Genomic DNA, 144,179 nt, shown 5'->3' on the forward strand with positions numbered 1-144,179 from the left:
GCAAGACTCCTGCAATACGTATACACTAGCAAGCGAGAATATATGTGTTGATCAACAAGAAAACAACAAAGAAAGACAAATGTAATAAAGAAAACACAAAAAATAATTGTTCGGGATCTTCAAATCAATAAGAAACACTTCATTAGTTTTTTTTAATTTAATGATTACAATGAGCTCACTAAGACGTAATACAAGGTTCAAATAAGATCAAAAATTACAAACTTAGGTGACTCTCTGAGCCTCTAAAACTTGCAAAGTTTGAATCCTTTTGAATCCAAGTATGTACTGTAGTGGCTGTTTCTGGGATACTGGGGAATATTTTCCTGTTTTCTTTGAGTTTTACAGAGCTTGTTCTCAATGATTCTATATAATTTCCCTATTGCTGAATGCCCTCCAACGTTGGCTGCTTCTCCCTTTTATAGTGTCACTTTAGGATTCTAGAGTACCATTGATTCTTCCCCTTTGGCTCCATGGGTACCAGAGCCTCTGTTTTTCCCAGTTCTTCTGACGACTTATTCTTTCCTTGTTTCCCATATTTCTCTTCTTTTGGTGTTTTTTCCTTTGAAAGTGTCTTGCTGACCTTCCATTCTGAGGTCCCTTTTGGGGAGCTGACCTTTAACTTTGCTCCCTCCAAGTTTTTCTTTGTCTTCTCTTTTCAGGCTTAGCCCCCTTTTAGCCACCCCTCTCCTTTTGTCATTTTTTTCCCGGTAAGCCAAGTCCTTCTTTGCCAAATTGAAGGTTTCCCCAACTATTTCCTTTCGTGGGTCTTTTTACTCTGGGTTCCCCGAGGTACCGGCCTCTCGTTCTTGAGTTGTTGCTTTCCAAGTCCCCTAGCTCTATGTTGCATCACTGAGTGCTCGAGAAGGACCCATCTCCCTTTTGTTCCTGGTGCCTTTTAACCCTCCTTTAAGCTATCTTAATCCCACCGTGGCCGTGCTGCACACCCAGAGGTCCCAGGTAGTCTCCAGTATCCTGGCCCAGCCCCTTTCTTCTGGACTTTCTTTGATTTTTTCCTCTAATTCTGGCAGGTTGACTTCTTTCCTTTCTCCCTTTGTTTTATGGACTCCTTGCCTCTTCACAGAGCCTGGGCCTCAGGTCCATCATCCTTCTTTCTTTTGTAAGCCCTATCTTTTCTTTTTTTTTTTCTTTTTTTTTTACTTCCCATGGATTGGCCCAATGTGCCATTTATTTGGGCCTTTTATCATGATTTCTTTTTAAACCTCAACATTTAGTCCCCCAAGCTCGTGGGTTGCTGCAACCCACGTGTGAGTAATGTAGAGTTTGAGTTCCCGTAGAACTTCCCTCTTCGTTATTTCCATCATCCTCAGGTTCCCCTCTTTCTTCTTTCAGGGTCCTGACTTCCTGCTAACTATGGGTACCCTGGTCTTCTTTGCACGTTGTAACTTGCTCCTTTTTGCACGGGACGTGGCAGTTAATTTTTTTTTTCTTCTTTTAAAAAAAAAAAAAAAGTGGGAATAGAAAATAGAAAACTTCCTCCCTCCACTTTTCTCATTCCCTGTAACTCCCATTAATAACTGCTAATAACTTTCTTCCTTGAAATTAAATTTGGCACTTGGCACATCTTTCCATACATTGTTTTCCCTAACTACTTTTGGTGCCATTATTGCGATTACTTCATATATATATATATATATATATATATATATATATATATATATATATATATATATATTTTCCTTTCAGGGTCTTTCATCTTCAAGCTTATCCCTTTCCTTTTAGTTAATTTGCCTCTCTGTTTTTCCATCCCTGTGTTCTTCATTCTTCGACTTTCCTTCTTCCAGCACGCTCGCCGTCCCGATGGCTTCTTCTTCATCACGAAAAAAAGGGAGCGTACTCCTAGCCCTTCTAAAGGTGAGGGTTCCTCTAGTTCTAGGCAGGGTGAGTTGCAGGGAGTCACGGAGCACCCTGCCTTTCCTTTAAGGGACCCTTGGTATACTCTCAGCTTGTTCTTCCCTGGGGTGTCTCATGGTGAGGCCCCTCCATCTTCTCATGCCTGGGTATTCTCTGGTGAGGCCGGTTTTGCTAGTTCTGCTCAAGTACCAGACCCAAGAGAGATTTTAGATCTCCAGATTAGGCAGGGATCTTGCGAGGCAGTCCCTATTTTCTTCGATTTTGTCCCTAGGAGAATCTCTGGTTGGCCCATTTGGGTGGACAAAGAACTCTCTGATGGGGAGTTCGTGGGTTGTCTGGAGTGCGCCGATCCTGAAGGCAGTGGTAATTTCCAGGAATCTTGAAGGTTTCAGAGATGCTAAAGGTCTCAGGCACTTGGTACATCGTTGGTGCCCCTCCCTTCATACCTTCTTCTTTTCTGTTGGTGAGCTTACGATCACCTTGGAAGATGTGGTCAACAACTTCCTCCTTCCAGTGTTTGGAGATGAGAATTTTTTGTCATCAATCTTTCCGACAAGGATCTCGAGGTGGAAGATGGGTTATACGCCCATTTTGGTGGGCATGCTGCTTCTCCTAGTGGGAAACCAGCCAGAATGGGCCGATGGGTTATGAATCCTTCATGGGAGAAAGACAAGGAGATCAGGCAAGCTAGGTTCCTAGCACTCTGGCTCAGTAAATTCCTGTTTAGTGAGTTCCCTGGGTATGGGGTTAAGTCTGTTTTCTTCCCATTGGCGATCAGGATGGCCCGGGGTGCTTGGTATCCTCTAGCCCCCATATTTTTGGGCCATGTTTATTCTCAACTGGATCTGCTTCACGGAGACGAGGTTGAAGGTGACTCTTGCTATGCAATCACCTCGTCCATCCACTATGCCATTCTCTAGGTATTTATGTGAGACCGTTCTTCAGTTACTTTAGCAAAGTGTAGGAATTTGAAATTTGTAAAAGACAAGTTTGAGGGATCCCCTAATGCAGTTAAAGGTCTATGTGGTAGTTCTACTAATAGTCACCCCATTGTCTCAAGGAAGTCAATACCGTACCGGAGGCTGTACCGGTTTGGCCACCGGTACGATATATTTCGGATACCGGTCAATACCGGTGTACCGTTTCGGGTTTACCGCTATTATATATATATATATATATATATATATATACACACACACACACCAAAATCTTTAGAACCATGTTTATAAACATATAATATTTCACTTATATTATAGTAAATATAAAAGTTTATTATAAAACATTACTTCAATTCAGAACAAATTATTCATAGTTTTAGACTTTAGTATCAAATAAAAGAAAAAAAAAACACTATAAAAAATAGAAAGCTTAGTTGTTCATTGCATACTAAGAAAACAAATAATACTAAGAAGTTAATGTAAATAAGTTACCATTATGCCTTTACAAAAATTCAAAAATTACAAAACTAAAAAAAAAAAAACCTTTTTTCTGTACCGGCCGGTACGCCCGGTATCGGCCGGTATTACCCGAAATTGGCCGGTATTGTCAGTACGCGGCCGGTACGGCCGGTATTTTTTCCGGTACAATATAGAAGTGTACTGGTACCGGTGCACTGGCCGGTACGGCCGGTACCGGTACGGTATCGGCCACTCTGCATTGTCTTTCGTTAGGCTAGTTTGAAAGGTGGTGGTCTTAATCTGGTCGAATTATTTGATCAGGCAAGGCACTTAAAGTGGAGATCTCCCCAGGAGTTCAGCCTCAAGTTTGCTTGTGACTCTGTATTAACTTCCTTTCTTAATTCTCCAGGGAACACTTTTGACTTACATCCTGGTGATGAAAGCAGTCTAGCCTACTTGGCTTGTGTTAGTCCTTCATGGCTTCTAGTGCCCTCCTCAAGTGGCCCTAGGTATACCCACTACTCAGCACACCGGGTACTCCGGTAGTTTGGCTTTGATCAAGATGTCCCTCCAATGTTTAAGGATGTAGTACCTTCCCTCCCTTCTCTGGACCCATTCCCGAGACCTTAGGCCTTCTCCTATTGGTCGTGTAGAAGTCCTCGGTTTGTGGTGCCCAACTCTCAGAGGGGAGTCTTTGCCTCTGGTGGTTTTTTTGGGTATTGGAGGAGAGTACAAGAATCCTTTGTTGACTATGTGGGTTTTGGCAAAATTGGGAGAGTTCCTAGCCCCTCTATTCTTTCTGCTCCAACATCCAATAGGCGCTTGTCCCTCCCTACTTCCGGTATTGTATCTGCTGCCGTAAGCAGCAAGACAAGATTCGCGGAGTGGCATGCTTCCAGGGGTGGTTGGCTGTGCTATGCTCAGGATTTTCCGAAAAGCGTGGTCAGGATGTGACCTTATTGTTGGTGCTTCCTCTAGGGTGCCAATTAAAAGAGGGGCAGTAGAGGCAATTGGGGTTGCTACTCCCATAGGTAAAGGCAAAGAGAAAAAGATTAAGCAGGAGAAGGTCAAGCAGGCTGAACTTGAAGAAGGTGTTAAAGGTGTTGAGATTGGCTTTGAAACCAAGTAAAGAAAGACTGCGAGGTCCCAGAACCAGTTGGTAATTTTTGAAGAACCCGAGAGAGTGAGTTCCCCCACAGTGGGAAAAGAAGTTGGGTGTCCTTTAGTCCCCAAGTCTCGAGTGAAGACTAAGGTAGAGTCTTCTCTCTCTCAGGTTCCTGTGAGTTCTTTAGCCCAAGGTTATTTGGGATCCTATGATCTTGTACCCCAATCTCCTCTGGGACCCTCTAGGCATACCTGTAGTAAACAAAAGACCATTGGAGATTCTGTACAGAGAGAGAGAAAGGAAAGGCCTCTTTCCTCCTTCTCTTTTTTATTTTATGGTAGTTTGTCATTGTTGTTGCAGTGCCTTTTTGTCTCCTTTAATTGATGCAAGAATCATTTTCTTCCTTGCAGTCCAAGCGCAAGTCAGACCCCAAGAAAGGCAGGAGTCAATCGTCTGGTGACGACGTGGTATGGCCTTCTTTATGCCTCTTGTTTGTTTCTTCCCCTTTCTCTTTTTTTTTTTTTGGTACTGTGTACTTATATATATTTTGCAGGTGGAAGTGTCCCCTCCCATGGCAGGCAGGACTTTGGAGGAAGTAGTGGTTACTGCTTCTTCTGCTGGTTTCCCAAGCGTGGAAGAGGAGGCCCTTGGTGGTAGTGTAACTAAGGAAACCAGGCAGCCAATGCGAGGTGTCCAATCCACTCCATCTGCTGCTCCTCTGGCTACTCATGATCCTGAAGCCCCTCAGCCCCATGCTTCCCAAGACCCCCAGCTTGAGCAGACTTTTAGTCCTGCCAAAACTGTGTTGCTTGATCCTTCGTTAAGTAAAGAAGCCCCAAGGGGCGCGTCTCCATCCATACAAACAGGTAAGCCCCCACTCTTCTCTTATAAAACACTTAATCTTGTCTATATATATTTTTTAGATTTCCCTTCTTTTCTTCCCTTTGTTAGGTCAAATCAGTGCTCGATTTGCCCCTGAGGAATCAGAAAGTTCTGATGATAGAATTATGACAGTTTGTATCACATACAAAACATATGCAGCGGAAAAATAACGGATCTACTTCATTCATAAATGTTAACATGCACTATATAAGTTTCAAAATTTGAGAACAAGAAAGTATACCTTAGAGCGGTGAATTTCAAAAACAGAAGATCAGAAGCACTTGGGAACACTTTCAATCTTTACTCCAATTCTACTAACACCCAAGATGCATGGTCTCTCATTCAGTTCCAAAGGGAGAATGTCAAAGTGTCTAACATTTCTTACACCACTTCGCAATAGTGTTCTTTTTCATTCTCTACAGAAAATTCTGTATGTTTCTCCCTTTGTATCTAACTGATTATCTAATTGGGCTAGCCTTTTGGGTCATTCCAATTGGGCTTAAGTGTGTGGCTTAGAGTGGGACCAAAAGGGACCAATAAGACACTAACTCCAATGGGCCTTGGGCTTTTCTATCAACTCTTGACAAGTCCAAGTTTACCATTAACTATATTTAATACCACTATATAAATATAGTTGCACTTTAGGCCTTATTTATAAATTATATCCCAAGACTTTATTATACATGCAACCCCTTCATAAAATATTCGTAGTAACACAAAGTCATAAATGTAGACTGCCACTTTGTAAATTACTACATCTTATGCTTGAGTATCCAGTTTAATCCTTTAAGTTATTCATTATATATTTATGAAATTCAATTTTATAAATATATACTCTAGCAAAAATTTACTAAAGTAGTTAGACCTAACATTCTGAATAACAAACCCATTAAACTTATCTCAAGGGAATATTTTGTATTTCTGTTAAGAAACTATGAATGTTATCTTAAGAATATATGTTCCATCAACATTAAATGTGGTTGTCCAACATACTGAGTTTTTTACCGTAACTCTAGATCTCACTCCTGATATATCAAAACAACTTACACCTCATGATCAAGTCCATTATTCTCTCAGGATTAAGAGTTCATGCAAATACAAGTCGTGAGTTTATTTATTTGACAGTCGTTAGGAGAATAATAAATCTCACACCGGTCTAGTTCAATATGTTTTAACTCTTAAAACATATCAACTAGAAATCTTCATTTCCATGATCAAGACAAATCATCTTAGTTGGTATGTTATAGTCTTCGCAGATGAAATGCTCAATTTCGCTGACTACGAACTAAAATTCTGAGTTTACAAAGAACTTGTGATTTATATCTTCTGTAACTTTTCACATAAATCACATACTATGCATCTCATGGACTATATGATAATGTCTCAATATTCATGTTACCATTATTTTTAGATAAAAATGAAACAACTTTATTAAACATAACATTAAGTCATACGTAATGTCATACATAATAGGATTTAAGGGCACACATCCTAATATCTGAAGGTGCTTGTTGGTCTCCCTTTATTGTGCTTCCTTCTCCTTCCTCCTTTTGTGCTTCTCCCTTGCCTCTTCCTCCTATGGCAAAGCCCCCAATATCCTTCCCTTCTTTTAGTCGTTTTGCTAAAGTTTCCTCTCCCTTTCTTCAATGTGCTACGTGTTCTTTCACAGAGTCCTCCAAGAAATCAGAGGAGCAAGAGGGGGAAGTTCCACCATAGGAAACCGATTCAGGTCCTCTCCCTTTTTTTTTTTTTTTTTTTTTAATACTTTTCCTCTTTCTTTCTTGGCTCCACTCTCCCTGTTGAATAATGCCCGTTCTTGTAGGTGTTAACACAGGTGCTGGAGATCCTCAGTCTATGGTTCCTAAGGCGGCTGTGGGATCTACTCAGATTGCCGAGTCTCAGGTAAGGACCCCTCGAACTATCCAGAAGATTGAGAGTTCTCTAACACCTTCAAGTGGAGATGTACTAGTGAGGGAGACTTCAGAAGCAGTTGTTTCAGATCCTGATTCGGGGCTTCCTACCTTCCTGGCCCATTTTGATCTTTTGGAGTTTAATAACCTTCCTGTGAGTCATTTTCATCGCTTTAGACCTTCCTACGGCAACTTCCTGCATTTCTCTGTGCCTATGGAGGGTCTGCCATTGTTGGAGGGGTTTCTCAAAGCCCATGGAGACTTTACTACTGGCTTTAGAGGAGGTATGTTTCTGGGTAACATTATGATGGAGCTGCTGTGTGCAGTGCTGATCTCCCTGAGGAATTCCTCCCTTAACTCCTTATCTGAAGAGAAGCTTTTGGAACGGAGGGGAGTGGTGTAGGATCTTTTAGAGGCAAAGTTCAACCTGTCCTTCCTGCTGAAGCATTTGCACTTACTGGCCCACATGCTATTCCAAAGGCGGGTTTCCAAGAGTATAGATGCTGAGATTCCTGCTGCTGAGGAGGCTCTAACTCATGCCTATAAGGTCCTGCAGGATTTGAAGGCTAAAAGGCAAAGGGTTCTCTCTCCTTCAGCTGTCCCTGCCCTTTCTCCAGATAGTTCCTTGCTGATCGGCCTTGTTCCTTAACCCCTTCCTCTTTTTAGCTAGTTTAGATGTGTTTTTTTTTCAAACAATTTGGGTTGTGTAAGTTTTATCTCTCCTTTTTCTTGGGCACTATTTTTGGTTTTTCTTCCCATTTTCTGTAATATGGACTTGCATTTGTATCCTCTTTTTTTTTTAAGGATTGCTTCTGCTTCTCAATAGCATATGGATTTGTTTCTTTTCTTTTTTTTCTTTTTTCTTTTTTGTATATATTGTTTTGTTGTTGTTGTTGTTTTTTTTATTTTTTTTTTATCGAGTCCTAGACCATGGTCCCTACAAGTCTTACTGTAGGGCCTGGACCAGGTACCCTGATGATTACTTTACTGCTCAGGTACTGAATTAGGTACATTGGGTGCTCTCTTTCTTTTCCCCCCCCCCCCTCTCTTTTTTTTAGGAGGTCCCAAATCATGAACCAGGCAGGTTTCCTTTTGCCAAATACTGGGCTAGGTATCCCGGGTATTTTTTTTTTTTGGGTACCCGTGGTCCTAAGCCATGTACTTTTGGACAAGTTGTGGTGTGGGTCCTGGATCGTATGCCAGAGTTTTTTCTTGCATCGATCCAAGTATCCTCCTCAAGTCTGCCCATGTTTGGAATTTAGTTTGACCATAATTTAAAGGACATAAGAGAGGTTTCATTGAATCAAAACATAGTTGCCAATCTTAAAGAATACAGAAGAGATGTCAAAATAGTAAGAAACCCAGAGTGCTTTCCTATCATGGGTTCCTGGATAATGCTACTTAAACAAAATTCATGACAAATGAAAAAGGAAAGATGAAAAATACTTAGCGGACTGGAGAAAAAGAAAAAGAGGTCTCGATGTACTGAGATCTTTGTTTTCCTATGCGTAGTACTGTTTCAGTCATTTCCCATTTATGGGCTCTGTTAGGACTGTTCCATCTTCCTTTGTGAGGTAGTAATACCCACTATCATGGGCTTCTCTAATGATATAGGGTCCTTCCCACTTTGGGGCAAATTTGGAGGGCCCTGGGAGGTTTCTTCTTACATGTTCTGCTGTCCTTAGTACTAGCTTTCCTTCAGTGAAGGCCCTTGGGCATACTGCCTACGCATACGCCCTAGTCATCCTTTGCTGGTACTTCTGGCTTCTCCTCCTAGCCAGTTCTCTTTCTTCCTCCACCCCTTCCAGATCTGCCAGTCTCCTTTCATTTTTTGTGTCCTCGGTGTCCCCTTGGTTTTCTTCAAGTACTACTCTTGGTGTAGGGACAACTAACTCCACAGGACTAGTTGCTTTTGTCCCATAGACTAGGGAGAATGGTGAGAATCTTGTGGCTGTCTTTACGGAGCTCCTGCATGCCCAGAGTACATCTGTCAAGTGGTCACTCTATTTCATACTCATGCTTCATCTTTTTAAGGATTTTCAGTATCGCCCTATTAGTGGCCCCAGAATGGCCATTTCCCTATGGGTAGTATGGCGTAGACCTTCCATGCTTGATGCAGTACGCCTCAATCAGGCTCTTCATGTCTTTGTTTATGAACGGGGTCCCATTGTCACTAATTAGTCTCTTGGGGATCCCGAACCTTGTAATAATGTGCTCTCGAATGAAGTTTGTTACGGTTGCTCCAGTGGCTTTTTTCAAAGGGATAGCTTCTACCCATTTTGTAAAGTACTCGGTGGCTGCTAAGATCCATATGTAGCCATTAAATGGAGGGTTTATAGGCCCTATGAGATCAAGCCCCCAAGTGTGGAAAGGCCATGGTGTCGTCATGTCCTGCAGTACATTTGGGTGAGTATGAATTGCATCTCCAAGTATTTGGCAGGCATGGCAAGCTTTGACTAGTTCCTCTGAGTCCTTTTTCATTGTTGGCCAATAGTACCCTAATAGTAGCAATTGTTTGTAGAGTCTATTTTTTCCTGGGTGACTCCCACAATCACCGGAATGGACTTCTCTGACCACTTCTCTGGCTTCCTTTGGTCCCAGACATCTCAGGGGGTCCCCGTTGTAACCCTTCTTGAATAAGATCTCATTTTGTAGGAAATATTTGACCACAAGTTTCTTGAGCCGGTGGGCTAATGTCCTGTCAGTTGGTAGGATCCCTTCAGCCAAGTATTCCATGAATGGAGTCTTCCAATCTTCTGTAACGAACACAGCATAACTCTCTTCCTTGTCCATCGAGAGCAGACATCTTTGGCACTTCTCCTATATGGTTGCTGCCTCCTTGTTCATATTTTTCCAGTAGTACCCCATGCATTGTATTCTTCTGTATAGACTGATCTTTTCTGCAACCCCACTGGTTTGGCTGTGTAGTTCTTCTAATCTCAGCCTTCCTTCCTTTTCATTGATACACATGGATAGGATTCCTTTGGGCAGTCTCCTATATAGTTCTCCTTCTATTAGGGTGTAGTCTTTTAGCTCTTTGATACTCCCCTCATGTCCTGACTCTTTTATTTTTTCTTTAACCTCCTTTCTCCAATCTTGCTACTCTAGTTCTTTGGGGAACATTCCTTTTAGGACTTCTATGATGGAGTGTTCTTGCCTACTCACCCTTATCAAGGTGTTTTTTCCTTTAACTGCCATTTGGGATCCCAAGGTGGCCAGTGCATCGGCGAACCTGTTTTCACTCCTCTGAGCGTACTCTACACTGAAGGTTAGAAACTCCTGCTCTAGCCTTTGCGTCCAGGTCCTGTAAGCTGCCAAACTCTGTTCTCTTAGTGCGAAATTGCCCTTCACCTAAGAGACTACAAGATTGGAGTCTCCTAGAACTCTCATGTGCTTTAATCCTATGCTGAGTGCTATGGTCAGCCTAGTCAAGTATGCCTCATATTCAGCGGCGTTATTCGAGCAGGAGAAATCGAGCTTGAAAGATAAGGGTAGGGTGTCCCCATCTTCACAACTTAATACGATTCCCAGTCCATTTGAGGTTGTCGTTGTTGACCCATCAAACCTTATCGTCCACTTCTTCCTTAGGAGCTCTATCACTGCCACCTCCTCGGGGATCTCCTCACTTAGTGGACATTCCTCATTCCTGGGGAACTAAGCCAGCAGGTCTGCTATGGCTTGGCTTTTGATAGCCCTAGAAGTCCTGATGCCCATGTCATACTGAGAAAGCAACACCAGCCATTATGCTATCCTTCCTGTCAAGAGGGGCTGATGACGGAGTGCCTTTATGGGGTGAGACTTAGTCACTAAAAGGATTTGATGAGCTGAGAAATATCGTTTCAGCCTTTGGGACGCGTAGATAATCACTAGGCAAGCCTTTTCTATCCTAGGGTACCTAGTCTCAGTATCCTTAAGTGTCCTGTTTACATAGTAAATGGGTTGCTCGTTCCCATCATCATCCTCTTGTGCTAGTAGGGCTCCTATCGCTTGGGAGTTTGATGCTAAATACAACAAAAGGGGTCACCCACGTACTGGTGCTTGGAGGGTGGGAAGGCAGTTCATGATCTGTTGGACCCTCTAGAAGGCTTCCTGTTGCTCAGCTCCCTAGGTGAACTCAGTCCCCTTTTTCAATAGTTTGGATAAACCACTGGTGACCGAAGCTAATCCTGGCATAAACCTCCTGATGTAGGAGACCCTCCCCAAGAAGCTTTTAAGCTCCCTTACCGTTGTAGGCCTCTTCATTGTGGCAATAGCCATGGCTTTTGCTGGATCTACACTTATGCCTTTGTGGTGTACCAGGAACCCAAGGAATTTCCCAACAGACACCCCGTAGGCACACTTCATGAGGTTCATGCGTAGTTTATACTTCCTGCATCTTTCAAAAACTTGTTCAAGTACCTGGAGGTGTCCTATCCTAGTTTTTGACTTCACCACAATATCATCCACATAATCTTCCATCTCCTTGTGCATCATGTCGTGGAAGATGGCCTTCATGGTTCGTTGGTATGTGGCCCCTGCATTTTTGAGGCTAAAGGGCATCACAGTGTAATAAAAATTCCCAATTGGGGTCTTGAACGCTGTCTTTTCAGCATCTTTGGCGGCCATGCGGATTTGGTTATATCCACTATACCCATCCATAAATGAGAACATAGAGCTCCCCGTGGCTGAATCCACAAGCAGATCAATATTAGGCAGAGGGAACTCATCTTTTGGGCATGCCTTGTTTAGTTTGCGGAAGTCCACACAACAACGGATCTGACCATTCTTTTTCTTCATGGGCACTATGTTGGAAAGCCACTTGGGATGTTGGATGGGTTTGACAAATCCAGCTGCCAACAGCTTCTTGACTTCTTGGGTTATCTAACCTTCTACATCAGTGTGAAAGACCCTCGCTGGCTGGGCCATTGGCTTAACTTCTGGATCCACTTTAAGAGAATGGACTACCAATTTTGGATCTAGACCGGGCATCTCATCATAGGTCCATGCAAACACATCCATGAATTTCTGGAGTAGGGCTACTAATTGCTCCTTTTCTTGCGTTGTTAGCTGACTGCTGATGAAAACAGGCTTTTGGGATCCCAGCTCGGCTCCCCAAGTTTATTTCCATTAGCTCCTCTTCAGGCTGAATTCGGGCCTCCTGAACTAGTTCCTGGGGGATTTCTTCTTGGGCGATCATATAATCTGGTGGCCCGAGACCTTCCTGCATAATGCATTTAGGCCCTGCGCATCTTCATAAACGATAAATTACCCTTCCTTCGAGTTCTTGTACTACAACACATTTCCGGGATCCTGAGGAGCCGAGCTCCCTCTTTTGCCTTTTTCTCTCCAAGAGGTTTCTCAAATCATGGGTACTTCCTCCTTCTTCTTCCAGGACAGGTGCTCCTAGGGTCCCCAGCGTGGCGCTCTCGTCATCCGATTCTAACTCATCATAGAACATGGTTTCTACAAAGTTCACCTCCCATCTGCTGAAAGGATTATGATTGGCAGGGATCCTTATGGGCTTCCCACTCAATCTCCCCTTAACACATTGATGGTACGTGGAGGGAATAAGGCGGTGCTTGTGGAGCATGGGCGTCCCAACAGTACATGGTAGGACACCTCCGAATTAATCACATGCAATCTTGTTAGGGCCACTATTGGTCCTACCCTTAGAGCCAGCTGCACATATCCTTCAATTGATTCTGTCGACCCTCCAAATCTTGTTATCTCCATGGAGGCCCCTAAGATCCTTCTACTTGTTAGGCACATGGCTTCCAAGGTACTTAGAGCAATGAGGTTAAGTGACGCCCTTGTGTCTACCAATGCCCTCCTGATTTGGACACCATTTATAGTGACCATTAGGTAAAGGGGTCTGCGATGGTCTGGATGCTCAACCTCCATGTCCTCATCAGTGAAGATTATTGCGTTGGTTGTCTCCAGGTAAGCTCGACTGGCATGGGACTTTGCTGTGAAACATTCCATTCTTGAATCTGTTACTATACTCATGAGGGACTCTGTGGCCACCCTTCTTACTTCTAGTCCAAATCCTAGCTGGTTGAATAACGACTTGAACTTGGGGTTCTTCTGGAGAGTCCTGACTGTGCTTGGGTGGAAGGATCCTTCAGGTTCTTCTGCTTCTGCTGGGTTCCCATGGATCACCACAGCCACCACCCCCTTTCCTTTGTGGTTGGGTAAAGGTTCCTTTGCACCTCTAGCTCCTTTTGAGTGAGTTCCAAGGTTCCTTCTCTCAGCTTCTTATGAAAAAGTCTACGGAGGGTCTAGCAGTCCCTGGTAGAGTGTTTGACATAATTATGAATTTGGCAAAACAAGGGGTTCTTCCTTTCTTCTTTAGTTGGTGGCTTGGACACGGTGAATGGCCTGACCACTCCATCTCCGATCCATTTATCCAGGACTTGGTTCAATTCTTATACAGTAAATGGGATCACCGGTGGTTCCTCAAATACTTTTCCGACAGGCTTCTTCCTTTTCTCTCCCACCGATGCTGTCATGGCTTGAGGTATTGGCACCCTCTTCATTCTCATAGTCTGCGTTGTTCTTCTAGTTCTCTGTAGCAGGTTGGCAAACTGAGTTATATAGATTTTCGAGATTGAGCCTGTAATCAAAGAGCATGTTGGATATGCAGGTTTCTACGAGCTCTTTTTCTTCATGGTCTCCAATCTAGAGATACATCTTCAAATATTTTGATGAACTGGACAGGGTCCTCCCCTAGCCTTTGTCGCACCATTTGGAGGCTTTAGAAGGTGACCTTGTCCTCACCTGGGTAATACTTTGCACAGAACCTCTTCATCATTTCGTCCCAGGTTCTAATGGACCCAGGCTTCAGCGTGGTGTACCCTCCTACGTAAGGGCTTTCTATCTCCTGCGTAAGGGCCCATAGTGTGGATAAATCTGCTCACGTGTTCCACGGCACTTCCATTCCTTCCATCAAAAGGATGGAACTTTGGGGGTTCATATCCTTTGGGATATGGCTTGCCAAGGAGCTCTGGCGGGAACGGGGGATCCTGGGAAAATTGTTTGGGAATCCTTGAGAGTTTTTCCCTTTCCTGCTCCAACAGGGCATTAACGTCTGCCAGTGTCAGGTATTAGAGGTTAGCTCCCCCTCCTTCTGGTTGGGCTTTGTCCTGGTTGGCCACAGGAGGAACATTATCCCTAATTTCATGTGTCCTACCTTTTTTAAGGAGGCGAATCTCTTGCTGCAAATCCTTCAGCATTTCTGTCATTCGATCCATGGGGTCTGGCTCCTGTCCTGCGTGCCTTTGCCCTGATACAACCTCCTGCTCTACCAGAGGCACCTCATTCCTCTGTCTGGAGGCCATTTCGTTTTCTCCTACGAGCTTAGATGCCGCGGGTGGCACATTGGTACCTTTGTTGTTCCTTGCTCTTGGAGTCATGCTCTGCGAAGGGACTACTTCTTCCCTCTTCTTTTCCCAGTCCCCAGCGGAGTCGCCAAAATGTGAGGGTTAGTTTTCGGACAGTATCCAGGCCCAAGTTTAAACAAGGACCCCATACCCTCTAGTTGTAATTTGAAGGGACTGGGCTTGGTCTTTCACAGCTAAATAGGTTGTTTACAGACCAAGTGGTGCCCAAGGCAAGACTCCTACAATACGTATACACTAGCAAGTGAGAATATATATGTTGATCAACAAGAAAATAGCAAAGGAAGACAAATGTAATAAAGAAAACACAAAAAATAATTGTTCAGGATCCTCAAATCAATAAGAAATACTTCATTAGTTTTCTTAATTTATGGATTACAATGAGCTCACTAAGACGTAATATAAGGTTCAAATAAGCTCAAAAATTACAGACTTAGGTGACTCTCTAAGCCTCTAAGACTTGCAAAGTTTGAATCCTTTTGAATCCTTTTGAATCCAAGTATGTACTGTAGTGGCTGTTTCTGGGATACCGAAGGATATTTCCTTGTTTTCTTTGAGTTTTACAGAGCTTGTTTTCAATGATTCTATATAATTTCCCTATTGCTGAATTCCCTCCAACGTTGGTTGCTTCTCCCTTTTATAATGTCACTTTAGGGTTCTGGAGTACCATTGATTCTTCCCCCTTGGCTCCATGGGTACCAGAACCTCTGTTTGTCCCAGTTCTTCTAACAACTGATTCATTCCTTATTTCCCACAGTTCTCTTCTTTTGGTATTTTTTCCTTCGAAAGTGCCTTGCTGACCTTCCATTCTAAGGTCCCTTTTGGGGAGCTGACCTTTAACTTTGCTCCCTCCAAGTTTTTCTCTGTCTTCTCTTTTCAGGCTTAGCCCCCTTTTAGCCGCCCCTCTCCTTTTGTCATTTTTTCCCGATAAGCCAAGTCCTTCTTTGCCAAATCGAAGGTTTCCCTAGCTATTTCCTTTCGTGGGTCTTTTTACTCTAGGTTCCCCGAGGTACCGGCCTCTCATTCTTGAGTTGTTGCTCTCCAAGTCCCCTGGCTCTGTGTTGCATCGCTGAGTGCTCGAGAATGACCCATCTCCCGTTCGTTCCTAGTGCCTTTTAACCCTCCTTTGAGCTGTCTTAATCCCACCTTGGCCGTGTTGCACACCCAGAGGTCCCAGGTAGTCTCTGGTATCCTAGCCCAGCCCCTTTCTTCTGGACTTTCTTTGTTTTTTTCCTCTGATTCTAGCGGGCTGACTTCTTTCCTTTCTCCCTTTGTTTTATGGATTCCTTGCCTCTTCACAGAGCCCAGGCCTTAGGTCCATCATCCTTCTTTCTTTTGTAAGCCCCATCTTTTCTTTTTTTTCGATTTTTTTTTTTACTTCCCATGGATTGGCCCAATGTGCCATTTATTTGGGCATTTTATCATGATTTCTTTTTAGACCTCAACAAAGTGAAAGTGCATCAGCTATTAGTGTCTTGGAGTGGGATGGAAATGGAATTGTGGTTGTGGGTTATGGCGCAAAAGGGTTTCCCCATATCACTGAAAAGCAGTTGTTGAGGATACTTGAGCATTTTAAGGCGAGAGATTGTCCCTACATTTCATCTCTGAAAGAAGCTACAAGGAAAACACTACAAAAATAATTTATCGAGCTGATCTTTATGTTTTAAGAGCGGCCTGTGTCTCTTTAACAGCTCTCCAAATTAATAGTTTTCTTGCTTTTCAGAAGTTGATTTTTGACAATTTTTATATGTCAGTGGTAATTTAGGCAATTCTAGGTTGTAACAGTCGAGGGGGATGGACACCTCCATTAGAAACTCCAATTAAACTACAAAGATCTTGATGCTTTCATAATTATAATATTTTGAAATATTGTTACAGAATTCATATGTTTGGCCAAACATAGCCGTTTTAACCCCGAATCATTTAAATTTTGAGATGTACATGATATCAAATTGACCAAATGTGATTTATCTACTTTAGCAACATCTTATGGGAAAGCATATTTCATATAAACATAATATTTAAACGTTTGCCTTAACTGAAAGCATCACAATGATACTTGAATTTAGTATATTTCAACAAAATAAAATAAAATATGGCACTATCTTAAGAAATATTTTTCCAAATAGTAGTATTATTTTAAGGACAATAAGTGCGTAAGAGTTTATTTAGCTCAATGACGATATTGGGAATATTTGCTTCTACGCTTTTGGACAGGCTTGCATGAAAAAAAAAAAAACTTATGATAAGCAGCGTGAAAAAAAAGATTGTATTATTAAGAGTTATGATTATTTATAATAGATTGGATTCCAGGAAAGAACAATAACCTGGACCATCTGGAATCAATTAGCTCTTGTTGGGGCATCATTCTAAGTGCTTATTGAGAAGGATCTATTGTTTCAGCTTTGGTAGGCACAAAGACGTGTGTGTAGGCTTTATAAAAAGTCCAATACACATTACACACCACTGTTTAACTTCAAAGCAACCAAAAGAATTTTGGCTATGTAGTACACCAACATATTTTGTGAGGGTTCCCATATGATGGCAAGTTGAAGTTGAACAATACAATATAAGTATATAATTTGTGCCTCTCCTCTAAAATCAGAATTTATTCTCCTTTCCCTTTCCACCCAACAATGTCCCATTTGGTGCTTTCTTTAAATACAAGAGATATCCTTTTTCCTATGTTTCTCCTTAAGTTTGTCTCTTACATAAGTTCTCATATTGATGAAACAATCCATTTTCTTTCTCTTCCAATATTTCTCTGTTGCTGAGGTTTTGTTTGAAAGTTTTAATCCTAGTTGATCTTTTTTTGTTGGTAAAGTGGCACGGGTGCTATCATATCTAGACTAGCAAATTTTAATCCTAGTTGATTATGTTAATGCTTAATGTCACCATGGAACTACCTCCTTTTCTGTTGCTTAAGCACAAGATATTTCAAAGTCTAGGTAGAATTTTTTTCTTTTTATAGTTTTTTCATTGTATATATCTGATGGTTTTATAGATTGAGCTAGAAACTTTTTCAGATCTTTTATCTGAGATAATTTCTTGTTGTTTGATTTACTGTTTCATACATAATGATCTATTGCCTTCATTTTTAATGGAACAGATTTTAATGTGGAGACTGTAGATTTCAAGAATATTAGCTTCACTGTCTGGGATGTAGGAGGACAAGATAAGGTACCAGCTTGATATCATTCTATGGCATAACTCTTTTGTTAGTGATTTGCACATAAATTTCTGCCTCCTCTCTTCTGGCCTCAAAAATGAAAATGGATTTCTGCATGATGAGAAAGTGAAAATAACAAATATTTATCCATAATAAAATCAAGTGGTTGCAGTAACTTAACTGAGTTATGTAAGGGTTAAGTTTGATTATGAAGAAAGATGAATTAGTTAATCTAGCTCATCTTTCAACAAAGATCAAAGTATCCCAATCCATTAACCTAATCATAAGTACCTTATAATTTTCCAAGGTTATTTCTCTCTAATATTTCATACATTGATGAGACACATTTCATAGAATTAATCTCATGTACCTTCCATTGTCTCTAAAACTACTATATAATTAGTAATTGCCATTTCAATTTTGAACCATGGAAATTTTTGTTTTTGTTTTTGCTTACAACAGGGATTCGAACTCTGGCTCTACCTATGGTTATAATATAGTGAAAGACATTTTATTTTCTTTAAAGTAGAAAAGAAAGGTTGAAGGGTACCCCATTTGTAATTAATAAAAGAATTCATCTTTATTCTTGAAAAATATTATAATAATAACGGTTTTGTCATTATGTTCTAGGAAATTTAATAATGCTGCATAAGCTTTGATTTTCATTATTAAACAGATTCGACCTTTATGTAGACATTACTTTCAAAATACTCAAGGACTAATCTTTGTCGTGGACAGCAATGATAGAGAAAGAGTTGCAGAAGCCAGGAATGAGCTACATCGTATTCTTGTTGAGGTTAGTAAGGACAACGTGTTAGAACTTAGGAACTTGGAGTTAGATTTTACCTTCTTAACTTAGAATTTCATTGTTAAACAGATTCCAAATCAATGTTTCAGTATTGAAAATCTCCATTATGATTATATCTTGAATTTCTTTTAATGCAATTAAACCTATGCTTACAGAATTCTTCATCCCAATATAGAAAGAACAAAAAAAATCTGTGCTTATAGAAGTATTGCATTGATGAGTAACTATAATCATATAAATAAAGATTCACTTTTTATCATTTTTTTTTTTGTGCGCAGTTTGAACTACGCAATGCCGTGCTTCTTGTCTTTGCCAATAAGCAGGACCTTCCAAATTCTATGAGCGTTTCTGAGGTTGCTGATAAACTTGGCCTATACTCACTCAATCAGCGTCCCTGGTAAGCATTTGCTTTCCCTATACCCCATCAAAGAAAAAGAATGTCTTATCAGTCATGTTCCTCCCGTTTATTTGTTTGGCTGATTTATCAGTCATGTTTTCATTCAATGATCTGTATTATTTTATTTGTTTCTTCCCTTTAGCTCGCCTTTCTGTAGTGTACATTTTCACTCTACAAGGCAAACCCTTTAGTTGACAGAAATACAAACAGAAGAAGAAACCACTCTTGATATAATTTTCTCTTGAAAAAAATTATCTAAATATAAATTAAGTTATATTTTTTTATCACTTTTTTGCATAACTGCTAACATGGCCTATTGTGATTTATGCATATGATCTAAATTAAAAGTCTTATTATCTCAAATCAGTGTGCATTTGGTTTAGCCTTTTAAGCTTATTTTTTTATGTACAATTTTTTAAAATCCCACTTTTACAATTTTTTATGTACAAAGGTACTTTTTATCCACGTTCAAAATATAAGCAAATCAACTAACAAGACAATTCAAACACACAAATGGGATTGCCCAAAATACATGTAGTCTGAATCGTGGTATTGGTTGATTGACTTAATTCATTGTGCAGGTACGTCCAGAGTGCTTCTGCCACCTCTTGCCAAGGACTATATGAAGGTCTTGATTGGTTATCCAACAACATTTCTAACAAAACTACATGATATGATCTCTTCCCCAATGCCTCTTACAACAACTAAGATGTGGAAAATTATACCAATTAAGTTTGACCTGGGTTTAATCAGTAGAACCAAGTGTGATAATTACTTAAAGAGAAGAGTTTTTGTGAAAACCCAACCTAATTGGAGCATTAGTGGAGAATTCTCCTCAGCAGGCCAGCAAACATGTACTTCAAATTTAAATTCTGATATCTCAAGCAGCAGTTGGTACTTGGTAGTGAAACAACTCTTATATGCAAATATTGTATTATAAATTATAACCACTGGTTGGATCATTATCCAATTGAGAATGTTTAGTACAATCTTTTTTTCTTTTGCCTGATCGAGATAGTTGCTGTAATCAGTTGGGAATTGATCTATCTTACGGAGTATTTATTAAGGTCAGCTGCATGCACATTATTCCAATGTTAAAGTTATGAATGAACTGCTAGTATTGGTGTACAAGAAGATAACATCCATTGCAAACCATTTTCCGGCTTAGGAGGCGTTTAGCTTTAGCTGGTTGTTTCACACTTGAAAAGCAGATGGTTGCTCTCATAAAAAGAACATGTGCATGCAGATTCTTTTTCTTGAAGGGACTGACAAAATATCACAAGTATATCATTGATTATTAATCCAAATACCAATATATAGAATAACAGATGGGAAGAGAACTGAACTTAAAGACATGTATAAAATGAACCTTTCTTCACCTAAAAGGTTACATGGTAAAAGAACTAAATATGTGCGCTTAAATAACTGTAATTCTGCACTCCAAGCAAGTCAGCTTCATTTATAGCTTGTGGGACTCAAATATAGATTAAGTGAATATACAGCTTTATACTTCATCCTTCCAAAAAATGAATAATCACGGAAATCTATAATTGAAAGAAAATCCTTTTTGAGACCAAGTTCTAGAAAATAGAAAAGAAACAAATCCACATAGACTTGTTAACCAGGTGAACATATTTCGTATTCAAAATGTAAGCATAGGAATGTTTCAGGATCAGATACGAACAAATATGGATTATAGAAGCAGATTGATAAAGCTAATTATCAAAGGGGGAAAAAATTACATTGATCAGACTAAGAGCATCTCTCGGAAATTGAAACAAAATAAACCCAGATAGGGTTGTTAACCAGGTGAACATATAAGTATTGGAATGATTCAGGATCAGATCTGAACAAATATGGCTTATAGAAGTAGATTGACAAAAGTTTACTTCACATAACCATAGATTGAGGTCCATCTGAAGCCTTAGATTTCTTATCTTTTTTCGTCCTCCCTCCATTTGTATTCTTCTTTTTCTTTGGTTTCTCATCTATAACAGGTTGTGTGCTCTGCAGGTGTTGATGAACGGCAGCCAAAGGATCCAACTGGAAAGCAGGATAATTAAGAACTGTACTCAGCTGTTTTCCTTCCTTCAAGCTGATGAAAATGAACCCGATATTACATTAAGACAGATATCACAATGAAAAAGCTTGCAACAGGAAGTAAATCATGGAATTCATATGCTCACATTAACTTTTTCATAGATTTACAATTTGGCTTCAACTCATCTGTAGGAGGAGTTGGTTGCCTTGGGGTCTTCAAATCAGGAAGGAAATCTGAGAGGGTCGAGGGATCATATACTTTCAATTTCTTCTGTCGGCTTCTAAGTTTCTTCTTTTGGCAGAACATAAATACATATTTAACATAATAAAGATTATGAATATTACTCAAAAATAAGTTTTACAAGTGTTATCAAACATTTGCCACAACATATTAGTTCAAAAGGTTTAAACGAAACAAAAGAAAGGCATCACCTTAGATTCAGATATCAAATAAAGGCATACATTTTTTTTCTTCATATATTGGTAAATAGAGGTATACAATTTTAATACACAGTTGTAACAATCTGGTACTTGTGGAACACAATTAAGTCCTAACATCATCCTTAAAACAATTGGTCCGTATTGAATAAAAGTTCTTTTTAAGGCTTAGACATTCCTTGTTTTGGAGATTAGAATTTAGAACCATGTCCCCATGCAAAGTCCTTAGGATGGACAACCAACTCAAGAAGAATGGAATGAGAAAATACTGAGGCTTACAAGGCTTTGGTAAGATTTATGGACTCCAATGGGTCATTTTTAATTAAAAAAGAATAATGAGAATTTGGGCAAATTAACAATTTATCATATCTGAAATCCCCAGGTCATAATTTTGCTGCAATACAGTTTTCACTCCAAAAATCTTTGATCCAGGCTCACATTAACTTATCTTTTTGACATTTAAGAGATGAAGGTTCAAGATTCTGTTCAATTGTCCACCTTTCACATTTCTCATTTAATTTTAGCTAGGTTAAAAAGGGAAGGATTGCCTGCTCTATGGAAGACCCTACATAAGCCTGACCATAGTAGCACCTATCTACAGAGGAACCAATGCTTTAAGGGTCTAAACAATAAAGGGGCCGTAGACACACCCTCATAAAGGTCAAAGCCTGACCTCAATTCATTGGGTCCAAGTAGCATCATCCAGTGGGTATCCTGCTTGAACCTACATCACTCCCACAAACTCAAAACGTTGATCCCAATCGAACCACATTCTGTAAACCTTTGTCACTAACCCAAATTAAGTAGTGAATATACTCAATTTTGTATCTTGCATCCTAGAGGTTGATTGAAGGTACTCACCTTTACATGTAAGTTGAACAATCTGGCTATCTATACATGGCATCATGTGTCATTTTTCAAAGCTACTCCCTTAACTTGCCATACCATTATAGAACAGAGTTGCACCACACTAGCAGCCACAAAATGTATTTGTGGATCCTACATACCACTTGATTAAAATTTGTCTACATCCTTGCGGTTTTGGAAAAGGTTGCATTTTGCTAAATATTGTAGAATTTATTTTACAAGTACCAAAAATTTATGCCAATTCATTTTCTAAATCACTTAAAAAAGTATAGAAACTCCGACACTCTTTTTACTTTTATGTACAAAATTCCCTTTTGGAGGTAATGTCTTGACTCTAAAAGATTGACCCAAAATCAATGCTATATTTTCTTGCAAGTGCAAGATTTACTTAAATTAAATCTATCTTGAAATAGATAGGCAAACAACACGTGTAAAGAAGCTGAAATTCAGTCCATCAAAAGGAAGACAAACTTTACAACTTGGCAATGCAAGTCCGGACTGGAACTTTCTTACTAGTGACAAAAAAAAATGATATAAATCTTTACAACATACTAACCAATGCAATAACCAAATTGCCAATAAGCAAGAAAGCACAGTTCAAACTACCCACCAACAACACCAAAAAATTAACTCTGGCAAGTGTATAACAATAAACAACGCAAATGTTAATTTAAGAATCTCACCTTGCCAATAGCCTTCTGGGCACTCATGGAAGCAACAGTATCTTTAACCTCCGCATATTATTAAAGCACGAATGAAAATCTATAATGATGATTTCTTTTTATCCTTCATATATAAATATATATATATATATATATATATATATATATATATATATTTACAATCAATCCCCGGCAGATCGTGCTTGGAATGCATGTGATTGCACATGATCCATATTCCCCGGCAGATCATGCTCGTGCAATAGGTGTGGAGCTTGTGAATTTCGATCAAGCTATAACAACTGCAGAATTCATCTCTCTACACATGCCTCTTACACCTACTACATCAAAAATTCTCAATGATGATACTTTTGCAAAGATGAAGAAAGAAGTTCGAATTGTCAATGTTGCTCGTGGAGGAGCAATTGATGAAGATGCACTAGTGAGGGCACTAGATGCTGGAATTGTTGCTCAGGTTCTTACATTCTCATACTTGATTCACATATATCTTACGGTTGAGGAAAGTCAATAACATGGTCTCTTTGTTATAGGCAGCACTTGATGTTTTCACAAAGGAGCCACCAGCAGCAGACAATAAATTGGTTCTGCATGAGAATATTACTGCAACTCCTCATCTTGGTGCCAGTACAATGGAAGCTCAGGTGTGTCTAATGAACAGGATTTACAGTTTTACTAGATCTATTTTTTCTCTTACCTAGTAAACTGATAATATTTGGGTTTAATGCTCAGGAAGGGGTTTAATGCTCAGGAAGCTGTTGTGGGAGCCCTAAGAGGGGAGCTTGCTGCTACTGCAGTCAATGCACCAATGGTTCCTGCAGAGGTATCATTGTATCTTTATTTTGCTTATGGTGTCAGGATCTAGTATTTTAAATTAATTGTATTTTCGACTTTTAGTATATAATGTGGTCCAGCCATCATTTATTTGTTAGTTTATGTAGCACAATCTAAATTCCTTTCTGCTTTTTGTGATAAGTTGTAAATAGCTTTATTAAAGATAGAAGAATCACTGATACAAATGGAGAAGAAAGTTTTTTGGGGAAAAATAAGAACGCAAAAAATGGATATTCTCTCTCCCCACCGAAAAGATCTTTGACTTTTCAGCTCATTAAATAGTTATTTTGATTTTGAAGTAGTTTCTCTCAGCCTATGTTTCTGGTTCAGGGTTAAATGCTGGAACCTGTTCATTTAACCGTCTCTCTTATCTCAAAATATGATTAGGAAATGATTGCCTTTTTCTATTAGATTGGGAATTCATGGTAACTAGATTGACATGCTAGTACAGGCAGTATCAGGACCATACCCATTGTCGTGCATGCAAATTATATGCCTAACTTCTAGATTTATTGTATTGGTAACTACAAGAATAAAAAACTAGCCATATGCCTTGTCTACTAAATAATGGCTGATGGCTATTAATTATGCATCGTGTTTGTACTATTAAGAAAGTGGCATCTCGGTTGTTTTCTTTCAACTTTGAGTTTTTAGCTATAAGGAGCACAAAAACCTCATGTTTTGTCATTCCTTTTCTATGTTCAGGTGTTATCGGAGCTGAAGCCATATGTTGTACTTGCTTAGAAGCTGGGGAGACTTGCTGTGCAATTAGTAGCAGGAGGAAGTGGTGTGAAAACTGTTGAAGTGACGTATGCTCCTGCTAGAGCTCCTGATGATCTTGACACCAGGCTTCTTCGTGCCATGATCACCAAGGGTATCATTGAGCCCATTTCCAGTGTGTTTGTGAATTTGGTTAATGCTGATTTTACTGCTAAGCAGAGAGGTCTGAGGATATCAGAGGAGAGAATTGTTCTAGATGGTTCACCTGAGAGCCCACTTGATTTCATCCAAGTCCAGATTGCGAATGTGGAATCCAAATTTGCCTCTGTAATATTAGAGTCTGGGGAGATTAAGGTCGAGGGACAGGTGAAAAATGGGATTCCCCATCTGACAAGGGTAGGATCTTTTGAAGTTGATGTCAGCTTGGAAGGTAGTATTATACTCTGCAGACAGGTCGATCAGCCAGCCATGATTGCATCAGTTGGGAGCATTTGGGTGAGGAGAATGTGAATGTCAGCTTTATGAGTGTGGGAAGGATTGCCCCCAGAAAGCAAGCTGTAATGGCAATTGGTGTGGATGACCAACGAAGCAAGGAAGCTTTGAAGAAGATTAGTGAAGTTTTATTGAAGAGTTTGTTTCAAGTTGTAGTGTGGATCACAATTACTACATCTTTCTTTTTCCTTTTTGGATGGTTGGTGTTAGTCATAACCACATCCTAGCGCCAATTTTGATAGTTTCTATGAGTGTTGTTGTAGCTTGATGGAAAGGAAGAACAATAAATCAGCTTTGCGATGAAAAGTTTGTACTGCATTGAGTTGCCATGTTCCCAAATTCAATTTTCTATTTTAATCTGCCCAGTTGCAATTGTATTACTTAATGGATGCATGTTTGGTTCTGTCTTGGTGTAGTGTTGCAGTCATTTTCCATGAAAATTTTATATTTGTTGCAGTCATTTTCCAGGAAAATTTTACATTTGTTTTCGCATTGAGAGATTTAAGTATTCAACCATGATGACTGATTGATGAGTTTTTTCTTTTTAAGAGGCGAGACCCAACATGTGAGATTTTAAATAAGAGGTAGAGTGGAGGAAATAAGAATCAAATTCAGGATCTCGTGTTCTGATATCATGTTAAATTACCGATTGTTTCAAAAGTTTAAGCTATTGGAATATGATAAATTTAACCATTTAACTACACAATTCTAACTAAGGACTTGTTGAAATGCAAGCTATCTAACTATATTTAATTTTCTCTACTTCTTCAAAAATACGTCTTAAAAGAAAGTCAAGTTAAACTCCTTGCAAATACATCACTATATTCAAATATGTGTACTTCGCAATTGTCTATTGTTATAAAGGAGTGGAAACTGAAACATTGATATTACCCCAATCATTTTAACCTTGAAGGTAAGACTCGTTGGATATAAAGCATATTATTACATTTCTCACTGAACTCATCATATTGTGAATCTGACTGACCTGTGGTCAAAATAATCTCAACCTATCTTTTCCACTGGTCTTCCCTTGACTTTCTATATCTCAAAAACCATGTCCACATTCTGAACAACCAGGTGCTCTCAATCTTCACTAGACTAATGTGAATTGCAAAGTTTCTCTACTGCCTTGTTTGAAGCCAGGGAAACATCCAAGCAAAAGCTCTCTATAGTTTATGAACCAGAAAGGAGAGGAAACTGAGCTACAGTTGTAGGTAGGGAGATGGGGAGATTATGTATCGCTAGATAGGCAGCAATACCAGCAACATAACCTGCAAAAGCAAAACCACTCACCTGTACAAAGAAGAATGACTTCTTTTACTAAAAAGAAAAATAAGAGTTTAGTCAATAAAATGTCACTACATAGCAGTCCATACCTTCCGTAAGTACCAAAAGAAGTCCACCTTTTCCATTCCCATGAATGCTACTCCAGCTGCCGAACCAATAATTAGCATGGATCCACCGGTGCTAGCACAATATGCAATCAACTGCCAAAACTGAGAATCCTGGGGGAAGGAGGTGAGGTCATACATCCCCATCGTTGCTGCAACCAGTGGAACATTATCTATAATTGCTGATACGAGTCCTATTGCACTGGCAATCACTTCACTACTAGGAATGTGAGCATCAAGGTAATTCGCCAATTCCTGAAGAATCCCTGCAGCCTCAAGGCTAGGGGAAGAAAAAAAAAACGAGTTTGTTACAATGCAGAAGTAATAACTTAGCATATCTCACGTGTATATGTATCCAAGTATGTTTTTTAGGAAATCAGATTAATATATCATAAATATCTTGATTATAATTCTTCCAGAGACACATAAATACAGGTTTCTAAAAATATATTATGTCGCATAAGAGTACATGAAACATAGTTCAAAATGTGTTCCGTATTCACCTGCTAACGGACAAGAGTATTCCAAGGAAGAAAAGAACTCCTTGAATGTCAATCCGTGATAAAGCTTGTGGCACTTTTAACTTCTGCTTTTCAGATTCGCCATAGTGGATAGAATCAGTTAGAATCCAAAGAACTCCAAGTCCAAGCAGGATACCCATAAAAGGAGGCAAACCAGTTAGGGCCTTGAACACTGGAACAAAAATCAAAGCTCCAATACCTACAAAAAAAACAAGCTGTCCTCGGGGAGCCACCTGTTCGGATGCCATAACATTGGAAGAGTCCTGTTCGTATCCATTAACTTCACTGGACAGAAGAAGAGAAACTCATATCACATCATCCATAATCCAAAAACTTAAACCTAGCCTTTCTAAACTAAAATTCACTGGCTTTGCTTTGACAATACAAGAAGCAAGACTGTTTAAACCTAGATCCTAAGATCACTGAATGGTCTACAAGATTGGATTGGGGAATTGTAAGATTTGACACACTATGTTTAATAACTATAAAAAATTATCATCTTATGTTAACAAATCCAAGAAGTAGAATAGTTTGGAATGTAGCTCAAAAGGTAAAACTTTTTGTTTACAAGTTATAGATAATTTGTAAAGGTTCAAATCCTTGCATTTTTGCAATTAAAATTTGATACAATGTATATAGAGTAATATGTAAGCATATTCTTATTAACAATATCAATATTTTAGATAAGCACATAAATCACAGCTCACAAGATGATAAAAGTTTTCTATTAAATTGAAAAATACATAAGATCTTAATTAAAATATAGATTTTTTACAATTCAAATCTAGATTCCACCATAGTTTGGGACTAAGAGCACTTGCAGCAGTGGAGCTAAATAGCTATATAGCTATTTTAGCTCCACCAAAACACCAAAAAGAAGCATGCAGCAGTGGAGCTAAATCTTTTTTTTTTTAGCTCATTGCTACAGTGCACATCTATAGATAGATGTGCACTGTTCATGAGAGCTAAAAAAAATTAATTTTTTATTTTGCGTTCACATTACTTATTTATTGTGGTGTTTTTATTGTAGTGAGATGTATTATTTTATTGTGGTAGATATATTATTTTATTGTGATGTTTATATTATTTTATTGTGTTGAAAGTTAAAATAGATCCACTGCTGCAGTATGTGTGTAGGTAAAATAAATAAAGTAACTTTTGGTAGAGCTAAATTGCTAAATTTTTAACTCCACTGCTGTGGATGCTCTAAGGCATGGTTATTATTCCACCAGATTCTACAACATGGTGTTTTTTAAAGCGTTTTGGATTGTTTGATGGAGTTGGGATTATAAAATCATAAGGTTTTACAATTTAAATCTAGATTTTAACGACCATAGCAAGAAGGTACCTAGTCAGGGACATAAGAGCCAGTGGGACAGCTAGAGAAACAGCTGAAGGTACAAATAAGTCCTGTAACAAAAGAAAATGCTATAATGGGAACTCTTTATTTAATTTCAGCACTGTGCTTCTGTAATTAAACATTCCCAGTCACTGCAATTGAACAAGTATATCTCAAGTGATTTAAGGAGCTGGCATTGAAAGAGCCACAGCTGGGGAGTGCTAAACTTTAACCATATGCTTTATAAGCTTTTCTTATCACTAATTATAAACAGGTTTCCTTCCCCATATATATATAAAGTTGTTTAAAATTTCATCATTACAGAGTAGATTTTATGAGTGAAGTGATTGACACACAACTTTGCTGTAGTTTAAAATCATCATCAATAAAATTAACTTTATTAAAAAAGTGAATTCCATAAATTTACAGGAGAAATTTCAACTCTGAGAGTTACGAAAGTTTAACATACCTGAAGTCTAAATTTTGAACAGAAAAGTATTTTTCACCACTACAGTTAACTCACATTATACAGCATTTACACCCCTAGTTTTTTCAACATAGATTCATTTGGACAGCTCATGATAGGATCATGCTTAGCTCTCTTTCTCAGACACATATGCAGCAGATAAAGAGAGAGCAAGTATGAGTTGATTACATTAAACACTAAAATCTTGCAAGCTTCACCTTTTACATAATGTATATTTAGCTACTTGGAACACGCAAGCACACATGCGCATCCAACCACACACATATCCAGTCTGTGAACTGAACTCCTAGTACTGCAGTCAGGTCATAAAATTCAAAAGTTTTATATTCTATTACGTTTTAGTGACATTAGGGGAAGACAGTCAGCTAATGCAGATGTTTTGGTTGGATCTCATTGGATTAAATATGCAACAGCAGCATGAAATGTATTGTATCAAGACAGTATAATGAATACCTAGGTGAGAATAAATCACCGCATCATGCATAAGTCCCATATATGGACAATGTAACACATAAATGCAGGCATATTCTGTACATGTGATGATTTAGGTAGAATGATGTTAAAAGACCTTCATTGTTTTCAAAGTTGATATCTGACCGTGCATCCACAGCATAGTAGTGGTAACAGCACCTATGGGAGTCCATGCACCACCTGCATTTGCTGCTATCACAACAACAGCTCCCAGAAGCCTGTCAATTAAATCTGAATCAGAAAGTGGAGATTTATCAATAAAATCAATAATTGAAAAAGAAAAATATGATTGGCAAGGACTTGATCTAAAGTTTTCGAGAAGAGATCAGATAGCAAGCACACAGCCAGTTTCAATGTAGCAGAGATCTCCTTAAAGCCATTAAAGTCAAGCTATTTGGACATGGCAGCAGATAAAAGTGTCTGAGAAACACAATTATCCTGTTATAATATCATTATCTGCACTTCAACAGCATCCCCTTAAACATTTTTAGTTAAGATAAGGTTCATGACTTTGAAGGCATTAAATTCTCTGAAGTTTTGCACATTTTATTGTCCTTGGTTCTGGAAAGAAATAAAAAGATGATATACATTTCATAAGTATTTACTTTCAAATAGCCTTCTACAAGTCATGTCTTCAAAGATTGTGGCTCAGATAAGGTAAGTACATGGTCGGAATATGCAGTGACAAATAGAAAACCTATCTATCATATTAGAGAACCCCTAGTAGATAAAGATCAAGAATAGGATCTTTAATTCTTTATCTTCCTTGCTGATGTGACAGCTAACTCCACATTCTTCATGATAACCATCTTGTACTTTAGTAAGTATTAAGAGTGTTGGAGCATATCCATATATAAATCATACCCATGCCCATCATTTTAAGCTTTTAGAGTAACTATTTGGTTAATATGGTATCACAGCTAAATTTCCTGGTTCAAGCCTCCATGCTTTCTGATACTATAAGTAAAATACACAAACAAAACAACCCCCCTTGGAAATGCACTGAATTAAGAGATCCACCATTAACATATATTCCTGAAATGCATTCTCAAGAAAATAATTATGAAAAAGCTACATTTGAGAACCACAGCTCTAAGTTAAACACCCTAATTTCATATAGTTTTTGAGGATTGTACAGCAGAACTCAAACTTGTAATACTGTAGTAAATATTTTTATTTGAATGAACTGTTGAAATTCAATACATGATAAGAGACTAATGAAATGCAAAACTCATGAAGATTTAAATCACATGAGATAAAATAGAGAAATAATCAGCTCATACTTGCGAAATTCTGATGGAGGTACTAGTTTCCTCAATAAAGAAACCATGAGAATGGTAGACATCACGTTATCAAGGACCGAACTAAGGAAAAAAGTCACGAAACCAATCTGCAATTTTCATGGCTGTGTCAAACTTCATTAACTGTTAAGGAAATGTAGTGTAGAAGGAAAAGACTGATACAGGAAGATTTAGAATCAAATAGACCACTAAGGTCCCTGCAGAGAAATGCATTGGTGGAATAAGACAAGCTACAGCTAATTTCTATAAAAATAAAAATTTAAAAATTCAATATTTTGGAATTTCTTACTGAAAGAGGGACTAAACATCATAATTATGATAGAAAATTAGCTAATAATTTCTGTGTAGCACTTAACTTAAAGAGAAGAATAGCAATTCCATTTTTGATGAATCAGCAGGGGAAACACTTCAGCATCAAGGAATGATGCTGACATGCAATGTTCACTAAGGGACATGGATAAGCTACCCCTATATAGCAACTAATCCAAGTTATTCGATTGATGTACAATAGAAACTGAAGTTTGGACTACAGTGAACAGACAACTTGGTTTGCCCAAGGTTTGTATTAATCTATCCTTTCTTTTCGTAATTTTCCAAGGCTTTTGTTGACCACCAAACTGAATACCAATACCATGAGGGATCAAAACCTTGGACCATAGGGAAAAAATGTTAGTTTAGATGTCAAGATTAAATTTGATATATTAAAACTTCCACATTAGTTAATATGGTTATGTCAGCAAAAATAGAGCACTCACCACCCAGAGGAGAGTCCTCGGCTTTCGGGTGGTTATATTGTCAGTAACCAGCTTAAAACCTTGATGAACATTAACTATCTCCACAATGGTCATTGCACCAAACAAGAAAAATACTATTTCACTGACTTCTGCAGATGCATTCGTTAGCTCTGAAACAGCTATATCAGTTGAAGGAGCCTACACAAGTCAAACACCCACACAAAGTAATTAAGATTGAAAAAAAAAGAACCCCGCATTGCAATCAATACGTTTTTAACATATAGCCACATCATTGTAGCAAGAGGCATTAAGACCTTGAAGTTTGTATAAAAGGATAAAGAAAGTAGATTGCACTAAAAACATACAATAAGTTTATTTCAGATGAAACTTACGAGAAAAAGCTATTATTTCACAATACCAAACATATAAAAAGTTTATAAGAATCATCTGACATAAATATCCTCATCTCTCTTGCTCATGGGGGCTGTTGTTGGGGGGGGGGGGGGAGGGGGAGGATTCCTTTTTCCATATAAATGATTCTATCTAGAGACCTAGCCAATGCATCCAGCTAGCAAGGTTGGTCTGAATGAAAAATACTTATGAATTAGATTTCCCAAAGTAGCATCAATGTATAGATATTCTTAAATGATTTGAATTTGACTAGTAAGAGTAGAAATAATACTTGATTTTAAGGAAGCCTTACCCTAATCTCTATTACATTAAAAAAATAAAAAATAAAAAGTCCAAAATGCCTTCAGGATCATAGGAGTGTAAACTAGATTAAAAAAAGAAAAAAAAAACCACTATAAACTCACAAAAGAGCAACACTTTGAATATACTGTTTTAGGGAAGAGGGGAGGGGGGGGGGGGGGAATTCAATTCAGCACCTGTCATATCTAAAGCTAAAAATTAACAGAAGTGTTCAAAAGTTTGATCTCATTTCATATCATAAGTAACCATATATTATCAACATCTGGCAGAAGAATTAGTCAGTCCCATAAGCAACTTTGATGTCTTAATCTCAACACCAAACGAAGTAACAAACTCATCAATTAAACCGATGTTAATGGTGGTCCTAGTGAAAGTGATGTTGCACTAATCACAATCTGTCACCTCCACAAGTAGTGAAATTTGTAATATTGTTATGTCTATGGCATTGTTGAATTTACATTACTATGCCAAGGAACTCAGCATTAGAAAAGGATATATCAACTGAAAACAGCCCATAAATGCCTACTTGGATATATGAAGCCTTCCTTGCCAGCAAAACTTATATCATAGAAGGAATCATCAACGGGTCTTGGCTAGATAATATGTCATTAATTTCAAGTAGTGAGAAAGAATCTTACCCCAATGCTGCGCACTGCCCATAAGCTCACGGCCATCAGTAATCCTAATCCACTTTTATTGAAAGCTAAAGATTCTTCAAAAATGATGCCTGCATATCCTATTACAAATATCAATGCCATCGCAACATCCTATATCACAAGGCACGATCAAAACAACCAAGGTTATACTAGTTTCTCAAAAAAAAGAAAAACAATTTAGTAACTAAAGTAATTTAATAATAATTTAGCACAAGAAATTTAGTGTTGAATTTCCACCTACACCAAAAATCAATTAATGTTTTAATTTGATATTGAAGAATAATCATCAAAAGCAGACAACATAAATTGAAACTATCTCTCAATAAATTGGAAACTATGTCTCAACAAATCGTAAATTGTAATGATTCTCATGAAATAATTCTCAAAAACTTACAAACATTTATTGATATTAGAGAGTTATTACACTTGGATAGACGAAAAAAAGTGGCATATGAAGCTATTACAAATGAAAAGAGTTACAACTTACAATTGAAGGAATTCGGAACATTGGATAGTTTAGTTACAAAAGGATTTTTTTTTTTCATATAGAGAATTGGATGCTAGGAAACACCACATCTTGTATTCTGGGAAAGACTCCTTTAAATAAGCTTAGAAAGAAGCCTCTTGAGTCTTGAAGTATGAAGTTTCTTCTTTGCTTTTGGATCACGTTTCAGGTTCTCCGCTCTGTAGAAACTGCTACACAAATATGTAACTTAAAATGGGGCTGAAAGGATTGTTTTGTTTTTTTTGTTTTTATTTTAAAAAAATAAAGTAGAACGAATGCTACGATTTCCCATTATTCACGAAATTGTATGCTACCAAGGCTGTGCTGTGTCTGTGTGTGCGAGTTGTTGTTGTTGGTACAATCTAGGAAGCATGCACATTTCATTAGGATGTCATACCCGTATTATACTGGTGTTGTTCCAACCTTGTCATGTTATAAATTTTCAGAAATTTCTCGTGTCCTCGTACTCTTATCCATGTCCGTGGTTCCTAGAGTACAATTAGTTATTTGAAAAGAAGATTTTTTATTGCAATTTTTGTTACTACGAATTACGTAGTGAGCAGGTAACTGATTCCGGTGTCTATATTTACCATCTTGAAAAGAAGTTGTAGTTAATGTTGGAACTTCACCACCGACACATGTACACTCCCTCACCGCACCTCCTTCACTTGCGGCCTCACCTGCAATCCTGACTCGACCCGAGTGACCCACCTCGTTCTCGACCCAGTAGGTTACTCAGGTACACTCACCCCACTCATTTCTCAACTCTCCCAACTCACTTACCTTGACCTCTCTGATAACTATTTCTTTGGCCCTATACCTTCTTCCATTTCCTCTCTTTCAAACCTCCAAACCCTTAGTCTCCGATCCAACTCATTCTCTGGCTCAGTCCCTGTATCCATTACCAACCTTAAATCTCTTGACTCGTTGGACCTTTCTCACAATTCTTTAACTGGGTTTCCTCCAAACTCAATCAACTCGCTCTCAAACTTGAGAAGACTCGATCTGAGTTACAACAAACTCACTGGGTCACTCCCTAAACTCCCACCAAACTTGCTTGAACTCGCTCTAAAGCACAGTTCTTTATCTGGGTATCTCTCAAACTCGTCTTTTGACGGGTTGACTCAGTTGGAAGTGGTGGAACTCAGTGAAAACTCTTTCACGGGGACACTACAACCTTTGTTTTTTCTCTTGCCGTCACTTCAACAAGTTGACTTAGCCAATCACAGCTTGACACGTATCGCGGTTTAGAAGCCCGCCGGTGGCAACAGCAACCTGGTGGCCCTAGATTTGGGATTCAACGGCATTGATGGATACTAGCCTGTAAATTTCGCTAGTTATTCTCTGTTAGCGTCTCTAACACTTCGTTACAACCGAATACGTGGCACAATTCTTAGGAATTTTGTGTGTTTAAAAAATATAATAATTTTAAATTATAATAAAGGTAAGTTATTAAAATTTATCTAAAAAACAGAAAGGTTTATGAGCGCACACTTGAACACATGCTCAGAGGCTAGTTGAACACGTGCTCATAGGCTAGTCATTATAAATAAATAAATAAGTAAATTACATATTTTGCACGTTACTTTTTGTAAATATTTTCTTTTCAAATCTCAAAAATAGAAATATTTTTTCAAAAAATTATTTTTGTTTTTAATATTTTGAAAATTGTTCTTAAAAGTGAGAGTCAAACACGTAAAATATAAAAATTATTATCTAAAAACTAGTTTCAAGTTCAATTTTTTGAAGATAAAAAATTTATACTGTTTTGAAAACAAAAACAAAAATCCTCTTACCAATCAGGTCCTAAGTATCTAGAAAAAGATATTTAGAGTTAGATTTTCAGATTGATTTGATAATAAAAATCAATCATCAATAGCAAATATCTCTCCCAACTAAAAAAAAAAAAAATTATATACTAAGGTAATGTGGTGAAAGTATACTAATTTATGTTATAAGATGGTGAGTTGCTGAGTTGTGACTATAAATATATATATATATATATATATATATATATATATATATATATATATATTTTTTTTTTTTTTTTTTTTTTATTGGCTAATAAGGGACAAAGAATAGTATTAATAGAACAAGGGATTTCAACATTTTAAACCCCATACTACTCCTCTAACATAAGATAGGATAATCAATGAGACCGTTTTATTAAATCAATCTTTCAAAGTGTGTTGGTTCTCCAAACAAAAAAAAAAAAAAAAAAATCTCATACAGGATGATAGGATTCAGATGTATGGATCTCACATGTATGGTATAATAGCAAAAACAAGGGAGGAAAGTAAAACCCAACCATCAACCAAAAAAATGCTTGATAAAACCCACCTCCTTAATATGTGGGGACTTCCATTTGTTGCATCAAACTGAGCAAAGAAGTGTGATGAGTATGATGAGTATTATGCATTTGTGGGTAAAATAATTTTTTTATCACACTCCTAAGTTTTTTTGTAATTGAAAAATGTAGTAATCACAAATTATAATGAATGCAAATTATTTAAATTTACCTAAAAAATAGAAGAGTTTCTGAGCACGGGCATGAGCGTGTGCTTAGAGGCTAGTTTATAGTATACGCTTTTGTAGTAGTTATAAAAATTTGAAGGTAAAAAACAAAATATTTACGGATTTGCAACAATTAAAAAAAAAAGCAATAGATGGACTTTAAATATTCTATGAATAAATAGCAAACACTAATCTTTTTTATAGATTAAGATAAACATGGAACTGGTAGTTAGTTTGTTTTTTATTTTGCACATAGGAAAGACATCCATTAACAATTTAAAATTTAAAAAACTCAACTTCTACACAAATACAAACTTCCACCACCATGCACACGTTCTCCCATTTGCATTATGCAATTCAAGCTGTACTCTTAGAAATCTCTCTTACTCGGTTACTCCTTAACTAAACTTAAAAATTTTAGATAAGTTAAAACTTAAAAATCTTAAGTTTAAACTTATCTAAAATTTCTTTCTCAAAATAAAAATAAAAAACTTATCTAAAATTTAAGACTTTTAACTATTCATAAACACATCTGCTAGTATTACCAAAAAAAAAAAAATTCCTAACACCTACACTTCTACACTGACGTTCAGTATCCACTTAAAAGTACAAAATTAAGTCTTAATAAAAATTGGATAGAATAATCAATTATCACTTTTTAAAAAATAAAATAAAATAAAATTCTCTACTAATTTTTTTTCCTAATATCTTTCCTTCTTTCTCCTAAATAAGGCTGTTTTATAATTTTCAGGATAAAATTTTGCTATCACTGAGTAGGGGACATGACACCAAAATAGCATTGAAATCATATATTTGGGTGTGAATTTGTTTTGATCATATTAGTGGTTCTAAAAATATTGATGTTTATCCCACATTAGTTGTGTGTGTCTAGTGTTCGCTGCTTATAACTTCAATCTACAACTACAAAGGTTGGGTCATTTTGTAGTTGTACTCTGGTTAGTAATGTATTATAAATCCGATTTAAAACATTAATATTACTATTTTCGTGTATGTTCTAATAAGTATTACTGTTTACTCAAAAGAAATGTGCAATTTGTTTTTGATGGAATAAATTTGCAATTATTGATCTATCAAAAAGTGTAAACCTCACATTGAAATAAGTGAAAAATTATAACATTAATCCCAAAAAATAAGCTAATTAAAGAATGTAAGTGTTACACATATAAATAAACTGAGGCATAATATAGCAATTATTTATTTTACAAAACAAAGAATTACTAAGGAGTTGTGCATGATTGAATGCAAGTTTTACCTTCTTCTCTCACCCAAACTCAACTAACAACAAACTACGATGCTTTGGCCTATATGCAATCCACTAAAAAAGTCATCCTGCATTTAAAAACAAAAAAACAAATACATGGTTGTTGTGCTTTTTATTTTTATTTTTTTGATCACATTAGAAATTATTGTAAAGAAAATTCTATAATTAAAAGGAAAATAAAATACAATGTAGAGAGATGTGAGGTAAAAAAAAAATTGTTCAAACACCAAAATAACACAATAAATAAAAATATTAAAAGTAAAAATGATGCACTGATTCCTAATTATAGCATGTGTAAATTATTAATGGTTAGTGGATTTTGCAACCATAAAAAAATTCTCCAAAAAAAAAATTACGATACCTTGAAGAAAAGTTACATACCTTTTAATGAAATAAAGCAAAGTTTGTAGAACAATTTTTTTTTTCACTTCAGCTGTAGCACACTTCAACGGATGTAGCACTCAAAGAACGTGTTTTTCTCTTCTAGTTTCTGGCGTGTTTCTCTCTTCTATCAATTAAGCCACACGTACGCTACTTTTATACAAAGAATTAGCCGTTTGATAGAAATTGTATTTCAATTAGGAATAGGAATGGTAATCTTTGATAAACAATTGAGAAGAGTTTTTGTAGATGGGCAACTGACGGAAATTCTATTTAAATTTGGAATAATAGGAATAGGAAGAGTATTTGTTTGTGAGAAGTTCTATTGAGAACTTTTATTGTACACATAACAGAGTAATGGGAAGTGTTTTTTTTTTTTTTGGTGAGAAGTTTTATTCAGAAAACATGGGGAAGGTAAATACGTGGGGTGTTTTTTAAGCTATCAAGTATTTTTAGAGAATCCTTTTAATATATGCAGATAATCTATGATTGTGGGAGAGTGGTAGTTTTATTTGAAATTTTAGCATTTGAACATTAATATATTACTTGAGTATTTTTTTTTTTTTGAAGAGTTTTTAAATGTGTAGTTATCCACAAATTTGATAAAAAAAAATAAAAAAAAGTGGCTAGGTAGGCGTTTTTGGATAGAACGTGGGATATTTTTTTTTTCAAGTTAAGAACGTGGGTAGATAAATTTTTTTTGTAATGGGGTAGATAACTTATTTGATAGAACGTGGGGATTTTTTTTTTCATTAGGTTTCTTGTTTTATTTTTTTTATGAGATGGTTTCTTGTTTTTAATTTTTAAATAGAAGTTAAAAGTAGTTTAAATTGTAATCAAACTTATATATATTTCTATTTAGTTTTTTTTTTTTTTTTTTTTGATAAACTTGAGAATGTTTTTAAAAAAATTATTTGAAGATAAATGTGGGGTTGTTTTTTTTTTTTTAAGGAAAAAAAAACAACAACAACAAATGTATAGTTGCATTGAAGAAATGGGTTAGTAAGAGAGTAATTATATTTTGTAGGAAATGTTTTAGGTGAAAGTTTTATCTTCAAATTTTTGTCATACTTAAACGTAGGCTGTAGGGATATTTTAGAACTAAAAAATTCGGTCCAAACAAAACAAGCTCTTAAATAGTAGTATAGATAAGAGAATAAAAGAAGTGGGTTAGTGAGAGAGTGATCCTACTTTGTAGGAAATGTTTTAGGTGAGAGTTAGAGATATATTTTTTCAGTGTTATCCTCAAGTTTTGACCATGCTTAAACATAGGCTTTAGGGGTATTTTAGAACAAAACAAATTTGGTCAAAATAGGAAATACTCCTTAAATAGTAGTATAGATAAGGGAATAGAAGGAGTGAATTAGTGGGAAAGTGGTCCTATTTTGTAGGAAATGTTTTAGGTGAGAGTTAGAGATATATTTTTTCAGTGTTATCCTCAAGTTTTGGCCATACTTCTATTTTAGAACAAAAAAATCATGTCCAAACAGGAGAAGCCTCTTAAATAGTAGTATAGATAAGGAAATAGAGCTCATCTTTTTTTTTTTAATGATAAGTTTCAAATTTGAAGTGTGAGAATTCTTTTTGTGATAAAGATAATCTCCTTAATTTAAAAGACAAAAAAGTTTGGACAAATATGTGGGGTCTACCGTTTTCAAGTTATTTACAACTATGTTATTAAAAAAAATTTCTGTATCTTAAAAACACCTTCTTAACTGTTTTCAAAATCTTGTTTTAAATCAGAAAAATAGGATACAATTTTTTGAAAACTATATTTAAAAAATATTAGCTAAATAATAAATTCAAAAGTAAAACCCATCATTTTATGAATATATTACAAAAAAAAAAAAAAAAAATATATATATATATATATTTAAATATTGTTACTAAACCGCAAGTTTTCTTCTTAAAAAAAAAAAATAAATAAAAAACACTTAGTTAAGCATAAACGTGCGTGAAGTATCATTACCTCAAATGAGTGCTTTCCAACTAGACAGAGTATCAGAAAACCCTTCGAATTCCACAAACAACACAGTAGCGTGTGACAGTATACACACTACCACCGGCCAAATCGGCCCAATACCATCATTTTTAAAAAAATGTAGGCAGAAAACACTGTTTCGGAACTAAATGGGGATATACCACTTTTTTCAGTACTCGAGTTTGGTGAACTCGAGTACTGGATATTACACTTCCACCGTGGCATGCCAACGTGGCGTTTTGGATTTAAAAAAATGTCACCTAGTACTCGAGTCTGTTGAACTCGAGTACCGTATGATCTGGTACCCGAGTTTAGGGAACTCGGGTACCAATCTGGATTGACACTGGAATTGCTGATGGGATATGCCCGAGTGATACTCGAGCTTCATGTGCTCGAGTACTGTGAACAGTACCCGAGTTTTTGAAGCTCGAGTACCAATCTGGATTGGCCCGAAGTTCTTGGGTCATGCCAATTACCATCAACTTGATTTTTTACAGTATTGTTAGTAAGGTCCTGCTCCTTTATATATGCAAAGTACCTGAATTTGTTGAGCCCATTCATTGTTGCCAATCAACATAACAAAGTAGCAAAATATATGCAATATTCTTGCCAAATTACCCAGATAAAGCCACATAATGTGATATAACTATGACTTTGTTCCTTAGCATCTGACATCTCAGCATCCTCATAAAAGTAAATAAATAAACTTTAAACAAGCTTCTTAAATTGAAAAATGGGAATTTTGTATTTCGTATGGCTTTATCGATATAATAACATAATTACACAACACTCAAAATGTTGAGCTCCACTTTAGCCATTCAACTCTAATCCTCAGCATCCTAACTATTTTCTCCTTTCAAGCTTAATATACACGACAAGAATGATCACTTCCGTTTATGTTCCGACTACTAATCACAACCGTTCCCCGACCGTCTCTTGAAAAAGTAAGACTCAAATCAGTGTTGAATTGAGCATGTCTTTACTTAACAAGTACCTCAAGATGTTAAAAAAAAAATTAAAAAAGAATGAAAAGTGGCACAATGATTTTCAAAATCATGTCTGCAAAAACATTAGGCAAGGATAAGATGTGGCATTGTAATTGAACAAGGAGAAGTCCAAGTCAAAATCATGCACCTTTTTTTAACCGGATAAAAACAAATCTATTAAAAAAATGAGGAGCCAAACCATAAGTCTCCATGACAATGATGGAAAAAAAAGACAACCAAACTTTTACTAAGCTCAAAACATCTACCACTACAACCAAAGGTTTTTTTTATACCCCAAAGGGGAGATTCGAACTAGTGACCCCCACTTCATAAGGGGAGCCACAAGTTGCCACCTTATGTACAGTTCATAAGAAATAACAAATAAATAACCTAAATTCTGAAGCCAAAAATTTCATGAGTCTTGCATGCAGTATCTATGAGACCAATTAGGTGAACTAATTAAACTCTGCTGCTCCTTGCTATTGAACTTGCATTAACATTGCCAATGACAAAACAACAGTTTTTATTTTAACCATTAGTACAATAACTTCACAAAGTCTCATCTAACTTAAGTCGATAGCAATCAATATTTGGAAAGTGTAGAGGATTTTAACAAAGAAAATTGGTTGTGTGGTTACACTAAAATTACAAGTCAACAAGTTACTAGCACAATGATACAAGATATAAATCCTCATATGGGTGAGACAAGATTTACACCTACCTATGACCCAGAAGAAAACATACCAACTTAGTGACTGCTGCAAGGTTCTAAAATTATATGCAATAACTCTTATATGTTATTGTTATTTAAAAGATACAATGGTTACTGTAAACTTTTAAAAACATTAAGATGCAATAACAAATTGTATGTTATTTACAAGATGCAAAGACTACGTACATTTCTGGAAATATCTAACCAAAAAGACAAAAGAAAAATTAGAAGTAGCCGGCAAAAACTGAAAACACTGAAAACATGGAAAAGAATAACATAGATGTGTGGCTGTAAGAAGATTTTTTTTAAAAATAATTAAACTTTAGTTTCTCAGCTGGGGGGAAAAACATTGATAAGCATATATCTAACAAAAAAACAAAATATAACATTCTAACTAATCTTAGTACTTTGAGTTAGTATCTTGCCCTCTTCTTAATGTTATCAAAAAAATTTAACAAAAAATCACTTACAGTGTGGAAGGGCACATTGTCCTTGCCCATAAACTGATACAACTCTACATCTTCAGGATTCTTCCACCACTTCTCCCATTCAGGTGTGTGGCAAGCAGTAATAGAAACATATCCAATAGGCGCATCAAACTAGACATAGAAAACCTATCCACCACAAGTAAATAGAAAGGTCAATTTGCCAAAATTTGAGATAAAACTTGAAGAGGCTAGCATGAATTCAGCATGTTCGTCTATCAACAACTAATAACCTTATCACTAAATCTCTCAAGTGGAACTGGAACCCCCCACTTCAGATCCCTGGTAATACATCGTGATTTCAGCCCTTCTTTAAGCCAGGCATTTGTTGTTTGAATAGCATTCTGGCTCCAAGATCCAGCCACCGACATTTTGTCGATGTATTCTTCCAATTTGTCCTTCAACAAGGGGAGTTCAAGAAACAGGTGGTTTGTGTCACGAATGTGTGGTGTCGTCTGACAGACCTGTTAGCAGACAAAGCTCATGGATCAACTACAAGAAATGTATAAATAAAACAAAATGGCATAATATCATACATCTACTGACAATAGCTTTCTTTCTTTTTTTTAATAGTTTTTCTTCTTCTCAGAAAATTATGGAAGAAAAATATGATGCTGAGGGCTCTGAAACAGGCCCCAACAAGATTACTAAGCACTAGTTTTCTTGTAATATAGCTTGCAGAAAAAGGTCCTTGTTTCATAATGATTTAAATTTGGTTTATAGCTTCAAAACGTAACAACCAAAACAATCAGAGGATGAAAAATTTATTCATGTGAAAGAGAAACAATCAAATGTCTGAGATAAAATGTCTTTTTTGGACAAACTACATATTTTAAAAAGCTGAATGCGCAACATGGATAACATTTCATACAATCAGGTTCCTCATTTAGAATTTGATAATACAAAATAGAGACCTCAATATTAGAAGTAAGTTTTGTACCTTGCACCTAGGATCTTTTAATTCTGTCGGATTCAAAAGACTGCCACAATTGGGGCACGGTTCATGCATTTGTATGCAAGAGTTGCCACTTCGTTGAGTTCTTGCACATCAAATTTCCCTTCCAGGTGGGAATCCACAATTTCCTCCCATCCAACTTTTCCCTCAATATTCATTGCTGCCTATTCATCAAACAAGAAATTACATTAAAATAGCAAGCATACGTGACTGCGACCAGGTCAACAATTATGCAACACAAGCCAACAATGAATGAAGTGAAATGAAGTTGTGAAATGAAGTTGTGAAAACATTCAAACATAAAATAACTAAACTTGTCACACAGAATTTAAAACCCATTCAAGGTGCTTACAATTTCAGTTTCTAGGCTATGAAGCCAAAAGATACTCACCGATCTCGCTCATGTACAAGGGTTTCCATTAGGGTTGGGAACTCCTTGCTCATCTCTTAATACAATAGGGTTAGCACGTCAAAGCAATCCATTTCCTTCAGCTGAAGATAAGAGAAAATTACAATTAACTAAATTCAGCAACAAAAAAATGAATTTCTAAATTCATATAGATACATAGCATTTGGTATTCCTACATATGGCCATAACATATGAAAATAGGAATCGTATTAATGATGATAAATTATGAATATAAGAAAGCTTACCATTTTTTTAAGATCCTCAGGGCTTGGTAAAAATACGGCATGAAAAAGTAAGAAGTATAGTAGTTTTATCTTGTGCCACAATGGCATTTTTGCCCAAGTCCTCTGTATTGTAATATGCTTCAATCAAAATCAACGTTTTAATAAGGTAGTCCTTAAATTGTAAAAAGAAAGAGGGCAGGGAGGAACAACAGAGTACAGATCGGTACTTGGAAACACACACAAAAAGCATAGGCTAATAAAAACATAAGGAAACCAAAAGATTTTTAGTTCTTTGACAAGCTGGACATTTGAGAAGCCTACACTATGAGATGGTAAACCTTAAAGAGAACCAAGGGTGATCAGTAGCAGAATGTATAAGATCTACCATGGTCATCGCTTACTACACACAAGAAGATTAATTCCAGTTATGATAAAATTATTATGGTTCTTCACATTTCAAAAAGAAAGCAACCAAGTTTGGTCCCAAAATTTGGGGTGGCTATGGATTTTCAACAGACTAGTTAGGCCAGCCACATGTTTCTTTTCTGCCATTCTATTTTACCAAAAATTCATAATCTATTACCTCCTTAATTGATATGTCATTTTTTGTACTTTTATTAATGTTATTTTTAGTCTTCCTCTACCTTTTCTCCATTCCCTCAACTTGAACCAACTCACTCCTTCTCACTGGTGTATTGATCCATTTTCTATAAACACAACCAAACCATTGCACAGAGGTGGCACCACCCTATTGCACAGAAAGATCTGAAAGAAGTAGGGAAACACCTTAAAGTATTTGAGTAAGATAAATAAACATCTTTCTTTTCAGGTTTGTGTTGGTTAAACTTTGGGGGAAAGTTACATGTTCTACCTAAGGCTGCTATCCAACTTTATTCAGTTTTTTTTTTTTCACTATACTGTGCATATGATTCTCACCCCAAGTTGACATAAAAATTAGAGCTTACCAGGCACAAAGTATGCAGGTTTGTGAGCCATATCTCCAACAGTAGTACTTTCTAGTAGCTCACCCTTCAAAATCAAACAGATTATAATTCTACACACTATGGGATTGTGGCATAAATCAATAAGAAAGCAATTGAAACTCATTGTAGGAGAAACAAGAGTAGAAACTGGCCAACCTTCTAAGCATAATCCAGCAGATCCATTGCACTTTTTGAGTTGCATGGGGCACACTAGCAATTGCAAGCACATTAGTCCCTGAGTGCCACAGTGACACCAGTTCTGATCAGCTGAACATTGCACCTGATATGACTAGGCAGACAAATTTAACCTAACAACATCAGGTTTGATTTTCAGCAATTCACTTGTTACCTAGGAATAGTGTTGCACATCCACATAAGGATGCAATTCTACTGAATAGCAGAACAAACAGATTCCAAAATCTTACAAAATGCTAACAGAGGATAAATTAGAAGAGCAAAGAGTGAAAGGAGGGATCAAAACATAAAAGGATCACAATGTGGGCAACATTGCTGATGATTTCATCATGACCATTTATATAGTTGATACTGTACACTACTACAGAATCCAATCTCATTATAAAAACTGAGCAGCTCATGCTTCTCAAACAATCTAATCTATGAACATAAGTTTTTGAGCCCCATCAAGCAGAAAGTATTGGACAAACAAAAGAAAAGAACAAACAAGTGCATCCAGATGCATTTATAACCAAAGAATAATTCAATGAATACTCTGATAAAGCAACTCAGAAATTAACAAAGAGAAAAGAAATAGAGAAGAAAGAAAAGAGAGAGCAAGCAATAATGTAGTGAGCTTAAATACACACCTCAGAACGCAGATATGGAACAGATACAGAGGTAAAAACAAATCCAGCAATAATGTAATAAGAAGGAGGTCTGCCCCTGATGTGTGCTGGGATGAGCCGCTTGTGAGTAGATACATAAGCTCTAAAAGGTTATAAATAATATATCTGCACTGACTTTCTTCTTCATTATATTATTCTGGGTCTTTTATTTTCAGGGGGGACAAGGGTTGAAAAAAGTAGAACTACACTCTTGACATACCTGTATATGCTCCATTCTTCTCATAATCTTTAATGAAGTGCTCAATAACTGGTGTTGGTATGACATAACCAATGTTCTCCACATCTTCATGCTTAAGAGACTGAAATGCAATACCCACACACTTTCCCTTATCATTAAAAGCTGGCCCACCAGAATTTCCAGAGTTTATTGCAGCATCTATCTGGGAAAAAGTATGTCAGAGACAAGGGACAACAAAAAATTTGTCAATAAACAAGTAATAAATGATAAAAAAACAGTAAGTCTTAACAGAAGATAAGATCAAAATTCTAGAACCTGGAGTCCGAGAAGTTCTGTTGACCCATGAACATAAGAAAGTATCTCAATGCGTGACACTACACCACTAGTCACAGAGATTGTGTCACCCCCAATTGGGTAGCCCACTACAGTTACAGCATCTTGGAGTGCAGGCAGATCTCCAAACTCCACAGGTGAAACTCCTTCCCAAAACTCATCATCACTCACTGTCAACAACGCTGAGGCATCGCAAAATAGGGGTAGGAAAGTACCCATTGGATTATATATACATGAATTGGAACTATATCTTTTGCTGAGTTGTTAATACTATTTCTAAAGATTAACTAGAATTAAACAAGGCATTAGGATTGCACATGACTGTGGAACCATAAATTGATGAATCATCAACATGTTCTTTGTCTTGTATTTTGGAGCACACCAGCATCTTGTACAAATTCATTTCATCAACATGCAAATTACGATTTCTTCAATATTTTTATACAACTTTTAAGAAATTCGAACAAAAACGCATAATAACTACAAGATACCTGGTTGGATAAGTAAAAGATATTTGAGTTGATAAAACCATAGTTAATAATTCTTCTTCTTCTTCTTCTTCTTCTTCTTCTTCTTCTTCTTCTTCCTTTCTATCTTTGATTAATTACTATTTAGATTTCTATTAGTACTATTGCAACCCAAGAACTAACTCTTCATGTCACCCACCAATCTACACATTTAGCTTTAAGCTATTGGCACTTTCTTCCCAATCCAATTCATCAAAATCCATCACGTATGTAGTTATGTTTCTCAATAAAAGCAACTTCACACCGGCACACACTATCCCTTTGTTTGCAAAAATTGAATGAAAAGCTTAAAAAGACATCCATTTGCACAAAACCAGGTACCGAATTAATTCAAACTAACTAAAAAACAAACTTTTCCATACCAATATCTCATTATGTCTTAAACACACTATCCCTTAGTTTGCAACAACAAAACATAAATGCTAAAAATCCAAACATTCTCACTATACTCGGATACTAAATCGCCTCAGACTAACTTAAAAACCAAACTTTCTCATACCATTAACACATTCAATCCCAAACACTAACCTTTGGCTTGCAATAACCAAATGAAAAACTTAAAGGCCAAGCATTTTCCCAAAAAACCAGACACCAATACAGCAGCATGTCTTTATCTACTCGCTTCCAATACAGCAGCATGTCTCGAGCTAATTTCCTAGTGCGAATCGCAGCACCCTTCATCAGTTTATGCGATCTTCCCATCTTTGTTTTCACCTGATAAAAGAAACAGATGATACCATTTCTTCAAGATGTATAACAGCAAGGACGTATGAATGAAATTAACCATTGCTTTTCTTTCCTTTTCTTTTTTAAAGATAAGTAACCACTATTGAAGAACAGAAACCCACATCCCATATGTTTATCAAAAATGGAATTTGTAAATCTACATGGACCCATGACCTCACCCACCATCCTAAACTTTCAAGGGGAGGAGTTACACATCATCCCCGTTTTCTTCTCCTCACTGGTTCCTTCACTGGTCTCACCTTGCCTGAAAAAAACAGAAGCAAATACTCATATTCAAATCATTTAACCATAAAGAGATGCATATGTACTCGGTATAAGAGGGGAGAGTACCATGTCCAGTCCCACAGTCAGGAGGATGTGTCCGTGTCCGTTGCGGCCTTCGCGGCCGATCCTCACTGCGTGAAGCCTCAGGTGGGGGGGTGGGTATCTCTGTCTGGATGGCACCAGGGGTGGGTGGCCCAGGGGTGGGCATGAATCTCATCTCATCTCTACCACATACATCTGCGGGGATAGTGCCGGTAGTCGGTGGGGGAGAGGATGTGGGTGGGTAGGTATCATCGCGAACCATGGATGGGGATCGACATGTCTGGGCAAACGTATGGGATGGACCCGCATCATCATGTGCCATGGAGCCCATGTCATAACTAGTGTCCAAACACATCTCATCTGATGTCTGACTTGCCTCCTCCATCGTGTGGTCATGCACGGGTGTGTGACGGCCACCCGATGTGTGACAGCTCGCAGTTGTGGGATGCCGACTAGATGCATGGCACTGACTAGATTGACGACCTCCATGCCCTCGACGTCCACCTGCTTGTTAACCATGCCCTACAGCCGGTTCACTTGCGTTGCCCACAGTGCGTGCATCGTCCAAGGTCAATCGATTGATCTCTTCAACAGATTGCAAGGCATTCATACAGTCCGTGTAGATCTCAGACCCTGGTTCGAACTTCGCCATAATCCTCAACTGTGATTCAACCTGTCACAAGTATACAAGAGTAGTGTTAGGATTTGGAACTAAACTATGCAAAGCAAGGTACATTTATAATAGAACAATCTTTGTAAACTTACCAAAGTGTCCCAGTATGAGGTCTCTTTTGTAATATGCCGAACAGTGATGGAACGATACCACACCATATACTCATCATTGTAGCTCATTACCCCATGAAAGGGCGGTGCTTCAGCAATTGTGGCATGCGCAGCCCATCTAGCAATATGAGTGGCATGTTCTTGAACCCAATTTTTTTCGTGCTTGCCTTGGAGCGTTATCTTGTGAAGTTCAATTGAAGTATCGACATTGTCCGGTACGCCTTGCTCCATCCCAAACTGTCGAAGAACACGTTCGGGGTGATGGCCTTCAATCACCCAAAAATGTATGAGCGGCATGATGGACCTCCATATGTGTTGGCCTGCTGTACAATATGCGGGCAGGGAACCCAAATAATCTCTATATGGCTCCCAGACAATCTACAATGATCCAACAAATGCAAACAACCATATTAACAATATATGTGTAACGATATCTTACAAACAACCATACAAACAAGCATAAAGTGGTTGGTTCCCACTTGTAAGGCACGATACCTGATTTGGCCGGAGCGAAGCAAGCGACACACGATAGGCGCGTAGGACATGCATTGGATGGTCAGTTGTTATCTTAGCCCTTTTCCATCTATCAAATAACACAGACATAACCTTCATATTAATCACTTACATAATTCCCATGCGAAAAAAATTAATGCGGAAATGTAAAACGTTAACTAAGTTGAAGATCCTACATACCTGACAGCAAGTGGACCTGGGGGCAGTGCCTGCTGTGGATGCCTCATCACAGGACATATTTGTGGAAACCTCGCCCACGCCCACAACTGCACTAATAGCAGTGCACCACCAATTTGCTTGGCTGTCTTCTCTGATGCCTTACAGAGGTGTCTATATAGCCAACTTAATGTTGCACTACCCCAACTATAATTCTTTCCATTGCTGATTGGATTGAAAAATTATAGATACATGATTGAGAGCCGTTCGCCAGACTTGTCCATAAACAGTATACTACCCAACATTTGGAGTATGTAATACCGAGCATACTGTTGCACACGCACCTCAGTGGCGTCAGTAGGAAGAGGGTTGCGAAACTGCTCCTCCAGCCATTTGGCTTTTATCCTCGGCCCTTCCAACACTGCAATGTTCTTTTTTGTACCAACTGGTCTATCCGGTGGAAGGAAGCCTAGCAAATCTATGCAAAAGTCACCCCAGTTGTCCATATGGGTAAATCCTACCACCGGCAAGCCATGTACAGGTACCCCCATGATGACCTCTATGTCTTGTAGCGTGATGGTCATCTCACCGTGGGGCAAGTGGAATGAGTGTGTCTCTGGCCGCCATCTCTCCACTAAGGCCGTGATCAGTGCATGGTCAAGGTCCATATGTGGGACTCGAAGTAGCCCATCTAACCCCGCATCTGTGATATAAGTGGCAATCCATGGATCTAACCCACCATCAAACAGACCTTTATCTCGGTGACGACAAGTCAGAACACCTGGCACTTTCGCAAACAAAGTAGCTTAGTATTAATAATAGCATTCACTAACCACGTAATAATTACACTTCAAAGAAAATGCCCAAAATCTTTCTACTACATATATTGATTACAATGACACAAGTGCATACCTCGCCTGCCAAAGGAGCATCCCAAAGCAAACTTGAACGATGCATAGGTTGCCTCGTCAAGACAATCCCTATAGAGGGTCCTGCTCGATGTGGGTCCATACCTGGCATAAATTAAAGGTGATTAATGGCCCATTAGCATAGTTGCCATTAAAAAGGCAAAAATAGATAAGGAATCACTAATCACACGATTAAACAAAATAGCAGCAATTCACTTTTCTATCATGTAAAAATTGTTGAAGAAATGATTTTGACATTTGAGTATATTACTAAGCTTCTAGACAAAGCGACAAACTACTTATGATAGCTTATGCTACACATGCATTTATATCACGAAGTATATGAATATATATTAGGTTGGAGTTTATTACTTCACACTGTGTGCAAACACACACCGCTCTAAATAACAGAAAATGTGATTTAAAGTCACCTTTCAAATATTTTGGGTAGTGTATTTACATACTGTGTACATCAGGCTTTTCCTATGTATTATTATATGAATATGTATTAGGATGGAGTCTATTACCGCACACTATGTGCAAAAACACACGTCTAAAAATAATTGAAAATTGTGACTTAAAGTCACATTTCAATTGTTTTGGGTAGTGTATTTACACACCATGTGCAACATTTTTTTCCTATGTATTATTATATGGATGATATTAATGTTAATTGACTTTACCTTGCATGTATAACTATATGTAATTAAGGTGAGAAGGACAGACTCTGTGATCATTATGACACATCAACCAGATTGGCTTCTTGATTGGTATGAGAACGATGATTCTAGAAAAGATGCTTCAGACAAGCAATCAAAAGGAAATAATGTCTCAGACCTTCTACATAATATTTTAAAAGAAAGGTGTAGACTACGAATTGCTGGGGACATACATCACTATATGCGCCACTCAACTGTTAGTTCAAACGAGTCAAATTCTTCTCAGCCAAATAAAAAGAATGAATCAGTTTATCCCTAACATCTCCTTGTAAATGGTTGTGGCGGAGCATTTACACATCCCACCTATGTCTTTCGTGATTTCAATGAATCTCATGGAGTTTCCTATAACTGCAAAAATGCTTATCCTTCTTATAAAATGTCAAGAAGGGTAAGTAATAATGAAATTTTATTTTTAGTTGTTCCATTTCCTTTTATTACCAACTTCACATTTTAAAACATTTTCTTCTGCTTCTTGCTTAATACAAGTTATTGATTTTTAATTTGCAGCTTGCATTAAGAAATATTTGGAATTTCAGAAAGGAAAATTGGCAATTTGACTTTATTGGTGGCATTATATATTTTATATTGGTCTTTTCTATGTTCCCACAGGTGAGCTTTTTTATTATTTGTTGATTATTCAAATTTATAGTAACTCTAGAAGTCTCACAAGAAAATGCATACATACACACAAACAGACACAAGAAAATTTACCAAAATTGCTAACCTTTGAGTGCGAGAACGCTGCCGATGAGATGCGCTTGTCTCCGGTGGACTGGGTACGAGCTCGCCGGCGAAAGGAGAGATTTCTACCGCCGATCAAACGGGCTTGTCTCCAGTGGAGAGAGTGCGAGATCGCCGGCGATGAAATGGGTTTGGGGTTTGTACGGCGGCGCCGACAATGAAATGGGTTTGGGAATGCGAGGTCCGGCGATGAAATGGGTTTGGGTTTGTACGTTTTGGGTGTGGAGAGTGAGAGTGAGAAATGAGAGAGATGAGATTTGAAATACCGGTTTTAGTGAACTGTACTCGAGTTTCATGTACTCGAGTACTGTTAACAATACCCGAGTCCATGAAACTCGAGTATAATGGGCGCGTATAAACCAAAAGTTTGTTGGCAATCCAGATTGGTACTCGAGCTTCAAAAACTCGGGTACTGTTCACAGTACTCGAGCACATGAAGCTCGAGTATCACTCGGGCATATCCCATCATCAATTCCAGTGTCAATCCAGATTGGTACCCGAGTTCCCTAAACTCGGGTACCAGATCATACAGTACTCGAGTTCAACAGACTCGAGTACTAGGTGACATTTTTTTAAATCCAAAACGCCACGCTGGCATGTCACGGTGGAAGTGTAAAATCCAGTACTCGAGTTCACCAAACTCGAATACTGAAAAAAGTGATATATCCCCAATTAATTCCGAAACAGTGTTTTCTGCCTAAATTTTTTTAAAAATGATGGTATTGGGCCGATTTGGCCCACTACCACCACTTCCATTACACGGTTTCACACCTATACACAGTACGTAACATAAGTTTACACTACATTTACCCTCTCAATTTTCATAATCTCTGTACATAAAACTCTCTCTCTCTTAAAAGTCTCTGCAACCCCAAGAAAAAACCCAAGCTTCCAAAAATGTCAGCACCAACTATCCCCGACTTCCTACTCTTCCTCCTTCTCCACCTCTGTCTCTTCCACACCAAAAGTCTCCAAGTCCAAGCCCTCACTTCACCCACAGATATCTCAGCCCTCAAATCCTTCAAAGCCTCAATCAAACCCTCCTCTATTCCACCTTGGTCTTGCTTAGCCTCTTGGAACTTCACCACCGACCCATGTACCGTCCCTCACCGCACCTCCTTCACTTGCGGCCTCACCTGCAACCCTGACTCGACCCGAGTGACCCACCTCGTTCTCGACCCAGCAGGTTACTCAGGTACACTCACCCCACTCATTTCTCAACTCTCCCAACTCACTTACCTTGACCTCTCTGATAACTCTTTCTTTGGCCCTATACCTTCTTCCATTTCCTCTCTTTCAAACCTCCAAACCCTTAGTCTCCGATCCAACTCATTCTCTGGCTCAGTCCCTGAATCCATTACCAACCTTAAATCTCTTGACTCGTTGGACCTTTCTCACAATTCTCTAACTGGGTTTCTTCCAAATTCAATCAACTCGCTCTCAAACTTGAGAAGACTCGATCTGAGTTACAACAAACTCACTGGGTCACTCCCTAAACTCCCACCAAACTTGCGTGAACTCGCTCTAAAGCACAGTTCTTTATCTGGGTATCTCTCAAACTCGTCTTTTGACGGGTTGACTCAGTTGGAAGTGGTGGAACTCAGTGAAAACTCTTTCACGGGGCCACTACAACCTTGGTTTTTTCTCTTGCCGTCACTTCAACAAGTTGACTTAGCCAATAACAGCTTGACACGTGTCGAGGTTTGGAAGCCCGCCGGTGGCAACAGCAACCTCGTGGCCGTTGATTTGGGATTCAACGGCATTGATGGGTACTTGCCTGTGAATTTCGCTAGTTATCCTCTGTTAGCGTCTCTAACACTTCGTTACAACCGAATACGTGGCACAATCCCATTGGAGTACAGCAAGAACAAGTTTTTAAGGAGATTGTATTTGGACGGAAATTTCTTAATCGGAAAGCCTCCGGCAGAGTTCTTTGCCGGCGGCACGTCAGTTTTCGGTAGCTTGGGGTACAATTGTCTACAGGGCTGCCCTGCTTCTTCACAACTGTGTGTGCCTTCTCAGAAACCCAATGCTATGTGCAAACATGCCTATGGTCATGGTGATGAAAAACCAAGGTCCTAAACGGTCGGATAATTGTCAGTCATATTTTTATTTTTATTTTTGTTCCTTCTTAGAGAATGAATAAGAAAATGTATCAATTTGAAATGCTTAACATAGAAGCAAGCTGTACCAAAAAATTGTATAAGATAAATATTGGTATAGGCAGGTACACATATTATTAAAATCATAGGGATGCTCCCATAAAAATAAATAAATAAAAAATCGTAGGGATGCTTGTATATAGAATATAGTCGTTTTTTACATATATTTTCTGATCAAGTTTGTATCTTTGGTTAGCTTTACTTTACCTCTAGCCCCTTTGATTTGTAATTCATGAATGGGTAAAAAAAAAGGGGGGCGGGGGGCGAGGGTAAATTGCAAATTACACCCCAAACTTGGAGTTGACTATATTTTACACCCCAAAGTTTCAGAAACTTAATTTTACACCTTGTAGTTTGATTTCGTTAGCAATTTACACCCCATAATTAGTTTTTGCTGTTAAGTAACACATGCATACTGAAGTGTTATATTTTTACCAAATCAACTCCAAAACTACGTCATTTTAATGATGACCAAGCAAAGAGTTAGCATGCATCAAAACTACGGAGTTTTCAAGCAAAGTTCTAAAATCTAAAAACAAGGACTCATGAACAACTCAGGGCTCTCACGAACCCAAACCCTTCATCCAAGTGGCAGCGTTGAAGGCTCTAGGCTGCCTTGGCGGCGACGTCTAGACTCCCTAGCTTCAATTGCACGTGTGAACCCAAATAGACTAAACCCAATCCCCACGAACCCATCGGCTCTTGTGAACCTAGGCAGCCTCGGCGGCCACGACGACAGCCACATTAATGGTAAAACCATTGGCTCTCTCTCTCTCTCTCTCTCTCTCTCTCTCTCTCTCTCTCTCTCGCTTTTTGTTAGGGTTATTGCTTCTGGACTTTTATAATTTTTGGAATAATAAAGTTTTTATTGATTATGCTTTTTTTTTTTTGATAATTTAATTATTAGAAATTGTAGATTATTATTAGGATATATTTCATGATTGTGCTTCTTTCTGATGCATTGGCTTACACTACGCACAAAAATTGGAGTTAGGTCCCACAAATGATTAAGAACATATGCAATATGTCTAGGCTTCACTTACTCCAGCGATTAGAGTTGCAAAATTGTATGTATTCAAGATATGCAGATGAAAGGTTGAGGTCCAATAACAATAATAAAAGCAATAGAAATTGCAAGACCAGATCAGAAGCCACAAAATTAGAAACTCTATAAATCTTTTAGGTACCTATTGATCCATGAAAAATACAAACCCCTACTTACAGATACACCCTACTCCCTTTCTAAAATCCTATTTCTAGAAATTACTAGAAAGTGTAATATCAATGGCCCCTTACAATGCAATTAAATTAGCATTATGTCTTAGGAGCACTATAGGAATTCTTGATCTTGAATATTGTACATATCACTGTTATCTTATATTCCTATGGTGATTTGGGCTACTATTTTACTTGAGATCTTTTGTCATTCTATAGAAGTTGTGGATTATTATGAGATATAATAGTCTAAATCATTTTATCATCTTCTCACATAACTAAGCTAATGAGTTCATTCCTAATTGTTCACCATTCTTGTATATGCTAATGTTTGAATCAAACAAAAAAGTTTAAAGCTTAAGATAAAATGAAACATGCATAATTCAGAGGTAGCCATCCTTATGTTGGGGTAAAATTATCAAGTATTAATCTGACTACTTTAAGTCTTGCTTCATTTTCTTATTGCCAAATTATATTTATTTGGTCACAGGTAGACAATGTATCTTCCACCCAAAGGAAGACATGTATTCCCCTTCATGAGAATCTTTTAATTCTGCCATTGGTAACATGCATCTAGCAGCATTAGAACAATTGAAGAAGTGAAGTTTTCCACTGTTCCATAGATTCATTATCAGTTGGTGTTCTCATGTCCAGGACCCTTCATATTTTCCACTATTTTCATTATAACACCTCAAAATTCATAAATAATAAATGTTTATTCAATCTGAATAATCCATAAAAAAAAAAAAAATATTAAATAAATGCAACCAACAACCAAAAATCTCAGCACAAATGTCAGAGCTCTAATCCACCAAAGATGAAACAACCTCAAAATAATTCCTCAGAACAATGTTTAATGCCATGAAAATAATAATAAAATCATCAGTTCCACAAAATCATTCATAACTGTTGTCTTTCAAGAATCTCTACTTCAATAATTCCTTTAATGTATCTGTAAGGGGGAATAAACCGGGGGGGGGGGGGGGGAGATAATTCAATAAGTGAAATTCACTAACATTGGGGTGTGGAAACAAACCTTTCAAATAAATATTCTTACAACAAATTCATAACTTGTAACTCATCAATATTTTATCATCAAATATTTCATATAAAAATATATCTTTATTTTGTGAGTCATCATATATATATATACACCATCATATACACAATTTTTTCTACGACTTAAATAATGCTCCCAAGTGCAGGATTGTCGCGAAGTAATAACTCGAAAAGTCCGAGGTCGAATCCACAGGAAAAAGGGAATTAATTAGCAAAGCACAATAGAATAAAACTTAAATAATAAAGTTTAACTGAAGAGATTTTTAATAGTTTAGTAAAGGTAATTTAAATTGAAAAAAAATAACAATATATTAAAGCGCTAAGGTTTAGGGATCCACACATAATACATCTATTGGTAGCCTTAACAATATTTATTTTATAACTTAACTAAAATTCATACAAAGGATGATCTTAATCGGATGATTTAACAATTAAAACTCAAGAATTATTTGTCTAAGGTAGTTTCATGCAATTGATTGATTTTAAGCAAAACAAAACTAGTGAATTAGTTCGCAAGGAATACTAAGCATTTATCGTGCTCGGAGTCTACGATAAATCAAAGGATTATACAGAACTAAATACTTTTCTAGATTAGTAAAATAATAAAAAACATAAAAACATAAGCATTAAAACTAATAAATAATTGTTAAAAACATACCAATAAATTGTTGAGTTTCACCCCTTACCTTAGCAAGGCTTCTAGCAAGCCATAACATAAATAAAATTCTAAAAATTGTAAGAAAATTTTAAGAAAACCTAAATTATGTTCTACAACAGCTCCTCTCTAAATTTTGCCCCAAAAAGCCTTTAAATAGGTCAAGGAATCCTATTACAAGTTGAATTCCCGTTTGGAGAAAATCCCAAGTTTTTAAGCTTCACTTAACTGACGTTTTTGGCCCATTTAACTTCAGAATTCGGACTTTTGGTAAACTAAAAATTTGTAGCCCTTTAAGTTAGTGTTCCAGCCGAACTTGAATCATCTCGATTGGACATCTGAGCCGAAATTTATGCTCCAAATACTAACTGGTGTGCAAGCTGAAATCCTAATCCGAATTGGGTTTGGATTATGTGCAAATTTTTTTTGATTCCTTACTCCAATTGTACTTGAATTCAATTAGGTTGACCTTCTTTAACTTCATCATGGCCCTTGTAAAATCAAAGTTCATTAGCTTTCTTCTTTGCACAAATCCACTTATTTAATTTCATTATCCTACAAAAGACAAATTCATACATTAAAATTCAATTAAGCACAAAATTAATTATTTAGCATTATTTCAAAATCAACTATAAAATGCATGAATTAACTTGAAATAAGTATGATAATAGTTTTTCTAATAATGATATAAATATGAAAAATTAAGCTATTCCCCAGTACAATGTTTAATGCCATGAAAATAATAATAAAATCATCAGTTTCATAAAATAATTCGTAACAGTTGTCTTTCAAGAATCTCTACATCAATAATTCCTTTAATGTATCTGTAAGGGGGAATAAAAGGGGAGAGGGGGGGAGGGGGGGAGGGTGAGATAACTCAATAAGTAGAATTCACTAATATTGGGGTGTAGGAACAAACATTTCAAATAAATCATTCTTACAACAAATTCATAATTTGTAACTCATCAATATTTTATCATCAAATATTTCATATAAAAAAATATCTTTATTTTGTGAGCCATCATAATATATATATATATATATATATCAATACCATCATATACATATGAAAGTTCAATATGTGTATAAAACATCTTTGAACGTTTAGACCCCAAAATACAAATTACCAATTTAAGCTTATTAACAAACAATTTACGTGCAAAAAATGTAAATAAGCTAAAACAAAATTGATAACATAATCTAAACCAAATAAAATCACATCCAAAGGAGAAATTAAAATGGCAGAGATTAAGGGAAGGGAGATACAAACACAAGGACAACACAACGATGTGTTATCGAAGAGAAAACCGAAGCCCTCGTTGTAAAACCTCTCCGCCGCCCTCCAAGCCTAATCTACCTAGTGTACTTAAGCCCTCCAAGCTCCTACTCCAACGAGGTTGCGCTGAACCTATTTCTTCTTTAGCTTACCGGATTCCGCTATAGCCCATAGCATCAACCAATAATAAAATTGGTCCCTTCCTAACTGCTTCCCAAAGCACCAAACAACTTTCTCACATATATGGGTATGGTGAGAAAAGGTTATGGTAATGTACCTCTTAAGGATGTAACAATGGAGAGGAAGAGAGTAGAGGAATTTGAAGAGTCTTTATGTGAAGATTGTGGATGAGTCAATCTTGTTTTTCTCTAAGGTTTCTCTCTCAAAATTCTCTCTGGACGCTTTCTACATTTCGTGGGTATAAGGGGTATTTATACTAGAGTAAGAATGGAATACGAAGAGTCAAGTTTTTTAAAACAGAGCTGACTGGCGACTTGGCCTCGCGACTTGATTGAGTCACAAGTTCAAGCCACGAACAAACAGAATGGCCAAACTGGACTTTTTGTCCTGTAGTGCTCCAACTAGCGTGACTGTTCGTCTTCTTTGCACGCTTCACTTGTGTGCATCATCTAGCGGCTTGCAAGCTGCGAGCCACCCGCGAGTCCCTGCTTCACTGCACAGTCTTAAGCATTTCTTCACTCTTTCTCACACACTACCCTTACATGAATCCTACCTAAAAACAGGGTTTCTAAGTGTTGAATTACAAGAAAATTGGCACGGAATAAAGCCAACAAAGTGGTTGATAAATTTCAACCTTACAACACAATTTCTTAGGCTTTTCTCGTGGTCAACATTTACGCCCCGTTGACAAGGTTATGTTGTCCCCTTTTTAGGACTAGAACCTCATTTTCATTTCCTTTCTTAATGATGGCTCATTTGGAACCTAAAGGTGAACTCCTTTGTTAAGGAGCTTCATTTTTGGATCCTCAATAATATACTTCCTTGCTAAGGAGCTATCAAATGTGCACTGTTCCCTTTCTTGGCCCCGTCCCTTGCTAAGGACTAAATGCAATATTGAGCTTTAAATCACGACTTGCCATAGGTTTTCAAAACATATTCAAAATGCTCACAAAAATAATATGTTCATAATTCTCAAAAATATAAAGATATATTCACACATATAAGTTTAAATAAATTTAGGTTGTCCTACAAGTTTTTCATAAAACGAATAATCAATGTGCATATCAAACATTTATAAAATATCAATTTATAGATAGAATATCAACATATTTCTTTGATTTAAAATAGTTTAATAATCAACACTGCTTTGGGAAAACTCCCAAAATTAGTAAACACCACTTACTTCTTATTTGCAAAAATATGAAACCAACCTCCCTTGAATCACAACAAATCAATAGGATTAGAGCCTAGCAACACCAAAAATTAAGTCCATCAATACACAATTTCCTACTTAAAATTTGTTTTCACACTTAAACAATTTTATCCTAGACAATATTGATATATCCAACATTCTCTATTTATTTGCTTACAACCCAATTTACTTTTAGCTTCGATCCAATTGTTCTATTTCACATATTCTCATTATCTATTAATTGGCATGTTTGTGCTACAACTCTATGGAACTATAGGATTTTATTATGTATCTAGCCATCATATAGACTACTACAATTCTTAGAATACACAATATAATCTTGATTGATTAATCCAATGTTCATATCTGGTCATTCTCTCTCTCTCTCTCTCTCTCTCTCTCTCTCTCTCTCTCTCTCTCTCTCTCTCTCTCTCTCTCTCTCTCTCTAAGCAGGAAATTAATCTATTTCAATAACTGTATCAGCCTTGTCACTAAATGATGGATATCTAATCCATCTAATAATAGAAGCCATATATTATATCTTAGTTCATCAACCCAATGACACATAATTCTCTTGATGCCGAAAAACATAGAGACATTGTTGGACACGTATATAGACAATGACAATGGCGGTGAATTAGTGAGGCCATATACGATTATATGATAACCACAAAACACCCTTTTTCTCATTAATATAATCATAAATTTAGATCCATAATAGCAACACCTATTTTTTTTTCTATCAGGTTCGCAAATAATAGATGCTTCCTAGCTATAAGCATGGGAACAGAAGCTAGCCATTGAGAATTCAACTCCCTAAATTTAGAGCTAAAGGAAACCATACCTGCAACAGTCTCACGTTCAGCCGCAAAGCAAAAAAATAAAATTTTCAACCGTGTGTTGTGGCTAAAACAAAAGAAAATCCCTTTTATATATACACACACACGAGTATCTTAAGAGGTAAAATGCTAGGGTTTTTAAAACTTATCAAGACCCATATATTTACTTATGCCACGTCACTTGGGCTTTTTATTCCATAATAATTATCGGATTTAAATATCTTAACCCCAAACCAATTAAATCCATTTAATTGTGGGCCCTTTTTAATTTAATATAAGAATCAAATTAGTAATAAAATCATGGGGTGTTACACTCATGATCAGCTATACATGTGCCTCTTATCTCCTGCAAACTGACAATCTTGAAATGGGAAGAAGTGAAATTGTAGAGGTAGCAGCTTCTCCAAGAGAACCTAAATTGTAGAAGTTGGTTTGTTGTTGTGGTGGTCATTTTAGTGTATTTAGTGAATGCAAAAGGCCAATTGTATGTAGTTTCTTATCTTATTTAATGTAATGACAATTGTAATAGCCATTGGCTTTATTATATTGTAATGGAAATTGAAATGCATTTCTTGCAAAGGAAATTGTCACTTAATTTTGTCTCTTATTAGAATATTGTTTATCATAATGGAAGTTGGCTGAAGGTTTTTAAATTTGGCTTTTGCTCCTGACTTAAAACTTAGAAGAAGTCTACCAAAACCACCACTTTTCTACATCAGTATATGAGAAATGTGACTAGAATAGTAAGTTGCTGCTATATGACTAAAATATGCAAAAATATATCACAAATATGTAGAAATATGTAGAAACATGATTGAAATATGCAGAAATATGCAGAAACATGACTGAAATAGGCAGAAATATGACTGCAATATGTAGAAAGATGCAGAAACATGACTGAAACAGGTAGAAGTATGCAAAAATATGCAGAAACGTGACTGGAATATGCAAAAAGATGCAGAAACATGATTGAAATATGCAAAAATGTGCAGAAATATGACTGAAATATGCTGCTATATTTTTCCAACTCATGTCCAATATGACTAGAATAATAAGCTTATGAAAGCTTTACAAAACAGTGACTATCAAAGTTTGCCAAACCAAAAGTCCTAAGACTAACACAAAATAAGTTATTTTTGTCTAATTCACCATCAAATAAGCTTATGGGCAGCTTTGTAAAATAGTAACCGCAAAAGGTTCTAATAATAAAAGGTCCTACAAACTACAAACTACCAACTCCTGATCCACTTCCAGTTCTCTTTCTAGCTCCAGCTCCAGCTCCTTTTCCATATCTACCAACTACACTACTTCTAGCAATAATTGTTTGGGTTGAGACCTATAATAATAGATACATTGGACCATATGGTAAGTACACAACAAACTCAATGACCAAATACTGGCAATATGCAAATATTAAGCACAGTGTGAAGTATATATATAATATGGCAATTACTATAGTGGATTGGCTTCCAGCAACACTTGGTGGGTGATGATCCTCTTCCACTCTTAAGCCCATAAACACATGATCGCCTCCAGCTCTCCTAACCTTCAACAAGTTCAAAATTTTGTAGTTAGCAACTACAATAGGTAAGTAGCACAATAAAAAACTTATTGAGGAATAAGCAAGTAATAATACATGGTTTTGGCTCCTTGTATTCGTTGTTGCTCCTTGTCTTTGCTTAGTTTGGCTCTCACTAGCATCATTAGATTTTGGGGGTAATTTGCATCCTCTTTTGTTGTGACCCAATTGTCCACAATTGCCACATTTTTGTGTAGTAGATGATTTCTTCAACTTATGTGAAATCCTTGGTGCGTTGTCAACAGCTTTCTTCCTCATGTTTTCCTTTGGTCTTCCAGGCTGTACTAGCATCTTTGGAGGCAAAATCTTATCACCTACTGCATTTGGCCAAAAGTCCTCACCATTGGTAGGCTGGATAAGGTGTGAGTATGTTCTAAGGTAAGTCTCAACTTTGTAATAGCTATGCACATAGTTTTCTGCCTTTTCCTTTTTGTAAGCAATTGCTAAAACTGCATGCATACAAGGGATGCCGATTATATTCCATCTGTAGCAAGCACATGTATGCTTCTCCAAATCAACTACAAATTGCTTTCCCTTACAATGCACTTCAGTCTTCGATCCGCCAGACCATGTAGATGTGCAATCCCTAGTTGCTTCCTTGTTTACTTCTAATTTATCTTGAATCTTAGGACAAATTGAGTTAGACTTCTTCAACATTGTATCCCTATTTCTTGGGATCCTTTTCATAAGATACCTCCTAATCATCTCACACATAGTCAATATGGACTTATCCCTAGCATCAACAATCTTAGAGTTAAATGACTCACAAAGATTGTTCAACAGCATGTCACACTTAGGCAATGTACTAAAAGTATGTCTACTCCAATGTGCACAGTCAATACCCATCAAATTCCCATAAGCATTAACATCCACCTTTCTCTCATCATCTCCATATTTTCCTCAAACCCAAGTCTGGTGGTCTCTCTTGCTGCTGCCCACATTAAATCCTTCAATAGTTTGCTCTTGTGCTCTATCTTAAAGTTAGCATATAGATGCCTAACACAGAGTCTTGTATGTACTTCAGGAGCAACTTTTGCAAGAGCAGCAAGTAAGCCCTATATTAAAAACAAAATAAATAAATTGGTTAGTATGTAGATATTAAATAATATGTAAATTATTTCAAGTTAAATATTATACAACAAATGGTAAGATTAAACTTACATAAATAATTACATACCTTCTGTTGATCAGAAGTAAAGGTCTAGCCACGTTCCCTCACAAGACCAATATCAGCTAACAATAACTCCAAAAACCATGACCAATTGTCCTTGTTCTCGCTCTCACAAACAGCAAATGCTATTGGGTACATCCCGTCATTCCCATCAATTCCAATAGCCAGTAGTTTCCCCTTCAAAAAACCTCTTAAATAACAAGCATCAAGACTAATAATTGACCTACATTCTTCCATAAATCCACTTCTACAAGCAACTAGAAACACATACATTTGTTTGAAGTGCAATGTCGGTGTGTATAGAGTAATTTTAGTTGTGGTGCCTGGATTAGAAGATCTCTGCTCTTCACAATAATCTCTAGCTCTTTCAAACTGGTAGGCAAACCTTCCTTTAAGCATCTCTAATGCGATCTACTTAGACCTAAAGGCTTTATCCAAGGATATATCTACTTGAAATTGACTTATTATACATTCCTTTATCTCAGCGCTCTTGATATTGGGTCTCCCTCTAAACACCTCTAGCCATGTAACTGCAATCCACCTTGCAGACACCATTCTACTATGAAAAGCCCTAGAACATGTATGTTTTCCATGATAGGTTTTCACTAGCAAAGAGTTTTCTTCACTGTCCCATGAGGCATAAATATACCACTCAAAATTTTCATATTTGTAACTCACCTTGTGAGATTTGTTCTTACCAATTAACAATGGATATCCATGCTTGATTCTATAAGATTGCACGGCCCTCTTAAATTCCTTGTGGTCACTAAACAACATCCCCTTCTCAAAAACGGGGTTGGGCATATCCACTTCAGCCCTAAATTCAGTGTACTTGGGGTGCTCTTCACCATCCTCAGAGTTGACAGGTGTGCACAAGACATCAGAGTGCCTATAATCACTTTCCCCACTTTTTATATCATGCTCCTCATCACTAAAGCAAGTGGGTGCCCAATTTGATGCTTTTTTCTCATAAGGGTTTAGGTTGGATTGGTCATGGGGAGTGGATGAGACAATGTGAGTGGTTGGGACAATGTGGGAGGATTTGTTAATAGGGGAGTATGGTTTTTCATATCTATCAAATTCACTGTCACTTACCAAAATCAGCATAGTCTTCATAAAAAAAAATTTCATTTACTCCAACCCTTTCATCAACTTCTTTATAACACTCATGCTCATCATCACCTTCATTACCTTGATCCTCATCAACTTGTTCCTCAAAAGCTTGTTCAACATGCTTCACATATATGTGTATTAACTTTTCAGGTGCAAATTCTAACTAGTCACGTAGGGCCCTAACATCACCATCTTTATTCAATGAGAATGGGCCATTATGAAGTTCCATTTGAGGAATCTGGTAAAGAAATTCTTTTACATTTGTAATACCAAGATTTTTGGCATACTTAGGCATATAAAAAACAACAAGAGTGTCAATATCAACATCAAGGACCCTTGATTTAGGCTCTCTAACATATTCAACATGTGTATCTCTATGCGTAATGAATACCCCTCAATGATGTATACACATATCAAATATTTGATCCATATTCAATGCCTTGCACACACGTATAAATGCATTACTAAAATATAACCTTTAATTAATATATCACTAAAATATAATACACACATAAATGCAAACAAAACATACATGTAGATATGAGGCACAAAGCACAATACATGTATTGCTCATATGGACCACAACCATTGCACTCGATCAATATACCAATAAAAAATACACATTATTTTACACTAGACAATACATACAACTAATCATCATCTAACAAGCTGACCCACCAAAAATAAAGATCAATAAAGTAACCAGAACAAGAAAAAATACAACCAACTATATTATAATCCATTGACAACAAAATAATACAAAACTAATTGCAATAAAAAATATTCAAGTGATACAGAAAACCAAAAAAAAAAAAATCAAAGAAAAACAAACTTCACCATAAACACATAGTTTCAACTTTTAATAAAGATGCAAGTTGTCCAATGAGTTTAAACCATACACATATAGACAGTTCCTGCAACAAATCAATCACCCAAGCATTTATACAAAATCCCTCACCAAACCCAATCAACAAATCAATCACACAAGAAGAGCAGCACGAGTTTATTTGGTTTTACTGTCGATGTGGCTGCCTAGAGCTGCCGCCATTGCTTGGGTTCACAAGAGCCGTCGTCGCCTCCATTGCTACCTGCGTTCACAATCTTCAAGTTGCTGTGGCCACTTAGATGAGGCTTGCTCAGATGAACAGGAATAGGGATTCACTGATTTGAGATTTTAGAATTAGGCTGAAACGGTGTAGTTTTAGGTTTTGATTTGATTTGATTTATTTATTTTTAGCTTAGGGAAAACGGTACTGTTTGTATAGTGTCAGGTAAGTTTTTATTTTTGGGGCTGAGTTGGCAAAAATAAAACACGTCAGCATGTGTATGTGTCACTTAACAGCAAAAACTAACCGTAAGGTATGAATTGCTAATAAAACCAAACTTCAGGGTGTAAAATCAAGTTTCTAAAACTTTGGGGTGTAAAATCCAGTCAACTAAAAACTTTAGGAGTGTAATTTGTAATTTACCAAAAAAAACTAAAACATTCTATTAGTACTTGAATTTTAAATCATAAACAATTTTAACCATTAAAATTCAAACAATCTTTTTTAGTCAAACAGTTTGACGCGGCCATTTTTAGTCCACTTTAAAAGTAATTTGGCCAAATGATATGCAATAATAAGAAGAGGTTGTTCTCAATCACAGGAAATTCTTAAGTAATATGGACTCTTAAAAAAGAGATGAGTCCCACCATGGGGCGCACAAGTCACGTCCTTTGTAAAAGCTCAAAGCACTGCACCAAAATTACTTAAATTTTTTCCCTCAGAAAGCATCAAATTAAATTTCTAGAAACATCTCATTAATAATTTTTTATAAAAAAAATTATAATGTAAGAGAAATTGTGAAAAAAGTGTGAGCAGGCTGTCCAGTACAAAAAATGTGTCTTGGATCTTTCGTTACAGTTTGGCAGAAATGTAAACTGACTGTGACAGAAATGTTTGGCATTTTTTTTCACTTTGAGTTCGGAGAAATTTCCACGCGTTAACTTATAGTGAAGGCATTTCTCTCTCTCTCTCTCTCTCTCTGCATGATGTGGATAACCTGAATGTAAAATTTGCCTTTTGATTTTGATTTTTACTGCTACTGAGTACTGAATGTGTGTGTCTTTGTATGGAAACCCACAATAAACTCATAAAGCAAAGTCGTTAAATGCAGTTGATTTTGACATGTATCGTTGATGATGATGCACTTTTGACAGGTATTTAATACTAAGCTATTTATTTTTTAAAACATTTTAGGATGATTTGAAAAAATTATAAATTTTTTTTAATTCTTAACAAAAATTTTTTTTTCTAAAAATAATATATTATTATGTAGCATTGACATACGTTAGTAAAATTTTTTTTATTATTTGACTTATGCTATGGCTGTACTGTGTCGGTGGTAGTTGGTACCAACGACTATCTATCAAAAATGTCTTATTTTTCACGGAATTTTATGACATTGCTTGTGGATAAATGTCCAATCTTGAAATGAACCTTCAAAACAAAGCTACCATAAAAGACCGTCAATTATTGTAGCAAAATTACACCCGTGTTTCTAGTTATATGCTAAGTTGTACAATGGGCCAGTTAGATGATGAGGAATATTATGAGTCCGTTTGGATAGAATTTATTTTGTTGAAACTGAAAACTGAAAACTGAAAACACTGTAGCAAAATAATTTTTAAATGTGTGAATAGTACTGTGAGACCTATTTTTAATGAAAAAGTTGCGAAAAAGTGAAATTTGTGGGACCCATAAACAGTGCATTTGTGCACTGTTCATGGCTGAATAGTCAAATCTTGCGGCTGGGTTTAAAAAAAAAAAAAAAAAAAAAAGGAAGCAAAACTCAGACGCAGAAACGCAGAAAACGCCTATCCAAACGCCCTCTATATATACAAATTATTTTATAACATTTTTATAAATCATTAATGTAATTTTAATATTTTTTAAATAGTTATTATAAGTAAAAATGTAATGTTAGTGATGAGCTCATATTAGAACCAGTAAGAAAAATTTGTCACGTCAACAGTTTATAAAAATGTTGTAAAATAGTTTGTATCTGTAGCATTACTCTTAAGATGAATTATTGAGAGGATCTAAATAATAAAAAATTGTAATGAATTTATGAGAGAGAATGAAAATAGGGCTGAAATGATAAGCGAGGCTTAAAAAATTAACTCTAATAACTCTACACCTTATAAAGTTAGTCAAAAATGACATTACTTTGTACATAATGTCCAATTTTGAATTGAACCTTCAAAACAAAGCTACCATTAAAGATCATAATTATTATAGACCCGTGTTTCTAGTTATGTTTGAAGTTATTAATTACTACTTATTATAAAGGTTGCTTTTCCCTTAATTACCTTGCAATGAAGGAAAGTGTTTGACAGTTAAATTGGAGTCAAAACATAATAGGAAAAGGAGAATTTTCAATTTTGACTGCCAAAAGTAAAGACCAAATACTGTAGCCCTTCTATAATGAGTCCAAGGCTACTATGAATACTAGCTTTCATGACCTAAGTTCTAAAGTCTACCTGGTTCCTGACCCTTTTGTAGTAACACACAGTTTATTTTGTGCATGAATTAAAATTTGCTTGCGAAAGGCTTAAATGTCAAAAATGCTGGCATGAGGTAGGATATTAATTACAAAGAATAAGTACGGGGACCTACATTTGTGCTTGCCACTTGCCTTATCCTGTTATATAGTTCTAAATAAGTATGATACAACAATCATTTTTATTATTTTGCTTCAACTTGTCCGTAAAATTGTAAATTTATCATTTTTTTACCACTTACACTTATCATTAGGCAAATTGTGGCCAAAATTGTAGAAATGATTGCGGCAATAAATTTGCTCAATTATGAATACTCAAGCTTCAGAAAATTGACTAACTAGCTCCGTAGGTTTTCACTTATATTTTAAGGTTCATAATTACCCACTAGTATGCAAAAGTAGATTGGATACTACTTTCAGCTTTACATGGTTCCCTGTTCCCCATCCACAATAATTACATTTTCCTTTATGCCAAATTGAACATCTGTCAAGTCTTCTTTTTCTTTTATGATCTTTTTTCTCCTTCACGTAACAAGGTATCCGTATAAGTTTTCCTTATTCTTAGAGAAATGAATCAAATGATTGATGTGTACAAGATAGGTGAGGGTGGTTATTGCCTTTCAACCAGCTGTGTGTCATGACAAAAGCTCAAGGACCCATGATATGGCCGTGGGGGACCAGGCAAAAGCTCAATCCACCACCATATACCTAACCTAAGTGGTCGACTGTTAAATTTTTCTTAGGTATATAGTGATGGACCTGAAGCCAAAGAAATATTTTGGGGTTATCAAATGCTACTTATCATTATTTAAAAACTTGTTACTTGTTAATTAGGGTGATATTTTTAGATTAGCAAATCCAAGTTAAAATGTACTTTCTGTATACTTGAGTCTTAGGTTGAGTGTCTGTAATTGTATTTAAGTGGTACGTATTCAATGAGGACACAATAAATCAATTTAAGAAACTGCTCAATAAAAACTGTTCTAAATGTCCCTAGATACCTGTGACTCTATTGAGATTTACTAAAGCTTGACATCTGGTTCAATACCTCTCGATTTATTAAGCTATAGATTTTCAGAACAATAAATTCCATTCCGACCCAGGATGACTTGACTTGTATTGGGATTTGTGCAATAGAGTTGCGATATTTGTGCATCTAGTGTTCTATACTAAGTTGCTACTGCTTCATAGAAGAACTTTGCACCCAAACTACAACAATCACTAATTGTTGTGGAGTTAAACATAGATAGGAGATTTCTGCCCAAAAGAAATCTTCTGCAAGGAGTCCAATTGGATTGGAGATGAGTTGTCTTATTAATCAATAAGTTCTACTGTAGCTAGGTGCGGGGTATAGATTCTTATATTTGCAACCTCAATTCTTGTTAGTAAATTTTTTAGGAGTGGTGACCTAAATAATCACCTGTTGGAGTTTTCCCTGCAAAATTTTTATCCATCGTAACTATATCACCATGTCAAAATTTATTTTCTGTTACACTTAACTCTAGATTGACAATTTGGTTGTATGTTAATTGAATCTTGAATATAGTTGGACTAATTGATCAACTTGGATAATTGGTTAATTTAATTGGGGTCAATTTATAACCCAACAAAACTTAGTCAAACAGTAAGATGTTCAAGTTTTATTCATTTGGATTATTGGAGAGTTTAGGCCAAATTTGAACTTAAGATTAAGCTTTACATAATGTTCAAGTTTGATTAGTTCAAAACGAATTTAAACATATTTATGAACTTACATAAGTTGAATGAAGTTTTTTACTAACTAGTTTTGGGGGATTTCCTCCATCAATTTATTACATAATGATTTAAATAACTACTTATATATATATATATATATATATATATATATATATATATTTTGTAATCACAAGATTTATTAAATCATCTAATAAGTCATATACCTATCAAATAGGTCATATAATTAAAAAAAAAATACATGTAAATGACTATTTTAATTAGTGGGCTATGGAAAGTTTTCTTGAATAAGGAAATTAATGTCATCAATATGCCCTAGAGATACTTAAGAAAAGATTGTTGGTCAAAGGCAAGGACAGTTCCACATTAAAGCTAGGGTGATCACAGACCACCCTAACCTGAAAAAAAAATTATTATATATAAATTTTAAAAATTTTATGATTTTTTAACCCTCAGCCCACCCAAAAATATTAAGGTCGTTGGTTTCTTAATTAATTTTGACACTCCCATTGTTCCCATTTTAAAATTTTAATTTTTAAAATTATTTTCTCTTTTTATATTCATGGATTTGTTTTATGTGTTTCATTTTTTATTTCATTTATATAATACCTAATAGACTATTAAAATATCATTAAGTATTCAAATGAATGGGCTCTTATCATGCAAAGCTAAAATTTTTTTGTCATCCCTAAAGTTTGGATGAATTTCATTTTTTATCTCTATAATTAAAAAAAGTTAGTTTTGTGTTTTTAAACTATTGAGAATGCTACACTTTTTGTTCTTGAACTTTTTAATTTTTTTAAACCTTCCCTAAAATATTGAAAAAAAAAATCTTTAAAAAGTATAGGAACGAAATTTTTTTTTTAATGTTTAGAGACGAAAACTAAATTCATGCAAAATTTAAAAACGAAAACAATATTCTACCTATTATTCAAATTAATTGGTCTTAAGTACCCTCATGCACATGTGTGCATGTATTTGTCATTTTTGCGAATAAAATCATGACAGTCTCTACCACCAGTGAAGCACAGGATGTTCCAAGAAGAAAGATAAGTGTATAAATGAATTTTTGTTGTGAAAATAATAGTATTTAATTTCATAGCTTCGACTTTCCCACTTTGTTTTATTTCAAAGAACCGTAAAAAAAATAAAATAATACTTTGAATCCCAGATTCAGCTCGAGCTACTACTGTAAAGTTTCATTTCTTAATTATAATAGAGCAAGCTGGCAAAATTTTCTACTACAATTATATAACTTAGATTCTTGGAAAAAAAAAAAAAAAACAAAACAGAAAAGGGACTGCAAAATCACAATTTGGCTATTTTAAAATACTTTGACAATTTATTTTTGACTCGTATTATTATAATGATTAATTTCCCAACTGCTTTCCAATTCTTTACAGTAAACACAGGAATCGTCAATGTAGTTGCAGCAGCTAGAACTTATTTTATGTTAAGAACTGGAGGCAAAGATATCCATGAAGGGTTTTTTTAATATGTACTTCAAAGTATAGCACACGTCGTTCAACCAATTCTTTATATGAAAAATATGAGTTGGCAAGATGCTGTCTTTAACATTCCCCAATAATTAATCTACTCTAATTTCTAATATGGATATAGAAAAATATCAACAAAGGGGGCAAGAATTTTGTCTTGTGCTTAGAGGTATTACGAGGATAACAACTAATAATATATCAATCACCCACTTGATGTAAGCAAAAAGAAAATATAAAAATATAACAACCATGGAGTGGCACATTGTCAATGCTCCGAACTAAAGAAATTTTTGCAGAATTGTAACCCAATTGAGACCTATCGTGTTCACAATTCTCATGACACATGCTTATATATTGCATAGGAACTTGGTTTTAAATTTATAAAGTTGCAAATTGATTCCAAAATTGTGATTTGTTGGCTAACAACGAATGGGACTATGGCTCTAGCTTGGGCTCTCTTAATTTATGATTGCAAGACCCCCCTGAGTAAAACATACACCGTCCTGCCACATCACATATTCCGTAAAACAAACAATGTTGCGGATGGTCTGGCCAAGAGATGAGCTAAGCAAATAAGCAGCATTGTAGAATATGAATAATGTCCAACTTTTGTTACTAACCCTTATATATACACGAGATCTTTTGGAAATAGGCACTCCTAGAGAGTGCTCTTTAACATCTTTGAAAACTAGACATTCTCAAAGGATGTCATATGGACCATCTTATGTAACTGCTGGTTAATTAAATAAAACCTCCTCTCTTTAAAAAAAAGTAATGGAATTTTGACTGTCTAATAACATCTATTTTGTTTTTCCATCGATTTAAGGATTAAACCATTGAGACCGAGGGTGAGTAGTCTAGTTAAGGATGTCATATGGACCATCTCAAAGGGGTGGTGCTGTATTACTCAGGACACCCATCAATTGTTACTAGGACCTCAATGGGACTAATGTTAAGCTATGGTTGAACCTAGATGATAAAAAAATGCTTAAAGCCCCTCATCTCCATATAGGGTTTTAAGGCAATGAGTCTTCAAGGGATAGGTATTGCTATGTTCAGGTCTATATATATAAGACCTTAGACCACATAAGCAACCAGTTAGGTAATTTCATTATTTCTTCTAAAGTATTCGTTGAAGGATAGGTTAGGTGTGGATTAGGTTTTTTAAAGTATTATTGCAACCCACCTAAAATTAGTATCATAGTGTTAAGTATTGGTTGCTAAATGGTAGTTAAATTTATCTAGCTTGTCAATTCCTCCTCTCTTTAAAGTCATGCAAGAGACATTGTTTAACGAATTAGAAAATGCAAACATAACTAATTAATTATGCCCAAAGAAAAAGTTTCAAATATGCTGTTGCTAACAGATTAATTGATGTTTGACAATGATGTTTTCCATTTGCATGGTTAGATAAGTACCAAATAATTGGTAGGATGAGCACCAAATCATTAGTTTGTTTGGTGAGGAACTTGAAATACCAAGAGAGAAGGCCCTTTTTCCTCTATTTTTTTTTTCCTGTTCTATTCTATATTTCATCAATCACAACTTGTCATATATTCTTTTTACTTTTCTTATGAAATAATCGAAGTTTAAAATTAAAAAAAAAATTATATATCACAATTATGCTGGATAACATGGTACATGGTTCTGTCAACTTAGCCATGGCTGATTGGTTTCAAATTGTGAATTTGTGATAGAGGCTCACAAGAAGAATAAGGTATGTATCTTATGCATTAGATATATGCATTCTTCTTACATTATGCAGCGCTGCCCACACAATATGAGAAAGAAGCATAAGAAAATTATTTTCACTAAGAGAAAGGGGATTTGGTTTTTCAAATTCTCTCTCTCTCTCTCTCTTTCTCATTAAAAAATGAAATGTATTTACATTCAAAATTTCGCTAATGGCTTGCTCAATACTTTTATTCTTTTTTTAAGTAAATGGTTTTAGTACTTGTCAGATTTATCCAATTTCGTTAAAGTAAACACTGATACCTCAGGAAACTACCTACAAAATAAGTAATTAACACAAAATTAGCTACACGATGACCCATCTTTTAAGAGTATGCCACAGGGGTGATACCTTAGTAAGAGAAACGAAAGTAAATACAATAAATTGTGGACTGGAAAAAAATTATGGTTTCTATTTTCTGGTTCGATCAAGATTGGACCGTTGGTTGAACAAGTGATGCCATAAAAAATGTGATTAATATTGATTTAAAAATATAAATAAATACAATAAATTTATAATAATTAATAATAGTTACAAAAAATATCCAAAAATAACATTTTTTTTTTGAGAAGTATAACATTAAATTGGTTTACGTTCTTACTCTTTGAAACATGCATACAATAAATGGTAAGGTTTAAAGTTCTTTTTTGTTTTTGTTTTTGTTTGTTATGAGATTCATTTATGTATCTTCTCAAAAAAAGAAAAAAAGATTCATTTATGCAAATATTACACACGCTTCATATACAATATATAATTTCTACTCTAAATTAATCTAAGTGTATATGTGTATGAAGCTCTCCTGGAGATTTGAACTCCGGCCATTGCCCCTCACACCTCACAAGCATTTATACTTGTAGAGTAACCACCGCACCAAGGGGAGCAGTGGTAAAAAAAAAAAAAAATTATTTCATTTTTTTATAAGATCTTCATCAAATATTTTAAACATGAAATGGAATGTATGATCTGACTTTTATGTGGAACTTATATTCTTTAGTTCAATGTTGGTTTGCTATGAGACTCATTTATTCCCTTAATTAAAAATAATAATGTATGTAACTTACTTTTTATTGGATAAGTCAAATTTTGATGGAAAAACTATACAAAATTTCATGTGATTTCTCTGTAAAATACGGAACTTTCCTAAAATTTTGAGTGTAATACTAAACCTTTTTTGGTATTGTTTTTGAATATATATCACAAAATTTCCATGTGATTTTTTTTAAAAGTAAAAACTGTCCAATTCTTTTTTGAGAATGAAAAACTGTCCAATTCTTGATCCTAGTAGTTCAACCAATGGTAGATTGATTTTGACTAGTTTTCAACAATCTACAGTGGACTGGACCAATATAAACCCTGTTCAAGATTGATAGCTGTTGTCGGCTTCTAATGCTAGGGTGGATTAGTTTTACAAACAATTTAACTATTTAACCTTTGTTATTTGCATCTTATTCAACCTGTCCATTCATATCAGTATATAATTTATTTTAAAATAAAACTTTGGATGTTATTTTATGCATTATCTTAGCATATTCTAATATAAGGTTGATAGTGGGACAAACCATATTCTTCATCATTCAAGTCTAGAAAAATTAGTCTAAAACAAAAAGTACTCAAATAGACTGCCAAAAACATAGTAAATGGTTATCGCATTTTAGCTAACTAAGTTCAAAATTCACTCATATCAGACCATGTAAAATTATGTAAAAATATATGGTTGTTACGTTAATCATATAAATTTACACTGACATTATTTATTTTGCATAATTTTTTTTTTCTTTACATATCTTGAGGATAAAAGAAGAGAGTAAATGGTGATTGTTGTGTGTGGAAAAATAGAAACAATTAAAAAAATCAAGAAAATTTTATATTTTAATGAATATAATGTAAAATAGATAATCTAATGTAGAGTATTTTGAAAAGTGAGTATTTTTTTAAAAAAAAAAAAGATAGGTTCTTATGCTAAAATAAATATAAATTGTTGCATAAGTTGATGCAAATGCTCTTATCACTTTTAAAAGTTAAAAAATAAAAATAAAAAATTAATATTTTAGTCATTTCAGGGCAACATGATCATGTTCATACCCAAAAACGAAATAACAACTCAACAAAATAATTTCATAAATATTTTTTTGAAATGAAGATAAAAACAAAATAATTTCATGGTTTGGCCCATTAAAAGAATCAATCTGTGCTGCATTAAACGAAGCCACCATAAACAAATCCAATATGTAAAATTGGGCTAGCTTTTTCAGCTCAGTTAGCTATTAATTTAGGCCTAAAAAATAAGGCCCAAAATCCGATATTCAGTCTTCAACTTTCAACTCACATTTTCTTTTCTTCCAAACACACCCATGACCCGACCCGCCGTATCTATATTCTATATTAATCTAAAAGTTGAAGTGCTACACCCATATTGAACCACATCAATAATCATGTTATTACCACCAATTTTCTTGAATTCCTCCTACAATTTTAAAATACTTTTCTTAAATTTTAAAATACTATTAAAAAGAAAATAATTCTTAACTCTATCTTCACCGTAAAGCGCAATCTTTATTGCTTTAATCCCACCGTAAAGCCCAATCCCAAACCCCAACCCCAAGCTTGTGTTTTTGTCTCCCAACCTTTTGGTTTACATATATGTTTCACGGTTTCGAAAAACAACCCTTCATCACTCCAACCCTTCAGCTTGCTAATGCCAGCCTCTCTCCCTTCCAAAGACAGTTTCCAATCTTCATATTTCGGCTTTCTCTTCCCTCCTTTATCTCTTCCTCTCCTCATTGTATATTAAGACTGACAGAAGCTAGATAATTTAGTTCAGTTATCTTTAAATCCCAGTTTCTCTTGAGCTCTATTCTTTTGTTTGCCCCGCATAATAATTTAATGTAAGTTTCTTTTGATTGATTTTTTTAATCCTTTTTCAATTTTGTTAGTACATCTTTCATGTTGTGGTGTGGTGTGGGGATTGTTACGTTGATTTTTCTTTCTACTTGATTTTTTTTAGGATGTTGAATTTTTGATTGCTAGGTTTTTTAATTGGATCTCTACCTCTTTTGTGTTGTGGGTTTGTTCATTTTAAGTATTTGGGTTGGGTCTTAGTGGTGACTCTGATTTCTTCGTGTAGTGAATCCATTAATTCAATCCATATTTTCGTGTAATGAGAGAGGCTGAACAGTTTATATAGAGTATCCTTGACATTGGAAAAGAAGTATTCTGGTTGGGTTGATATATTTTGAACTTATGGTCTTACAAAAATGGTATTAATTAAATGTGATTAGTTTTGGGTATTCTTGTCGGATTGATTTTAAATCTTTGATTTTTGTTTCTAGATTAGATTTTGTTTTGATAATGGTATTTGGTTAGAATCTGCTTTCTTTAGGATATTTGTGTCACATTTAGTTTGCTTTTGTTTAGAGTATTTGGGTTAATTGGTTTTGGGTATTTGTCAATGAGGTTTTTAAAATAGAGAAAAAGAAACACAATCATGCCTTCTTTTCCTTTTTCTCTTAAGTTTGGAAGACTCTGGATTTTTTTTTTCCCACAGTGATGGTTACCAATTCCTATAGATAACCATAAGGCCCATTAAACATCCTCTGGGTTTGAGTTTAATGGCAGAGTGCATTACGTCCATGGAAATAATAGTGAATTTAATGATTCAGTGTGAGTGTGTTTGTGTGTGTGTGTGTGTATATATATATATTTTATCCTCACTGTGTTTGTTAATCCATATAATCAGTGTTAAAATTAGAGATATACTGATGTTTTGATCCTACCCACTTTGAGATGTACATATATATATATATATATATATATATATATATATATTCTTGATTGACGTTTTGATCTGTAGGTGATATTTCTGCCATAATTTTAAAATTATGCTGTAAACTCTGTCAATTATAAATTTCTGCTTGAGCATACTCTTTAACAGTTTTGACTTCCAAAGAATGGCCAAGTGCTACCTGTCGATTATAAATTTGAAGATATTGTTTAATGATGAAATGATATAACCATTTATAAATTGCATATATTAGAGTGTGAAGATTAAAAAGGTGTAGTGATATCTAGGCTTCCAAAATTTGCTTAAAATTTTGCAGGTCAAGGATTCTGTTATAAAGAAAACAAACTTTTCCCTATCCTAGCTACCTTGACTAAGTTTAGCAAGAAGTATCATATTATTTTTTTCTTCATCTTGGATTTTTTCAAGGAGAACGAACACGTTCTGGCCATTTTGGATGTAGAGTGTTTATTTTTCAATATGAAATTTTACTGAATTACATCCCTGATAGGCCAAAAATGTAGTAACCTCTTGTAATGAATTAATTGATTAATTACTCAAATTTATTAATTAATCAAATTAACATGTAATGTATGTGGTAGCACAAAAAAATCACCAACTAAAATATAACATAGCGGAAAATAAAGTTAACACGGTGATTTATTTACAAATGGGGAAAACCTCCGTGGCAAAAACTCCACCGGGTGATTTTAAGGTCACCACTCTTGAGAATTCGCTATTATCACAACAAGCGGTTACAAGTAAAAGAATCTCAGTACCTTATATTAACCTACAGTTGAACCCTTACCTTAATACACAATTAGACTTGTTCTGTAGTGTCAATCTCTCATTTTCAATGCACGGCTCTTAGTACGTGACTAACCAATCGATGCGCGAATCCCAGTACGCGACTTACTCCTTTGCACGAATCTCAATATATGACTCACTCACCAACTTTGAGGAAGAAGAATGTTGGCTGCAAAGTTCTTCACTTTATTAACAATGAAAATTAAAAAGTACTTGGTTACAAAATCCTAAGGCGCAAAGACGCAGTAACTTTCAGAGAGAATAAGGCATCGGTCATCTTTTGCATGTGTTCTCATTGTATTCTCTTATGTGACGGCCTTAAAAATAAGCCTTATATATGTCTAGAATTGTGAGAAAAGAAACTTTACACAAATACATAAGCATGGGTCGAAAATCAGATCTGAAAAACTAATTTTCGTAATTCTCGATAGGTAGAATCTATCAAGAGCTGTCGAGACCTCGATAGATAGAATCTGTCGAGAGTTGTCGAGACTTATTAAATCTCGATAGATAGCTATCTGTCGAGAGCTGTTGAGCGTTAATGAATCAGCACTTCTTCACTTGATTCTTGGATAAACTTGCATAGTTTTAACACTTGAACTTGAAACCTTGTTTCTTGAAGTATTAAACACATCCTAGATCTACTAAAATACAAGTAAAGTGTGTTTTGTCAAAGGATTAGCCAATACATAATAACATATGTTCTAACATGAATCACATATGTCCTAATAATCCTCATAGTATGAAAGAATATAGAACCTAGACAAGTTTTTCAAAATTCGAACCCTAAGTGAAGAATAGTCCATTCAAGCCTTAAAGATGAAAAAATGGGGAAATTAAATAAATCCAAATGCTTTAGAACCACATGATCAATTGTAAATAGCAAAGACAGAGGGAGATAAAAATAATAATAATAATAATAATAAACGGAGGTTGGTCTATATCCAATCTTCTAGCACTGGTACACTCTTGCTACATCCATATCCCTTCCAAAGTGAACAGTAACAAATTCTAACTTTGATTGTAGAATGACATAAGATTTATTATTAAGCAAGACTTGTGAATAAATTTTTGGCCATAAGATTTATTGACGAGCTGACATTAAGTTAAAACCCTTCAAAACCTAGAAAATAACATAACAAATAAACCAAATATTTTAAACTCTATTATTATTATTATTATTATTATTGTTATTATTATTATTGTTATTATTATTATTATTATTTTACATATAACTCGAGTTCATGGAGCTTGAGTTACAAAACGCTGCTATAGGTCCTTAAAAACGTCACTATAGGCTCCTTAGAACGTCATTATAGGGCTTAACTCGATTTTGAGAAAATTAAGTTTCAAAAGAGGGACATTTCCCTAATTAATTTAAGAAAGGGGGAATAATGCTTTTTTCTTTTTCTTTTTTGCGCGAAAAGGGCATTTGCCCATTTTGGCCCTGAAAATAAATAACAGAAGTTGATTTTCTAATAACATTATATTATGTGTCAAGGTATGACATATCCATTTCATTTTGAATATTAAGTCACAATTACTTATAAGATTCTCTATTTATTAATATTAGCATGTAATTCCATGCAAACACATGGATGCATTTAAAATTAAACAAAATTTTTATTATAAAAATATAAATAATTAGTCAAATTAATTTTTTTAAAGCATGTAACACATGCATCACATGCATTCATGTATACATAGAGATACATTTAAAATTAAACACAATTTTTATCATAAAATATAGATAATTAGTCAATTTTTTTAAAAAGTAAACGTAATTAGTCACATAATAAAATTCTTATCTAAATTTAATACTACTTATGATCATTTTTTTTCTAATTTTTAATAAGATATAACATGTGGTGATTATTGTTATGTGATGATTTTTATTTTATTTATTTTTTGAGAAACATGTGGTGATTTTTATTGAGTATATGTGATTTTGTTTTCTTAAATTTTTTTTTTTAGTTTATTAATATTAGATTCTTAATATTTTGCACTCGTTAACTCACTTGACACAAAGATTAAAAAACTTAAGTAGACACACGATATAAGTTTAAATGGATAATTATGGTGTAGTACCCACATAAATTTAGACACATGGTGCAAAATTGGATTATAATTTCAAATTCTAATTCAATTTTCTCTAAGCTTTACCTATTAATATATATATATATAGATGACTTATAAATTTGAATTTTTTTAGTTATATGATTATGTTTTTTATGGTTTATTATATTGGACTCATCGTTTTCTACATTAAATTAATTAATTTGGCATAAAAATTTAAAAATTTAGATAAGATGGGACACGTGGCGCAAAATTAAACTCTAATTAAAATTCAATTTTTACACTAAACTAGCCGTAGACCCATGCGTTGTGTGTGATAATTTTTTAGATAAAATACTATTTTAATCCCTAAACTTTATAAAAAGTTTATTTTTTTCAAATAGTTTTATCATATTTTTCATAATCTTATCTATAACATTTTTTACCATTATTATATATTTATTAGTTGATGATTTGTATAAAATAGACATTAAATGAGAGGTAGAACTATTCAATAATTTCTTTTTTTTTTAAGTTATGGTGTATGAAGATTATGATTATATATATATATATATATATATATATATATATATATATATAATTTCTCTAGTTAGAGTTTGATTAGTTTTAAGTTTAAATTTTGTATTATTATATTTATTTGTTGATTTTATTGCACTATAAAATTTTTAATATCCTCTGTATAGCCATCTCTATTTTATTTCTTACTCCTCTTTACTACCTTTTTATTTTCCAAATAATAGTTATTAATTGACGTTTGATTTTATTTCTTTTTTTCTTCTTTCATTTATTCTTTATTACTTTGTATGTTCCCTTGCTAGTTGTAAATTTTTTTAGGACATATGTGATTGGTTGTTAGTAACATATGTCAACATTTTATGTAATTGGCTAATCCTTTGACAAAACACACTTTACTTGTAATTGGGTAGATCTAGGATGTGTTTAATACTTCAAGGAACAAGAGTTCAAGTCCAAGTATTGAAGCCATGCAAGTCTGTCCAAGATTCAAGCTGAAAAAGTGTTGTTCATTAAAGCTCGACAGCTAGCATCTATCGAGACCTGTAGAGTTGTTGAAGCCCATGGCTAGACAGCAGCTCGACAGATAGGCATTTGTCGAGGTTTATGAAAAACAGAATTTTAGATCTGTTTTGACTCCAATCTGTGATTATGTGTTTGAGCTTTCTTTTCTTACAACCCTAAACATATATAAGGATTATTTTAAGGGCCGTATCTGGTTACACAGCTGAGAGCACAATTGCATAAGAGTATAATTGTACAAGTGTGACCAGAAACCTAGTTTTGCCCTAGTTCTTGAAGAAGCTACTGTGTTTGTACACCGTAGAGTTTTGTGACCAAGCAACTTCACGATCTTCATCTGTTGAAGAGAAGAAGAACTTTGCAACCAACATCTTCCTCAAGTTGGTGATTGAAGTCGCGTTTTGGGATCCACGCAATTTGTTAGTCACATACTGGGAGCTGTGCATCAAAATGAGAGATTGTCATTACAAAACAAGTCCAATTGGGTATTGGGGTAAAGGTTCAACTGTAGGTTGGTATAAGATACTGAGATTTCTTTACTTGTAACCTCTTATTTTGATAATAGTAGATTCTTAGGAGTGGTGATTTTAAAATCACCCGGTGGAGTTTTTGTCTTGGAGTTTTCCCCATTCGTAAACAAATCACTGTGTCAAATTTATTTTCTGCTGCATTTAGTTTATTGGTGATTTGTTTGTGTTACTACGCGTTTGCATGTTAGATTGATTAATTGATTAAACTTGGCTAATTAATCAACTAATCCATCACAAGGGGTCAATACGTTTTTGGCCTATCAAATTTTATGGTTATTAATAAGAAATAGATATCATGGATGGCTTAAATAGTTAAAGATGTAATTATGTTAGCGGTATGTCAAAGGTTTTTTTTTTCTTTATGGGGGATGTGGTTGAATTTAAATGTTAAATAAAATGATATGAGAAAAAAAAATACATAACAATAAACACTAACTCATCCAAATAATTCTATGTAATATACTAATAGTTCATTCTTATATACTCTTTTTAATTATTTATGATGCAATATGATAATATTTAACAATCAAAGTCATAAGAAAAATAAATAAATAAACTGAAAACAAAAAATTAAATCCCATCAACCAAAATAGAGTTTTAAAGAATACAAAACTTTATTAAGTTAAAATAGAGATGCAAGAAAAATAAAAATAAAAATTCACCAAAAAATTGAGGAAGAAAGAGTGGGAAATAACCACTTTTTTGTGAGAGAAAATTATGTAAAGAATGAAAGAGTGAATGATAAATTTATACTAAGAGGATGATAATAAAAAGAAACAGAATAAAGGAAGATAAAAGGAAAGAGGAAGAGTAATATCAAGGTAGAATATTTGGGGAGATGAAAAGATAAAGAGAAGGAGAAAAGTTGGAGAAAATGTAAATATTACAAAAATGAGTACAATTTGATGAGCACAATAAAAATTACATTTTTTATTTTTTAAAACAAAATGAGAGAGAAAATATAAATAATTTAATGATAAGGAGGATGTGGTTAAATTTCAATATTGAGTAAAATAGAAGAGAAGAAAAAAAATAAGAAAAATTAAAAGATATAACAATAAACACTAAATTATCCAAATTATGGTATGTAATGAATACTATTTTATTTTTATCTACTATATTTTATTTTTTATAATGTAATCGGATAAGATTTAACAATCAAAGAGCAAAATAATAATAATAATAGTAACTTAAAACACAAAACTAAATCGTATCAACCTAAAATAGAGTTCTTAAAAATACTAAAATTTATCAACCTAAAGCGGAGATGCAATAAAAAAATAAAAATCCACCAAAACATTGAGAGAGAGAGAGAGAAAAAACTATGCAAAGAATGAAAAAGAGTGACAAATTTATAGTAAAAGAGAAGGGATAAGAAGAGACAAATAAAGGAAGATGAAGGGAAAGATGAATAGCAATATTAAAGTAGAGGGTAGTGGAGAGATGAAAATGTAAGGGAAAAAGAAAGGTTGAAGAAAGTGTAAATATTGAAAAAATAAGTGAATGTAAAAAAAATTACAGGAAAATTGGAAATAAAAAAGAAATATATATAAATGTTAAAATCGACAAAGATGAATATGTAAAGTCAATAATCTTTTTATAGATATATTTTTTTTGTAAAAAAAAAAGGAATAAATAATAGATAATAATTATGTGACGAATGATGTGGTGATGAGGTGGAGCAACAGAAACTCAGCATCAATAAATGTCACAGTTCAGTTTCAGTAATATATAGATATAGATTAACTCACTTGGCATAAAATTCTAAAATTTAAATTAGATGAGACACATGACGCAAAATTAACTCTAATTAAATTTCAATTTGAAACTTAGGATCTGTTTGGATACTGCTTATTTTGCTAAAAACAATAAAAAATAATTAAAAAGTTACTGTTCACAATTTTTTTACTGTTCACATGCCTAAATGCACTGTTCATGGACAATGAACAATGCAAGAGGCACTCAATTGAAAAAAAAAATGCATGAAACGCAAAACGTGAGCTTATCCAAATGCTCATTTAATTAGATTTTTTCTCTGCTTTACCTATTATTATACATATAGATTATTTTCATAAACTCATGTATTGTTAAGTGAGTTTTGCATAGCATTTACATGCTCTTTCTATCGATTTTTTGATTGCCAGGACATTAAAAGAATTGTAACAAAAGTATGATTTTTTTTTTTTTAAATAAGAGAAAAAAAGAGAAGAATAAAACACCCCCCCCCCCCCCCCCCCCCAAAAAAAAAACTCGCTCCAATCAAAGAATATTAGCCTAAGAGCATCCACAGCAGTTGAGCTAAAAATTTAACTTTTTAGCTCTACAAAAAGTTACTTTATCTATTTTACCTATTCACTTTACAAAACATGCTGCAGCAGTGGATCTATTTTAGCTTTCAACACAATAAAATAATATAAACATCACAATAAAATAATATATCCACTACAATAAAATAATATATCTATTACAATAAACAACCATCACAACTACCCGCAACTGCTACCATCGACTCTTCCACCACCACCGCAATCGCTACCGCCACCGCTATCGCTGCCACCACCACCACCGCTACCGCCACCGCCGCCGCCGATTCTTCCACCACCGCGACTGGCACCGCCACCAACTCTTCCACCACCGCCACCACAGTCGCTACCGCCGCCATTGACTCTTCCACCACCGCCCAAATTATACTTATACATTTTTTTTTTTTACTAAAACAATTTCTCAATCATCATGATAGCGTAACAATAATATTTTATTTTAACTCCAAATTATATATATTCGAAACTCAAACTAAATTATGAAATAGAGGAACTTTATAATAAAACATATAAAATAAAACACATATTATAGCTGGAACAATATAGTCCATAGATTACTCACATACATAACTCAAACTAAATTACAATAAAACTCACACAAGTTCCTACGACTCGCCTTGCAATTGCCATAAATGTTCAACAAGGTCCTTTTGGAGTTGAAAATGAATGTCTCGGTCTCTAATGCATCCATATCTCTCAATGTATGACAGAAATCCATCATTTTGTTCATGTAACACTTGCATAAGAGGATCATCCACTCCATCAATTTGTTCATAATCCAAGTTTACCACTTCATTATCATCCCACTCATCTTCAACAATCATGTTATGGAGAATTATGCATGCTTTCATGATCTTTTGGAGTGTTTCAAGATGGAAAAAGCGTGCAGGTCCACGAACAATTGCGAAACGTGCTTGAAGCACTCCAAATGCACGCTCAACATCCTTCCTATACGCCTCTTGGGTTGCTGCAAATAATTTTCGCTTAGGTCCTTGTGGAGATGAGATTGTTTTCACAAATGTTGCCCACTTTGGATATATGGCATTAGCAAGTTAATATCCCATTGTGTAGTCATGACCATTGATTGAGTAATGTACTGTAGGACCACGTCCTTCAGCAAGTTCATTAAATACATGAGACCGCTCTAACACATTAATATCATTATTTGACCCAGGTAACCCAAAAAATGCATGCCATATCCAAAGATCATATGATGCTACTGCCTCCAAAATAATAGTAGGCTCACGAATATGACCACAATATTGACCTTTCCATGCAGATGGACAATTTTTCCACTTCCAATGCATGCAATCAATTAAACCTAACATACCTGGAAAACCTCGGCGTTCGCCATGAGCGAACAGTCTAGCAATGTCTTCATTGTTTGGCTTTCTCAAGTATTCCTTAGAGAAAACATCAATTACCGCAGTAACAAATTTTTTCAAACTTTCTAATGCAGTAGTTTCTCCAATCCGCACATATTCATCTACCAAATCCCCCGATACTCCATACGCAAGCATTCTAAGTGCAGCAGGTATCTTTGTAATGAAGATAAACCAAGTTTGTTGACACTATTTCTTCTTTGGACAAAGTAAGAGTCATGAGCTTCTACCTTAGATTGAATACGGAGAAAAAGAGAACGCTTCATCCGAAATCTGTTACGAAATAAAGCGGGTGGATATATTGGCGTGGGAGCAAAGTAATCAAGAAAAAGCCTCTCATGGCCTACCAAATGATTACGTCAAATAGAGCGACGACGTTTAGGTTGTGATGTTTCCATAACAAATTCTTCGATTATCTCATCCTCATCTGAGTCATCAAGAAGCAACTTGTGAAACAAAGAGCGATTTATGGATGCAACCTTCAAGACATAAGCCACAACAATTATTACTATAGATGCAAGATTAAAGTCAAGTGACATAAGTCACAACACAAACAAGATGAACAATAAATTTAAAGTTTACTACCAAAATACTATAAAATACTTTAAATTTTACTTGCTCTCATTTCTATTAAAGCATCAGCAACAACAACAACAACTCAGCAAAACAACATCGGTTGGCCTTTTCGGCCTTCTTACCAATTGGCCTCTCAAAATTGCAATCGTCACCAAGTCCGGATCCACAATCCCCTTCGCCCCCTTCGCCAATAAATGTTGACTCTGGAGTTGGAGGCACGGATGCTCTTGATCTTCCATTAAGATTGGCAAACTTTGGTTGGTCCTTTAACATGAGCCAACAATGCTCAAGAAGAAAGGGTTTTTTGTGTATCTCCAAAAACAAAGCCTTCGCATTGGTAATCTAAAATATATATATATATATATATAACATGATTAGAATCTTCAAACTATTGATAAATGGGTATGTTAACACTAATGCAATATAATTTATACCTAATCTTGTTCGGTTAACTTTAGTCATGCACCCTGCAAACTTATTTGTCCTTTCACTAATCAATCCCCAACGACTTAACAAAGAGGTAATAGTACATGTGCTATCAGATTTATTGTACTGCATGAAGTATTCCCAAACTTTTTGACAAAATGTAGCTTGTGTTTGTTCATTACTGTTTACGGGATCAACACTAGTATTAAGCCATGCTGACACTAGGAGTTGATCTTCCTCTACACTAAAGTTAGCGCCCCGTTTTCCTTTTGTAGAAGAGGCATTCTCAATTTTAGGTGGAGAATCAGAAACTGACACAGGAGTATTTTGAGATGTTCCTAAAATTTGTGAGTCAATTTCTATATCCCCATTCATGATACCCGTGTAATATGGTAGGTCCCTACATGACTCCATGTCTTTACGTGACTCCATAAAATTAGACCAAAAAAAAAAATTGTAAAGTTCCCTACACACAGAAAATTCCCAATCGAATATTTATATCAAAACTTAAAATACTTAGAATCATAACAATAGAACATGATTATGCATAAATACTTAATTTGACAGTAGCTTAATCCCACTGATAAAGAAAACCACACCACAAATTCCTGCAAACAGAAAAATCCCACTACATTCCAATACAAATATATTTTGTCCATTCATGGATGCTCTGAATCAAAAGCCAAAAAAAAAAAATGTAAAGTTCCCTACACACAGAAAATTCCCAATCTAATATTTATATCAAAACTTAAAATACTTAGAATTATAACAATAGAACATAAATGCTTAATTTGATAGTAGCTTATTCCCACTGATAAAGAAAACCACACAACAAATTCCTGCAAACAAAAAAATCCCAATACATTCCATCACAAATACATTCAGTCCATTCATGGATGGTCTAAATCAAAAGCCAAAAAGAAATGTAAAGTTCCCTACACACAGAAAATTCCCAATACATTCTGTCCAATACAAATACATTCTGTCAATACAAATACATAGACAACTAACCTGAAGTGAAACAGAGAGGTGGGTCTGAGCTGATCAGCGGTGGGTCTGACCTGATCGGCGGCTTGGGACGGCGGTAAAACAGAGGTGAGAGTGGGTCGGTGACGCTGAGAGAGTTTGAGAGCTCGAGACGGCATGGGTCTGAGGCTGAGAGGGTTGATCGGCGGTGGGTCTCAGCTGGTGGGTCGGCGATGTTGAAGATGACAAGGGCCGACGACGGTGAGCTTGAGAGAGTTTTGAGAGAGTTGAGTGCTTGGACGGGGTGGGTCTGAGGCCGAGAGGGTTGATCGATGTGGGTCGGCGTGGGTCTCAATTGATCGGCGGTGGGTCTTAGTTGGTGGAACGATGACGTTGAAGACGGCAAGGGCCGGCGGCGGTGAGCTTGAGAGAGTTTTGAGAGAGTTGAGAGCTTGGACGGCGTGGGCTGAGGCCGAGAGGGTTGATCGGCGTGGGTCTCAGCTGACGTTGAAGATGGCATTGGCGGCAGTGAGCTTGAGAGAGTGAACTTAAGAGAGTTGAGAGCTTCCGATTAGATTAGAGTGACTGTGAGAGAGAAAGAGAGAGAGGAGCGTGAATAAAAGAATCAGGCATTTATTATTTTAATCCCAAAGCTGAATAAAAAAATCTTTTTTTTTTTTTTTTAGCTCTCAGCTACAGTGCTCATGTATTGATACATGAGCACTGTAGCACTTTAGCTAAAATTTTTAGCTTTCCCTCCATTGCTGTAGAAGGGTTTTTTGGGGCTCTCATTTCTATCAAAGCAAAACAACACAAACAAGATCAACTTGCTCTCATTTCTATCAAAGCAAAACAACACAAACAAGATGAACAATAAATTTAAAGGTTTACTATCAAAATATTATAAATTTTAAGGCACTACAAAATACTACCAAAATACCATAAATTTAAAAGTTTACTACCAAAATACTTAAAGGCCTACAACCAAAATACTTAAAGGCTTACATAAGCCACTACAAAATACATAAAGGCCTAAGCTATATCCAAAATACAATCAAACCCATTAATTACGTGAACTTCGTTTTGCCATGATTTCCTCTTGGAGTTGTTCATAAAAGGCTTTTTGTGTTCCGGTCAAGCCGCTTATATCTTTCATCATGATTCTCTCCTCCTCTCACATATATTGCATCTCAAATTTTTTCTTCTCAATCATGACTCTTTCCTTCTCAATCTTAAGTTTTTCTTCACTTCTTTCCTTCTCAATTGAGTGGAGCTAAAATAGCTATATAGCTATTTAGCTCCACTGCTGCAAATGCTCTTAAAACTTGCGACAACTCCAATTTTTTAGACAGATTTTTTTTTTGGGCACCTATAAAAATCTCCCTCTAGCCTCTGAGTTTCAAATGGCTAGAAGACGAACAGAAATAGAAATAGAGACACAGCTATCAACCATGCCTTCAGTTAGACGTAGTAGAGTAGACTTTGAGGTTTCATTTAAATAATATTTTGTTTTTATTTCTTTCGTAGAGGAGTGATAATTGTTGGCGTCTTGCTCCCTACTAAATTTGACATTGCACCCAATATTTTTTCCTCAAAAAACTCAAATTTTCCTTAGTCCCACATTCTTAAAGGGACAAAGTTTAGCTACAAAATTAGTTGTAATTTTAGACTACAACCTTACTCAATATTTTTTTATTAGAGGTAAATTTTAACAAATCCACCATTGTATTATATCTTCTTTTTATATCCTCCATGCTTACAAAATTTAAAAAAAAATTAAAGATTACTAGTTATGCTATCAATAGATTGTTTAAATTGTAATTTTTTGCAGTTTAAAATTATATATAAAATAGATCACATAGTAAACAATATCCGATTTATACAAATTTGACATATTTATTAAAAGTATAAAGAACATGCAATTCAACGATTAGATTTTCAAAATATGTAGTAATACTTATTTTATTGAGTAAGGTTGTAGACCCCTCTAGTAACAGCTCTAGTATCAGTTCAAGGCACCCCCAAATTTTAGAGAAAAACTTGAAATTTCTCTCTTTATATCTCTCTCTCTAGAGTTAGGGTTCATCATACATTGCACACATTTACCATGTCTTTCAATTTCAATCTTTTCAATTAATCTTTGCATGCCTAGAGTAGGATTTCATCATGCTCTTAAATGCTTGTTTCAAATCTTAATCACGTATTATTGAATAATATAAGGGAAAATTATAGTAAACTGACTTGTGGTTAGGTTCGTTTTCACTTTATCTACCCGTGGTTCAAAACTTAATACTTTGTTCATCTTCGTTAATCACATTCGCTTTAAAACAAAGGTAAATATGTATTTTTGCTTTCCTTTTATGCCTTTCTCTTCCAAAAAAAAAAAAAAAAAACATAAAAGAACAATGCCTTTCTCCTCCTAATCTCACTCAGCAACCTCATTGTTAACAATGCTCTAATAGGGTAATTCTACCGATCCCCCCCCCCCCACTCGGCCCGCTTTTTTTTAGGGTATGGTATTCACTAGTAGACAACCTGCTATACCAAGTTACCAAAACAACATATTTGATGGTTCTATCTTCACATTGTGCAGTTCCAACATCACATGTAACAGTTCTTTTGTCACATTTGGTGGTTCTTTTATTTTTTCTCACATTTGACGGTTTATTCTCACATTGTGTAGTTCCAACATCACATTTGATAGTCCTTTGTCACGTTTGGTGGTTCCTTTATTTGTTTCTCACATTTGATGGTTTCATCCTCACATTGTATAATTTCAACATCACATGTGACAGTTCTTTTGTCACATTTGGTGGTTCTCTTATTTTTTTCTCACATTTGATGGTTCCTTTCTCACATTGTGCAGTTCCAACATCACATTTGACAGTACTTTGTCACGTTTGGTGGTTCCCTTATTTTTTCGCATATTTGATGGTTCTATTCTCACATTGTGTAGTTTCAACATCACATGTGACAGTTATTTTGTCACATTTGGTGGTTCCCTTATTTTTTTCTCACATTTGGCGAGCCTATCCCCACATTGTGCAGTTCTAGCATCATATTTGACTGTATTTTTGTCACATTTGGTGGTTCCCTTATTTTTTTTTCTTACATTTGACGGTTTCATCCTCACATTGTGCAGTACTAACATTACATGTGATTGTACTTTTGTCACATTTGGTGGTTTTTTATTTTATTTTTTCTTACATTTAACAGTTTCATCCTTACATTGTGTAATTCCAACATCACACGTGGTTGTTCTTTTGTCATATTTGATGATTTCCTTTTTTTTTTTTTTTTCCTCACATTTGATAATTTCATTTTCACATCAGGCAAATAACCAATATCACATTTAACTGTACTTTTATCATATTCAATGGTACCCATTTTTTTTTTTTCACATTTGACAGTTCCAGTATTACATTGGGCAATACTAACATTACTTCTGACCGTACTTTTGTCACACTCGATGGTACCCTATTTCTTTTTCTCACATTTAACAGTTCTATTGTCACATTGGGCAGTCCAATATCACATCTGACCGTACTTTTGTCACATTCAATGGTTCTTTTTTTTTAATCACATTTGATAGTTCAATCGTCACATTAAGCCATACCGACATTACATATGGGCGTAGCCAACCCAACCCAACCCAATCCCACTAAATTACCTAATAATCGACGAATATTAACAAAAATAGTACTCCTAAAATCTCTAAAACTCCCGGAATACCATTAAATATACTAAAATTACCAAAACGCATCCTAACAATTAAAAATTACCTAAATAACCCTGGAACTCTTAAAAATTATTGGTAAAAAATTACCGAAATGACCCTAAAATCTAAAAAATTGACTGAAATACCCTCTAAACCTAAGAAATAATCTAAATACCCTTAGATACTAGAAAAATGACCTAAATGACCATGAAACCTAAAAATGACTGAAATGACCTTGTAACTTAAAAAGTGACAGCATTATCCTTAGAACCTTAAAAAAGACAGTAATGCATCTTAAACCTAGAAAATGACCGAAATACTCATAGAACCTTAAAAATTAATGAAATGAACCTAAAACCTTAAAAAAAATTTGAAATACTCTTAAAACCTATAAAATGACCAAAATACCTCATAAAACTTGAAAATGACCAAAATACCCCCCAAAACCCTCAACAATTACCAAAATACCCTTAATGCCTAAAAAATTATCAAAATACCCTTAGAATCTAAAAAATGACCGAATGACCCTAAATTTTGTCACATTCGATGGTACCAACATTAGGCAATACCAACATCACATCTAACCGTACTTTTGTCACATTCGGTGGTACCCTAATTTTTTCCTCACATTTGACAGTTCCATCGTCACATTGAGTAGTACCAACATCACATCTTATTGTACTTTTGTCACATTTTGTGGTACCATTATTCTTTTCATACATTTGATGGTTCTAACGTCATATTGGGTAGTATCAAAGCACATATGATCATACTTTTGTTATATTCAATAGTTCTATTATTTTCTTCTAAAAAAAAAAAACATTAGTTCTATTATTTTTTAGTCACATTAGACAATTTCAACATCACATATGACTGTACTTTTGTTGATTCATAACAATCTTGGTAATAATTAAAATGTTAACAATGAATTTTCCCAAAATATTTATAAACTTGAAAATTAACAAAAATACCTTGAAAATTAAGGATTTTAAAAAATAGTCCTAAAAATATATAAAATTACTAAAATACCCCAATGCCTCAAATATTACCAAAATACCTTCATTGACCTATAAAAGGACTAAAATACATTCTTAAACTTTCAAAATTAATATTAAAAAACACTGAAAATAAACAAAGTAGGGCTAAAATTACCTAAAATGATAAAAATACTAAATATTTTGAAAATTACCATAATAGCATCAAAACCACTCAATTTGGCCATGTGAGAGTGATACTTTGGATTTTTTTTAGTGATTGTAAAGATATTTTGGTCATGTTAGAGGTTTTCAAAACAACTTGGTGATTTTTGACATCTCATGGGTATTTTAATCAAACACATCTCAGGTTTTTCAATGTCTTTATGGTGTTAAATTTTCTCATTGAAAAAAAGGTAACCCAAAGAAAACATTATTTGTTAGGAAAGCTCCTCTAAATGATTCCAAAGAAGCTATATATTAAGACCGTACAATGTTGTAACTGTGAACTCTAAAGAAGAAAAAAAATTGAAACCTAAAACAATTTAGGCCTTAGTGTGTTTTCTTGAAGAACTTGAAATTGAAACCTAAAACAAATTTAGGCCTCAGAGCGTGTTCTTGAAAAACTTGATATCCCAAATATGAAGGGAAAGAGAGTGTAAAATTGAGAAGCAAATAAATTATGCATTCTAATGAAAATAGCTAATGAAACTCGTGTCAGGAAATAACAAAATGAAGCAACCAAGCATAAGCAAAAACACACAGACTAAGAGCAAGCTATAACTACATTTCAAAATAATTTTAGATTTCAAAGTCTGCCAAAATGCAATGTTGTCAATAGTTAACAATTACATTCAATATTTCCAAAAAAAAAATTTCTCGTCAACTACTTGGTAATTTTACAAATAAAGATCATAGTTGTAGCTAATTGGCTCAAATAGTTGCTCAGAGGCCATAGAAACTTATAATGCACTGAGAGTTGGTTTGAAGGAAGCTCTCTATTACCAAATTAGCTCCTGTAAATTGATAAAGCAAAGGAAAAAAGATTAAAAATTTCCAAATAATGTGAATACAGACAGAGTAAACTACTAATGCAAACCTAAAAGAAAAAACAATTGGTTGGATTTGTTGCTTATACAAAAGCTTGATGATTGTTTCGGCATGGAAAATTGTTTTGGACCTATAATTAGGCCAGGTACTAATAAAGAACCAGCATTAGTAATTTAGTATTCTCTTGAGAACTTTGCAAACACTATGTAAAAATAGAAACAAAGCAAGTGACTTTAGGATATAATTTAAAATAATCATAATGGGACTAAATCCTTTCTACAATACCTCCATTTTTGGATTGAGGGAGGGTGCTTGCCAATGGTAATATAGTGGATGCTGATATGACAAGGAATGAACCAAATTTGATAGCTGGGAACTTGAACTATGCACATTAAAGAAAAAAGAAAGATTAATGTAGCCACTACATGAACAACTAACTATACAGGCAAGATGAAGGGTATTTAGGGATGGCTAAAGCAAAACCTGGTTGCCAGGAATAGTATTTGGGGTAGACGACTGGTTACTTCCACCTTGATAGGTAGAAATAAGAACTTGATTTATATTTAAGATTTGCTTATCTCTCATATTAGAAGCTCTTAATCTATTGAATAGAGCCCCAAGTTATTATAAAGACTCATCATTGTATGTACTTTATAACTTGAAGCCTTTAATATTATATAGATTACAGTACAAGATGTTGAAACCACATATATGAGAGGAAAACAAAAAGATAGGATGGGTAGACAAGATAATTAGCAATGGTGAAACATACTTTCAGGACAAATTTCTCACCAAACGTGCCTTAAAAAATAAAATCAAATCCAAAATTAGAAAATTGAAACCATAATGCTTCAAGTTGATGATACATATACTTACATATTTGGGCACCGAAATACGAAACCAATATAAAGGAAAGAGACCAATAAATCATGTTATAGAGTAAAAAAAGGAAAAAAAAAAATACAGAGACAAGCTTCATCCACTCAACTCTTTGCTAATTAGCCAGAAAAAAAAAGTGTAAATCGTGAACTTTTCATTGATCACCAGAAACAGACTTCTTAACTCTTCCTGATTATAATGCTATGATAGCTATAGATGCTGTTGTCATATTTTCATTGGCTTATACTAAGATATTTATAAAAAAAAAGTTTGAAAGGATAACTGCAGATGGGTTAACCGTAGTTCATGCTTCATCCTCTCCAGAGTAAAAAGACAACAACAGAAAAATAATCCCAAGATCATTGTTTAATGCTTTTCTTGAAGTAGTAGAAAGTAGAAGCTTGCCTTGGGAGGTTTCAGAAATTAATGCAATTCATTCTTTGCAGCTTATTATGAGAGACTCATTTCAGGATATGGAGGACAGCGATTCTAAGGCATTGAAGTTCATTCAGCAGAATGATACTGAGATGCAGGGGATAGATGAACTCAGTTCAGTGGCATGTGAAATGGTCAGATTGATTGAAACAACAACAGTTCCAATTTTTGGGGTTGATTAAGCTGGTCTCATCAATGGATGGAATGTAAAAATTGCTGAAATGAAAGGATTACTAGCTAGTGATGCTATGGGGAAGTCCCTGGCTAATGAAGTGGTTTATGAGGACTCACGCAGAACGGTTGAAAATCTTCTATCCAGAGCTTCGCAAGGTAAATCTTTTTTTACGTTAACAATAGCATTCATTGAATTTGAGTTTACCATCTAACTCAAATATCATAGTAAACTACATTGCATTTCATAACATCTGTATTACACAAATAGCTTCCTGATCCAACTTCTATGACTTGTGTTGGCATTCAATGCATGAAAATCCTATTCATTAAATCAACTCCACAGACGCACATTTTAAGTACATGGAGTAGTTGCGTGAATAAATTTGTCCATTCTATAGTGACTTGGGACATCTTTTTTCTCAAAGCATCGGTTCACACTCCTTTTGAACCTTTGCAGTGCTTTAAGTGCTAAAGAAGCACTACCAAATGACTCTTATAATTGTGGCAATTCTAATTCTTCATTGCCATGCCTAAGCCATCCAAAGAAACTTCCTCTGACTTTATTTTTAAATTCTGTTTATTGAATGCTTTGGGGCGTAGAAGAAACTTTTTATTTTTTACTTTCCTGTTTCTTTCCTTTTTTTTTTTTCTTTTTTATTTTTTGGGTGAACTATGAGTATTACTTTGAATTGTATTACTGTACAAAGTTATTCAAGCTAAATATTTGCAGAGATATGGGGGGGGGGGGGGGGCCTTTCAGACATTATCAGAAATTGATGAAATTGGTGTTCTTACTGCCAAGGTGGTTGAAAAAAAATAATAATCTCCTAAGTCCATAGGTTCATAGTATCATGTCCTCCCCACACTCCCAACCAAATCTAATCTCATCCCAACTTATGGATAAGGGTTCCCATGTCTCACTCAAGTTTCAAGTTTGAACATCCCCAAACTCAAAAGTGTAAAGATTAAATTGTTACATATATAAAAATCAAAACTCAAACAAAACAACAATAGCATAAACCAACAAAGTTTAGAGAAATAATATAAACCCATATCAGCATTAATCATATGTAAAGAGAGAACATGAAGATTGTGGGTGACACCGTCGATTTAGAATGGAAGAGTTTTCATCTAACATTTATGTTGGCTTTATTCCATGACAAAAAGTATTGTAATTTCATTAATTTATTTCCTTGTATTTTTAGGATTTATTTGTAATGGGTTTAATATTAAATTGGTGAAGTTTGCTCAAGAAGTTGATCTCGCAATTTGGCTCACTAGTGGTGTAATCTGCGAAGGTCAAATGACGAGTACATACCGGAAGTTGAAGAGTCAGTGAGTTTCGCAACTCATCTTGTGACTTGACCAAATTGTGAGATGACCCGCGAAATGCACTGTCAGCTTAGATTTTAAGTGTGACTTTTATACCATTCACTCATACTAGATATACCCTTATTACTCACAAAATTATGAGGAGGCTATTCATAGAAAAACCCTAGAGTGGTTTCTACAATACACCTACCTTTTAGGGAGAGAGCTACTTATCCTTTAGTGAGAAATTATTGTAGTCTTTTTTCCTTTCCTTTCCTCTCCCATTGTTATACCTTGAGAGGAGATTTGTACCCAAACACAATTCACACTTATTTAGAATGTAGAGAGTATTTTGGAGTTTGGGAAGCATTTGAGATTTGCCAAAAGAAGCTGGTGAGGCTTGGAGGATGCAATCGGGCAGTATTGCAGGATCTGGATAATTAGTGAAGACAAGACTCTGAGAAGTTCGTTAGTAGCTGGAGCTTGGAGGGCTCAAGTATGTTGGGTAAATTAGGCTTAAAGGGTCTTTTTGATATTCGTGTACTCCATCTTATTCACTAGTGGATCAATTTCAACTTGGAGGGTCACGGAGAGGTTTTTCGCCGAGTTATTTAGTTTCCTCTTCGATAACACGTCTCGGTGTTATCTTGTATTTACATATCTCTTCCTTTACTCTTTAACCTTTACATTTGTTAATTGCTTGCTTGTGCTTATGGTTTAGAGAGTAGTTTTGGTTATTGCACATCTTTTACTCTTGTTCCACACTTACATAAATTAGAGTAAAATTAATTAAGTCGTATTTTTAAAATTGGGGGGGGGGGGGGGGTGGGGTTTAAACAAGCATTGGTGTTTTGCACTATTTGAAAAGTTGAAATAGTTTGAATGTTTGAATGTGGACTTGAATGCAAACTTGTTTTGTCTAACAAACTTGTTAATAATCTTAAATGTGAAAATGAATCTCTTAAGATGCATGCTAAGTGTTTGATTGCTAAACCTATTGCTAAAAAGGAAGATGTTATTTGTTGCAATCATATGGTGAAACCTGATTTTGTGCCTAATGTGAGTTCTACCTCTAAAGACAAATCGGTGTACATTCCTCCACGCAAAAGAAACCAAAAGGAGGAGAGAAAGACTCTTAAGCCAAAGCCTTTGTTTAGGTCTTATCCTAGGGATTTGTGTGGATCTAAGTTCGTTCCTACTTGCCACAATTGCGATGTGATTGGTCATATTAGATCTCAATGTTCCATGTTGAAGATAGAACAAAACCATATTACTAGATCTCTCCCTAAAAAGCCTAGTGGACCTAAACACATTGTTTGTCACCATTGTGGTTCTTTTGGTTATCTAAGACCTAATTACTCTAAGTTTCAAGCTCTTAAAAGAATCAAAAGAAAAGAGAAACTTGAGCTTCTTGGAAGTTGTACTAAGAAAAAAAAACCGGATTTGAGTGAAAATAGAATGTTGTTGAAGAAATTTTTTAATGCTCTTAACTCATAGTCTATGTGCATCTCCGATTCTCATTCTTCTAACTCTTGTCTCACTTTTCATGAGACACTCATTTCAAACAATCATTCCGTTTGGGTGAGGAAGGGTTCTCATGATTGGGCTTTTGCTCTTTTGGTCCTTGATCTTATTCTTTCGATCCTTGATCTAATTCTTTCGATCCTTGTAAGACTCTTCATGCATTAGCTGCTTCATTGTCATGCATTTGTGCATCACGCATTGTTTTTGTTTTTTATTTTACTTTCATGCATCTGTTTTTGTTTGTGTAAAAATCCAAAAACGCATAAAAAGTGAAAAATCCAAAAAGTTTGATCATGTTTGCTTGAGCACATATCTCGTGTGAGTTTGTTTTAGTACCTTTGTACTAATGGCGTAGTGTATTTATGAGCTTAGCTTGTTATGTATGCACATATTGAATGTGAGTGAAATGTAGAAATCTATTTTTAATTGTTGTAAACAGGTCTTTAAGCTTGTCATGAATGTCTAGCCAATAGTCTTGATTGATCTTGATACATACGTAGACTTGATCCTATATATATCCTTGCATTTATTTTTATGTTAGAAAGCTTTTCAAACGTCAATCTCTAAAAAGAGAAAGAGCTGAAAAAACTAGTTTGACTAGGAAAAGGTGGAGCAAAATGTATTCAAAATGTATGATGTCAAAGCCAAATGCTTATTCTTCAAAGAAATGTCAAAAATTTCATGGCATCGTTGCTCAAAAAATTGAGTTGTATTGATCATAAAGTATGAAAAATGGAAGTCAAATGAAAAGCTTTCAATCAATGTAAACACTTTGGTGAGGAGTCATATATGTTCATTTCTACTAGTGAGATAGGTCACTTGATTTCGTGCTATTTGTGTATGACTTGATTGAATTGATCATTGAAGCTTCATACTAGACTATGAACTAATTCATACTTAATACTCACACACAACACACAACTATAATGTTCAATGAATATCTATTTCATTTGTGTGGTTGTACATTTTTAAATGTGATATGTGTGTGCTTAAGCTTATAATGATCAAATCAAAAATATATTTGTTCATTTTATTTTCTTTTGGAAGTGATTTGTGTCACCCATGTTTTTCAAAGTTTTTCAAGTTGATTTTGTGTGAAAAAAATGTCTACTGAGTGTTTTCGCAACTCATTTCATGAGTGGTATAAGTCCCAGCCCAGTCGCAAGTTTAAATGGTTCAATTCTCAAGTTTTCCAACTTTGGACAAAGAGTTTCGTGACTTGAAACTTGACCCGCAAAAATTTCGTGACTCATTTCGCAAGTCACTAACTTGCCAAATTTTTCGCAACTAGTTTGCGAGTCAGCGACACGTGAAATGCCCAGAATTAACTTTTTAAAGGGCAATTCATGGGACATTTGTTTTAAACTTCTCCCATTTTCTCCAAAACCTTTACTTCAATGTTTTTACATCAAAACTCAAATAAATCCAATTGTCTTTTATTCCATTAACATCTCTAAGGTAATCTTTAATTCTTTTCATAGGTTTTGATCCTTAGATTATGTTTCTGGGGGGTTTTATGTTCATAATTGGGATTTTCTCAAATGGATTTGGAAAACTTATTTTTTGTATGGGATTTGTTTCTTTTGATGATTTGCTTTGGATGTTGGCCCCTTGTGGCAATTAGAAGATGTATTAAGGGTAGATTTCACCATGTTCATGCATTTCATTATATATAGGGTGTTAGTGTGTACGCTAGGTATTTGATGAATTGCCTCTTAAGCATTTTCTCACTTGTTTGGGCTCTGGTGAGTACCAAATTTTGGGGTTTTTCATGTTTCCTCATTAGAAACATGTTTGGTTTATTGGTTGTGTATTTTACACACCTTACCCCACATGTGCATTTCTCATGCCTCGTTCATGCTTGCACAGTCACCTCATGCACACACCTTTGCTACCCTAGTCATGCCTTGGTCTATATCTTGTTTTCTTATGCTTAGCATGTCATGTTTACTTTATACTTTATAGCATTTTTTTTCGTGTTTTGTTCTTTGTTTGAGCTTCATGTTCACATTCATCTTGTACCCCTCATGCATCATTATCCTTGTTCATATCCTCATATCTTTCCCTCATTCATCTTGGCCCATTTGTCTATTCGTGTCAAAAAGGGGAAGAGTATACTAGAGAGTCTATTGGACTCATGCATATTCGTAAGGGGAGAAATTCCATAGGGAGATGCATATACCAAGAGCGAGAAGACATCTTTAAATGAGAAAACCCTGTTTTGTTTTGATTTACATTATGTTTGTTTTCTTATTTTTCTTTATGGTGCTTTGTGTTATATTTAGTATCTATACTTTGTTGTTCTCATCGCGTCGTCTTTATATGTTGGATATGCATACATCCTTATGCTATTGTGCTTATTTGATTGGATGTTCGGATGATCATTTGCTTTGCTATGTGATCATTGTAGTCATTTCCATATGACTGTTTGGTGTTTGATCAAGTTGCTCATATGTTTTACATCTTATTTACTTGATCGTTATTTACTTGTTACTCTATACTTGTCCTTTTATTACTTGCTTTACCTTGAGGGTTTAATGTGTTTTGTGCAAGTGTTTCAGGAAACATGTATTTTGTTCCAAGTTCATCACAGGTTTTAGATTTAGGTGTGAGTGAGTTTTGTTATTGTTCCCAAACTCATGTTTAAGTCTAGAGTCTGTTATAGAGTGTTTTTGTCACGGAATAGCCAAAGGGGGAGATTGTTAAGTTATGGTTTTTCACATAACATTTATGTTGGCTTTATTCCACGACAAAAAATGTTGTAATTTCATTAATTTATTTCCTTGTATTTTATGAGATTTATTTGTAATAGGTTTAGTATTAAGTTGATAAAGTTTGCTCAAGAAATTGATCTTGCGACTTGGCTCGCGAGTGGTGCAACCTGCGAAGGTCACATGAGGAGCACATGTCGGAAGCTGAAGAGTCAGACCCGCGAAATGCATTGTCAGTTGAGATTTTAAGTGTGACTGTTATACCCTTCACCCATACTATATATACTCTTATTACCCACAAAATTGTGAGGAGGTTATTCAAAGAAAATCCCTAGAGATGTTTCTACAACACACTCACCTTTTAGAGAGAGAGAGCTTTTCATCCTTTAGTGAGAAATCATTGTAGTCTATTCTCCTTCCCTCTCCCATTGTTATACCTTAAGAGGAAATTTGTACCCAAACACAACTCACACATATTCAGAGTGAAGAGAGTGTTTTGAAGCTTGGGAAGCATTTGAGATTTGCCAAAAGAAGCCGATGAGGCTTGGCAAATGCAATTGGCTGTATTGCGAGATCCGAATAACTAATGAAGACAAGACTCTGAAGAGTCTGTTGGTAGCTGAAGTTTGGAGGGCTTAAGTACATTGAGTAGATTAGGTTTGGAGGGTCTTTTTGATATTCATGTACTCCAACTTATTCGACTTGGAGAGTCGCGGAGAGGTTTTTTACCGAGTTCTTCGATTTCCTCTTCGATAACACGTCTTGATGTTATCTTATGTTTGCATCTCTCTTCCCTTACTCTTTAAGTTTTACATTTGTTAATTGCTTTCTTGTGGTTATGGCTTAGAGAGTAGTTCTGGTTATTGCCCATCTTTTATACTTGTTTCGCACTTACATAAGTTAGAGTAAAAGCAATTAAGCCGTATTTTTAAAATTGGGGGTCTAAACAAGTATTAGTGTTTTACACTATTTGAGCTTTCAGAGAAGAAGCTTCACCGAGTTGTATTGGAAGAGATGAAGCGTTGTTAAGTTGGATTGGATGTGAGTGTGCCGCCAATTTGAGTTGAATTGGAAGAGAAGAAGCTAGAGAATGGCGCTGCTAAGTTGGGTTGGAAGAGAAGAAGTGTCGCCGATTTAAGGTTGTGGGTGCGCCACTGAGTTGGATTGAAATTTGTGATGGCGTCGTTATCTGGTTCTTCTATTGTGGGTATGGTTTTGTTTAGTAGTTGTCTGGTTCTTGTGGTTGGATTGGAAGAGAAAATCTAGAGAGGCAAATGTGTGACAGAGCTGGAAGAAGACGAGACAGAGCTAGAGAGGCAAACATGAGACATGCTAGAGAAAATTGTCGATGAATGTGGATTTGGTTTTATACACACACACATAACCTGTTTAACCGTTAACCAGTATCCTTTAAAATTATATGAATGGTCAAGATCAAAACAATATTAAATTAATGGTTTAGGTTTACTTGGGTACTGTTACCGGTAGAATGACCCTCTCTAATAAATCAAATAAAATCTCTTAATTTGACTCAAACATGACTCTTTATGATTTATGAAATCAAATAAATAACTAAGTACAAACAATCATACACCAGCTAATAAAAAGTAAAAACCCATAAAGTTAAAAAAAACCCAAAAAATGTAACAAAAAACCAGTCAGCCAAACCACAATAGAATCAGTGTGAGAGACAAATAAACTTCGTGGAAAAATGTTTGCTCTCTTTTCCATATTGTAGAGAGTTTTTTTATTTATTTAATATATACTAGCCTTTAAGCATATGTGTGATTTTCATTCATCATAATTCAAGACTACTGCATTCATCAATAACAAAAATATTTTGAGGTATAATGAGATTTATATGTAAAAATATTATTTCACCCTTAGATTCAGTATTGATATTTTCGATTGAAAATTCTCAAACAAATTCAGTTCAAATTGCATCATTACTCCTTGTCAAGATTGGTAACCACCTTGTGATTGTGGATAAGACAAAAGTAGGCTTGAAATACTGGTTAGTGGGAAGTTTGTGTTGTATTGGGAAGTTGTGAAGTGGTGTAAGTGTAAAAGGATTTAATTGAAAGATGTGAAACGTTTGTTTTGTTATGTTTTATTTATTTAAGAAATTGAAGATGTGAAACGTGGATGGAAAGGAGTTTTAAAATTAATAATTTTACATATCTAACCTTATTGTTTAAACTTTCTAAACGGGAGAACCCAAACAGGAGAGGTACCCTTAGTAGTTGATGATTGGAAAAATCACCAAGTTGAGAACCTTGTCTCACTTGATGGACAATCCTGTGGTTGGTTGTGTCTCCGGTGAAAACCTGCAAGAAAGCTTGGGAAAGAAGTGTATACACCGGTGTGGTGTTTCTCAAAAACACTCCGATGCTTAAGTCAAATAGGAAGAAAATGATTTAGAGAGAAAAATGACTTGGAGTAGTTTTTGGATGGGTATTTGTGTGTACCTTTGGATTATGTTGTCCATTTCTTTTATAGTTGTTTTCCTATCTTTACTGAAAATGAACTCCGGCATTTATGAGCAACGGCTAGTATGTCATCAATGCGAGGTCTGAAGTACACAGCTCACTTGTTACCGTTACTCCATCCGTCACGTTTTGTCATCAATGTGCACAATAAATGTGTAGCGCTTGTTTTAGTCATCATTAACATGGAATGACGATCCCAAGTTATTTTTGACTCATCAGCTGCCCCCCTGTTCATATTCTCGTCTTTGAGATGACATAAGAACATAACCATTTTTTGTTTCGTGTCCTACGTTCGGCGCATTTATTGCGAATTATTGTGTTGTCTACTACGCGTCACGTGTATGGTCAAGATGTCTTCTTCGTGTCAGCAAATCTCGGCATTCCCGCAAACATTCTTCCATTTATTCTGCCTCTTTCCTTCCTTTTCTTCTCTTTCCATTTTTTGCTTCGTTCTTTCCTTCTTCGTGGCCTTTCAATTGCCCTAGAGCCTCCTTTTTCCTTGAGATAAACTTTGATGGCGTCATCTTTGAAAGTTTGGTGAGAGCGGGTTTGGGGGTGGTAGTGAGGGTGGCTGAAAGAATGGTTATTGCTGCACTAAGCCAAAACATTCAACTCCCCAGCTCAGTGGACTTGGTTGAAGACTTGGCAGCTCGGAGAGCTCTCCTATTTGCTAAAGAGATAGGTATTGCTCACGTGGTGGTGGAGGGTGATTCTCTGAAGGTCATTACAGCAGTCAACAATCCAAAGCAAAACAGGACTCAGTGGGGACATGTTATAGAAGATATTAAGAAAGCTAGTGCTTGTTTGCAAGTTTGTAGTTTCTGTCATGTTAGTAGGGGGGGGGGGGAGGGGTAATAGTTTAGCCCACTCCCTTGCTAGAAGAGCAGTTGATGCAGATGTGTGGTTAGAAGAACTATCACTGGATTTAGATGATGTTTTCCAGTCTAATTTACCTTAATAATAATGACTTACCTGTTTCTCAAAAAAAAAAAAAAAAAAACCATTTTATTTAAGGTATCATATATATTGATTTAAGTAACTGTAAGATGAGATTAATAATTGTGTTATGTACTAACTCAAAAAGTTTGTAAAACTGCATACATAGGTTACACACATCAAAATAATTTTGGATGGAAAAAATAATCTAGCCAATTTGGAATAGAACTTTACTGTTTCTACATCTATCTGTTTCCAGCCCACATGCAACTCAGCGTATTCAACAAAAGACACCAGCTTGGATCAAGACATTGGAGTATTACTCTGTTTTCTCAAAACCACAGCTGACATAACTATTGTTTGTCTCATTCCTCTTATTCATTTTCTATTTTTATTAGGCTAAAGCCTATTTTACCATTTTGTTTCTAGATTAGGGATTGTGTTAAACAATTGATGAGGTTTCACAAGATTGCCAGTAGAAGTTAGGTTCTAGCTGTGTATAGAAAATACTTAAAGCCTAAACGAGCTGCTATTTCATTGCTTTTTACAAGTTAAAGCTCTTTTACTACTCAGGATAAAGTTCTTTCACGATAATATTTTAATGATGTGCAGTGCATTTTGTTATTAGTTTCCTCGAATATTTTAATAATTTTCTTTATAAAAAATTGTAATCTTCAAAGTTCTTTTTTATAATAAGAGTGGTGTAGTAATTTGATCATATATTATGTATTTACAAATTTGAAAATTGCATGATATAATGACTAATGTAGATAGGCATGCTTCATGCCTATTCAATAATGCACATATCATTTTGATAAAATAAAATTACAAATATCTTTCCATTTTTTTTCTTTGGTATTATTGATTGTGTTATTATTATTATTATTTTGTTAGACTTTGCTTCAACTAATGCAAAAGTAATTAAATTTTAGCAAGAATATCATAATTCAATTCAATTGTTTTTCCTGTAAATCTCAGAAAAATGATAATATAATTTCATTATACTTAAATAATTAGTGCACTAAAAATAATTAATATAAAAAAAATAAATGTATTTATCCTATTAGATAATTAATGCATAACTATAGATAATTCATATATGCATTTACTCATTTGGCTAATTTAATGAATTAATACTTTGATATAAATGCAAATTTTGTAAATGTGAAATCTTAAATAAATAAAATCTTAAGAAATGAACCGCATATAGAACCTCATACTCTTTCACATGATATATATATATATATATATATATATATATATATATTAAAGTAATGTTTAAATAGACAAAAGAGGAATGCTATGCCCACAACGTATTTTCAACAAATTATAGATGATAAATTGTCATTAGTTCTAATTTGAATTTATCACTGAAATTACTTTTTTTTTTCATCAATAACAATCTGTAACAACTTGCTACTTATGGTCTTTTGTGAAAATGTTGTAAAAGTATTGAGCACGCAGTATTTCTCTAAAAAAAAAAAGTTTCCAAATCGGAAAATCAATCAAACGAGTCCGAAAAGGGGTTGAACACGTCCAATAATTGGTCATGCCGTGTTGCACGTTGTTCCAATTGATTCTACTGTTTTCCAATATAAATCAAGTGCTTTTGCTTTAGGAACTAGTCATTTACATCAAAAAAGTGCTTTTGTTTTAGTACGGTCATTTGTCTTGAATGCTTGTAACTTTTTACTTAATTTTCCATAAGGTTGGCAGATTAGTTACCCAAGAAGTTGGGGAGGCATAAAATTTGTTACAACATTTTGCATGATTAATTTTGATGATGTCTAATAAAAGTAGATGTGTTGGTATTATTGCTCTTAAGTTAGGTAAAGGACTTGTTTCTCAAAAAATAAAAAAATAAATAAAAAAGTTAGGCTAAGGACAATACTTTTTTTCTCTTTTTTTTTTTTTTTTTTTTTTGTGTGTGTGTGGTAAATAACTAAAGATGATACTTAAAATGATAGGAGCCATTCAATGGTATCTTAAATGTCTATAAAGGTTTCCATGGTCAATGCAACTTCAATTATTAAAAAATATTATAAAATTCTTGTCATGTATAAGTTTGTTATTATTTGCCCAAAATAACAACCAAAAAACATAAATAAATAAATAAAAGAAAAAAGAGAAAACGGGTTATCATATAAAATGATAGAATTTAGTTTTCGATGTTGCTTGATACTATTCAATGTGACATAATCTTTTTTTCATTAGAAATAAAAAAGTATAGAGAAGTGTAAAATTTACCCTTATCATACTTATTATTTACCATGAATCCATTTCATAGTTTAAATTATATAAAAAATTATATATTACACACTTCAGGATATAGGTAGTGCCGAAAAAAAATGTATATCTAGGAGATAAAATAAAATTACAATCCTTGTATTTGGTCATAATCAAATAAAATTTCAAGTGAAATGATTATCCTGTTATGCTTCTACGTACTCAACCAGGCATGTATTTGAATGAAAGATAATCCCCCATTTCTGAATTCATGTCTACTGGCAGATGCAATCATGCAAAGAGAAATATCTTGTAATCTTATAGCTTTCCTTGTCCTCATTACTTTTTTTTTTTTTTTTTTTTAAGAGTTTTAATTTATGATGTTTACTCTGATGATGGTTTTTTATTATCAGACTAAACTACCTATCAATTTTCTTGGTAGAGGTGAAGATTGAACCCTAAATATCTTATTCAATTATTAAACACTTTACTAGTTGAGCTAACTAGAATTCGCATTATTTTTTTTGGTACATATTTGTTTTATAAATAAAATTGTCATCTTTGTTAAAACAATTTATTTATATTTGACCGGGGTCAACTACGAGTAAAAGGCCTACGCTGACCGCGTCATTTGGGTTTCATAAAGAAACCGTGTGAATGTAAAAGCCACTTAAAGTAGTAGACCCAAAACTTTATGGAGAGCTAGAGAGGACAAACAAAATGTTGTTAATCTCAGTCAATAGTGGAAACTTAGTCCTATATATAAATGTCCCTCCCTTTCAGCTTGTTTGTCATATCAAGCTTCGACACCCAGAAATTATAAGCTATCTAAAACATCACCCTTCTCCTCCCTAATAAGAATTTGAACTCTCTGACGAAGAAAATGAAGGTAATGGTGAATACCATGCTCAAGTGATTTAGAAGTTCTGTTCCTTATGAACTTCCACATTTCAATCATGTTATGTAATGTAATACTAATTGCAACTTATTAACTTCGTTGCAGCAAAAGGTAGTGATCCGGGTGAACTTAAATAATGGCAAGAAGAATGCTCGGACCAAGGCCTTGCAGATTGCAGTTGGTGTACAAGGTAATCATTTTTTTCTTTCAATTGTTAACATTGAACCAAATTTACATGCTCTTAACGTACTTGTTTACTCTCCCAATTACTTCAATTAAGCTCAACAGAGTTTCATTTAGGAATTTGAAATTAATGATCTTTCTTTTTGGTGCTTAAGGTGTTGAATCAGTATCTTTACAAGGTGAGGATAGCAGTCAAATTGTTGTTGTTGGTAATGACATTGATTCAGTCCACTTGACTTCTTTGCTGAGGAAGAAAGTTGGATCTGCTGAGTTAATGAGTCTCTCACCAATCAGTTATGTGGGGGAAATACAAGAGCCCAAACACAGCGAATTTGGAATACAATCAACGGTTTGGCCAACTTATCAGGCTGGTGTGCCATATTATTATACGTATGACGTCCCAAATAATAACCAAGACTCTTGTACTATTATGTGACCACGTGTATGAATTTTGTCAATGGCTAAAACTTAGGTAGAGTTTCTTAGATGCTGTAACTTAAATTTTGTCAAAAACACTCCAATGCTTAAGTCAGAAAGGAAGAAAATAATTTAGAGAGAAAAATGACTTGGAGTAGTTTTTGGATGGGTATTTGTGTGTACCTTTGGATTATGTTGTCCATTTCTTTTATAGTTGTTTTCCTATCTTTACTGAAAATGAACTCCGGCATTTATGAGCAACGGCTAGTATGTCATCAATGCGAGGTCTGAAGTACACAGCTCACTTGTTACCGTTACTCCATCCGTCACGTTTTGTCATCAATGTGCACAATAAATGTGTAGCTTGTTTTAGTCATCATTAACATGGAATGACGATCCCAAGTTATTTTTGACTCATCAGCTGCCCCCTGTTCATATTCTCGTCTTTGAGATGAGATAAGAACATAACCATTTTTCGTTTCGTCCCGCGTTCGGCGCATTTATTGTGAATTATTGCGTTGTCTACTACGCGTCACGTGTATGGTCAAGATGTCTTCTTCGTGTCAGCAAATCTTGGCATTCCCGCAAACATTCTTCCATTTGTTCTGCCTTTTTCCTTCCTTTTCTTCTCTTTCCATTTTTTGCTTCGTTCATTCCTTCTTCGTGGCCTTTCAATTGCCCTGGAGCCTCCTTTTTCCTTGAGATAAACTTTGATGGCGTCATCTTTGAAAGTTCGGTGAGAGCGGGTTTGGGGGTGGTAGTGAGGGATGTTGAAAGAATGGTTATTGCTGCACTAAGCCAAAACATTCAACTCCCCAGCTCAGTGGACTTGGTTGAAGCCTTGGCAGCTCGGAGAGCTCTCCTATTTGCTCAAGAGATAGGTATTGCTCACGTGGTGGTGGAGGGTGATTCTTTGAAGGTCATTACAACAGTCAACAATCCAAAGCAGAACAGGACTCAGTGGGGACATGTTATAGAAGATATTAAGAAAGCTAGTGCTTGTTTGCAAGTTTGTAGTTTCTGTCATGTTAGTAGGGGGGGGGGGGGGAGGGGTAATAGTTTAACCCACTCCCTTGCTAGAAGAGCAGTTGCTAGAAGAGCAGTTGATGCAGATGTGTGGTTAGAAGAACTATCACTGGATTTAGATGATGTTTTCCAGTCTAATTTACCTTAATAATAATGACTTACCTGTTTCTCAACAAAAAAAAAAAACCATTTTATTTTAGGTATCATATATATTAATTTTAAGTTTACCTGTAAGATGAGATTAATAATTGTGTTATGTACTATCTCAAAAAGTTTGTAAAAGTAAAACTGCATACATAGGTTACACACATCAAAATAATTTTGGGTCGAAAAAATAATCTAGCCAATTTGGAATAGAACTTTACTGTTTCTACATCTATCTGTTTCCAGCCCACATGCAACTCAGTGTATTCAACAAAAGACACCAGCTTGGATCAAGACATTGGAGTATTACTCTGTTTTCTCAAAACCACAGCTGACATAACTATTGTTTGTCTCATTCCTCTTATTCATTTTCAATTTTTATTAGGCTAAAGCCTATTTTACCATTTTGTTTCTAGATTAGGGATTGTGTTAAACAATTGATGAGGTTTCACAAGATTGCCAGGAGAAGTTAGGTTCTAGCTGTGTATAGAAAATACTTAAAGCCTAAACGAGCTGCTATTTCATTGCTTTTTTCAAGTTAAAGCTCTTTTACTGCTCAGGATAAAGTTCTTTCACGATAATATTTTAATGATGTGCAGTGCATTTTGTTATTAGTTTCCTCGAATATTTTAATAATTTTCCTTATAAAAAATTGTAATCTTCAAAGTTCTATTTTATAATAAGAGTGGTGTAGTAATTTGATCATATATTATGTATTTACAAATTTAAAAATTGCATGATATAATGACTAATGTAGATAGGCATGCTTCATGCCTATTCAATAATGCACATATCATTTTGATAAAATAAAATACAAATATCCTTCCATTTTTTTTTTTTGGTATTATTGATTGTGTTATTATTATTATTATTTTGTTAGACTTTGCTTCAACTAATGCAAAAGTAATTAAATTTTAGCAAGAATATCATAATTCAATTCAATTGTTTTTCCTGTAAATCTTAGAAAAATGATAATATAATTTCATTATACTTAAATAATTAGTGCACTAAAAATAATTAATATAAAAAAATAAATGTATTTATCCTATTAGATAATTAATGCATAACTATAGATAATTCATATATGCATTTACTCATTTGGCTAATTTAATGAATTAATACTTTGATATAAATGCAAATTTTGTAAAGGTAGAATCTTAAATAAATAAAATCTTAAGAAATGAATTACATGTAGAACCTCATGCTCTTTCACATGATATATATATATATATATATATATATATATATATATATATATATATATATATATATATGTATATATATTAAAGTGTTGTTTAAATAGACAAAAGAAGAATGCTATGCCCGCAACGTATTTACAACAAATTATAGATGATAAGTTGTCATTAGTTATAATTTGAATCTATCACTGAAATTACTTTTTTTTTTCATCAATAACAACCTGTAACAACTTGCTACTTATGATTTTTTGTAAAAGTATTGTAAAAGTATTGAGCACGTAGTATTTCTCTTAAAAAAAAAAATTTCCAAATCGGAAAATCAAACAAACGAGTACGAAAAGGGGTTGAACACGCCCAATAATTGGTCATGCCGTGTTGCACGTTGTTCCAATTGATTCTACAGTTTTCCAATATAAATCAAGTGCTTTTGCTTTAGGAACTAGTCATTTACATCAAAAAAGTGCTTTTGTTTTAGTATGGTCATTTGTCTTGAATGCTTGTAACTTTTTACTTAATTTTCCATAAGGTTGGCAGATTAGTTACCCAAGAAGTTGGGGAGGCATAAAATTTGTTACAACATTTTGCATGATTAATTTTGATGATGTCTAATAAACGTAGATGTGTTGGTATTATTGCTCTTAAGTTAGGTAAAGGACTTGTTTCTCAAAAAATAAAAAAATAAATAAAAAAGTTAGCCTAAGGACGATACTTTTTTTCTCTGTTTTTTTTGGTAAATAACTAAAGATGATACTTAAAATTATAGGAGCCATTCAATGGTATCTTAAATGTCTATAATGGTTTCCATGGTCAATGCAACTTCAATTATTAAAAAATATTATAAAATTCTTGTCACGTATAAGTTTGTTATTATTTGTCCAAAATAACAACCAAAAAAATAAATAAATAAATAAAAGAAAAAAGAGAAAATGGGTTATCATATAAAATGATAGAATTTAGTTTTTGATGTTGCCTGATACTATTCAATGTGACATAATCTTTTTTTCATTAGAAATAAAAAAGTATAGGGAAGTGTAAAATTTACCCTTATCATACTTATTATTTACAATGAATCCATTTCATAGTTTAAATTATATAAAAAAAATTATATATTACATACTTAAGGATATAGGTAGTGCCGAAAAAAATGTATATCTAGGAAATAAAATAAAATTACAATCCTTGTATTTGGTCATAATCAAATAAAATTTCAAGTGAAATGATTATCCTGTAGCTTTTCTTGTCCTCATTACTTTTTTTTTTTTAAGAGTTTCAACTTATGATGTTTACTCCTGATGATGACTCTTTATTATCAGACTAAGCCACCTATCAATTTTCTTGATAGAGGCGAAGATTGAACCCTAAATATTTTATTCAATCATTAAACACTTTACCAATTGAGCTAACTAGAATCCGCATTTTTATTTTTTGTACATATTTGTTTTATAAATAAAATTGTCATCTTTGTTAAAACAATTTATTTATATTTGACCGGGGTCAACTACGAGTAAAAGGCCTACGCGGCTACGCTGACCGCGTCATTTGGGTTTCATAAAGAAACCGTGTGAATGTAAAAGCCACTTAAAGTAGTAGACCCAAAACTTTATGGAGAGCTAGAGAGGACAAACAAAATGTTGTTAATCTCAGTCAATAGTGGAAACTTAGTCCTATATATAAATGTCCCTCCCTTTCAGCTTGTTTGTCATATCAAGCTTCGACACCCAGAAATTATAAGCTATCTAAAACATCACCCTTCTCCTCCCTAATAAGAATTTGAACTCTCTGACGAAGAAAATGAAGGTAATGGTGAATACCATGCTCAAGTGATTTAGAAGTTCTGTTCCTTATGAACTTCCACATTTCAATCATGTTATGTAATGTAATACTAATTGCAACTTATTAACTTCGTTGCAGCAAAAGGTAGTGATCCGGGTGAACTTAAATAATGGCAAAAAGAATGCTCGGACCAAGGCCTTGCAGATTGCAGTTGGTGTACAAGGTAATCATTTTTTTCTTTCAATTGTTAACATTGAACCAAATTTACATGCTCTTAACGTACTTGTTTACTCTCCCAATTACTTCAATTAAGCTCAACAGAGTTTCATTTAGGAATTTGAAATTAATGATCTTTCTTTTTGGTGCTTAAGGTGTTGAATCAGTATCTTTACAAGGTGAGGATAGCAGTCAAATTGTTGTTGTTGGTAATGACATTGATTCAGTCCACTTGACTTCTTTGCTGAGGAAGAAAGTTGGATCTGCTGAGTTAATGAGTCTCTCACCAATCAGTTATGTGGGGGAAATACAAGAGCCCAAACACAGCGAATTTGGAATACAATCAACGGTTTGGCCAACTTATCAAGCTGGTGTGCCATATTATTATACGTATGACGTCCCAAATAATAACCAAGACTCTTGTACTATTATGTGACCACGTGTATGAATTTTGTCAATGGCTAAAACTTAGGTAGAGTTTCTTAGATGCTGTAACTTAAATTCTACATACGATTCATGCCATTGAATTTAATTCAAGAATCTCAAGTAGAGCACTAAGAAAAGAATAACTTTCTATGGTCTATCTCTTTAATAGAAAAGAAAAATTTTGTAAAAGAAAGTATAATTGACTAAGAAATTATATTCATGTAATCTAATAAGAAATAAGGATCTAGTTCAAGGCATATGGTTTGTTGTTGAAATACATTTCTTCAGTGTTATTTGCGAAAGTTCTCTAAACTGAGCAATGGCTTGAAAATGGAATTTTGAACCTCTTAGTAAACCTCAAAAACATCTAATAACGTGGGTAGAAGGAGATCTGAATATCATCAAATCCCACTTTATTTTGTAACTTTGTTCACCTGTAGGGGCAGTAGACAAAAACTACTAAGACAGTAAATTCAAGATGGAAAAACCTCACCCTAGCCTTAGGGTATATAGCTATTTATTTTCATTATGTAATAATAACACTACATTGTTTTATCCTCAATGTTCATAATAACATGAATTTCTAAACTCAAAATACTGTACATTGGAAAATTTACTCAAAATACGCAATACTGTACATTGGAAAATGTACTCTACTGTACATTGTTTGCCATAACTAATAAAAACCATGCTTTTATCAGTCTTGGGCACGTTTCAGCCATTAGTCTGCTAGCCATGTATAATTGTATACTTTTTTTTTTTTTGTTTCCCACAGTGTTCTTCAAAGTTTTCAACCAGAGATTAATCACTGTTCGCACCGGATGGGCCCATGAAGGGGTAAAGTGCTGGCCCAGGAAATTCTTTTCAAAGTGCAGGTAGCAGGACATGTATAATTGTATACACTGTCAGCAAACCAGTCAAAGAGACCCCCAGGACCTATTTGAAGGGTCTGGACTTCTTGTTTTCCCCTGTCAGTGAATCTGAAACATAAATCACTAATATTAGTCAAATCTAAGAGGGGAAAGAAGAAAGATTTTTCACAAAGGAAAAATTGTACTCACGTTGGCAGTTCATAGAGGTGGACAGATTTATCACTACAAGAGCAATACAGGATTGGTTTAACATCCGGATCGGTCATCCCAGAAAGTGCAAGGATACCCTGTACCATGAAAAATCATGCCATCCAATTAATTGACACTTTTTAAAAACTAAGGCTACAGTATCATCAACATGGCATTGCAACAAAATACTATACCTATTGAGTTTCTGACATAACAATACAATTTTGCCTTTACCAAACCAATAACAACACAGCTCAACGACTGTAGCACACCTCAATTACTTAAGGGGGGAAGCAAATAAGAAAGTAAATGAAACTAATTGTGGTTCAATAACTTGCGTGTTCTTCACTGTGAGTGTATATTACTTCCAAGCTGCCATCCTCAATAGAAGCCCAAACTTTTATTGTGCAATCCAATGAACCAGAGAACAAATACATATCCCAGTACATGAGAGACTTCACAACATCATCATGTCCATTCAGTGTCATAATACACTGCCAATTTTCATGATCCCAAACCTGAAACAAAAAAGATCAGAAATTACTATTATTATTTTTCTGACACATCAAAACAAAATATATGATCCTTGTGCACATTTAAAGAAAATGACACCTACAACAATAACAAAAGGGATAGTTAATCAATTCAAATCATATCAGTACCACATAAGATATATATTGCTAAGTTTTACAGAGTAGAACTTAATCAATTTAACTTAAATAATTTAGTCACTAAAACAAGGATATGTAATTGTTGCCAGCAAAATACATGAGGGAGAGTACATCATATTGGTTCGATGCTAGATTTGAAAAGGGTAAATTTGGAACAAGAACAATACAGAGCTACTTAAAAAAAAGGTCAGGGGAAAGATGTAACAACATAAAAGATGTAAAAGATGCACCAATGATCTTAAATAATCAAGCTCTCTTCAAATACTAACTACTCACAACATAAAAGATGTAACAAGTGGAAATAAACAACTTTCTCTATCTAGGATATAATTTCTATAAACCAATTGTCATTTATGAATCCCATTGTAAAAATAGCAGTGAAGCATAAAATGCTCCATTGTCTTATTCATGAACAAATCAAATTTCTAAAATCTAGATATCAGGAATGGGCTATATTAGTATTCAAATGATGAAACAACCAATTAGGCTAGCCTAGGCCAAGTTCAACTTTGGCATAAACTGAGTTCAGGTCTCATTATTAAATCAGGTTCCAAATTAAAAAAAATTTAAACCAAAATCTTAATGGAAATGGAAGAATAAAGTTCATCAAACACAAATAGGTACCTTGTTGTGCCCTTGAAGCTCTGCCAACCTTTTGAAGTTATCCCCACGAAACCATGAGTGTAGGTAAGGGCACTAATCACCATAGACACACGTCCCTTGCACCCAGAACTCACAAATCCTTTCTGCGGTTTTCTTAGGAACAAGCTCCAGAGGCTTTTCTTCAACCACATTCTCCAGATTAGAATCATTTTCAAAAACAGAACATTCTGAAGAACTCTCAGAAATGCTTTCCGCCAACTCTGGCCGCTTCTCCTGAGCATTTTGTGAATTCCTAGGAGCCCTTCGCCAAGTGTTTGAAACTAAAGCGTTGCTGGAGTGAGGATAGGAAGGATAGTAAGCGTTGCATGGGCCGGTGAAGGGTGGACACATCAGGTGTTTCTGAATGGGCAAACCTACATGGGTTTTTAAGGCATCTACCACTGAGCCAAAATTTGCATATCTTGTTGCTGCTGTTGTTTAAATGTCCTAGAGAAACCGAAGAATCTTGAAATTCTGATTTGGCAATAACAGCTTATTGAAAACAATCCAACTATTCCATAATCCCTCATGAAATACATAACAAAATACAAACTTCCAACACCTAATCGCCGATCCATCGGCAAACCCTAGAGAAATTGACGAACGTGAAAATAATATACTTTCGTAACATTGTCTAAGGTTGAGAATAGATTCGATCATTACAAAAGTCGGTGCGATCATAGCTAAAGAAATTCTAAATCTAAATCTAAATCTAAATCTAAATCTAATTGCAATAGCAAACCTGAGAGGTTTGGAAAATCGAGCCGCCGCGATCTTCCTTCAATCAGAAACAATCTCAAAATCTCCTGTTATTTTAAATATGTGGCAGTGGAATTTAATTTTCTCTTTTTTATTTTAAGAGGGCGTTTGGATTGCACTTATTCCTGCGTCTGCGTTTTCAGTTTTTTTTTTTTTTTCCCCCAGCCGCAAGTGTTGACCCAATCTTCTGTGAACAGTGCATTCGTGCACTGTTCACGGACCCACAAATTTCACTTTTCAGCAACTTTTTCATTAAAAATGGGTCCCGCGGTACTATTCACACATTTTAAAATTATTTTGCTACAGTGTTTTCAGTTTTCAGTTTTCAGTTTTCAGCAATAAGTTGTATCCAAACGGACCCTAATTAAATATGCCAAAACCAAGTTAAGCTCCGGATTCACGTTTTTGACTCACAAATAGAGCTACCAAACACAATTTGTCGGGGAAAATGGGCAATTAGTCATATTTATAGAAGAATATAGTTAGTAGGCAGTGGTTTAGAAGTATATAGATTACTAACATCTCGACTCTTAGAGAGTCGATTTTGAGCCTATAAATCGACTCTTATATACTCGATTTCCATGCTCTGATCACATCTGATGTGGTGATTTTCCACGTGGCGGCCACCTGAAAATCGAGTTCCTAAGAGTCGATTTATATATTGACTCTTGAATACTCGGTTTACATGTGACGTGTACAACACGTGGAAGCTAGTTGAAGTGAGTTGATCCACCTGGAAATCGAGTCTTTGAGACTCGATTTCTAATAGGGTTTTTCAAAATTAAGCCAAGTCTAGCCTCTCGCACAGACCTGACCTCTCTCTCGCGCCTCTCTCCACTCTCTGTCACTCACCCTCTCACTCTCCCTCTCGCGCCTCTCTCACAACCTCTCCACCTTCTCACGTTTGTAGCTCTCCACCCTCTCACGCTCGCGCCTCTCTCACTCGCCCCCTGAGCTGTCACTCACTCACCCAGTCTCCACTCTCAAGCACCCTCGCCACTCTCCACTCTCACTCAGTTCTCAGGTATGCTTTTCTACATATTCATTGTCATATATTTTATTTGATTTTAGGAGGAAATATATGTCATTGATTTAATTATTGCATGATATTTGGCTTCTTTTTTTTTTGAGAGAATAAAATTGTATCTCTGGATAGGTTGGGGTTATATTATATATATCTTTATTTTTGGCAAATTGTAATTATGTGCATTATTGTGAAATTTACAACGAATCCTCAAAAAGTAGTTCTCAAAGTTAAATATATATCCGGATTCATAGGTTGTTTAAGCAATTGAGGCCTAGTCATCCGTGTATGTGATTACTAATGGAGAATAATTAGAGTCTTATATACAATTTTTCTGAATAAAGAAAACTTTGATTGTTTTGGTGTGGGCAAGTGTAGTTTGGTTCCACAATTTCTTTTGCTTGTTTCATTTGAAGACTAGTCAAGATGGCTTTACTTTGCTATTGAATGATGAATTTGTTGTTCCGTAGTTTTTGTACTTTTGGGTAATAAGGAATGTTTTTCGCCATTTTAATCTTTTGGTTAAAACTAATTGATAAGTGTTTCTTTGCCTATACATGCTTACGCTAGGAACACTTACATCTTCCTTATGTAATTAAAACACACAATTAAATCCCTAACTTATGTTTGGTTGCTTAGAAAATTTGGTCAAAGTTCTGAACTTTGTAGTTTGGATCATTTCAGGATGTATAAAATAAGGTATTGAGCTAAGACAAACTGTATAAGGAAGGTCAATATCGGTTATCGAACATATGAGCAGCTCTCTCCATGTTATTATAGTGTTAAATGAATAAAAATGAGTGGTTTTTTCAGCGTTGTGATATTCATTTTCCAAGCTAAAGCCTATTGTGCGAAATGAATATGTATGATAGACTGATGAGTACATAAGACGCTAGTTTTAAGTGTTGTCATTGCATTAATATTTAATATGCTACTGCATTGATGTAGTTTGATGGCATTAGGACAATTCATTTTGAGGTGGCTTGATGTTGTGGACTTACGTGATGAGTTTTCTAAGGAGTAATATGATCTTCACAAACTTCTGTTCACAATTATATTATTAACCTTGATCTATTGGAACTAAATGGCTTAATTATTGCATGATTGACATTGTCATTGGAAGACTAGTCAAGGTGACTTTGCATTGTTTTTGGATGTTGAATTTGCTGTTCCATAGCTTTTGAGCTTTCTGGTAATATGAAATGTTTTGATCCATTTAAATGTTTTAGTAAAACTAATAGATATGTACTTTTTTTTTTTTTTATAATCAATTGATATGTACTTCTTAGCTTATATATGGTTGTTCTAGAAACATAGAGAGACCTTCCTTCTTTGATCAAAACATATGCATCTAAACCCTTAAACTTATGTTTGTTGTTTAGTAAGGCAAACAAAGTTCTGAACTTTGCAGTTTGGATCATTTCAGCATGTGAAAAATAAGGTTGTGCCTCTTCCAGCTTCCTTAGCCTTGGCTCCCAAACCTTACACAGATACAAACACACACATGCACACTCACAAAAGTGGTGCGTGAGACTCCTTAAGACTTAACACTTACTCAATCATAATGGAATTGATTAACTTTGATATGATTTCTATCCCAACATGAAGGAGGTTTTTCTTTTTTAAAATTAAAGCAATGTGTCATTTCACAGTCACCTTAATGATAGTTTGTAATATTGTATCAGTTCTACAACAATTAAGGATAGTGGAATACATTTCTCAAACAGAATATATACCATAAAACTTTAAGAATTTTTTTTTTCCTTTCTTCATGTGTAACACATAACTAATCAAGACAATTTACCGATCAAAAAAGAAAACACTAATCAAGCCAATTTAATTTTAAAAAAAAAACTGAAATTTGTAAATTAATGATGTGCAATGTTAAGGCTCCATTCACTTCCTCATATAAATTGTCACTGAAACAGGATATGTTCACTGAGAAAACTACATAAAATGGTAGAGAAAATATAGGATATCCAAATGACGGAAACTAAATGGAGTAAACTTAATTTAATTTACAAAAGAATTCATTAGAAATATGCTTAATTTAGATCATTTGGGAAAGATCATGAAAGTGAAAATCAGGTCTTTATGTAGTAATGATCACAAAATAGTTAATGAGATCATATTGTGTTCATTCTTTTATTTTGAGGTATCTAACAAAAAAGTTGAGATTTTGCTTTCTCAATGATCTTAAATCACTAAGATTAAAAGCAATTAAATCCTTCACAGATTTGTGCACTATTTTTCTATTTGGCTTGCATCATATGCTGCTGGATCCTGCTTACAATTATTCCAGTGTCCATGAGGAAAAAAATAGAAGACTGTTTTTCTTTTTGTTTTCAATGTCTATTACGTGCTAATTGCTTATCATTCTTCTGCAGCATGGCTGCTGCAAATGCTGGACAGATTGACCACGTACAACCTGGCCCCATTGACCAGTCGGTGTTGACGTTGCAGGCCAACCATCAGTCAGAAGCTATTTGGAATGGGCAAGTAACGCACAACACTAAATATTTAACGAATGTACACGCATTTGATTCATACAATGTACACGCACTTGCTGTCATATATTAATCCATAGTTTTATTCTGTGTAGGATCCAGGGTCCCTTAAATGCCGTGTCCATACTGAAGAGTTCTCCGATCGAGAGCCAATGGTGGACGACCGAGTCGTTGACATCATTAAGATATTTGGTTTGGAGGGACTCCTCAAGACCCTGGGTAGAGAGATTGACCACGGCCTGATAACGGCCTTAATGGAGCAATGGCGGTAGGAGACTCACACCTTCCACATGCCACATGGTGAGGTCACCATTACATTGCAAGATGTGGAGGTTCTTCTCAAGATTCCTATTGACAGCGAGGTCATTACAAGGAGCACGCAGAAAGAATGGGAGAATGTGTGTGACGAATTTCTTGGCTTCCGACCTGTAAATAATCAAAGAAATGAATTTCATGGCCAGAGGGTTCTCATCCAACGGCTTTTGGAAGCTATTGCCAATCCATTGCCGCCTAATGCCACAGAGGATCAGTTGCATAAGTACGCACGATGCTACATCCTAGCGCTACTAGGGGACACAATCTTCATGGACAAATCCGGCGATAGGGTGCATCTAATGTGGGTGCAGCAGTTGGAAGACCTTCGCAACCCACGAAGGTACAAGCTAGGAAGTGCTTGCCTTGCATGGTTGTACCAAGAGTTATGCAGGGCAAGCGATAAGAAAGCTAATCAGATTGGTGGGTGTTTGCTGTTGGTTCAGTATTGGGCATGGGCCAGGTTCCCATATTTGTGCCCGACAGTCATTAATGGCTCGCCAGTGGATGCTTATGGTCCTCCAGTTCGTGGTCCACTGTCCCTGAAGTAAGTCTCTACCTCATACACGTCATGTAACTTCAATTTATTTATTTTAAAAGCTTCTAGAAATTATTTAAGTCTATATTAAACAATTTGAAATAGAGGTTATACACTATAATTTTGTGTCAAATTTCCTAAATTATATCGGTTAATATGATCCCTTGTTCTGGATTGTAGGTGGTTGTGGGTCCCAAACAAGAAAAACAGGCCCGCCCACATCTTCCTGGATAGGTATCGCGAGCAAATAGCTTCAATATTGCCAGGCCAGGTATGAAAATGCCTTATTTAATATGTTTAGGAACAAGATATAGGTTTGGTGAACTTTGACATATAAACATTATTGCCTAATGTGTTGCTTGTTTTTTGGCTGTCGTAGGTGGTGTGGCAGCCGTATGAAGCTGAATTCGAGGACCTTCCGCCGTGGTGCGTTGCAGGGAGGGTCGTGTGGACGGCAACAGTGCCACTTGTATGTTTCCACCTAGTAGAGAAACATACACCGGATCGTGTCGTTCGTCAATTCGGAATGATCCAAGAAATTCCCTGTAATGTTGACACCGATACAGTGCTTCATGCCATTGATTTGAGGGGGAAGGTTGGTGTTGATTGGATGCGGAAACATGCTGCGCATATTACAGAGTGGGGTAATCGCCTTCAACAGCGTTGTGAAGCAGTGCTTGGTGATATGCCTCCACAACACGAGTACTTCGATTGGTATAAAAGGGTAACTCGGAGGTTCATCAATGTCCTCGATGCTAGATTGATTATAATGGTAACTTTTCCATTTGTTGAATTTTTAATTAGCATTTTGTCTACTCTATGCGCTAGCTACATCTTTAATAGAAAAGATAATTTAAATTTAGTCAAAGGTAACACCTGGTCTCCCTATAACTTGCAATTATTACTAGCAGAACCAATTCAAAACCAACGTTTATTTTATTATCGATTGCCATTGTTCAATTGGTATTGCATTACTAATATACCTAGGTATTTCATGTCAGATTGAAGGATATGCCCGTTTGTTGAGGCGTCATCTAGTGGGCACGGAAGACCACAAGGACATTACTGATGTGCTAAATGCAGTGCAAGAGATTGGCCATGTACAACCTCCTATCCCTAAGGCCCCGAATGAGGAGGCAGCTACTCCTGTGGTAGCGCCTACTCAAAGCCCAAGCACGAGCAGAGCTCTTCTCGGACGTGGGTCTCGTTCGCCTGTTGCTACCCCGAGAGTTGTCCCTACCCCCGATCCCTACCCATCCACCCCAAATCCATCCCCTAGCCCCACCATCCCCTCACCCATCCCACATCCATCCCCTCACCCACCCACATCCATCCCCTAGCCCCACCACCATCCCTTCACCCACTCCACATCCATGTCCTGGGTCTAACATCCGTCCACCCACCCCATGGTCATTTCCTGAGCTGTCACCTATTCCATCCTTTGACCTGGGTCTTGATCCAACCCCTCTTGACATGCACACACAGCCACCCTCCCACAGTACATCCACTGGCCCTTCTTCGGGCATTGACCCACCCCATGTTCACGTTGAGCAGCCTGTTGGGTTACCTACAGAGGCAGCAGGTTGGCCGAAACTCATAGCGAAGGCACCTCCTTGTGGGATAGGGGGGCACAAACATGGACACAATGTTGGGCCCAAGGCATTTGACGAAGGACATGCAAGACCTCCTCCTCATTATACACGACGACGTAAGGTTCAAAAAAGGTAATTAGGTAAAAGAGAGACAAAGATTTCTATGTTAGATAGGCACATATTTCATATATTTGTCTTATGTTTATTATTGGTTGTGTTTCTGTGTTGTGTGTGTATGGCAGGGAATGACGTGTGGAGGATGTGCAGCTAGTGTTAAAAGAATTCTAGAAAGATAGGTACGTTGTTATTAGTTGAATTTGATTCATGGGTTTTAATATATTTCATTTTCATTCATGGGTTTTTACTTAAGAGGTGGCAGGAAGTTGATAAATTGAATCTTTTTCCCCTGTTCTTCTTTCTCAGTTCTTGAAAAGATACATTTTTTCGCTTCTGTGAACAGTGAAGGAGGTATTTCCTGAGTAGAGCTGAGCTGCTTTGATACCAAACTTTGTATGGAATTTGAGCCATTTAATGTGTGTGTGTGTGTTTAATGAAATCGTATTTTGTAAAAGTATGGATGATTTTCTCTTTATGTGCAAATATATGCATCTGAGGTTTGTACATCTGCAATTATTTCCACCAATTCTCTTCTTCATTTGTTGTTTATTCCCCTCTCTCTTTAACGTACTTCTTGTCTGCTATTAGAAGTTTAGATTTGTTTTATAACTCAATTTCACAATCATAAATCCTTACAAATCTAAACTCTTGTTTACCCTTATATATATAGATAGAGTTATCGTATTGATATCGATACAATGAAATAATGTGTCCTAATTTGCCATTTTTTTTTTTTTTCCATTTTTGATTAGAAATAACTTTTTATAATATCCACAAAAGGGAAAGTTGGAACTTGGAACATGCTTGTTATTGCATTTTCTGTTCATTTCTTGTCAAATAAATAAAAATTCATTGGTTCATTGTTTTAGGTTATTTTTTGGAGGCCAACAAGTCAATCAAATGCTCCACTTTTGGATTTGTTAATAACTACCAGTCATTGTGAAAGTTCTGGTCGAAATTCTGGTGATTGCTCTACAAGTGTGGACATTCTAATCCCGGAGGGTCTTCATGGTGGGCCAATAAAAAAAAATGGTGGCCCTTCCACTCTCACTGAAAGATGGAGATCTGGCGGACACTGTGACTGTGGTGGTTGGGATATTGGGTGTCCTGTCACGATACTTAAAAATAGATCAACCAAAGATGAAATTTTTCCTGAAGCAGAAATGGAGGAGTGTAAGCCATTTGATGTTTTTAAACAGGTCAATCAATGTCCTTGTATTCTTTTCTTCTAGTACAATTTAGGATTGCAGATAGTATTGAGTGTCACTAATGGCTTCAAGCTATAGCAACTATAGAGTTTGATTTTGCCATACATCTTTACAAGAACTCTATATTCTGTTCATCTCCGCATAAGAAGTTATTTAATTCTCCTTCTGTCATGCTATTTTTCAAAAAAATAATATTAACTAGTACAGTATTTAATTTTATTGTAGTTCTGTCGTATTCCACTGTATTGTGACTGAAAAAAGAAGTATGGCCAGTTTCGCTGACTAGTTTAGATGTTTGCCAAACTTAGTTCTTGTTCCTTTGATCATTTAATTGTGTCCCATAAACTTTTTGCACTTGCAACCTAAGGTATTTTAGTTGTTATAGAGAGATTGCAGAAATAATTTTTGATACTAGTGTCTATTCACATAATGGGTTTTGGCCATATTTGTTGAACTTTCATGCTCTTTAGATAGATGTTATTCTCTTAATTCAGTATCTGTGGTTTTTATGCATAGAAATAGACTCTCAAACATACATATGTTTTAGTCTTATAAATTCACGCGCGCACACACACACATACTTTTTTCCCTGCCTCAATTTTTTTTTTCCTTTTATGAATTGCCATGTTTGGCTCTCTACAAGTCATAGGTACAATTTGAAGATCATAAGTTTTTGAATTGAATTGTGAGGGTGCAATTTGAAGAGGATTATTTTCCCTCCTCTTTTACACAAGTGTTACAAAGAACTTACATGCGTTTGTTCAGTACTTCTAGTGATGTGTTTCTTTTGGAATTTCTTATTATGGGAGAGCCAACGTATCAAGTCATCATTTTTGGGTTTATACTTAAGCTGAATTTGTCTGTTTCTTTTGTTCAGAAGCTCGTGGTTTAGTGAATTATAGGTTTTTTTTACTGCTTGATCTGTTTGTGCACTTTTACAGATCACTTCAACAAACCTAGATGCAAGCATGGTATGTGTCATATAAATATAAAGCATGGTATGTTCCATACCTTCATCACATCCAACATTTGTGTCTACACATACATGAGCATGTGTTGCACTTTGCTTAAATATGCAGTATATTAGTATTCAAACCCACTTTTATTGGTATATATTTGTATGTTTTTGCTAACCGTTACTTGGTAATTGTTGTCCATGAGCATGTGTTGCACTTTGCTAACCGTTACTTTTAAGGGCAAGCTGTTGGTATATATCCATATCATAAGATTATTGCTGGCAACTTTGACACATGTATAACTTTTCCACAGTTATTGTCATTTTGTTTGACAAGCTCTTTTCCCTTGAGGCAAGATTCAAATGGATAGTTCTTGCTGCCTTCATTCAAGTTCTTTCACATTCAGCATCCAATATAGTTGTTGGCGTTTTTGACATCTCATATAATGCCTTGATCAATCCTTGCTGCACTAGGATATCTTTGACAATACTTTGCCAAAAGTGAGTTTTCTAGTCAAACGGCTTCATGGCCTTTTCAATCCTTGATGCACTAAGAGATCTTTGAACTTTTTCCCTCATGGATTGGACTTAATAGTTCCCAAATCCTCATGAAAACTTATACCCTTCCCTTCTTGGTTTGATGCTTCCCTGAAGTCACTGTCATTTGGATGCTTCCCTGAAGTCGCTGCCATTTGGATTAGATATGTGATATTGCTAAAATTATAATTTTGCTGTGTTAAGTGGTCTGATCATGACTAATGAGAACAATTCATTCTTAGGTCAAGAAATATCTAACCCAATCTAATCTATAGTAACTCTAAAAACCAATCCAAAGTTGTTATAAAAAATTGAATTTCATTCAACTATTTAAATTCACTATTCAATAAATAATTACAATTTTCACAATTGAACCTAATATTTTAAATTAATTAATACTCAGTTTCAAAATACGAAAATAAATCAAACTAACAATCAGCTTCTCAAAAAAAAAAAAAAAAAAAAAATCAAACTACCAATCTTAACATAAATTGGATCAAGTTAACTAGGTTGCAAATTTTGTCAACCCAAACCCAATCCAACTTAAGGTTAATTTTTTTTTTTTTATAAATTAACTCAATTCATTAACGTAGAGAAAATCAACTCATAATATTGGATTGAGTTAAATTTGTTGCGGCCCTTTAAAGTAGGAATTTTAATTCTCTTATTCTAAATTTTTTAAGTCCAATTGAAATATCTCTAAATATGATTGTCTTGATAGTATTTTGGCATTTTTGAACACAAAAATAAAAGTTCAACAAAAAACCAAGTTGATCTAAAATATGGGAGAAAAAATAGTAAGCCTAACATCAAAAGTAAAAATTTGTTGATTTTAAACTTCATGAAAAAAAACCCATTTGGATCTTATATCTTTATTTAAGAGATTTTACCTGCTAGGAACTCTTCTTTTTGGTTATAGACTTTTTCTCAAAAATACAAAAGTTACTAGTTTGGTTCATTTTATTTTGGTTTCCCTATAAAATTTAAATCCTATGATTTAAGGTGGTTTGGTTTCAAAATAAATCTTACAATTGTAAACTAAACTATTTAATTCGAGTCTCAAATTACCCATTGAAAGTTTAAGATAGATATGTACTTTTATGTTGCAATTTCAGTGTTGTTAATTTGAAATATAGTTCTGCGATTAAAAAAAAACAAAAAAAAAAACAAACCAAGATAACTCGAGTATTAAAGACCCGATTTACATTGTAAATCGAGTCTTACAAACTCGAGTTACATTCAGTACTCGAGCTCCCTAGAAGCGAGTACGCCAGACAAAAAGTTCAAAAATATTTACGATTAAATACCATTGGAAAAATTTCTAGTAGAAATTGAGTGTCAGAGACTCGATTTCCATTAAAGTGGTTTTTTCGTAAATAGGTCCCATACAAATCGAGTTTTTGTAACTCGATTTGTACTAGCAGTATTACCATTATGCCATTCGATTGGAAGTCGAGTATTAGACACTCGATTTCCATCAGTGGAACTCGAGTTCATTAGCAGCGAGTACGCCAGGCAGAGAATTCAAAAATATTCACGATTAAGTGCCACTGAAAAAATTTCCAGTGAAAATCGAGTCTCTGAAACTCGATTTCTATTTCAGTGGTTTTTTGGTAAATAAGTCCTATACAAATCGAGTTTTTGTAACTTGATTTGTACTAGGACTATTACCATTATGCCATCCGATTAGAAATCGAGTTTTAGAGACTCGATTTCTACTGGTTTTTTTTTTTTTCTGTTACACTCTTCTTCTGCAGCAGTATAATAGAAATTTTTTTTCCTTCCCCTGCAGTTGTAAACCAGATCCAGAACACATCACATGGGCAATGTATACAAACATTAATTGAAGAGTACATTGAATGCAAGAAATTGGATTAAAATAGTTACTGGGCATGGGCAGTATAGTTGCCCTCTTAGCTACAGACCATACAAATTTAACTAGAGTATATTCGCCATACAATCTGATAACTAGCTATCATTGCTTCAAACAAGGCCCCTGTGGTTGAACTTGCCGAAGTAAGTGCTACTAATGCCAAAGTAGTACGGTTGCTGGCATTATAGGCAAAAGCTGCACAACGCAACTAATGTAACGAGTACAATGGATAGCTACTACTTTTAATTACAACAACATTTAGTAATAAACAAAATAACAACTAAGTCGATACAACATAGTCTACATAGTCGCCTAACACTTGTCCATACTGATACAACATGGTCGCGTAGCACTTGTCCATACCGAAGATAACTACAACTCCCACGTACAATGCCATTCCAAAATCGAGCCTCCACTCGCCTGAAAAACATTAAAATGAGGTTATTAGTTCCTAAATGTGAAGAACAAAAACCAAATAAGATTCTGAGCATATTATATCAAAACAACAAAGGCACTTGCCTAGTTTATAGCACTACCACCTGTCGAAGCCCCACGGGAACCGCTTGTTGAACCCCCAAGGGAATTGGGACATCTTCTGCGGTTATGCCCCTCTTTATGACACACTCCGCATCGCTGCCTCGGTTGAATCTCCCTCAAGTCCGAATTTGGGTTCCGAATTCCCCGTTTTCGCCATACCCCATCCATTTCATTTCTTATTCTTGACTTCACAGGACGACCTTTGGCCCGCAACAGACTTGGGTCAGGCACCCACCGTGGTCCGCGAACGTCCCTCCACAATGACTCTGACGTTGGCACCGCAAATTGATGTGAATATGTGTGAATGGCGTTCTCCAAACTGTAACATGGGTCAATATAGCTGGTCGCATTGAGATGCAATTGTTGCAAAACTTTAATTGCATGTGAACAAGGGATCTTAATGTTTTGCCACTTTCCACAACCACATGTTCTAGCAAATACGTGCACTTCATGACTGTGGTTTCCCCCTCCACCTCTATGGTCGTTGTACGGGGTAACCACTTGATATACACCAGTTTCATGATTAAATTCCCTCATAGTGTGTCCTGAAGTTTTCTGCAAATTTGTGTTATACATCCCCATTGCATAATCACTCCACACCTTACCTTGAGAGCGATCAGAAGTAATTTCTTTATGTCGGTCATGGAAATATGCAACAAGTTTGCACCAAGTGAACTCAACCATTGCAGCAATGGGCAAACCGCGGGCACCTTTAAGTACCCCGTTAAAGCACTCAGAGATATTGGTTGTCATTGCCCCGTAACGTCTTCCATCATCATGTGACTGGGTTCATTTCTCCACATCCTCACTCATTAGATATGTGTATGGCATATAGCGTTCAAGATGGGGATCATTAGGGTCTACCCTCATCAGTGCATTAATCTCGACATCCTTAATAGTTTGCATTATGGACTTAAATTTAGCGTCATGAGTCGCATATCCAGCTTTCAAGGCCAATGCCTTTAGAGTTGGGTCATCAAAGTGTGTGTTGAAGTTGCTAGCAACATGTCAAAGGCAATATCGGTGATGTACCTGTAACTTTCCATCATCACCTAAAGGCCACTCTGTAATGGCGCATTTGATACCTTTATGTCGGTCAGAAATAATGCAAATGCCCTCGTTAGGTATCACATGCCCTATCGAATTCCTGAGACACTCTAAAAACCACCCCAACTAGCCCTTGACTCCTTGTCCACAACAGCAAAGGCGAGAGGCAAAACCTTTTGGTTAGCATCCGTTGCCATTGCAATCATCAACACCTCTCGATATTTACCATACAAATGAGTCCCATCAATACTGATCACTGGCCTGCAATATCTAAATGCAGCAATGCATGGAGCGAATGCCCAAAATACATAGCGCAGTAACGTAGTACCATCTATGGGGCTAGGTATGGTCCAATAGGTGTACTGGGTATCTGAATCTTGATTCAAGTATGCCAACAACAACTTTCGCAACCTTTGGTAAGACTCCTCCTAATCTCCAAATATCTTAGCAATTGCCTTTTGTTTTGCGTCCCATACCTTATAGTAAGAAAGCTGATGATTATACTTAGTATCTATGTGACCCCGAAGCTCATCAATACGAGCAGTGTGATTTTGTCGCAATTTTCCCACAATTTCTGATGCAACAAAATTAGAATCCATCATTTTACCGTCTCTTTGCAGGCCAAAGGGTATACAACTGTGTGAACCCACATAAAACGTGACCATCCACAGACCATTTAATTTAGCCTTCATGAATGCCCCAACGTACCACTTGCAGTTGGTGTCAATGCACGCGGCGCACAATTTAGTTTTGGTCGACCTCCGGATTATAAAATTTCTATTATCCTTTGCTGCGTATATTATCAATGCACGCTTCACCGCCTCTTTATTTGCAAAAGTCAACCCTTTATTAAAATGCATCCCATCTTCCTAAGTAGAAACAAATGGTATCTGAAGACGTGAAGGATCAACCATATTTTCCCAAGTATTTGTGGAGAATGACTCGGCAGGAGGTGTGTAGGCAGTGGTCGTATTTGTAACATGCTGGACACCAATATCATCGTCCGCATCACCTTCATCATGGCACTCCATATTTTCCTCTTCAAAATTGGAAGCAAGTTCATGGTCATCCACATCCTTCTCAAAGTCGCCTCGCTCAATCCTCTCTTCGTACTCATTCATATCATCGAGATTTTCATCATTATTCGCAAAATGATCTTCGTCCTCCACCCCTAAATATGTCTCTTGAGGTTGAAGTGTTTCACTAGTATTGGCAGCATAATCTTGAGATGGGAATGTGTAACCTCCCATTGTAGTGCATCCATCATCTAATTGCAAAGATGTAGTTGTTTGTTGCTGCAACTCCTCGACATCAACTTCTGCGAGCAACTCGGAACTTACATACAACTCAGCAGCATTTACTTAGGGCATTTTATGGATCCTATTAAACATGACCTTTACATATTTATCTTCTTTGATCGCCATGTACTTGTAATTTATCCGTTCATGAAGGACTTCTTGTAGGTAACGATAAATAATATTTATGTTCTAACAAGTAGGGCTCAAACTCAGTTCTTTCATTATTTTCATCTTCAAATCATTCAATGTCTTCAACTTACGACGTATCATCATATAATAGCATTCGATACTCGGCCCTTGAAATGCGAATCCGTCAATCTGTTCAGGATTGAAAAGGGGACCATTGTAGTATACATTTATGTCAATATTCTTCAGAGATTGTGAACCTATTAGAGTCAAGGGTAATATGTTACTGACATATTTTAACACAATTACAAAACATTTTTATGTACTCAAAGTACAAAAATTACAACTTCTTACATCCAACACACCCCACATTTGCATATACTCACTCCACATCACATACAAACACAATCAATCGTTATCATTTCATACTCAAACAAATAAAAAAACTAAAGACAACACTTACCCCCACTACAAAATTTCAAATTATTCTAACAAAAAAATAATAACAAATATTAAACCAAACAATAACAAAAATAGCCATGATAAAAGCCTAACAGCACAAATATATATCTTAAATATTTTTTACTTCTTATAAAAAAAAAAAAAGCCTAGCATATATACACTAACTTGTTACATCATATGCATGTACAAACCCCACATTAGCATATATACTCAATCATTACCATTTGTTTCTAAAAAAATAAATCATTAATCATACTCAAATAAAAAAAAATAAAACTAAACACACAAATCTTCAAATCATTCTATAAAAAATATAAAGAAAAATAACAAACCAAACAAAAAAACTCATGATACATATCCATAAAAAACCTAACATTACATATATATAACTAACAATTACCCATAAAAAAACCCTAACATTACATATATGTAACTAACAACTATTCAAAAAAAAAAAAAAAACTAACAACTAAAGAGAGTGTATAAAAACCTTACTTGACATGAGAATGTGTAAATGGAGGGTGAGTTTGATTTAAAGTTTTGTATGAGAGTGAGAGAGAGAGAGAGAGAGAGAGTGAGAGAGGAAGAGAGAGCTGCTGGATTTTTTGGTGTGGCAAACGGCAGACCTCAGAAAATAGGTATTGTGTGATAAAAAGCAGCTACCCTAGCCACGTGGATTAAAGTGGACCAAACATTACAAATCGAGTTTCTGAGACTCGATTTCCTTTAAAAACCGACTCTAAAAGACTCGATATCTACCTGAAGTCCCTCTTGGTCCAATTAGAGTATTTAATTTTTCACAAGTAAATTGAGTCTCTAAGACTCGATTTCCAGGTGGCCACCACGTGGAAAATGGCCACATCAGATTTGATCAGAACATGGAAATCAGTCGAGATGTTAGTATTTTATATACTTTCCTTCCGGAGCCTACTAACTATATTCTTCAGCATCCATGCCTAATGGCCCAAATCATCCCCCTTGGTCTAAGTAGACGCCATAGGTTGAAACTCTCTAAAAAAACTCGAGGATAAGGAGATCCAATTGTCATTCAATCCTAAGATATTTACTAAATAAAATCAAAGATCTCTTAAAACTTCTTTATAGGTAGGACATTTTTTACACCATTTTGGATTTTGATCATACTTATCTCAAAAAATAGACAAAGCCCAAAATCCATTATTATAGCCGTAAAATTGACATAATTCAGTCCACAAAACTAACTAAACTCGGCTCATGAAGCCAGTCAACAAGATTAATTAACCCAGGCTCACAAAATTCAATAAAAGCCAACTTCTCAAGATTGACACAAAACTAAGCCATGTTAAGGCCATATTAGGGATTCATCATCATAAAAGACCCAACACCATATAGTGCTTATTTTTCTTAGAGGTCTGTTTGTGACCCACTTATTTTGCTGAAACTGAAAAACTTTTTGGAGAAAGTACTATAGATAAATGACTTCTTTATAAGTAGGACATTTTTTGCACAATTTTGGATTTTGATCATACTTAGCTCAAAAAATAGACAAAGCCCAAAATCCATTATTATAGTCGTAAAATTGACATAATTCAGTCCACAAAACCAGCTAAACTCGGCTCATGAAGCCAGTCAACAAGATTGATTAACTCAAGCTCACAAAGTTCAATAAAAGCCAATTTCTCAAGATTGACACGAAACTAAGCTATGTTATGGCCATATTAGGGATTCATCATCATAAAAGACCCAACACCATAGAGTGCTTGTTTTCTTAGAGATCTGTTTGTGATTCACTTATTTTGCTGAAACTAAAAACTTTTTGCTGAAAGTATTATAGTTAAAGGTAAAAGTTAACTAAAATAGTATAGTATGACCCATGAATGGTACCAAAAAGTGCAGTGGGCCCATGAATAGTAGTAAAAATAAGCTCAATAGTAAAATAAGCTAGCTTTTTAAGTTGGAGCCTAACACACACCTAATAACTTATAAATAAAATATCCCTGATGAAATTGTCATTTTCATTTAATCCAGTCAAATTCTTTGTGAGATTTGTTCTATTTTAGATGCTTGAAAAAACATACTAATAGCCCATATATGGATTTATAAATGAAAGGTAATTGTGTTAGAAGTATTGGTTAAATGATTAAGGGTCCGTTTGGGAACAACTTATTTAGCTGAAACTAAAAGTTTCTGCTAAAAATATTATAGATAAAGGTAAAAGTTAGCCGAAATAATATAGTGGGACCCATGAATAATATAAAAAAGTGCAGTGGAACCCATGAATAGTAGTAAAAATAAGTTGAATAGTAGTAAAAATAAGTAAAAATAAGTTGATTCCCTTGTAATGAGATTTTTCTTCTTTATATTTCCCTTCTTTACTTCATCTCAGCCCTCCACGTGTAAATCAAGTTGCTGGTTTTGATCCTTATCTCATCAACACCGTCTTGAAGCCTTTGTGGTAGCTGTAAGACTGAATGTTACTATTTATGTATCACCTCCACATTAATGCGGTCAGAGAGTTAGCTACAAAGCATTTGATGTGAAGGTAGCAACTTTCTCCTAAATATTTGTCAGCTTTCCTTTGTCTCATTCCCTTTTGATGCTTATCCTTACTAGTATAATTGTCTGGCATGTTGTTCTTGATGGCAGGTTAGACCCTTGACCTTCACTCTACTTAACCGAGGAGGTGTACTCTCATTGGACTACACTCCCCTCCCTCTACAACCAGACTTACCCCATAGCCCACTAATTGGTATGTCCTCGTTAATGTCTACCTGTCCTCGGACACGGCCCATGACCCAATATCCATTTTTGGGCCCTTTATCCCAACAACTTTCAAGACCGATAAAAAGAATGGTGGGAATCTACATATAAAATGCTCTCATAGGATTTGTATCCTCTTTTAACTTAAATTCTAAAACTTTATTTTTTTCAATTAAATTTATAAAGCCATTTCTATTTGAAGCATTTGCTTATGTCTGTTTATTCTAGATAGTAATGGAATAGAGAAAAATGAGATAATGTTGATAAAACTATGGGTTCCACTAAGGTAACCAATTTAGATTTTTTTTGGCAATCCCTTTCTCACTCGAAGAAAAATTTTCTCTCTCTAAACAAAGATTACTTTCTTTGTTAACTTTTTCTAGTTAAAAAAATTTGCATACTTACTAATAGGCAATGGCTACGTGCTAATTATCCATTCGTAGGGTTTTTAGTAGTACAACTTTTTCTCGTAATGGAAAGATTATATGTATTTTTTAATGGAAAACATTTTTTGATAAACATTTTCTAGAAAACATGTTTATTTTCTTGTATTTAGTTACAACTTGGAAAATGGGTTAGAGTTTTTTTTTTTTTTTTTTGTCATTCAGATCACATGAAAATCATTAATATTTATTGAAATTTTAAATAATTATATGTATAAAAAACTTTCATTCATAGGAAAAAAAAAACCCTCAAATGAGAAAATATATTCCAAATTTTTGGGCCATTTTGGAACCTATTGGGAAAGCATTCCCTAAATTTGGGGTGTAATAAATTAAGTGGTAAAGCTACTTATTTGAATAAAAAAAATTTCATTTGATAAGGCTAATGGTCAATTAATGTTGGTCAATGATGTATCATGAGCCTATTAATGATAATTATCAATTGGTCCGTAGTGAAAGATAGGAGTTGAAGGGAGATAACTTCCCGTTGGAAGAGTTCTTTGTGGTGTTCTATTGAGTAGGTAATGTTCTTGGAAAGGTTTTCTACTCTTAAAAGACCAAAAAAAAAAAAAAAACTTACTCTAGTGAGCTTATTTCTTTATTGTTATTTGATTATTGAACAAATTTTCTATTGACTTACTTTTTTGTGGTACTAAATATTAAACAATGAAAAAAAATGCTTTCCAGAGATTTAAGTTCTTTTGCTCTTTTGAATCTTCATGAGCTAGAAAATTTGTTCTTACCCACTTATGATAATAGAAACGATATTGTTCAATGACTGAGGGAAGGAGGTGCTATGGAGCACGCCTCCCCCAATTTTAAGTATTCTTCAATAATTTTTTTTTTTTTTTTTTGTAATCACAATTTTTTAAAAAAATATTTTGCATTAGGAGAATTTTTTGTTGTTGATAATCTGCATTTGGGGGATTAGATATATATATATATATATATATATATATATATATATATATATATATATATATATATATATAAACTATAAATAATTTTTTTCTTTACTTTTAAGGACAATTGCAGATTTCATTGTCTAGAGTAAGAGATCCTTATTGTGCTTGTCATCTATTAAAATAAGATATATTTTTTCAGTTTATACTTTTCTTATATTGACTTATATAAGTTTAGTTATTGAAAATTATGTTTATCATTTAAGTTGATTATTGTGCATTTGGCAACTAATAATTAAAAGCTAATTTTTTGCTTAAATTATCTATAATTTATGGTTCCCCTTTACTTTTTTGTTTTAGCTTTATTTCAAATAATTTAACTTTCATTCCTTTCGAAATAAGTTAGCTTTTAGTTTTTTGTCTCATATTATGCAAATAAGCTACCAAAAATAAGCAAATAATCATTTAAATGGTAGCTACTTGTGATCTAAACTATTATTGAACAAAAAATCCTGATTTGAACTCTTTTTAGATTGATATAAAATGTTTAGAGAATATTATTTGTGATCAATATCATTTAAATGGTAGTTTATAATTTACAAATTGACTAGATGAGAAAAAAATATTTTGATTATATAAGCTAACTTGATTTAAATATATTCATCATATGTGATTAAGATAAGTTATCATGGTATATATTTTCGTTTAGGTCCATCCTCTCATTTTGATTGTAGCTGTTAAATTTATTTGACTTAAATTATAATTGTCTAAGTCTTGTGATGGAGGATGAAACTAAAGGAAAGTGCTACATCCATAATATTTTCACAACAAATTATAGTTGGTAAGTTGTCATTGGTTTTAATTTAAATCTGCAGCTTAAATTACTTTTTTGCCCATCCATAACAGTTAATAATAACCTGTCACTTAAGATTTATTGTGAAAAAGTTGGGAACATAGCATTTCCCTTAAACTAAATTGTAATGCAAAATTGGGAGCAACTATGTAACAGTAGCAATAGTGACTCGAGAATTGAAATGCTCGAGGAGGATTGGTAAAAGCATAGTCACTCTTTCATAAAGCAGGGGCTTTGGCTTTAAGAAGAGTTTATCATTTTTCAAATCAATAATATTTTCTATCTTTTACCTCAAAAAAAAAAAAAAAAGAGTTTATGATCTTAAAGGCTAGCAACCCAAGGTCTTGCAAAATGGGCAAGTAACCTTAGGTTTTTCTAATGTCCGAAAAGCTCTAATTTATCATGTGCTTTTATTTCAGGCCTTGTTGTGTTATGTATAGTTTTTTTGAGAAGAATATTAGTTTTTTAGTTTATGAAGTTTTCCTATTATCAGCAGCAAAAAAATAAACTATTTTTTTCTACAGTACTCATTTGGGACAAATTATTATTTTTTCAATTCTTTGAAATAAACAATTTTTTTTTTTTTTTTAAAAACCTTCATTTAGAAAAAGAAGAAGTTGTTTTAGAAGTTTGGTTTCAAAAAGGATATGAATCAAACGAGTAAGAACTACCTAGCAGGAAAGTAGGAAGTAGGAACACTTCCAATAATTAGGTCATGTTCCTAATTATTGGACTAATTAAATAATAGAGAAGTTTCTACTACAAAGATAAATTTAATAATAGAGAACTAAGAAGTTTCTACTGAAATTTCATGCTCGTCATTCCATTACAAAGATAAATTTAATAATAGAGAAGTTTCTACTAATTTTCCTTCTATCATCACGGGCTTTTGCTTTAGGTCTAATCACAGTACTAATCACTTTTACATTAAAAAAGAAAAAGTGCTTTTGCTTTAATTTTCCATAAGGTTGGCAGATTAATTATGACAGATATATAACAAAAGTAGTTGTATTAGTAGCATTACTCTTAGTTAGACTATGAATGATACTTAAAAGAGAAATGTTGTGTCTAATAATATTTTCACAACAATTTTTTTTAGCTAATTGTTACTAGTAGATAAAAAAATAATTTCATTAGTGGGTTTAAATTAAAACAAATAATAACTTGTCACATAAAATTCATTATGAAAACATTATAGACGTAACACTTTTCTACTTAAAGTTATAAAGTCATTCACCAGTTCCTCAAATGTTCATTACGGTGTTAGAGTTCAATGCAATTTCAGTAATTAATAAATATGATAAAATTATTGTAATGTATAAAAGTATGTCAATATTTTTCTAAAAGACAAACAAATGAAAAAGAAAAAAAGAAAAAGAAAATGGATTATCATGTGATGTGACAACTTATCATAGTAGAACTCTATCACAATCTAACTTGAAAAAAAAAAATCAAAAAAATTGTAATGTTACTATTCAATATGACATGAGTTAACTTTTTTTTCTTTGGTAAAAAGAAAAAAACAAAAAAAGGTGTACGAAGTGTAAAATATAGCTCTTCTTTTTCATATTATTTATACCGGATTCAGTCCATGGTTAAACTGCATTCATTTCAAAATTTTGTTTGATCTTGATCAAACTTCACAGTCCACAAATGATGGCAGTCCCTATATTTGAATTTGACTTGTCAACTGTAAGTCAGGCATACCATTCAATTATTTGGGTTTCATGAAGAAACCGCGTGTAAGCTTCATTAAGTAGTTGACCGTACTTTCTGGACATGATAAACAATTAGTGTAACTGTGAACTTAAACTTACGCCTATATATATTAAGCTACGACACTAGCTACCTAAACACATTTTGCTCCCAGATAAGATTTTGAACTCTCTGGCGAAGATAATATATCCTTTTCTTTTCTTTTTTCTTTCTGACATTAAGCAACAACACCCAGAATTAGCTAGCTAAACAAAGCACCCTGCAGCTCCCTCATAAGAATTTGAACTCTCTCACCAGGAAAATGAAGGTAATAATGAATACCACGCTGAGCAATTATTTACAAGTTCTGTTCCTTTTGTACTCCCAAGCATTTTTATGTCATTAATTGACATTTCTAAAATTTATTGCAGCAAAAGGTAGTGATCAGGGTCACCTTAAATAATGGCAAAAAGAATGCTCGGTCCAAGGCCATGCAGATTGCAGTTGGTCTACAAGGTACTCATTTTTATGTCTTTTATCTGATCATTGTTAAAATTGATTAGGAATTTAAAACTAATGATCAGATTGTTTTTCTTTTGGGTTTTTAAGGTGTGGAATCAGTCTCTCTACAAGGTGAGGACAGCAGTCAGATTGTTGTTGTCGGGGACAACATTGATTCAGTCATCTTGACATCTTTGCTGAGGAAGAAAGTTGGATTCGCTGAGTTAACGAGTGTCTCGCCAGTCAGTCCTGAGGGGGAAAAAGCAAAGCAAGAGGCCAAACCTAGCGAATCTGGAATACAATCAATGGTTTGGCCAACTTATCAAGCCGGTGTACCATATTATTATCAACCTGGTGCACCATATTATGCATATGAAGTCGCGGGTTACAACCAGAACTCTTGCAATATTATGTGACCTATGTGCAAGAATTATTTGATGCTAAAACTTAGGTAGAGTTTCTTTCTTAGGTGCTATAACTTAGATTCTACATATGGTTCCTGAGATTGAATTTGATTTAAGAATCAAAAGTAAGAGCACTTAAGTATAGAAAAGTGTGGATTGATTATTTATGGTTCTCATTCAATGGAAAAGAGAAAATTTTGTCTTAAAGCATGATATGAAGTGATAATAAAATTATAAAGAAAGAGTGCGGTATAAGAGATTATTTTCATGTAATGGGCATGTGGTTTTTTGTTGAAATACATTTCTTCAATATAGCATTAATGAAAATTCTCTAAATTGAGCAATTGGTGGAAAATGGACCTCTAATTAAACCTCCAAGTTGACCTCAAAATATCTAATAAATTGGGGATAAGAGATCTGGGGTTCCACTTAACTCAATTGATAAAGTCTCTGATGGTTGAATAAGAGATTTGGAGTTCAACCCGCTTCTATACCAAAAACTAATTAGTGTCTTCGTTTTATGATAAAAAGTATCATCAGAAGTAGACGCCATAGGTTGAAACTCTCTAAAAAAAACTCGAGGATAAGGAGATCCAATTGTCATTCAATCCTAAGATATTTACTAAATAAAATCAAAGATCTCTTAAAACTTCTTTATAGGTAGGACATTTTTTACACAATTTTGGATTTTGATCATACTTATCTCGAAAAATAGACAAAGCCCAAAATCCATTATTATAGCCGTAAAATTGACATAATTCAGTCCACAAAACCAGCTAAACTCGGCTCATGAAGCCAGTCAACAAGATTAATTAACCCAGGCTCACAAAATTCAATAAAAGCCAATTTCTCAAGATTGACACAAAACTAAGCCATGTTAAGGCCATATTAGGGATTTATCATCATAAAAGACCCAACACCACATAGTGCTTATTTTTCTTAGATGTCTGTTTGTGACCCACTTATTTTGCTGAAACTGAAAAACATTTTGGAGAAAGTACTATAGATAAATGACTTCTTTATAAGTAGGACATTTTTTGCACAATTTTGGATTTTGATCATACTTATCTCAAAAAATAGACAAAGCCCAAAATCCATTATTATAGCCGTAAAATTGACATAATTCAGTCCACAAAACCAGCTGAACTCGGCTCATGAAGCCAGTCAACAAGATTGATTAACTCAAGCTCACAAAGTTCAATAAAAGCCAATTTCTCAAGATTGACACGAAACTAAGCCATGTTATGGCCATATTAGGGATTCATCATCATAAAAGACCCAACACCACATAGTGCTTATTTTTCTTAGAGGTCTGTTTGTGACCCACTTATTTTGCTGAAACTGAAAAACATTTTGGAGAAAGTACTATAGATAAATGACTTCTTTATAAGTAGGACATTTTTTGCACAATTTTGAATTTTGATCATACTTATCTCAAAAAATAGAGAAAGCCCAAAATCCATTATTATAGCCGTAAAATTGACATAATTCAGTCCACAAAACCAGCTGAACTCGGCTCATGAAGCCAGTCAACAAGATTGATTAACTCAAGCTCACAAAGTTCAATAAAAGCCAATTTCTCAAGATTGACACGAAACTAAGCCATGTTATGGCCATATTAGGGATTCATCATCATAAAAGACCCAACACCATAGACTGCTTATTTTCTTAAAGATCTGTTTATGATTCACTTATTTTGCTGAAAGTACTGTAGATAAAGGTAAAAGTTAACTAAAATAGTATAGTAGGACCCATGAATGGTACCAAAAAGTGCAGTGGGCCCATGAATAGTAGTAAAAATAAACTCAATAGTAAAATAAGCTAGCTTTTTAAGTTGGAGCCTAACACACACCTAATAACTTATAAATAAAATATCCCTGATGAAATTGTCATTTTCATTTAATCCAGTCAAATTCTTTGTGAGATTTGTTCTATTTTGGATGCTTGAAAAAACATACTAATAGCCCATATATGGATTTATAAATGAAAGGTAATTGTGTTAGAAGTATTGGTTAAATGATTAAGGGTTCGTTTGGGAACAACTTATTTAGCTGAAATTAAAAGTTTCTGCTAAAAATATTATAGATAAAGGTAAAAGTTAGCCGAAATAATATAGTGAGACCCATGAATAATATAAAAAAGTGCAATGGAACCCATGAATAGCAGTAAAAATAAGTTGAATAGTAGTAAAAATAAGTTAAATAGTAAAATAAGTTGATTTTAAACTCTAATCCCAAACGCAACCTAAATTTACCATATCGTAATAGTTTAAGATTTTGGGACAATTAGTAATTTAACATGGTATCAAAGAATGAGATCCTGAGTTCGATTCTTGTTTTCTCCACTCTACTTCCCATTTAAATTTTCACATGTTGGGTCTCACCTATTAAAATGTAGTTTCGGCCCACATGTAAAGGGGAGTGTTAGAAATATTAGTTAAATGATTAAATTTATCATATCCTAATAACTTAAGCTTTTGGGACAATTGGTAATTTAACAAATTGTATTTAAAGAAAGTCTTCTATGTTTCATTCCAAACAAAAAAAGAGTCAATTTCAACAATTACAATATCATTTGTATACTTAATAGTATAAATGGTGTTATGTTATTTTTAAATTTTTAAATGATATAACACTAAATACATATTTATATTTGTAATATCTAATATGAACTATAAAATTAATTGGTTTCATATTCTGGCATCTACTAGTGGATCTAATCTATTTATTAAACCAATATGTTTTTTCTAGAGTCGAGCTTAAGACATTGTATAATGAGTTGCAGGCATTGTAGTTGTAATGTTTTTTTTTAAGTACTCACAACACTAATATAAAACTTATGTGGGAAAATAGAAAATAATTTTTCAAAAGATATTATATATATTTTTTGATATTTGGTATAGCATAAAAGTCTGGTGTGCAGATAATTAATCAACTGAAAATGTAACATACCCACCCACCGTGACCACTATCGAATTAAGGGACACTTCAGGAAAAAGTTTCTTTCTATTTATTTCAATGCCATCTTTCTATGATTGAATACTTTACTAGCATAATTTAAAGGCTCAGAAGGTGAATCCCAGCTCTTTCTAGGTAACCTCAATTGTCATTTGCCTGAGTTATAAAGGTTAAGGGGTTTCAACTTTCAACTTTTCTTCGTGCCAATAGAAAGTTCATCCTACTATCTATTCTGATGCTCAAATAAAAATTCAATTTATGATATTCACTTTATGATGATTGCTCATTATCATCAAATAAGAACATCAGTTGATTTTTTGTGTAAACTAGGTTCAAAAATTAGATAATCCATACATAAAACGACAACAATTCTCATATGTAGACATGAGTCATAACCAGAGGTGGAGCCAAGGGGGGGCGAGAGGGGGCAAGTGCCCCCCCTGACTCCTCCTAAAATATTCCTTATTACTACTATTAGGAATTTTTTTAAATGCTTTACCTTCCTTGATGCAGAAATCAAACACAAATCAGGAAAAATGCTTCTTGGCCTGCTGAAATAAAGGGAAAATGACAAGCTTACCTAATGCCCAATAAGTCAATGATAGCGTGTAAGGAAGGAAAAAAAAAAGGAAAAAGTTTCCTGACACAAGAAAAAATAAATGGAAGAATTTCCCTTAGGAACAATAACACACTCCAAGAGCTTTGACTTGTCAGCTGTTAGCTTTTAATTATCATGCACTTACCATAATAATAATAATAATAATCATCATCATCATCATGCATTTTAGTGTCTTTCTTATGACATTTCAATTGATAGTCCTATATTTTACACAATTTTTTTTTTATTGTCCTCAATTTCTTGACATTTCAGTTTTAAATTGTGGGTTTATGTTATGAACAAAATTTTAATTATTTTTTAAAAAAAATACAAAGTCGAATTTTACCTATAATTTCAAAAACAATTAAGAAAAGATAGTGAAACGTGTATACAACTTTGCAAGTAAATTGCTATACTTTTAATATTTTTCAAATTAATTTATTTCCACAATTTATTTTATAGTATTAACTTAAATGTCTAACTATAGTTTAGGTTTAATTAGTTTTTATATGACACATATAGTTGTTATTGCTTTTTTTTGTTAATATAGATTTTTTCTGTTTTTTATTTTTTATTTTTAATATTGACTTCTAATCTTGCCCCTCCTGGATTGAAATCTTGGCTCCGCCACTGGTCATAACCGGGTCAACTAAAGAGAAAGAACCTTAAGAAAGCCCATGCCCTTGTGCGTAGTCCGGAAGACCACAAACCATTCATTGGCTTTTCATAAAGAGAACCGTGCGTTTGCCTTCTAAAAGCACAATACCCAACTTTTTGTAGGGCATTCCTCTACTACTTTTACTGGACAGATAAAAGGTAGTCTAAGTTTTTGTTTAGACTAAAATTTGTTTATACCACTACCTCCACAAAAAAAGTTGAAAATTTTTTATACACTTCCCCCCTATGAATCCTATCCTATAAGCTATTGTGAATCTTGATTGCATAAAAAAAATAGTTTTTTCCATAACGTGTTTGATAACTCTACTTTTAAATTACTCCGATGAATCATTTTTCAAGACCTTAAAAACAAAGTAGAAGTCAAAAGTTTGTTATTCTTACCACAAAATAAGTTATCTCCCCCCCCCCCCCTCCTCCTCCCTTTTTAAGGGAATCTGCATAAAAAGATCTCCCAAGATTTATCCTCTTTTAAATTAAATTTCAAAATTTTAATTTTTGGCAATAGAAATCCCAAACTTATAAATCCTTTTTTAGTTTGAAGCTTTTGTTTATATAAAAAATTGCATACTGACTACTAGTTATGTGCTAACTATTTATTCATAGAGTTTTTAGTGGTACATTTTTTCCCTTGAATGGAAGATTATAAGTATTCTTTATCGGAAAACATATTCAATAAACATTTTCGGAAAAACTTTATTAGTTTTCTCATATTTAGTTATGATTTGGAAAACGAGTTAGAAAATATTCTTTATTGTTTAGATCACATGAAAATCATTAATATTTATTGTAATTTTAAACAATTATATATATATATATATGTATATATATAAAATTTCATTCACACAAAAAAAAAAAACTTCAAATGAGAAAATATTTTCAAAATTTGAGGACATTTTGGAGCTTCAATAAGGAAAAAATACCCTAAATTTGGGCTTTATGTAGGAAATTTAGTGGGAAAGCTACTTATTTGAATATATATTTTTTTTTTTGAAATGACAAAGTTAATGGTCAGTTGGCACCGTTTAGTATATGGGGGTATCAATGGCCAGTTAATGATGGATAACAGTTGGTATGTAGCGATGGAGAGGAGTTGAAGAGAGATAAAAGAGTTCTTTGTGGTGATCTATTGAGTATGCAATGTTTTTGAAAATGTTTTCTACTCTTATAAGGAAATTTGTTCTTTTTTTTTTTTTTTTTTTGTAAACTGGCTATTGATACCTTATTTTTTTGCCATTTAACACGATTTTCTTAATAATTTTGTTAGTTGGCAGGTTTCAAAACTATTTTGTAAACTAGCATCTCAAGACTCTGGAACTCGAGTTCGATGAAGGAACTTGAGTCTTAGACTTGAGTTCCAAGAGGTGGCAAAGCTGATGTGGATAAAAATCCATATGGAACTCAAGTCTCTAATACTCAAATTCCAAAAAGGAAAAAATTTTCTCAGAAGATGATAAAAGAAGAGAAGCCTATGCCTACCTTTCACGTGTCCCACCATTAAATTTGATGTCCCATTAAAACAAATTCACTAGAGCAACAACAAATTAGTAGCTAGAGGTTTGTACTACTTGCCTCAGCTTTCTTGGTCCCCCAGCCAAATGAAATGATTCACTTTTTATTTTTTTCTAGATGACGAGTGACAACAGATGCTTCATGATTCAGCTTTCTTTAGTCTGTCTTAGCTTTGTTTGAACACGAGTCTTTAAGAATTGAGATGCTACTTAACAAAATAGTTTGCAAAACATGTCAACTAACAAAATTATTAATAAAATCACGCTAAATGCCAACAAAATCCTATATTATTTTTGGTGTATAGTTAGTAGCTTTTGTCTAGTTGGGGATTTACACTAGTATGATACTCATTGGTACAACTTATTTTTTCAGTATTTTTAATATAAATAAACTATTTAAAAAACCTTTATTTAGAAAAATTAAAAAAAGTTTGCTTTATTAATAAAAAAGTATGGTTTCAAAAATGGATATCAATCAAAACGAGTAGGAAGTAGGAACACGTCCAATAATTGGGTCACGTCATGATGCACATCGTTCCATTGTTCCAATGCAAAGATAAATTTAATAATAGAGAAGTTTCTATTAGTTTTCCTATATCATCGAGTGCTTTTGCTTTAGGGCTAATCGGTTTTACATTTTTTTTTTTAAGTGCTTTTGAATTAGAACGGCCATTTTCCATAAAATCTTGTAACTTTTGACTTTGATTTTCCACAAAGGCTGGCAGATTAGTTAACCAATAAATTTTTTTTTTTGTTTGCTGAAGTTAACCAATAAGTTAGGGAAAAACTAAATTTGTTATAAGCATTTTTAGTGATTAATTATGATGGATGCATAATAAAAGTGATTGTGTTAGTATTGCTCTTAGTTAGGCAATGATGATACATAAAAGTGGACAGGTTAACAAGTACTTTTAAGGCATTTATTATAAAAAACTATTAAAAAAGAAAAAGCAATTACTCTTTTCTTTTCCCATAAATTGTTTCTAAAAATATTCCCAAACCAATACGCTTAGGGCATTCGCTAACTTTTCCTTACTAAAAATTGTTATTAATTTTTGTTTTGAGAATCAATGATACTTAAAATCGGGGACGGACTTAGGAATTCAAGTTGGGGAGGCTGGAGATAATTGAAAAAAAAATTCAAATAGACATCCATATAATATTAACAAACTATCAACTAAGACAAATACTCAAAAATTATTGTTTCTTAATATATTAAGATATAATCACCTACCAAGAAAAGCAAAAGACACAAAATACTATTGTTTCTTAATACATTATTTATAAAAAGGGAACTCAACGCTCTTTTATAAATTTATCTAATGTCAAATTGCTAGTTATAGTATTATGAGTTAACGATAGGGCCAAGTGAATCGCTGTTATCTTCTTGAATTTGTGTGACAATTTAGTATATTATATGATTTGTCTTGGTCTTTGTCTTTTGTCTGTCTTTATCTCTTTTTTCTGTCACTCACCTAGTCCCACTACCGGCGATATGAATTTATTATGCACTACCAACAAACAATTTTCCTAACTTTACCATTTTTATTCCTTGAAAGATGAATCACTATTTAGTCTATTCCTATTTCTATCTCTTGTCCCAATGTTATTGCCCAACTACAAGACAACAACAGTCAAACACTAATATATTTTCTAATTTCTACAAACTCTACTCTCTCTCTTATAATCTTTTCTATATAATATAAGTGAGAGCATCACAAACATAGAGAGTCACAAGACTCATACCTCACAAAAACAGAGTCACAAAGACAAAAAGCCAAAAAAAAAAAAAAACACCACAAGCACAAATTCATATATTCAATCCACAATCACCATCATCACTCATCAATAAAACTAAAAACACAAACACCACAAGCACAGATTCTGAGATTCACAAACACTATATTAGGTTTTGAAAGATAGATTAAATACTTGAGTGTGAAGTGTGAAGTGTGAAGGCTAGAGCAACGAAGCTAGGTTAGGAAAATCTAGTAACCTGCAGCAAATTGCAGATAGGTCTTGCTACGTTGTGGTGGCGTGGGCAGTGAGATGGTCTCGTGTGGTGGAAGTGTCATGGCATGGGTAGTGGCAAGATGGGTCTCTCTCGCCTCTCAATTTCTCTCTATCTCGAGTCTCAACTACTCTCTACTCTCTAGGTCTCTCTCCCCTCTCACTTTCTCTGTCTCGCACTCTCCCTTCATAATTTTTCTTTTCTTTTTCTCTTTTGTTTTTCCGTTCGGACCGCTAGGTTTACATTTTTTTAGTTTTACTTCTTTTTTTTTTTTTAAGATTCACATGGGTTGTCTACTGGGTTAATGGTTCATGGGGACCCAAGATAGAAGTAAGGGGGGGGGGGAAGTCAATTTTTTTTAAAAAAAAATTAACCTACTAATTTTTTTAGATCAAGGGGGGTCTGGGCCCCTACCTGGGTCCGTCCCTGCTTAAAATTATAGGACTCATTCACTAGTAGGGTACCTCAAATGTTTATTATGGTGTTATAGTTCAATAAAATTAAGTTATTAACAAATATGATAAAATTATTGTTATGTATAAGAGCACTAGCATATAAGAGCATTCTCATCAAGAGTTTTAAAAATTTTCGCATTTAGCACCTAAAAAACCAACTTCATAGCATTTAACACATGACTTTATAATACATCTAACATCAAAACTTCTATTTTTTTACCACTTCATTAAAATATTATTTATTAATCATTTGAGAGAGAGAGAGAGAGAGAGAGAGAGAGAGCAGAGAGTGAGATATGAGGGGAGAGAGAGAAGGGGAATAAAAAATAATAAAAGAGTAGCAACTTGCTACAATAGAGTGATAGTAATAACATCTTATTGTAGCAAGGTGCTAAAAAATTTAAAATTTAGCACCATTGACGTAGGGACTTTTTAGTGGTTTTGTTGCTAAAAATAGCTTTTAGCATTTATCTCACCTTTGATGAGAATACTCTAAGTGTGTTAATCACTAAAAGTTCAGCATTTAACACACCAAATACTAAAATACTCCTACATTAGATGTCCTAAATGATTTTTTTAGCATATATTATTATTTTAGCATTTTTTTTAGCATTTTCGTCCATATGCTTCTACTAGTAGAAGCGTATGGACCAAATGCTAAATGTAAAAACTCATTTTTATTCATTTGTTTCTGTCCCTTTAAATTCAGTCTCTCTTTTCTCTTTCCTCTCTCTCACTCAATGCCTTTCTCTTCTATCAAGCCGATTCAACCATAGTTGTTTCCATGGTTTATGCTCCGCCTAAAGCCACTGAATGCCATTGCCATTGTGATGGTGGCTTTGTTTTCATCTC

The 144,179-nt window shown here is 34.7% G+C and overlaps 7 protein-coding genes, 2 long non-coding RNA genes and 4 pseudogenes across 10 annotated transcripts; 7 read left to right on the top strand and 6 right to left on the bottom strand.

Annotated features, from left to right (window-relative positions):
- Nucleotides 1-17,438: 17,438 nt before the first annotated feature.
- On the top strand, nucleotides 17,439-19,593 carry LOC142616136 (ADP-ribosylation factor 1-like). The gene is made up of 5 exons (XM_075789017.1): nucleotides 17,439-17,490; nucleotides 17,652-17,722; nucleotides 18,388-18,507; nucleotides 18,798-18,916; nucleotides 19,498-19,593. Exons 1-5 carry the CDS (start codon nucleotides 17,439-17,441, stop codon nucleotides 19,586-19,588), a joined length of 453 nt encoding a protein of 150 aa, XP_075645132.1. The 3' UTR covers nucleotides 19,589-19,593.
- A 3,376-nt stretch (nucleotides 19,594-22,969) lies between these two features.
- LOC142616137 (D-3-phosphoglycerate dehydrogenase 1, chloroplastic-like) lies at nucleotides 22,970-25,211 on the top strand (annotated as a pseudogene).
- A 593-nt stretch (nucleotides 25,212-25,804) lies between these two features.
- Nucleotides 25,805-33,287, bottom strand: LOC142617480 (sodium/proton antiporter 1-like). 2 transcript variants are annotated; one of them, XM_075790363.1, is made up of 9 exons: nucleotides 33,083-33,287; nucleotides 32,578-32,666; nucleotides 31,250-31,426; nucleotides 30,477-30,583; nucleotides 29,291-29,411; nucleotides 28,245-28,306; nucleotides 26,879-27,181; nucleotides 26,361-26,655; nucleotides 25,805-26,277 (listed from the first exon to the last, which is right to left on the bottom strand). In XM_075790363.1, the coding sequence occupies exons 1-9, from the start codon at nucleotides 33,138-33,140 to the stop codon at nucleotides 26,158-26,160; spliced, it is 1,332 nt and encodes a 443-aa protein (XP_075646478.1). In that variant the 5' UTR covers nucleotides 33,141-33,287; the 3' UTR covers nucleotides 25,805-26,157. The 2 variants fall into 2 exon arrangements, with proteins under 2 accessions (XP_075646478.1, XP_075646477.1); XM_075790362.1 differs by having other exon boundaries at nucleotides 25,806-26,277; nucleotides 32,578-32,706; nucleotides 33,083-33,280.
- A 431-nt stretch (nucleotides 33,288-33,718) lies between these two features.
- LOC142616138 (uncharacterized) lies at nucleotides 33,719-36,437 on the top strand (annotated as a pseudogene).
- A 4,993-nt stretch (nucleotides 36,438-41,430) lies between these two features.
- On the bottom strand, nucleotides 41,431-42,432 carry LOC142614701 (uncharacterized). The gene is made up of 3 exons (XR_012840513.1): nucleotides 42,382-42,432; nucleotides 41,675-41,905; nucleotides 41,431-41,570 (listed from the first exon to the last, which is right to left on the bottom strand). It is a non-coding gene; the product is annotated as an uncharacterized LOC142614701 (long non-coding RNA).
- A 2,647-nt stretch (nucleotides 42,433-45,079) lies between these two features.
- Nucleotides 45,080-88,961, bottom strand: LOC142618051 (uncharacterized). The gene is made up of 3 exons (XR_012841142.1): nucleotides 88,950-88,961; nucleotides 45,369-45,568; nucleotides 45,080-45,255 (listed from the first exon to the last, which is right to left on the bottom strand). It is a non-coding gene; the product is annotated as an uncharacterized LOC142618051 (long non-coding RNA).
- LOC142615284 (serine/threonine-protein phosphatase 7 long form homolog) lies at nucleotides 47,478-49,429 on the bottom strand. Its single transcript, XM_075788022.1, has 6 exons — nucleotides 49,336-49,429; nucleotides 48,671-49,199; nucleotides 48,443-48,592; nucleotides 48,245-48,332; nucleotides 47,732-48,127; nucleotides 47,478-47,639 (listed from the first exon to the last, which is right to left on the bottom strand). Exons 1-6 carry the CDS (start codon nucleotides 49,427-49,429, stop codon nucleotides 47,478-47,480), a joined length of 1,419 nt encoding a protein of 472 aa, XP_075644137.1.
- LOC142615289 (uncharacterized) lies at nucleotides 51,626-53,057 on the top strand. Its single transcript, XM_075788025.1, has one exon. The coding sequence runs from the start codon at nucleotides 51,684-51,686 to the stop codon at nucleotides 52,866-52,868; it is 1,185 nt and encodes a 394-aa protein (XP_075644140.1). The 5' UTR covers nucleotides 51,626-51,683; the 3' UTR covers nucleotides 52,869-53,057.
- LOC142615287 (uncharacterized) lies at nucleotides 82,864-85,056 on the bottom strand (annotated as a pseudogene).
- A 15,873-nt stretch (nucleotides 88,962-104,834) lies between the features above and the next one.
- LOC142614472 (heavy metal-associated isoprenylated plant protein 46-like) lies at nucleotides 104,835-106,008 on the top strand. Its single transcript, XM_075786991.1, has 3 exons — nucleotides 104,835-104,924; nucleotides 105,039-105,123; nucleotides 105,272-106,008. The coding sequence occupies exons 1-3, from the start codon at nucleotides 104,919-104,921 to the stop codon at nucleotides 105,550-105,552; spliced, it is 372 nt and encodes a 123-aa protein (XP_075643106.1). The 5' UTR covers nucleotides 104,835-104,918; the 3' UTR covers nucleotides 105,553-106,008.
- A 3,601-nt stretch (nucleotides 106,009-109,609) lies between these two features.
- LOC142614413 (heavy metal-associated isoprenylated plant protein 46-like) lies at nucleotides 109,610-110,568 on the top strand. Its single transcript, XM_075786934.1, has 3 exons — nucleotides 109,610-109,699; nucleotides 109,814-109,898; nucleotides 110,047-110,568. The coding sequence occupies exons 1-3, from the start codon at nucleotides 109,694-109,696 to the stop codon at nucleotides 110,325-110,327; spliced, it is 372 nt and encodes a 123-aa protein (XP_075643049.1). The 5' UTR covers nucleotides 109,610-109,693; the 3' UTR covers nucleotides 110,328-110,568.
- A 554-nt stretch (nucleotides 110,569-111,122) lies between these two features.
- LOC142616139 (zinc finger CCCH domain-containing protein 48-like) lies at nucleotides 111,123-113,269 on the bottom strand (annotated as a pseudogene).
- A 21,121-nt stretch (nucleotides 113,270-134,390) lies between these two features.
- Nucleotides 134,391-135,400, top strand: LOC142617914 (heavy metal-associated isoprenylated plant protein 16-like). The gene is made up of 3 exons (XM_075790886.1): nucleotides 134,391-134,543; nucleotides 134,647-134,731; nucleotides 134,825-135,400. The coding sequence occupies exons 1-3, from the start codon at nucleotides 134,538-134,540 to the stop codon at nucleotides 135,130-135,132; spliced, it is 399 nt and encodes a 132-aa protein (XP_075647001.1). The 5' UTR covers nucleotides 134,391-134,537; the 3' UTR covers nucleotides 135,133-135,400.
- Nucleotides 135,401-144,179: the final 8,779 nt, after the last annotated feature.

Source organism: Castanea sativa, chromosome 11, assembly GCF_040712315.1.
Source record: "Castanea sativa cultivar Marrone di Chiusa Pesio chromosome 11, ASM4071231v1".
Taxonomy (NCBI): Eukaryota; Viridiplantae; Streptophyta; class Magnoliopsida; order Fagales; family Fagaceae; genus Castanea; species Castanea sativa.

Bases quoted from the DNA above. Each gene is read 5' to 3' on its own strand.
- LOC142616136 (XM_075789017.1), top strand. From the start codon at position 17,439: ATGGAACTACCTCCTTTTCTGTTGCTTAAGCACAAGATATTTCAAAGT. The intron at 18,508-18,797 runs GTTAGTAAGGAC...TTTTGTGCGCAG, and splicing joins TACATCGTATTCTTGTTGAG to TTTGAACTACGCAATGCCGT. The intron at 18,917-19,497 runs GTAAGCATTTGC...TTCATTGTGCAG, and splicing joins TCACTCAATCAGCGTCCCTG to GTACGTCCAGAGTGCTTCTG.
- LOC142617480 (XM_075790362.1), bottom strand. From the start codon at position 33,103: ATGTTCCGAATTCCTTCAATT. The intron at 32,707-33,082 runs GTAAGTTGTAAC...CTTGTGATATAG, and splicing joins TGTTCCGAATTCCTTCAATT to GATGTTGCGATGGCATTGAT. The intron at 26,656-26,878 runs GTGAATACGGAA...TTCTTCCCCTAG, and splicing joins ATACTCTTGTCCGTTAGCAG to CCTTGAGGCTGCAGGGATTC.
- LOC142615284 (XM_075788022.1), bottom strand. From the start codon at position 49,429: ATGGACCCACATCGAGCAGGACCCTCTATAGGGATTGTCTTGACGAGG. The intron at 48,593-48,670 runs GTATCTATAATT...TTGGCTATATAG, and splicing joins GGCGAACGGCTCTCAATCAT to ACACCTCTGTAAGGCATCAG. The intron at 47,640-47,731 runs GTAAGTTTACAA...TACTTGTGACAG, and splicing joins CCTCATACTGGGACACTTTG to GTTGAATCACAGTTGAGGAT.
- LOC142615289 (XM_075788025.1), top strand. From the start codon at position 51,684: ATGTCAGCACCAACTATCCCCGACTTCCTACTCTTCCTCCTTCTCCAC.
- LOC142614472 (XM_075786991.1), top strand. The intron at 105,124-105,271 runs GTAATCATTTTT...TTGGTGCTTAAG, and splicing joins GATTGCAGTTGGTGTACAAG to GTGTTGAATCAGTATCTTTA.
- LOC142614413 (XM_075786934.1), top strand. The intron at 109,899-110,046 runs GTAATCATTTTT...TTGGTGCTTAAG, and splicing joins GATTGCAGTTGGTGTACAAG to GTGTTGAATCAGTATCTTTA.
- LOC142617914 (XM_075790886.1), top strand. The intron at 134,732-134,824 runs GTACTCATTTTT...TGGGTTTTTAAG, and splicing joins GATTGCAGTTGGTCTACAAG to GTGTGGAATCAGTCTCTCTA.